Genomic DNA, 144,179 nt, shown 5'->3' on the forward strand with positions numbered 1-144,179 from the left:
ATAACCGCGCCATGGTGCCCACAGCAGCCCACTCCGACACGATCACACACCGCGAAACGTCGCACACGCTCCCCGACACCGTGGAGGGGCGGCCACTCACCAGCAGCGCGCCCTGCCCCGCAGCACGAGTTCTCCACGAGTTCTCCACGGAGCACGCCGTGCCCAGCTGCTCCCGGGGCCTCCGGAGGCTCCGCCCCGTCAGCCGCGCGTGCAGCTCGAATGTTCCAGCTCTCCCGCCCCGCCCGCGGCCGCTCCCACAGCTTCTGAGGGGACGCGGCAGCACTGCCTGCGAGGAGGGCCCTCGCGCTCATCCAGCGCAGCAGGTTCTGAACGTCCGAGGGCACACCAGCGGCCCACGGGCTCGTGACACGCTTCACTAACGTTAAAAAAACACCCCCTTAGCCACCGCGACGCCCCACCGCTCAAACTGCCCCCAGAATGCCGCGCGGTTTGGTCCACTTCCTGCCGGAGCGCGGGCTGTGCTTCCTGTGTCCAGCAGGGGAGAGCGAGCCAGGTTGGCACCTGGACGCCCGGCTGCAGCTCGACGGTTCGTCGGGACACTCGGTGTAAAAAAGCTCGACTTAAAAAGCTGAACTAGTTGTTTCTGCAGGTTCCAGGTGATGCCCTCGGAGCAGTCGGCATCGCTCCCGCTGTGGACTACATTTCCCAGAAGGCCTAGGGGGGCGTTTTCCTCAGCTCCCTGGATCTGGACCATTGATCACACCTGGCGGGACCGTTAGATTAGTGAATGAGATGGTAGTTACAGGTGGGCTCATATCTGCTGGTTCTAATTTAGGAAGTCTGAAAAGGTCTTACGGAGCCCGGAATAGCAGAGGCCTGTGCCACGCTAAAGGCAGGAAGATTGTGGAATTGGCTGTAACTATCTGGTGATGCTGTGGCTTTTTGTGCCGACATAGTTTGCTTGTGCAAAACAATACTCTTTTAGTGATAAAAATAGATTTTTTTATTAGCCCTAAAACTATTGAAGACTTTCCAGGACATTCCAAGAGTAAACTCTGGCTATCCGTCCCATAAAATAACTAGAACAACAGCAATATGTGGGTACCCCTTAAACAAAATGGGAAGATTCCTTCCATGTTATTCAAGCCTTATAAGTAAATGTTTTTTTAGAAAATACAATTTAGTTAGCTAGTAAATACCACTGTCTCAAATTCCATTTGCTTGTATATTAGTTGCCTAAATAATTCATGAGGTATGTTTTTCAAGTAATACTTAAGAAGTATAATGAATTCCTACTATGAGTCCATTTGGGCATCTCAATGAGACCTTTCAAATTGTCACAGTGTAATTTCCAACAATCAATTATGGCTTATAAATCCATGAGAAGCACATTTGAACGATTTATTTAACTCACTAAGACAAACAGGATGACAAAGCTGGTTCAAATTCAATTGGAAAAACTGAGTTTATGCTTTCTGAAAAAAAATAAATGATATTGCTGAGATATAAAAACTATTAGACTAATAAAAATGTAATATTGAGTTCTCTTTTCTACCAGCCAAATCTTTTGGAAATTAGTAGCCTTTTTTCAAATTAACATTAACAACTTCAATAGAACCTAGGTGCTAATCAATAATAAATATTAATTGAAATAAAGACATTTCCATTGAGAATTAAATAATCCTCATGATATAGAATGTTCTGGCATTGCTAAGACATCTAGTAGACATTCTTCTGTATTATTTTTCACTTGAGGGTATTTAGCTTAACAGGAACATATGTGTACAAAAGTAGGCTGCTTGACTCAGTAATACCTTGTGGCTCCACAGAGCAGCAGCACGAGTTCATACTTCCCCCAGCAACCTGTAAGAACTCCTGTGTCCCACATACTGTCATCATTGTCCAGGTTTCTACTTTTCCAGGTCTAACAGATGAAATGTGATATTTCACTACTGCTTGAGCTTGCATTTTTCTAAGTACTAATAAGTACATATATCTAATTTATTTTATTTTAGTCTTTGATAAACATAATCAGTATTTTTATTGGAATCACTAACATCTTCCCGTTGGCTTTCAAGTATCTTTTTCTGTCCAGTCTTCCTTACATTATATTTATGTGCGATTTCCTTTGTTTTACAGAAATCCTTATAATGTTGAGGTATTTTGCCTCATGAATCATACTTTTGAAACTCTATCTTGTGAAGCTCTCTTCTTTCAAAATTTATTTATTTGACGGAATTACAGAGAGAGAAAACCCGCTTTCATCTATTAGTTCGCTCCTGATAACCACATTGGCCATTACTGGACCAAGAGCTAGGAGTTTAATTGTGACCTGCCACTCAGGTGATAAGGGCCCGAACTCTTGGGTCATTTTCCACTACTTCTGCCAGACAATTAGCAGGGAGCTGCATGGGAAGTGGAAAAAATACCACGTAGGATGCTGGAGCAGCAAGCGGTAACAGTGCCACCCTCTTGTCTATTTTTCACAAAGATTTTTCACCTGTTTAAGTCCAAAACTATAATTTTATCTTTGACATTTATTTATTGAATTCACTTGGAATAATGCAATTAGGTAATGTTAGGCAAGCAACCCTAGCTTCTCCTTCCACCAATTACTTTGGATAATTTTTCCTCTACCATCCATTCAAAATGTTGTGCTTTTTTCTGCCATCTTAATTAGTTACTAAATATTAAAATATGTAAAAGGTGAAAGATTTATACGATCTGAAGAGAAACTAAAGTATACCCTGCACCCATGTGGGAGACCCGGCAGAAGTTCCTGGCTTCTGATCGGTGCAGCACCGGCTGTTGCGGTCACTTGGGGAGTGAATCATCGGAGAGAAGATCTTCCTCTCTGTCTCTCCTCCTCTGTATATCTGACTTTCCAATAAAATAAATAAATAAATCTTAAAAAAAGCAAAGTAGAGCCACAATAACTAAAACACACCAGTATAGGAGTAATAAATACAGAGGAAGAGACCACAGAGTCAGACACACATCTTTTAAAAAGATTTATTTATTTTTATTGGAAAGTCAGATATACAGAGAGGAGGAGAGACAGAGAGGAAGATCTTCTGTCCGATGATTCACTCCCCAACCGGCCACAACAGCTGGAGCTGAGCCAATCCAAAGCCAGGAGTCAGGAGCTTCTCCTGGATCTCCCATGCGGGTGCAGGGTCCCAAGACTTTGGGCCATCCTCGACTGCTTTGCTAGGCCACAAGCAGGGAGCTGGATGGGAACCGGTGCCTATATGGGATCCTGGCACGTGCAAGGCCAGGACTTTAACCACTATGCTATTGCACCAGGCCCAGCTTTTCCATTTCTTTTTTTAATATTTATTTTTATTACAAAGTCAGATATGCAGAGAGGAGGAGACAGAGAGAGGAAAATCTTCTGTCCGATGATTCACTCCCCAAGTGAGTCGCAATGGCCAGTGCTGCGCCAATCCGATGCCGGGAACCAGGAACCTCTTCCGGGTCTCCCACGCGGGTGCAGGATCCCAAAGCTTTGGGCCGTCCTGGACTCCTTTCCCAGGCCACAAGCAGGGAGCTGGATGGCAAGTGGAGCTGCTGGGATTAGAAACGGCGCCCATATGGGATCCCGGGGCTTTCAAGGCGAGGACTTTAGCCGCTAGGCCAGGCCGCCGGGCCCCTCCATGTTTTAAAGTAGAGCCATGGGCCTGGCATTGGGGAGTGAATCACTGGACGGAGGATTATTCTCTCTGGCTCTGCTCCTCTCTGTATATCTGCCTTTGCAATAAAAAAAATTTTTTTTTAAAAACATGGAAAAGCAAAATACTGTTTATTCTTTTTTCATTTCTAATGTTTATATAGCTTCTTTATATAATTTTTTAAGCTAATTTGAGTTATTAAAATTCAAATAGAATTTTTGTTGGGATTACTTTAAATTCATAGGTAAATCTGGAGAATTCTGATATCTTTCTAATCGGATTTTCTTGGGAGCATGGAACGTTGATTCATTCCAGTTTTTTTTTAAAGGTTTATTTATTTATTTTTATTGCAAAGGCAGATCACAAGCAGGAGCTGGATGGAAAGTGGAGCAGCTGGGACACAAACCTGCGCCGATATGGGATCCCGGCGCTTGCAAGGTGAGGATTTAGCAACTGAGCCACCGCACCAGACCCCTCTTTCCAGTTATTTTTAATTTTACTAAATCATACTACATTGTTGTCATTATACTCTTACTTGAACAACTAACTGCATTTTTTTAACAAGGAGATTTTGTTGCCATAAGAACTTAATTCACAGTTTTAAAAAATTTTCTTGTTCTTTTTAGGAAGATCACCTATTATCTGGGTATCTTTAGACTTTTTTCTTCTAATTCTTTTACTTGTTATTTTTTAATTTTAATTATACCCAGGTCCTCCCCAACTCTCTTAATTGGCAACCACTGCCATTTTTCTGTCTTTAGAAGTGGCATTTCTAAAATTTCTTTAATTAAGTGTAGTGTTCTGGTTCCTAATCATTTTTTTCAGACGACACATGTTGCTTTGCAATGCTTTTTTTTTTTTTTTTTTTTTTTTAAGAATTATATATAGGTGCTCACCATGCTATGCAGTTTTTCTGTATTTGTCAAGTTGGTCATTATAGAATGTGGTCTTATTTGGAGAGGCTATTTTGGCCTGTGAGCTCATGTTCCTAGTAGGGAATTAACCATGTTGTCTGGAAGCAAGCCTGGGAAAGGACTATGAGCCAGCCCCTCATCTGGGCCTCTTTAAGACAGATTAAGAAACAGGGGTCCGTGAGCCCGGGGCCTAGAGCTTTCCTGCTGACAGCTGCTGTTTGTTACTGCTCCCTGGGCAACTCTTGTCACTAGGATTTCACCTTTTGCCCTTTACAAAGAGCAATGTATGCAGGAGGAGTCTAGCTCTCCTTTTTGCAGTCTGCCAGCTCAGCAGGGTTTTAATGGTTCCAGAGCTAGAGAACTGATCCACTTGAGTCGCTCTGTCCTCTTTACTGAACCTTCTGTCCCACTGACGCCGCAGCCTGCACTTCCTCTCCCCGTGTCTGTCAGGGTAAAGGCCCAGGCAGTGGTGCTCCCCAATGCAGGTCAGTGGAAGGCTAAATCAGAACTTAAACTCCTCCACTCAGAAACATGAACGGACTTTTGTACTGTCTTCAATTTTCCTGGGTTTTTTTTTCATAGCATGTGTCAATTTTACAAATCCAACTTTTTCTGTGATTTAAGAAAGAAAACCAGAAGTTTGTCCACATTTGAGATCTAGACAGGAGCTTTCACTTTTTTTCAAAACAAAACAAAAGATGCTTTCATCTTCTAAGAATATTGCGTGAATATTTTTGGTGTTTCTTTATTCACATTTTATTACCTCTTAATGAATACCAGATCCTCTAACAAGTTATTCATTGTATTTCCTTGACAGTTTTCTTCTGTTGCTTGCATTGACTAATTCCACATGGAAACTTAGTCTTCTTTTGATCTTTTTCTTTTCATGTTAAAAATTTCCTAAAATATCTGATAAAACCTCGCTTATTGGTAATTTTTTCAAGTCTCCAAAACATTTTTGTTTTATCTATATCTTTCAAACTGTGATGCAGGAAAAAAAAAAAAAAGATGTTTGGAACCCCTGCATAGCAAGGAATGGGTTTTATTTATTTAAGGATTGTTGGGAGGGACTAATCTATTGAGAACTTAACCCACTTTCGGTAACTGTTGATCTTCTAGCATAATACTGCTCAGAGAATAAACTTCCATGTCCCTCCCAGCAAGGGAGCCATAAGCCTGGTTATCAGTGTTCTGGGGGCAAAAACTGAAGTCAGACATTGGGTCTCATCAGCATTATGTATTCATGGTCCTTGCTGGGTGCTTTACATCTTGGTTCAATTCTGATGCTTAGTGACAGATCCCACCAGTTCAAGGGGAAAACTACCATGAGCTCAGATGCCAGCTGCTAGTGGAGTCCCCTGACTAAAAACACTTCAGACTCAGGGCTTCACATACCCCTCCTCCAAGGTTTGAGTGATTACCAAGGAACTTGTGGCCAACACCGCTATATAACTCATGCCTAGATGAAGCTTACCTAATGTGATTTTCCATAAGGCACATCACAATCTTCCTATGCCTAGGAACACTAGACACCACTTTAGTACCATGTTCGGGGACCATTTTAAAAATACCTGTGGCACTTAAAAATGCCACAATTTTGGCAACACAGGGATACTGCAAAAAGTATATACCTTCTGAAACCGGATCTCAGATGCGAATGTCTGCAATGGATGACTGACATTTTTCATTGCTCTGCATATAACCACAAACACTTCATGAGCATATCTGGAAATGACAAAGACATTAGAATGAGTAGGTGAATTTGCAAATACAGAGTCTGAGACATGAGGACCAACTGTACATTTAATTAAATGTACATAGATTCTGTTAAATATGGCAGATTATACATGTTAGTTTACCATTGTGTTAATGAATCCATACTAAAATTATATTGGTAGTTTAGGAGCTGCGAATGTGCCAAGCTGAGCGACAACTCGGCTCGTCACGTTGCATTTGTCCCACAGAGAAAATAATACCAACTGTGGCATTGTGCGGGTCAAAAGAGGTCCGTGTGGCCCCCAGACCTAACTGCCAACAGGCTTCGGAGAGATCAGTGCCACCAAAACCTAGTTATATAGGGCACGTGATGTCTCTAATCCTGGGAGTGGGAGAAAGATTGTACAGACAACAGTGCAGCCTCAGCACCAACTCACAGGAACTGGAGAAAGGTGAGCCAAAAGCTGGGGCTACAGAGATCATAGTGGAGTCTAACATGAGAACCCAACCTGGAACTTGCTGGAGGGAGTGGCACAAGTGGCGGCAAAGAGTTGTGTACCAACCACAATAAGTAAAATGGAATTGTAGACCTGTGGGTGACACAGCTTAGAAACCTGCCCCGGGCCCGGCGTGTTGTCCTAGTGGTTAAAGTCCTCGCCTTGAATGCGCCAGGATCCCATGTGGGGACTGGTTCTAATCCCGGCAGCCTCGCTTCCCATCCAGCTCCCTGCTTGTGACCTGGGAAAGCAGCTGAGGACGGCCCAAAGCCTTAGGACCCTGCACCCGCATGGCAAGCCTGGAAGATGCTCTGGGCTCCTGGCTTTAGATCAGCACAGCTCCAGCTGTTGCAGTCACTTGAGGAGTGAATCATCAGATGGAAGATATTGCTCTGTGGCTCGCCTCCTCTATGTGTATATCTGACTATGCAATAAAAATAAATAAATCTTTTAAAAAGAAAGATGCCTGCCCCAAGGAGAATAATCTGATAACCAGAAAAAGACAAAGACACAATAAATATTATTGAAGACTCCCCTGCAAAGGAGTAAACCTCAGTTTGCCAACCTCAGAGTTCACTGAGGAGTACATTGAGAAAATGGTGGATACAGAATTCAAAACACTTGTTATAAAACTTCTTATCAACAATGAGAAGGACGTAATACAGGAATTCAAGGAATTTAAGAGATATGTCACACAGGAAATGAATCAGATGAAAGCTTATATATCAGAAATGAAGAATACATTGGAGGAAATCAAAAGTGTAGAGCCCAGTGCAGTGGCCTAGCTGCTAAAGTCCTCGCCTTGAACGCACCAAGATCCCATATGGGCACCAGTTCTTAATCCTGGCAGCCCTCTTCCCATCCAGCTCCCTGCTTGTGGCCTGGGAAAGTAGTCTAGGACGGCCCAAAGCTTTGGGATCCTGCACCCGCGTGGGAGACCCGGAAGAAGTTCCTCGTTCCCGGCTTTGGATTGGCACAGCACTGGTCGTTGCACTCACTTGGGGAGTGAATCATCTGATGGAAGATCTTCCTCTGTCTCTCCTCCTCTGTGTACATCTGAGTTTGTAAAAAAAATAAATAAATCTTTAAAAAAAAAAAAAGATCATTCATCCTGCTGAAAACTGCAAATGTAAGGAGTGCTGTTAGTTGTGGCACACTGTTTAGTTGAAATGAGAATTCACACTGGTGATGTTTCTATAAAAATAGATCTTTAGTTTTTTGGAAAATGTTTTTAATACACCGTTGGATTTGGTTTGCTGGTATTTTGGTGAAGATTTCCACTCTTTTAATCATTAATGGTATTGGCCAGTAACTTTTTTGTTTCTTTTGTCTTTGGATCTTGTATCAGGGTAATTCTGGCCTCACAACATGGAAGAGTGAAACGCTGGTCTCCTGGAATGGAATCTCTTCCACCCCACGAGGCTGGAGGACAGATCACGACAGCTGCAGCCAGACAGCAGCAGACACATTAGTGAGTTGATCCTCTGAGATTGAGTCCATGAACTACCTCTCATTCATGAGTAAGTGCACTGATGGAATACTCCCTTACCATATAGTGCTTTGATGTATTTTGAGTGTGGTTTAAATAATTCCAACTTGTTCTTTTACATTTATACTCATGTATAAATACTTCCCTTTAAGTAGTTAAGTAGATCGAATCTTCTGGTTGGAGCCAATATAAAGATAAGTCTGAGAGGCAGATGACTCGTGGGTTTCCATAGGCCATGAGGACTTTCACAGTTTTGCCTATTTGAATATCCTATAGAATTTATTCTGTTTGTTTGGGGTCTGCTTCTCTTTCTGGCCCCGACCAGGAATGGAATAGGTTTTCCACACATTAGTTTAAAAGGATTTAATCTCAGTTTTTCTTTTGGAGCAATCCTAATTCTTAACAAAGTCATCAGCAACAATGAGACCCAAGGGAAGTGGAGTTCCTGGCATAGTTTGGCCAGGGTTTTCAGTAGGGTTTTCTCCACCTGTTGAGATGGTTGTGGTCTCCATGTTGACTGGAGGGGCCTCCTAATCCTCAAGTCCTTAGAAGTATGCTTGATAATGAACGACCTGAAATCTGGGCTATTGTCAATCTGCATGGCTCTAGTTAGTTCTAATCTGAGACTGATCCTCCACCAATATCTTTGAGACCTGAGGAGTTATTTTAGAATGGGTGGCATGTGCTTCGACCCACTCTGAAAATGTGTTGGAAAGAACCAACAGAAATCTAACATATTCTGCTATTCTGGAAATGATGGAAAAGTTCTTTGCTAGTCTTCCCCCGGTTTCCTTCCCCTACCTTGAATAAGGACGATTTTTTCTTAGGGCTTTTTACCCAACAAGTTCAGCATTTCTCCCTGACCTTTTATGTTATGTTATGCATAGCCAATTACAAAGGGTGTCTTGGCTTCAATCAGTGTGCCAAACAGCTTCTAGATAGCTTGTCTTTTTTTTTTTTAAGAGTAATTCTTACACCACCCTGCATATGTTATGCTTAATAAAGACCCATTCTTACAGACTTTTCTGATTCTTAGAGTTAGGATTAGGGAGGTTCAAGCAAAGTCAAGACAGAACAAGTGCCATTAGAGAGAGGGAGTCCCCTTCCTTTTGCCACTGACAGGTTCCTCTGCTGACTGCGATAGAACACTGGACTCACCTTTGGAGAAAGGGCACATTTATGATTACCACAGGAAAGGAGTGACTCATATCAAGGCCCAAATCAATCTCCCTCTACAGACAGAGCTTTGGGAATTTCTGGAGTTTGGGGGAGGAACTAAATTGGAACAGAACTGAGTAATATAAAATGACAAGAATAGTATATGTATAGGGTAAGGGACTGGAGAAAGTTCTTTGAGCAAGAGAGCTACTGAAATATGATTGGAGGCATGCCATTTAATATTCTAAGGACCGTAACTCTCAATTTATCTGCATGGGATCCAGTTTCAAGGTTTTCTGTAGCTGCTTTTGTCCAATTTTATCAGAGACTCTGGACAGACATCTCAGCAGATTTTTTTTTCCTTTCTTTTTTCCTTTCTTCTTTTTTTTTAAGATTTATTTATTTTATTACAAAGTCAGATATACAGAGAGGAGGAGAGACAGAGAGGAAGATCCTCCGTCCGATGATTCACTCCCCAAGTGAGCCGCAACTGCCGGTGCGCGCCAATCCGATGCCGGGAACCTGGAACCTCTTCCGGGTCTCCCATGCGGGTGCAGGGTCCCAATGCATTGGGCTGTCCTCTACTGCTTTCCCAGGACACAGGCAGGGAGCTGGATGGGAAGTGGAGCTGCCGGGAATTAGAACCGGCGCCCATATGGGATCCCGGGGCTTTCAAGGCGAGCACTTCAGCCGCTAGGCCACGCCGCCGGGCCCTTTCCTTTCTTTTTTTTACAAAACAAACTATTATGTGATTGCAAGTTACTATACAATAGGTGGCCAAGAACTCATAGGGGCTGTTGGTATGTTAGCTCCAGAAAGCTCGTTGTTGAGCAAAGTAAGAGATTGTTGGTTCATGGCTTCACTTCAGCAGCTGTAGAGCTCTGTGATAGCCTTTTGTGATTTCTCAAGTTCCCCTCTGAGAACCTTTGCAATGGGTGGTAGTCACTTTTTTTTTTCTTTAAATCACTGCTTCCACAAGGCTCAAAAAGTTTTTCCATGTTTGGTTGCTTTATTGTCAAAAGTAATCAGTCTTATGCCCAGCATGGTAGCCTAGTGGCTAAAGTCTTTGCAGAATCTCATATGGGCACTGGTTCTAATACCAGCAGTCCTGCTTCCCATCCAGCTCCCTGCTAGTGGCCTGTGAAAGTAGTTGAGGGCGGCCCAAAGCCTTGGGACCTTGCACCTGTGTGGGAGACCTGGGTTCCTGACTTTGGATCAGCTCAGTTCCAGCTGTCACAGTCACTTGGGGAGTGAATCAGTGAATGGAAGATCTTCCTTTCTGTGTCTCCTCCTCTCTGTATATCTGACTTTCCAATAAAAATAAAATAAATATTTTTTTAAAAAGTAAGCAGTCTTTCCAGAATGCCAGCATTTGTCATGTTTAGACGTTCTCCAGCACATGTAAGGCAATATCTCATTGTGGTTTCACATTGCGTTTCTCAGACAATTAATGCTAGTAAAAATGTTGACAAAAGGGAATTTTTGTATGTTGTTAGAGGGAATGTAAATTAGTACAACCATTATGGAAAATAGTATATCAATTTCTGAAGAATTTAAAAATAGAATAGCCATAAGATCCAGCAGTCTCACTTCTTTTGTATACCCAAAAGAAATTAAATCAGTGTATTCGAGATATTTAAACTTTTATGTACATTTTGCAGCTTCTTCCAAACTTGCCAAGATGTAGAATTAACATAAAAAAAAGTGTCCATCAGTGGATGAGAAGATAAAGAAAACGGGACGGATAAAGTGGAGCGCCATTCAGCCTTTTAACAAAGTAAATCCAGCTGCTCCTGGCCACCTGGATGCACCACGAGGACATCCACACGAAGTGAGACACACCAACAGAACAATTACCGCACTGTCTCTCTTACACTCGCATGTGTAATTCAAAGCTGAACTTAGAGAAGCAGAGCAGAACAACAGTTGTCAGGGGCTGTGCGGGAGAAAATGGGAAGATGTTTGTTGAAACATACAAAATGTGTTATGATATGATTCCACAGAGCTCAGGAGATCTAGTGTACAGGATAGCAGCTATCATTGACAACATACTATATATTTCAACATTACAAGCAGATTAACCTCTTTCCCTATGAAGGGAAAGGCACAGAACTTCACTAGGTTTAATCAATTCACAATGTATACATATATCAAACCACCAATTATTTGCTATAAATTATTAGAATCTACCCTATAACAATTATTGAGCTGAAGGTTAAAAGGCCTGTCAACACAGTGCATTTGACATGATGTACCAAAGAGGGTATGTCACTTCTTTGGTATTAAGCACTAATGCATAACCTCAATGTAATCAGAGAAAACTTTAGTCCAAATGCAAATTGAGGGATACTCCACCAAAAAAACAAAAACAACAACAACAACAACAACAAAACTGAGCAATAGTCTTGCCACGTGTCTAAGTCATGGAAGGCAAGAGAAAGAAAAAAAACAGTATGAACTGAAGGAAAGAAAGAAAGAAATGGCAGGTGCATCATGGGAATCTTGGATTAGACAAAGAATATTAGTGAGAAAGCTCTTGAAATTTTTCAGAAGTTTGAGAAAGAGACTGAGGGAAATAGCTCCCATGCACTGGCTCACTCCCCAAATGCTTGCAAGCAGAGTTGAAACCAGGAGGCAGTCAGGAGCTGGGAACCCCATCTGAGTCTCCGACATGGGTAACAGTGTCTGGACAACTTGAGCTAACACCTGCTGCTTCCCAAGAAGTGCCTTGTAGGGATCTGAACTTGGGACCCAAACATTGCTGGAACACAGGTACTCTGATAAGAGAATATGGGCATCCCAGGTGGGCATTTAACCCCTGTTCCTGTGTGCAATGCCCAAAGCCCACCTCTGCTGAAATTTAAATGACTGCAGCTTAATCATGACAATTATATCTCTGTTAATTTCCTCTTTTGATAATTGTGGTGATGTTCAATAACATTAGAAGAAGCTGAGAGAAGGCTAAAGAACTCTGTTGTAACTTCTTTATGTCAGTGCCCAGCGTGGTGGCCTAGTGGCTAAAGTCCTCGCCTTGAATGCCCCGGGGTCCCCTATGGACGCCGGTTCTAATCCCAGCAGCTCCACTTCCCATCCAGCTCCCTGCTTGTGGCCTGGGAAAGCAGTAGAGGACGGCCCAAAGCCTTGGGACCCTGCACCCACGTGGGAGACCCGGAAGAGGTTCCAGGTTCCTGGCTTTGGATCAGCGCAGCACCGGTCGTTGCGCTCACTTGGGGAGTGAATCATCGGACAGAAGATCTTCCTCTCTGTCTCTCCTCTCTGTATATTCTGACTTTGTAATACAAATAAATAAATCTTAAAAAAAAATAATAAAATACTTGTTCTGTATGTAAAAAAAAAAAAACTTGCACTGTTATAACATATTGATTACCCAATACCATGTCAATTAATTCCATAATGTTGTAAATTGTTGTTGATGTTGTGCTGGGGCTTCTAATTGATCGTGACGATATTCTGCCAGCTCTGCCTTCAGACCAGAGATGGTCTCCCTAAGAAACTGTTGAATTTATCTGGACAATAAAATGCTGGACTCTATGCTTGGTATATGTTTGCAACGAAAGAATCTCGACTTAATTTGAACGGTAATACTGCAACAAGGTGGAGGAATCCACCATAGCAGGAGGGTACGGGGAGGAGATGGGGAATAAATAAAAAAAAAAATACATTTTGAAAACAACTTGGTCAAATATACATATTGTGAATTTTCTCTTAAAAAAAAAAGGAGCCATCCAGCCCCACAGCCTCCTAGGGGATTAGCTGAAGGCTCTGGATTTACTGACTGAACCTTCCCTGACTGACTCTGGGAGAAAATCTTCACTCTGAATCTACTGGAACAGGGACCCAGTCTGTGTTAAGTATATATGCTTACACAGCATACCTTTTTCTAGAATTACTTCCCCAAATTTTCCCAAGGATAAAATGGAACACTTGATGCTACACTCACCTGGTTTTCGATCATTTTCTGCTGTTCTTGGAAGAACGACTGAGACCTGTGAGGGTCAATACTGGGAAAAGGATAGGGAAAGAAAACAGAAGAAGCTGTGAGGGTAAAATCTATACACAGAAAATCCATGCTTTCGGTCAACTCAGAACATGGATGTGTACACATTCTAGGAAGCCAAAACTGCTCTCAAGGAATTACGGTGACACAAAGCAAGCATCTTACACAAATAACGAACTAAGTATATAAGAAGACAGGGTTTCTAGAACTGTTACGAAAACATTATAAACCAATCCGAAGTAAAATAGAGGTGTTTCATTTGTAAAATATACCAAAAATATGGGGGCCCGGCAGCGTGGCCTAGCGGCTGAAGTGCTCGCCTTGAACGCCCCGGGATCCCATATGGGCGCCAGTTCTAGTCCCGGCAGCTCCACTTCCCATCCAGCTCCCTGCTTGTGGCCTGAGAAGGCAGTCGAGGATGGCCCAATGCATTGGGACACTGCACCCGTGTGGGGGACCTGGAAGAGGTTCCTGGTTCCCGGCATCGGATTGGCGCGCACCGGCCCGTTGCGGCTCACTTGGGGAGTGAAACATCGGATGGAAGATCTTCTTCTCTGTCTCTCCTCCTCTCTGTATATCCGGCTTTCCAATAACAATAAAATCTTTAAAAAAAACCCAAAACATTAAGGTTATCAACTCTTTATCATTTATGTTATAAATATATTTTCACAGTTTGCCAACTGTCCTACTTTCTCATTTGCCCTTAAGCAGCATTTAACTTCAAAATATTAAAGTAAACTTTCTTTAAAAAAAAAAAACCCTTTCTTTCTGGCAATTTGAGAGCATCATCACATGTTACAATTTACAGGGGCGGCTATGTGATACAGTACCTAAACTGCAACTTCAGATACTGGCATCCAGTGTCACTGTGCCAGATGCAAGCCCTTGCTGTGCTGGTCTGATCCAGCTCCCTGCTACTGAACATCCAGGAGGCAGCAGATGATGCTCAAAGACTTGAGTCCCTGTCATGCGTGTGGGAGATTCAGATTGAGTTCCGGGCTCTGGACCTTTACCTGACTTACCCACTAACTCGTACAGGTATTTGGGAGTAAATGGATTCTCTGTCTCAATGGCTTTCAAACAAAATGAAAATGAGAGTAGATTTTAAAATATGTGAAAATATTGAAGAGGGCTTGGAGTGGTATCCTAGTGCTAAAATCTTCACCTTGAAAGTGCCGGGATCCCATATGGGTGCCGGTTCTAATCCCAGCAACCCCACTTCCCATCCAGCTCCCGGCTTGTGGCCTAGCAAAGCAGTTGAGGACGGCCCAATGCATTGGGACCCTGCACCCACGTGGGAGACTCGGAAGAGCTCCTGGCTCTGGATCGGCACATCATCAGCCGTTGCGGCCACTTGGGGAGTGAATCATCGGACGGAAGATCTTCTCTCTGTCTCTCCTCCTCTCTGTATACCTGACTTTGCAACAAAAATAAATAAACCTTTGAAAAATATTGAAGAGATAAGTGAATAAATCAAAAAGAAAAATAGAAGACAGTTTGTGATAGTCTAATTTTCTAACTTTTCTAATATCCTCACAATTACATGTTTACTTGAATAATAGCAATAGCAGTGAAAATAAAACTAATAAAGATAAATCAAAGCAAGCAGGTTTTTATGGAAAAAGGCAACAAATAAAAGCATGATACATCATAGAAATTGACAAGACAGAAACAGACATAAAAAAAAAAACACAACAAGTTAGGCATAATGCTGAACTACCTGTTCACGCTGACTTAAGCAGTCCTCCACACAGCCCTCAGAACTACCCTGTTTCCCAGAAAGGTAAAGTAACTCTCACAGGGGACACTGATGCTCTGTGTAGCCTAGTTACGAGTTTTAAGTGTTCAGTTTGGAACCTCTAACTAGGCGTAGTTTACAAACATTCTCAACATTCTCTTTCAACAAAAGCTTTTCTACTATCAGTTTAGATGCTTACTCAGCAGATTCTTTGCTTTCCAGCCACAGGCAAGGCCACATCCATCCTAATTTCCAAGGAGTCACAAACTCAACTCACTCTTGAACAACTCTGACAGACGAGCAAGCTGGCCAAAAAGAACCTTAAGGAAAAATATCAGGAGAAATAAGGATTAGCATCTTGACAAGAGCAATCGGAGCACCATCTTTAATGTGTGATGTTAGATACTTTTATCACTTGTCTTTGAAAGTATTTTAATTGTTGTGGGGGAAATGAATTAGATGGATATTTCAGAGCAGTTTGGAGGTAGGTTTTGACCAAGAGGAACTGAACATTTGCTTGTCAGCTGTATAAAGTAGTGTTCTCCCTTTGACAGTCACAGCCCCAAGTTGCTCATTCTCACAGGGCTGCAACACCAACTCCCATAAGCCTCCTGATTATCGAACTCTGAGTGTCCCCAACCTCAGGCCTCCCAACCCAATGCCTGGTTCTCAGTCACTGAAATCCCCCTTTGCCCAAATGTGACTTCTCCTGAGTGAGGATAGAGCTCAAAGGTCCTATCAGACTGCCCAGCAGTGACCAAACTAGATCCCACTCACAAACCCACACTGATTTCCAATGTCAATCTAAGAATGTGGAGTCAGTTGCCAGCTGGCATAGTTGCATCCCTCACAGGGCAGTCCCCATCACTGCCCACCACTGATTCCTCTATTCTACATTCTTTAATCTGTGAAGTCCAATTGTCCATTCACTCATCATCTCAATCACTCATGGCCCACACTATTTCATCAAACACCGATCTCCACTGGCCCGCCCTTTCAGCGCCAAACCCCAAAGTTTCCAGAGCCACTAACTCCAGTCTCAAACTTTTATTGCCCACAGAACTTAGAATTTCCAACCACTGACCCTCTCAGGCTTCTGGTCCCGGAGCCCTAATGTTCCCCAAATCAATGTCTTTCTCTTTTTTAAAGATTTATTTATTTTATTACAAAGTCAGATATACAGAGAGGAGGAGAGACAGAGAGGGAAGATCTTCCGTCCGATGATTCACTCTCCAAGTGAGCCGCAACGGGCCAGTGCGCGCCGATCCTAAGCTGGGAACCAGGAACCTCTTCCAGGTCTCCTACACGGGTGCAGGGTCCCAATGCATTGGGCCATCCTCAACTGCCTTCCCAGGCCACAAGCAGGGAGCTGGATGGGAAGTGGAGCTGCCAGGATTAGAACCGGCGCCCAAATGGGATCCCGGGGCGAGCACTTCAGCCGCTAGGCCACACCGCCGGGCCCCAAATCAATGGATTTCAAGAAACCCCTTGGTCACAGAATCTCAAAGATCCCCATGCATCCTGCCCATCAAAACGCTTCACGGAACGCCCACTTATTAATTCCTACACACTCCCAATTCATTTTCGCAGAGACACTGCCAGACTTCCAACAAACCTCTGCCCGCCACCAGGATCGCTCCAGGACACTCAGACGCCCAATCATTTAACCCTTCCGGTCCCCTGGACTGAGCCTTAGGGGTACCCACAACTGACCCCGTTGGGCCACTGTAGTTACCTGGTCACCATCATACTCAGACCAGGTTTTTGTTTTTTTTTTTTACACTAACTATTCCCATTTGTCGCGGATCCACGTAGTTCACCCGAAACTGATGGGTATGTCACGCCGCCTCATGGCAGTATAAGGTCTCCCCATTACAAGTGCCCATTGCGCAGGCTCAGTCACGACTTTGAGACTGTCGGCCGTCACCTGCCAACCTTCCGGAGAACAGGATTCTGGGTTTCAGAATTCCATAATGGCCGCGCCCACTTGACAACTTCAGGTTGGGGGCGGCCATGTTTCAAGCCTTGCCGTACAACGAGCACCAGAGCTGACGTCAAGCTATCTATCCCAGGACAAAGAGAAACAAATTCCCCGGATCGCTAAGCGTAGACGTCATCGCTGCTCTTAACTGATCATCGTGTCACCAACGACGCGGCGCGCGCCGATGACCTCCAAGCTGAATTTTCTTTGTTTCCAGCAGCCGGAGTAAAGCAAGATGGCCGCATACGTTTTTACCAAGTGTTCCTCGGAGGGGCTGCGGCCCTCTCCGAGAAGGCGCTGCGATACGGCTCGGTAAAACTTCCTAACACAGCTTTAGGAAGCGGGGCACGCCAACTTTCGGGGCCACCTGCGGTGGGGAGAGCCACCTGCGAAGAGGGCGGAGCGATGACAAAGGAGAGGGACAGAAAACCAATACCCAATGGGCAATGGGGGCTCGTCGTGTGGGAACTCAACCACGATGGCGTATAAACTGTCCAAGTCCCGCCACCTGTCGGCCAATGAAGCTCAGACATTCACAGTTTTCGTTTATTTTAAAGGGAAAAATGTCCAAATGAGAGTATTCATTACACTCCAAGAACTGAAAGGACTCAACAGATGGGAGGACCACCCACATTATCCACAAGAGACAAAGAGTTGTCCAAATAGAAAAGGAGACATAAATTTTGTAATATGAAGGAAAAATATGCAGAGCTGTACAAACACAGGATAAATGAACACATACATAATTGAGGTAGTCAAAGCAAAAAACAATGATGCAATAAGTATAGAGAAAACAGAAGATTCAGAAATGGATGACAACTTTATTTGCAGAGGAAAAGTGATATATTTGTATTTTCATATTTAATTTGATAGGAATGTCATCATTTTTACAATGTCTCATAATATCCTCACTTCATATTTCTGTGCTTTTACTTTAAAAATGGATTTTTTTGTTTTGTTCTGATTTGAAAGACAGATTTACAGAGAGGAGGAGGGACAGAATGAGAGCTCCTCCATCTGCTGGCCCACTGTCCAAATGGCTGCAATGGCTGGAGCTGAGCTGATCCAAAGTCAGGAGCCAGGAGTCTCATCTGTTCTCCCATGCCTATGCAGGAGCCTAAGGACCTGGGCCATCCTCTGCTGCTCTTCCAGGAGAGAAGCAGGGAGCTGGGTGGGGAATGAAGCAGCCAGGATTAGAACAGATGCCCATGTGGGATGCCAGTGCCTATAGGTGGAGGATTAGCCTGTTGAGCCACTGTGTCTGCTCCTTTTACATTTTAGTTAAGAAGAGCACTTTTTAAAAAAAAAAAATTTATTTATTTTATTACAAAGTCAGATATACAGAGAGGAGGAGAGACAGAGAGGAAGATCTTCCGTCCGATGATTCACTCCCCAAGTGAGCAGCAACGGCCGGTGCGCGCCAATCCGAAGCCGGGAACCTGGAACCTCTTCCGGGTCTCCCACGCGGGTGCAGTGTCCCATGCATTGGGCCGTCCTGGACTGCTTTTCCAGGCCACAAGCAGGGAGCTGGATGGGAAGTGGAGCTGCCGGGATTAGAAGCGGCGCCCATATGGGATCCCGGGGCATTCAAGGCAAGGACTTTGGCCGCTAGGCCACGCCGCCGGGCCCAAGGAGAGCACATTTTAGGAAGTACTGAAATTATAAAAAGGCTTCAGGAAAGGAAAGCCATATCTAGCAGTGTGAGAGGACATCTGAGAGCTAAAAATTAAAGCCCTGGGGCTATGCAATAGCTTAACAGGCTAATCCTATGACTGACAGTGCCAGCATCTCAAACAGGCACTATCATGCCCCCTTTACCCACTTCCCATCCAGCTCCTTGCTTACGACCTGAGAGGGTTATGGGGGATGGCTCAAGTCCATGACCCTGTACTCACATGGGAGACCCAGACAAGACTCCTGGATAGGGGCTTTGGATCAGTTATTGTCTGGCCTCTTGCTGTTTGGGGAATGAACCAGTAGGTTGAAGGATCTCTCTTCCCTTATTTCTGCACATCAGATAGAATAAATCTTTAAAAGAAATTAAGGTCTTAAAACTTTGCATAAAGATAAAGAACTTCTCACCAGAAATAAAGAAACCAGAATAATCAGTATACATGACTTAGAAGCAACTGGATATCACTCACACATTAAAAGGAAATTGCAGGTAAAAAAACAGAGGCAGGCATTAGAGAACAATGTGTTAAAAATAAGTCTCTGTTTTCTGTCAGGGTGTTGTTACTCTTCTTTTTGGAGAGACTCCCTCCTGATGAGGGAGGGGTGACCTACCCGTCCTGTCATAGGCTGCCAGCTGACCACGTAGGCCTTGATACCACACCCACACCCAGTCACCTGGAGAAAAAAACATTGCCGTCTGCAAAGTCAGAGTCCGCAGGTGGAGGGCATCGCTCAGCTCCTCAGCCTTCTGACAGGGCTGGGCATGCGAACACAGGTAGCCCCACTCTCCTTGTCTCAAGGCAGAGGAAGGTCGTACCTGTGGCACACCCTCAAGGCAGGCCATGGGCAGGGATCACCGGTTCAGCTTCTGCTAGCCCCGCTAGACTGGACAAGTCAGAAGCCAACTCCCACGTAGTGCCATGTGTTCCTGCCCGCCCAGCACCTTAGCAACACACACTCAGGTGACCGCGGCGGCCTCTGTGACGCAAGCAGACTAGAGCAGACTGGAGTGCCGCACCACCTCCCCCGCTCCCTGCGTTCTTCTTTCTTTCTCTGAAGACATGATCTAGAGCTTGCCCCCTTCTCATCTGCGCCCCACGACTATGTACTTGAATTGTAGCCTGGACTCTGCCTGCAACCCAAAGACACTGTGAGTTCTGCTATGATTTGGCCCAGCTTCACAAAGTAAGGAAGGTACACCGGACTCTTTCGTGGCTCTTGAAGCTTAAATGGACTGTAATGCAGTAAGAAGGAGCTGCGGATGAATCTGGATGGGATGCAACTGGGGAGGTGGGAGGAGGAAGGCCCAAGACCTGAGGACCCTGCACCCGCATGGCGGACCCGGAGGTTGCTCTGGGCTCCTAGCTTCAGATCGGCGCAGCTTCAGCCGTTGAGGCCAGAAGATCTTCCTCTGTGTCTCTCCACCTGTCTGTATAGATATTTTAATTCCAGTAAAAATAAATAAATCTAAAAAAAAAAAGAAAACCCTCATGGATGCTAAATCCTGCACCTCCCTTAGTGCTAGGTCGAAGAGCCCTTTGCCTTGGTAAGGTATCAGCAGAAAGGAGTACACATTAACTGTGGGGCCATAATGTGGGATGGGAAGACGGAGGACCAGACAGAGGGAGTGCGTTTCAGAGAAAACACTTCAAGCCTGACAGTGACATCAAACCATGCTTCCCAGCAGCAGTTACCGTCCTGGGAGAAGGCTAAAGAACAAGAGACCTGTACCTGGACGCGGCAAGGTGGTGGCTATATAGTTTCATCTGTGCCCCCTACAACAAGCCTGGACTGAATTTCCAGCCCCCAATTTCCATCTCCCCCAACCCCAGCTGTTGCAAGCACTTGGGGAACTAACCAGTAAATGGAAGATCTGACTGAGATAATAAGACAAGGAAGGGAAGGACGAAGAGGGAGGGGGAAGGAGAGGACGGAGGGAGGGAAAGACAAAACAATAGGAGCTCTAATAAAGATCAGGCTAGTACCTCAGAATCTGGCAAAGAAAACACTGGCTTCTCAAGCATGCCATGTGTTCTTACACCTACTCCCACAGAGCTGACAAATTGCTAGTGAAAACTGGGAGCCGGAAGACTCAAGAGATGTGAGGCAGTTAGATGTTAGACTGTCACTCAAGAATGGAAAATGCAAGAATATGACAAGGTTTATTAGAAGATGTAGGATGGCCACAGGCAGATACAATGAATCCTGTGTGAACTTTCTGGACACATGGTTAGGCATTTACATCAGAAGTTACTTTGTACACAGAAGATGTGGAAACTCCAAATACTATGGTTATCCCACCTGCCAAGCCATTTGGAAAGATATGTAGACAAGGAAACATACAGGCGTGGGTAAAGAATTTTCCCCACTCCCAATTTTGTCATTATTTAGGAATCTTTGTTTGTCATTATTTATAAATCTATGTTTTTTAAGGATATGGGAGACAAGGAGAAGCAAACGGTCAGGAAAGGCTGGAAACCTCATAGGATTATGGCTCGTGAACATTCATTTATGCAAATATGGTCCATAAATTCGTGTGCAAACCTGAATTTTCCATAAAGCTGCAGTTTTAGTTGACAAACTGTCCCCAGACTACTTTCTTCTTCTCCATGATACAAGAAATGACAAAAGGAGCCATGAGCATTTTGTTATCCTCTCTTTGTATCTCTTCCTTAAGTCTCAAATGAGTTCCTCAAAAGGTTTTTCTTGTCAGAAACCATAATGTTGTCTTCTAGTGTGCCAAGTTCAGAACTAGGGAATAGTTTCCCACCCTGGCTTTTCTTAGGCAACTCCTGACAGTCACCAAAAGGCATAAGGACTTAAGGAAGGCCCAATCTCGAGTTAAGCCCCACTCTCCCCTACTCGCATGCACAAAGCAACTCCTCTGGCTCTTAACTGCAGATAAAAATCTCAGCAAACACACAAGCCAGAAGAAATACAAGCAGCCCTACCTTCATCACAAAGCAAATTCTGGGAGGAGAAACACTAAAACACCCTCAAAACAGCCCTTAGGTAGAACCCTGAGGAAACTTTCCAGCCTCATGAAGCCATTTCTGTATATTAGTCCCCAGTGCTGGACTCCTCAGCACCGCAACCATCCCTTGAATCCACTACACTGGACAATAGCAGAGACCAAATCTGACAATGCCACAAAAGATCCTTATCCTCAGGTCCTTAGGGACACAGTCTTATGCTACTGCAGGAGTCAGTGTGACCAGAGCTTACAGAAACGCAAAACCAAAAAGGAACAAAAAAATGAAGAGGATTTATGGGAATTATACGGTACTATCCATAGGCCTAACATTTGCATAATAGAGGTTCAAAAGGGAGAACATTGTAAAAACACTCCATAAAGCACATTTAAAGAATTCCAAATCTGGGACAAGAAAACAACACCTATGTATAGGAGGCTCAAAGAGCTCCAGTGAAATTCACCTAAAGAGGGATTCACCAATAACCATTGTAATCAAACTGTCAGAAAACAAAGACTTTGGGGCATCTATGTGATGCAGTGGTTAAGATGTGGTTGGGACACCAACATACTATATTGGAATGCTTAAGTGTGAATGATTCCCACTTCCTGCTAGTGTAGACTCTGAGAGGCAGCAAGTGGTGGTCACATAGTTGGATCCTTGCCACCCTTGGTTTCAGCCTGGCAGACACTGCATCCAGGAATTTAGGGGGTTTCTTAGGAGATAGGATTCTCTCTCTTCTCTCCCTTCCTCCAGCCCAGATATAAACACATTAATTAAATTAGTTTTAAAATCAACCCCAAGACTCTGTGTTGATATGAGGTGGTGGTTCCCCATCCTTAGGTACTGGGACGTGTGGAAAGTCATGAATGGTTTCTCCCTTTGTCTCTCCCTTTTCCCCAGAAACAACAAGAAGAAATAGCAAATTTGGAAGCAATGAGTTCTTCCAATTTTCCCTAAACCTCGATCCTTCCCACTCCAATCAACCATGTAATCATTACTAAAAAATAATCAACTCCCAAGAAAGAAATCTTAAAGAAGAGGTAAGGTTGATACCACATTGAAAGGAATTTCTAAATGTTGATTGGGGTGTCTATCGATAGGAATTATCAGCACCATTTCTATTATTAGTGAACGATTTGAAGAGAAAATAAAGAAAACAACCCATTTACAATAGTCTCAAAAAATAAAATACTTGTGGGTAAGCTTGTCAAGGTAGTTAAAAAATTATATACTGAAAAGCATAAAGTGTTGGTGAATGAGACTGAAGAAAACACATGTGGAAACATATTTGTTTGTGAATTGGAAGAATTCATATTGTCAAAACGTACATACTACCAAAGTAATTTACAAATTCAATGTGATCCCTTTAAAAATTCCATTGTTGCTTTTCACAGAAATAGATGATCAGTTCTTAAATTTGTATAAAATGAAACTCGAAATAGCCAAAGCAATCTTGAACTAATAACAAAGTTGTGAGTATCACAATTCCTGTTTTCAAAATCACAACAAAGCTATTGTAGCTACTTATGGCCCTATGACTAAATAAACCATCAGAAGTTATATATTCAATTGTAAACAAAAAAATAATTTCCACAAAAGTAGAAAAATAACATCATTAATTATAGTTTGTATAACAATGTCTCTCTTAAATATGCTTTACTCCTATGTTTGGACCAAGTAGTAGATAAAGAGGCATTACATTATGATGAAAAGTGTAAGATGCAGGGAGACTCGGAAGAGTGACCAAAGCTAAAAGAAAATACTCAAGGATGGATGTAAAATCCATCCATTTGAGATGTAAACTCCATCTTGAAGTCTGGGGTTCAGGAATTATAGAAGGCAGGGCTACCTAATAGTTTCATTAGATACTTTGGGAAATTTGAGGGTTGTCTTAGGCTGCACAGAGTTGACGTTGAAGTCACTGAACAAACAAGCAATAACCCTTTCGGATAGAGTTAAATTATCAATGATAGAGTTGAGGTAGTGAGGTCCCAAGCCTTGGAAAACACAATGTCTGCATTGAGAAGCCCTTGGAATAAACCATAAGGAATGTGGTGAACTGTGGCTGCGAGTCAGGCAACTAGGGCAGGGATGGCACATGTATGAGGGGCAGCCATAGGTCCAGGAGTAATAGTTAACATGGCTCCAGAACATCATGGCTCAGAAGTCAGATGGGTTTGGTTGAACTGCAGTCACCAGGGGACTCTGTCTTAATACACAGCTGGGTCAGAGCAGCACAAAATGTTCTCAGATTTCCACATTACATGTACACACATGTGTGTGCATGCACAGCCATATAACAGGCAGAAAGAGCAAATAAAAGCAAAACACTACAAACTAGAACCTTTAAGAGAGAAGCTTCCTTCCTCCCACAGTGTCCCACCTCTGCCTTCTGTTGAAAAGCTTAACGTTACACTCACTGCAAAGGAGAAAATGTAAGTGCCCAGCAGGTAGTGAATTTAGCTCTATGAAACAATGAACTGGTAAGTGGCACAATAATGAGTAAGTATCTTAAAGTATAAACTCCCTTCAGAAAAAGTCAAGCAAGATAATTGAAAAGCATTATCAGGCATTTCATAAAAGAAAAAGATAATAACAAAAATATGAAAAATTTCTGATCCTCATTATTATGCACAAAAATGCAACCCAGAAATATACTGAGATACAATTTCACAAACAACTGTTGAAAAACTGGGCAGGTGTTTGGTCTGATGGTTAAGATGTCAGTTGGGATGGGCCTAGTGCAATGGCTCACTCAGTGGTTAAACGCTTTCCTTGTACGCACTGGGATCCCACACAGCACCAGTTTGCGTCCCAGCTGCTCCACTTCCCATCCAGCTCCTGTAACCTGGGTAAAGCAGTGGAGGATGGCCCAAAGCCTTGGGACTCTGTATATACTTGGGAGATCTGGAAGAAGCTCCTGGCTTTGGACTGGCTCAGGTCTGGCTGTTGCGGCTGTTTGGGAAGTGAACCAGAAAACAGATCTTTCTCTCTGCATCTCCTTCTCTCTATAAATTGCCTTTCCAATAAAACTAATAAATTTTTTTTAAATGTCAGCTGGGATGACTAGTAGTTCCCGGGCTCAGGGCCTAGGTGCCAGTTCCTGATTCCAGCTTCCTGCTAATGCAGACTTGGAGGCAGCAGGTGATCAATAAGTCAGTATCATAATTTCATTAGATAACACACTTGAAACACTAAAATCACAGATCTGCAAAAGAGATGAATGGGTACTAGCGCCTAAGAGTGAGTGCATAGAAGGATAGGAGCTGAGTGTAGTTATAGAAGGGCAACAAAAGGGATTCCTGTAACAATGGAACTGTTTCACACCTTGACTAAGCTGGTACACAACTGTACAGCACTAAACACAGACACACAAGTCAAAACTGAGAAAAATTGAAACATCAGTAGGCTGTATCAACATGAATATTCTAGCTGCGATACTGCATTTTTAATTTTGCATGATGTAATTTTTGAGGTAAACTGGGTAAAGTGTGCAAGGGATTTGCATAATTGCATAAGTCAAATACTGCCCTTTGGTAGTTTCACCATGGAAAGAAAGAATGTTTTCCTCTAACAGATTCCTAAGGGAAGGAAAAAAAAAAAAGGACTACAGATATCACGTAGGCTGAAAACTTTTTCTACAGCAAGACAATCTGGATAGGACACCCTTGGCCCATATTACCTCATCAGCTTTTTGAAAATGTTCCATCTCCATGTTTTTAGCTTTTTAAAACTTCTTTACTTTCATTTTATTTGAAAGACAGATACACACACACACACATACACACAGAGTTCCTTTATCCAAATGTTCTCTCCAAATGCCCACAATACCCATGGTTTGGCCAGGTCAAAGCCAAGGGTCTGAAACAGTCTGGTTCTTCCAAATGGGTGGCAGGGACCCAAATCTTTGAACCATCATCTGCTGCCTCTAAGGGTGCAAATCAAAAAGAAACTACATTGGAGATGAAGGAACTGGAACTCAAACGAGGCACTTAGCTACGGGATGTGGGACATCCCAACCTAATCACTGCATGAAATACCTGCCCCTTTTCAGCTTTTGAAAATCATAACATCACTGCCTTATTCTCTCACATAAATAGAAAATCAAACAAATGAAAACCTGTGACTCCTAGGGATTCAAGAAACTGCTTCACATTCTATATTCCAAAGTTCAATTTACATTTTTCTGGTCTCACTAAATAAACTATGATAGCTTTTAGAAATAAGCCACATTTTTTGTATCTAATTCCCTAACTCAAAATATATGCAAGACAGTTTTTTACACAATTTAATAAGCAAATAAGCTGAGCCAATCCAAGACCAGGAGCTTCTTTTGGATCTCCCACATGGGTGCATACCTGTCCTCTGCTGCTTTCTAGGTCATAAACAAGGAGCTTGATAGGAAGTAGAGCAGCTGGGACATGAACCGGCACCCACATGGGATGCGGGCTCTGCAAGGTGCAAGATTAGCCTGTTGAGCTACCACTCAATAGATGCTTGTAGACAATCTAATGTGTTATTTCATCTCTTCATTAAATTTGGGAAGTTTTTTCTTAAGATTGTGTTTATTTTTATTGCAAAGTCAGATATACAGAGAGGAGGGAAGATCTTCAATCCAGTGATTCACTCCCCAAGTGACCACAATGGCTGGTGCTGCGCCTATCCGAAGCCAGGAGTCAGGAACTTCCTCCAGATCTCCCACGCAGGTGCAGAGTCACAAGGCTTTGGGCCGTTCTCTCCTGCTTTCCCAGGCCACAAGCAGGGAGCTGGATGGGAAGTTGAGCTGCCAGGGTTAGAACCAGCGCCCATCTGGGATCCCAGCGTGTTCAAGGCAAGGACTTTAGCTGCTATGCCACCACGCTGGGCCCAAATTTGGGAAGTTTTTTTTCTTTTTAAAGATTTTATTATTATTGGAAAGCCAGATATACAGAGAGGAGGAGAGACAGAGAAGAAGATCTTCCATCCGATGATTCAATCCCCAAGTGAGCCGCAACGGGCCGGTACACGCCAACCCGATGCCGGGACCAGGAACCTCTTCCGGGTCTCCCACGCGGGTGCAGTGTCCCAAAGCTTTGGGCCGTCCTCTCCTGCTTTCCCAGGTCACAAGCAGGGAGCTGGATGGGAAGTGGAGCTGCCGGGATTAGAACCGGCGCCCATATGGGATCCCGGGGCGTTCAAGGCGAGAACTTTAGCCGCTAGGCCACGCCGCTGGGCCCAAATTTGGGAAGTTTTGACAATAACTTTTTACTTTCTGTTCTCTATGCTAGACCATTTCAGTAACTTTATTTTCAGTTTCACTGAGTTTTCTGCCTGCTTAAAATCACCACTTAATTCCTTTAAATGAATTGTTTCAGCTCTAGAATTTCCTTTTGAATTATACCAAAGATTTTTTTTTTTCAGAAAGTTTTTATATATAGATGAGTCATGGTTTCCTGTGGGCTTTTTTTTTTTTTTTGGTATGCTTTGTAATTTTCATGATGATGTGGGCTTCTTAATAAATATTATATAATTCCCAAAATTAGAATCCCCCTCCATTAGGGATTGCTGATTATTGCTAATTGAGAATTAAAAGCGTAATGAATTTTGCTACATACTGACTTTGCAAATTATGTTCACAACACGTATATTTCTTGTTTTGTGTGTGGACACTGAAGTTTCTGGTCCAGTATCTCTGAGAGCAAACAAAGATATTAAGGTTTCAACTCATGAAGTAAACATAACAGTTATAAGGATATGTGCTGCTACAGCCAGTTTGAGGTGCAATGACCAAATGCAACAGATTGGGTGGTTTAACTACTGAAACTTATTTTCTAACAATTCTGGAAGGTTGAAGTCTTACATCAGGATGTCACTATGCTTGGTTACTGGTGAGGGGCTTCCTGCTTATGTTGCAAATGGCCATCATCTAACTAGGTGTTCCTATACCTTCTTCGTGTTAAACAAGGAGTAGGGGAGAGACAAGAAGGAAGGGAGTGACAGAGAAAAGACAGAGCCAGCAAAGTCTTTATATAAAGCAAAAAAATAATATGATCAAATGAGAAATAGTTTTTAAAGAGTAATAGGAGGCCTCAGTTCATTACTATGAATAATGGACAGAATAATGAGGCAGAGCAATAATAAAATAGAGGACCTGTGAAAGCTAACAGAAACATATACAATACACTATCTGAAAACAAGAGAATATCCATTTTCCTCTCCGCATACATGGATTATAGGTCAGGCCACAAAAAAAAAAAAGTCTCAATATATAAAAAGATTCAAAAAACATTCCAAGTATCTTTACAAGTCACAATAGAATGAAAATGGAAATACCAACAGAAAAGCTGGGTTTAATAAAAAACACTAAATCAATTACTTGAATGTTCTCCATTTTTATTATGAAATAAAAAGTACAAAGCATGAGGACCAACTCATATCAGCACAATCAATCTCATCAAACCATAGGAATTGGTTATATTTATTTACTAAAAGTTATATTTAGAAGGAAGAGAGAGAATTTCATTTGTTGAGTCACTCCCAAATGCCTGTGGTTGGACTAGGGAAAAACCAGGCTCCAGGAACTCTGTCCAGGGCTCTCACACGGGTGGAAGGAACCCCATTTCTTACATGTTCAGGAAGTTGAATTGGAAGTGTCCTCAGATATGGAAAGCAGACATCCCAAGCAGTGGCTTATCCTACTGTATTACAAAACCTGCTCCATATATCCTTATTTTTAAGAGAAACAAAGGTATTTCCCTTTGCTTTTGTTCTCTGATCTCATTTTGTTTCTCTCCACCCCCACAGGTCAATACTGCTCTGAATTTGATGATTATTTCTATGAATGTGTTTATATTGTTCCTACATAGTATTTAGCAGTTAAAAATATAGACACTGACAGACGTTTTGAGATTTTATAAGTGATTCTGTATTATATATGTATATAAAGCCTCTTTAAAATTAGTTTCATTTGAAAGAGACAGAGGTAGAGACCCAAGCATCTTTAGTCACTTTCACTCCCAAAATGCTCACAAGTCAGGGTTAGGCCAGTCGAGAGCTAGCAGAGCTAGGAGTCTGGAATCAGTCCTGGTCTCCCTCATGGATGGCCGGAACACAAGTCCCTGCACCGTCATCTGTTGCCCCTCAAGCTGTATTTAGTAGAAAGCTGGGTAAGAAGTAGAGTAAGGCCCAGCACAGAGGCCTAGCGGTTAAAGTCCTTGAACGTACCAGGATCGCATATGGGCGCTGCTTCCCATCCAGCTCCCTGTTTGTGTCCAGGGAAGGTAGTTGAGCATGGCCCAAAGCCTTGGGACCTTGCACTTGTGTGGGAGACTCAGAAAGAAGCTCCTGGCTCCTCCTGGCCTCGGATGGGCTCAGTTCTGGCCACTGTAGCCACTTGGGGAGTGAATTATCAGACGAAAGATCTTCCTCTCTGTGTATTTAACTTTGCAATAAAAATAAGATAAATCTCTAAAAAAAAAAAAAAAAAGCAGCAGAGTAGCTGGGACTTGAAGGTACTCTTATATAGAATGTGGGCATTATGCCATTATGCCAAACACTCACCCACAATACTCTTTAGTTCAGTGTCAATAATACTTTTTTTTAAATTTTAATTGCAAAGTCAGATATACAGAGAGGAGAAAAGACAGAGAGGAAGATCCTCCATCCAATGATCCACTCCCCAAGTGACTGCAACAGCAGGTACTACACTGATCCGAATCCAGGAGACAGGAACTTTCCCCAGGTCTCCCACACGGGTGCAGGGTCCCAAGGCTTTGGGCCGTCCTCGACTGCTTTCCCAGGCCACAAGCAGGGAGCTGGATGGGAAGCAGGGATGCCGGGACTCGAACCAGCGCCCATATGGGATCCCGGCGCGTGCAAGGTGAGGACTTTAGCCTCTAGGCCATCAAGCCGGGCCCAATAATACTATTTTTGAGATGTATCCACATTGCTAATACTATATACATTCACTTTAATTTTTATTCTAACTTATATCAGCTTAATGGCTATTTAGGTTTTGACTTTTCATTGTCACAATATTGTAGTGAATCCTGACATACAACATACAACTCTATAAATGAAAGTGTAAATATTTAACTATGGAATTGCTGGGTCAACGAGTATCCACATCTTTCAACTTCACTAGATATTGCCACATTATGCTAAATATAAGTACCTTAAAAAGCATTGTATGAATGTTCCTATTAGTCTGTATCTTTCTGGTAATGGGCACTGTGGTGCTTTTGCCAATGTGATGCTTTTGAAAAAGTTCATTGTGGGTTTATTTTTCAGATCTCTATAATTATTCATTCTAACAGTTTTAAATTCATCTTCTGTATTAATATAAACCAATATTATCATACAGAGGATTTCTCTGAAGTAAATGAGATTCAGTGATCTTGTTAATTTTGAGAATTTACACTTCACAGGGGGGTCAGAGCTTGGAACAGTGGTTACTTCTCTTCCTGGAATGCTCACACCACTCATGAGTGTCTTGATTAGAGTTCAGGCTCTGCTACGAATCCAGCTCCCTACTAATGTGTACCTTGGAGACAGCATCTTGGCCCCATCCTGTTAGATTCAGAGGCACTTGATGGAGATGTAACTTTTAGTTCATGCTAAGGGTTTTATTAATGAAGGGAGTCTGATGGATCACTCCCTACTGGAGACAGGCCAGGACCACTTCCACAGGGTGCAACTGGCCACATGAGGAAATGGCCACTTAAGAATATGCAGGCCCTGGCAGAATGGCCTAGCGGCTAAAGTCCTCGTCTTGAACACGCGAGGATCGCAAAGGGACGCTGGTTCTAATCCCAGCATCCCTGCTTCCCATCCAGCTCCCTGCTGGTGGCCTGGGAAAGCAGTCAAGGACGGCCCAAAGCCTTGAGACCCTGCACCTGCGTGGGAGACCTGGAAAGAAGTTCCTGGCTCCTGGCTTTGGATTAGCGCAGCACTGGCCGTTGCAGCCACTTGGGGAGTAACCATCGGATGGAAGATCTTCCTCTCTGTCTTTCCTCCTCTCTGTATATCTACCTTTCCAATAAAAATAAATAAAAAGAAAAAAAAATAAAATAAATAAATAAATCCTTATAAAACTTTTCCTTCCTCAAACTCCTTTTGATTTCAAATCTGCAACCACTAAATCAAAAAATTCAGGGCCCGGCGGTGTGGCCTAGCGGCTAAAGTCCTCGCCTTGAATGCCCCGGGATCCCAGATGGGCGCCAGTTCTAATCCCGGCAGCTCCACTTCCCATCCAGCTCCCTGCTTGTGGCCTGGGAAAGCAGTCGAGGACAGCCCAATGCATTGGGACCCTGCACCCACGTGGGAGACCGAGAAGAGGTTCCAGGTTCCCGGCTTCGGATCGGCGCTCATCGGCCCGTTGCGGCTCACTTGGGGAGTGAATCATCGGATGGAAGATCTTCCTCTCTGTCTCTCCTCCTCTGTGTATATCTAGCTGTAATAAAATGAATAAATCTTTAAAAATAAATAAATAAAAAAAATCCTAGAAATTGTATATTTTTTCTATACTATGAGACCATATTTATGATTTCAAAATTACTTGGACCATTTATACAAATACCTGGGTCTGATGCCTTTTTATGGGTTTGCATCAATTTCTATGTTTGTTTCCTTTATTCTTGTGATTATTGCTATTCTTTGATCTAAAAAGTTCACATTCTTCTCAAAGAATACCATTTTCTTTTATATATATATATATACACATACATATATATTTATATGTATATATATGGTTGGTTTGTTTGAAAGGCAAAATGAAAGCGAGGGGGCTGAGACAGAGAAGAGATCATTCATTCACTGGTTCATTTCCCAAATGACCACAGAAGCTGAACCTAGGCCAGGCCTCAGCCAGGGGCCTGGAATTCCATCGGGGTGTCCAATATGGTTGACAGGATCTCTACTATTTGAGTCATTATCTTCTGCTTTTCAGGTACATTCGCAAGGAGCTTGACCAGTAGTAGGTCAAGTACTTGAACCAGCACTTCAATGCACACCTCTAGTTTTTTAAGTGGGTTAACTATTCATTCTCTTCAGAAATTTCCTAAAACTGGTTCTAAGCCTTATAGTTCTACAACTTAGATCTATATCAATTATTCATCTACAGTGCAAAGATTTCCGAAATTTTTAGGTTTTTCCAATTCTGGTGCTTCCCAGGGATTCTGTATTTTACTCATAAAGGAATCTTGTTTTACTTGTGAGGAGTAAATGAGTTAACAAACGCTGGTTATGTCGAACATTGCCTGGCTCACAGCATGCACTCAGTGCATCCTAGTTATTATTGATTGAATATCTGCTATATTTGAAATACTACATAAAATAGTTTACATGCAACTTTTCATTTAATATGTATCAATTTACAACAGACACTTTTTAACTTAATACATTTCTGTGGTATGTCTTTTATTATTCCTATTTTAAGAATTAAAACCCTGAGGTTTATAAGTCAAACAGGTCACATAATGTCATATTGTGATAGCGATGCCCCAGATCTATGCCCTTAATCCTGGGAAGTCTTAGTGCATAAAATGAGTCTGGAACAAAATAAGGCTGAATGCTTTGTAAAATCCATATAATACAGAGCCTCACAAACAATTTTAAAGGTTGTAACACTAGTGTAAGAGAAGCAATAAAAAAAATCTAACTGGGAAGAGTGAGGTGCATGTTCTTATCCTTTGCAAGATCAGCCTGGGTGTGCTGTAAGAAATGGATTTAAGGATAGCAAAAATGAACATGGTGATCTTCTAAGAAACTATAAAAATGACCCAGGTGGGAGAGTCTTAGACCAGGTTGACAACATTAAAGAGAAGAGTATAAATTCCAAAAAAAATACTTAGGGACTAGATCTACAGAACTTGGTGATTCACTGGATTGGGTGATGAGAGTGAATGTGACTCACCAGTGTGAATTCTCTGATGATGGGCTAGATGTGCATGCTGTCTGAAGGTCTTCTTGCACTCTTTACATTCATAAGGTCTCTCTCCAGTATGAATTCTCTGATGTTGGGCAAGAGATCCACAGTAACTGAAAGCCTTTCCACAAACATTGCATTCATAAGGTTTCTCTCCGGTATGAACTCTCTGATGTTGAGTAAGGGATGAGTCATTGCTAAACGCCTTCCCACATTTTATACATTCATAAGGTTTCTCGCCAGTATGAACTCTTTGATGTTGAGCAAGATAGGCAATCTGGCTGAATGCTTTCGTACATTCCTGACATTTGTAAGGTTTTTCTCCAGTATGAATTCTTTGATGTTGAGCGAGGTGTGAATTCTGGCTAAAGGTTTTACCACACTCCTTACATTCATAGGGTCTCTCTCCAGTATGAATTCTCTGATGGACAGTAAGATATGCACGAAGGCTAAATGCTTTCCCACAGACATTACATTCATAAGGTTTCTCGCCAGTATGAACTCTCTGGTGTTGAGCAATGGATGATCTATTGCTAAATGCTTTCCCACATTCAATACATTCATAGGGTTTCTCTCCGGTGTGAACTCTCTGATGCTGAGCTAGGTAGGCAAACTGGCTAAAGGCTTTCCTACATACCTTACACTCATACGGTTTTTCTCCAGTATGAACTCTCAGGTGTTGAACCAGGTGTGCATTCTGACTGAAGGCTTTCCTACATTCCTTACATTCATAGGGTTTCTCTCCAGTATGAATCCTGTGATGCTGAACAAGATTCGATCTCTGACTGAAGGCTTTTCCACATTCTAAACATTTATACGGTTTTTCTCCAGTATGAATTCTTTGATGAAGAGTGAGGGATGAGCTCTGGCTGAAGACTTTTTCACAGTCATTACACTTCAAAAGTTTCTTCTCAGCATAAACAGGCTTGAGCTTAATGGTCGCTACATTTTTTTTAAAGTTTTTCCTATGTATGTTATATTTATGTACTTTTTCCTCTTTGGGGCTTATCTGGTGTGTATGAAGCATTGTCTTTTGATGGAAACTTTCCCAAGATGTTTTATACTCCTGCTGTCTTTGATCAACAAGACCTTCTCCGTAAGTGATTATCTCTTGCTTTAAACGTACCTTCGGATTTCCTGATTGCCTCTCAAAATGGTCTTCATGTTTCAATTCTTCTCTCAAACTGTAGTACTGAAAGCCAAAGCTTGTAATTTTCTCTGTTATCTTCTTGAAGTATTGTTCATCAAAAAGGTCCTGCTTTGGGGTTAATTCATCAGCCTCACACACAGATTCCCAGCCTGAAAAGTAATAATAAGAAAAAGTCTCCTCTGTTGTATACAACACGTTTACTAAACCACATTTGTAAAGCGAAGTATGAGAATTTGTTTAAGTATGTGAATTTAATAGGAAAAAAACCTCCAATAAAAACAATGGTGTTTGTAGTTCTGAATGTGCTAAAACAAAAACGTAAAGCAGGTCATACAAAAAGTTGAGGAGAAATGATCATAATTCTGAGAAAATCAGTAATGGAAATACCAGGTCAAGAAGAAAATATTGACATGATTAGGCTTGGCTATATTCTGGCTGTATTAACTATATACATACTGAAATGCCTGCATTCTTACAGCTACTTCACTCAAGATAATCACTGAACAAATATTTTGTATGTATTAGTCACTACTCTATTTGCTTCCAATATCCTAAAACAAAGACTCTTCCCTCCAGGGAACTTATTTTCCTTAGAAGAGACCAAATGATAAATAAATTTTATTATATGCTAGCAATTACTAAGTGTTACAAAAAAGAAAAGCAAGGCAAGTGAGATCAGGAGTGCTAGTGAAGTCCAAGATAAGAATCATTAATGAGTTAATATTTAACTGAAGATTTGAAGAAAGTGTAATAGATTTCTGGGGAGAGGGTGTCTCCCTCTGAACAGGAGAGTTGATTTAAAGGTCTAAAAGTAGATGCCATGTCAGGTGTGTTTGAGGAACAATAAAGAACCAGCATGGCTGGAGAGCACAGAGCAGTAGGAGATAAGGACAAGTGGTAAAGGTTTATAGCAGTTAAAATTATGTGTGTGTCCTTTAAGTAATTTCACTCTTACTCTGGGTAGGATGGAAAACTACTGAAGTGTTCTGAGAAGAGATACCTGGGTGAAAATACTAGAAGGTGAAAGCAAGCAGAAGACCTGCTAAGGAGACCTGTTACGACAGTAATCCAGCTGAGAGATAACAGTGGTTTAGATCAGGGAGACCGACGGAGGTACAGTAGAGTGGTCAAATCCAAGGCGGAACTTACAGGTTAGGTCCAAGACAGAATATTAAAAAAGAGATGAAGCAATTGTGCTTTCAAAGTTTATGTTCTGAGCAATACCCATGAACAGTTGATAGGGAACACAATGGAACAGAACAAAACCCCAGAAAAACATAAAGAAAATAATATTGACAGTAACCTCCCATCAAGGGGCACAGTACCCTAGAAATACTTGTAAACTTTGTAAGTGAGCAAAACCTTTTAAATTCTAATGAGGATCCCCCAAAAATATATGGTTAAAGGATAAAGTTGCACATCTTATTTTTGTACATAAATGTTCAACAATATAAAGTCGTTAATTTTCATTAAATTCATCTATAATTGCCACTCAGTCACAATTCATGTTTCATAACTTTTTTAAAAAAGATTTATTTCTTTTTATTGGAAAAGGCAGATATACATAGAGAAGAGACAGAGAGGAAGATCTTTCATCTGATGATTCACTCCCTAAGCAGCCGCAAAGGCTAGAGCTGAGCTAAACTGAAGCCCGGAGCCAGGAGCCTCATCCAGGTCTCCCAAACAGATGCAGGGTCCAAAATTTGGGCTATCCTCAACTGCTCTCCCAGACCACAAGCAGGGAGCTGTATGGGAAGCGGGGCCAATGGGATTAGAACCAGCGCACATATGGGATCTGGGCACATTCAAGGCGAGGAGGACCTCAGTGGTTACGTTACCGTGCCGGGTCCTCATAACTTTTTCTTTTTTAAAGATTTATTTTATTTTTATTGAAAAGTCAGATATACAGAGAGGAGACACAAATGAAGATCCTCCATCCAAATGACCACAACAGCTGGAACTGGGCTGATCCGAAGCCAGGAGCCTGGAGCCTCTTTCATGTCTTCCACAAGGGTCTGCAGGATCCCCAGGCTTTGGACCATCCTCAACTGCACTCTCAGGCCACACACAGGGAGCTGGATGGGAAGTGGAGCCACTGGGATTAGAACCGGTGCCCATATGGGATTCCGGCACGTGTAAGGCGAGGACTTTAGCCGCTAGGCTACTGTGCTGGGCTCATGTTTCATAACTTTTAAAAGAACTATGTAAGAAAGAATTAGGCAACATGTGCCCCTAGTTCCCAAGAGGGAATCTCTATACCTTAGAGATAGGCTTTTTCATGGTAGGCCACACAGACCATATCCAGTAACTTATGAATGGGGTGCCTAATGATAGGTCTCTAAATAGTTTTTGCTAATGATATGACTGAGGCAAGCTAGGAAGGACCAGCCACATGATGACGGGGTTCTGTGTTTGAGCCGTGATGCTAACAAACTGATGCCTGAGAAGGGAAGAAGTACAAGAAGAAGGAATTGATCATCACCGCATAAAGGAACCTCAGTAAAACCTCTGGGCACTGAAGTTCAGGAGAAAGACCCTGGACACATATTTCTTTAGGCACTAATAATTCTTTATGTGTTCTGATGACTAGAAGGCCCTGAGGATAACAAGCTTCAGGGTTGTGATCCTCCCAGACATAGCCTTGGTGTCTCTTTTTATTTGGTTTTGATTTGCATGCTTTTGCTATACAAAATGTGATAAATGTAATACAGCTATTGCCTGACTTCTAGAAGACTGTCATTCTAAGGAATCATCAAAGCTAAGGGTTGGAAGAAGTGAGGAGCAGCCTGTGGGCCCCCAGATCTGTGGCTGATGTCTCAAGAAAGTGATTTGTCAAGCACTGTTCTCTCAAATTCAAAAATTTGCTAAACTCACTGCAAGTTATTTTTTTTTAAGTCCTCAAGTGTATTAAAAATAGATGCTTCCATATATATTTTTTAAGGCCATACAATAAGACTTTTTGTGAGGCCACATAAACAAATCACTAAAGTTTAAGAAATTTGAGGGCTCGGCGCGGTGGCCTAGAAGCTAAAGTCCTCACCTTACACGTGCCGGGATCGCAGGTGGGTGCTGCCTTGAATCCTGATAGCCCCATTTCCCATCCAGCTCCCTGCTTGTGACCTGGGAAAGCAGTCGAGGACAGTCCAAAGCCTTGGGACCCTGCATTTGCATGGGAGACCTAGAGGAGGTTCCTGGCTCCTGGCTTTGGATCAACCCAGTTCCAGCTGTTGTGGTCACTTGGGGAGTAATCATCAGACAGATCTCTGTTTCTCTTCCTCTCTGTATATCTAACTTTGCAATACAAAACAAAAAAGCTTGAAATTACATAGCATTTTATTCGATTATTGTGAAATGAAATTGAAAATTCTACATACATGTGTAACTTAAATATACTCGCAACCAATGAATCAAGCAAATCACAAGGAGCCTAGCACCATGGTACGATGCACAAAGCTGCTGCCTACAATGCCAAAATCCCACAGAAGCACCAGTTCAAGCCCTAAGTGCTCTGCTGCTAATCCTGCTAATGCACCTGGGGAGACTGTGGAGGACGGCCCAAGTTCTTGGGCCCCTGTCACCAAGTAGGAGACTTGGATGCACTTCTAGACTCTGCCTCCTTCTGGTCTAGCTCAGGTCCAGACCTGGCAGCCACCTGGAGAGGCGACGAATCTCTGCTTTCACATAAGTATTTAGAACAGAACTTAAGAGAAATGAAAATAAAAACACAACTTTTAAAACTTACAGGGGGGCCCAGCGCTGAGGCCTAGCAGCTAAAGTCCTCACCTTGAACGCACCAGGATCCCATATGGGCACCGGTTCTAATCCTGGCAGCCCTGATTCCCATCCAGCTCCCTGCTGGTGGCCTGGGAAAGCAGTCAAGGACGGCCCAAAGCCTTGGGACTCTGCACCAGCGTGGGAGACCCGGAAAGAAATTCCTGGCTCCTGGCTTCAGATTGGTACAGCACTGGCCGTTGTGGTCACTTGGGGAGTGAATCATCAGACAGAAGATCTTCCTCTCTGTCTGTCCTCTTCTCTGTAATCTGACTTTGCAATAAAAATAAATAAAATAAAATAAGAAAAAACGTACAGGGGGCCTTGGGAGGGTGGATGGTGTTATTTAGCCTACCAGCTAAGATACAGTTAGGATGTGCACGTTGCCATGATGTCTTTGATCCTTGTTGCCAGCTCCTGGCCCCCAGCTTCCTTAACGAAGATCCTGGGTGGCAGAAGTGATAGCTGAAGTCATGAAATTTTTGTCACCCAAGTGAGAGATCTGAATTGAGTTCCCAGCAGTAGCTTGGCTCAATCCTGGCTTTGGTGGGCATGTGGGGAATGGAACAGCAGATAAGAGAATGCACTCTCTCCCTCTCAAATAAATAAATGTGTTACCGTTTATGAGATGTAGAGAAATTTTCAAAACAGAAATCTGTAACTGCCAAAGCCTATATGATACATGTTGATGCCAGCACAGTGGCACAACAGGTTAATCCTCTGTCTGCCAGTGCCAGCCTCCAACAAAAGCACTGCTGCGTGTCCCAGCTTCTCACTTCCCATTTAGCTCTCCACTAGAGGACTCAGAAAGGGGTGAGGGATGGCTCAAGCCAGTGAGCCACTGCACCCACATGGGAGATCCTGAGGATAATCCTGGCTCCTGGCTCCTGATCGGCTCAGGAGCTGAGCACAAATGCTTAGGACATCTTTGTCTCTCCTTTTATCTGTAAATCTGACTTTCCAGTAAAAATAAAGAAATCTTAAAAAAAAAAAAAGGAATTTGCCATTAAAACAAATCAAAAACATGTCAAAATAAAATGTGTTCAAGTTAAAAAGAGCCACCTGTCAGGACTATAAGGAAAATAATTATATATTTACCACCGAGAAGTTTGTCACATATGTCTCCTAGTAGTTGATTGTTCACAGATTAAAAAAGAAATCAGTAAGAAATTCACCAGCACATTTACAGTTTAATACAATGACTACACATCAGTTACCGGACTTAATCACTCTAAAGAGAAACCATCATTTTCAGGGACACAGAATATTTAACAAAATTAGCTTCAAAGACATAAACAAATGTATATTAAACACACACAAAATCCTCTAACCACAATGCAATTAAATTATACTAAACCAAAATTTATGAATTTGAAACTTTGAACTTCCAAATAATTTATGAGTCAAGCAGAAATCAGTTAGAATTAGAAAATGTTTAGATGTGCACAAAAAAATGAAAGTAACATAATAAAATACATGCTAAGACAACCCTAAATCCTTATTCATCTATAATTAGTGTCATAGGGGAAAGTGATGAGGTCTAGTTGGTTATGCCACCACTCGGGATGCCTGCATCACATATCAGAGTGCCTAGACTGAGTCCCACCTCCATGCTTCCAATCCAGCTTCACGCTAATACCTGGGAGGCAAGAGTCGATGGCCCAAGTATTTGGGTTCCTGCCACCCTGCCCATGTAGGGGATCTGCCTTCAGGCTAGCCCACGCATGGTTATTGCTGGCATTTGGGGAGTCAACAAACTGAAGATCTCTCTGCCTTTAACCCGGTGTCTCTCCCTGACTCTATTACTCTTTCAAAAAAATAAAAGAAGGGTAGCCTAGTGGCTAAAGTCCTTGCCTTTCATGTACCAGGATCTCTTATTGGTACCAGTTCATATCCCAGCTGTTCCACTTCCCTTCAAGCTCCCTGCTTGTGGCCTTGGGAAAGCACTTAAGGATGGCCCAAAGCCTTGGGACCCTGCCCTTGTGTGGCAGACCTAGAGGAAGTTCCTGGCTCCTGGCTTCGGATTGGTACAGCTCTGGCCATTGTGGCCACTGAATTCATTGTGGCCAATGAATCAAAGATCTTTCTCTCTGTCTTTCCTTTCTCTAAATTTGACTTTCCAATAAAAATAAATAAATCTTTGTAAAAAATTAAACAAAGAGAAGCCACAGCATAGGGGAAAATAGTTAAGATTCATAACAGTAATACTTATAACTGCATAAAACTTAATTCAAATGACCATAGAGGATATACTGGAGTTTATACCTGGAAAATACTATCTTTCACCAATGAACTAGTATAAAAATCCATGAACCAGAGCCACAAAAAAGTCAACATGAATTAAAAAGCCACAAATGTAATTTTGAGTTGAAAGAAAGCCACAGAATTAAATGCATACTATATTTTCATACACAGAAAATTAAGGGTATACGTATAGACAAATACAAGCTAAGATATGGTAAGCAAAATTACCACATAACAAACATCCCAGTGAAGGGTGAAGATGAGCCCTGGAGGGAATCATGTATCATTTGGCAGCGGTCCTCAAGGTCCTAAAATGATATGGACAACTTTCTGTGTCTTTAGCTATATAGCCACATGTAATTTAACTCTATTATTATTTAAATTACCACAGGCTACTTTGTACATATAGATATGATTTACTTAATCCTAATGTGTAAAACTTCATGATATATTCTTTGACATCATCGTTGCATGTCTTTAAGGGTTAATTGTAAAGGTGACTGTACTCCTGGAAATCTGGAATCTCCAAAGAGACACCTGCATCCTGTTAGGAACAAAGCTCCTGTTTCCTAAAAGACCAGGAGGCAGGCAGGAGATAGGGATAACCTTGGAGTTTTTGGATTTGGGGAAAGACAGCTACCTCGGAGACATGCTGTTTTATTACTATCTGCGTTGAAGTGATATGATCAGGATCCCCAAGACTATACATTGTAAATTTCTGTCACATGCTTTCTGCTTTGTGTCACTCTTAGCCCCTAATCATGTACTTGTTCACTGTCACATAGTTTTTGATTCTTTTACTATAAAACCCCCACGATTATTTCATTCGGGGCGCTTTTTGCTTATGGCAAGAGGGTGCCTCTTGGACTAGACAATAAAATCATCTCCCTCGCCTTGGAGTCTCGCTCGGATTCACTGAACCCCAACACATGTCAAAATTTTTCTTAGAAAACTGAACATAGCCCAGTGGCTTAAATCCTTGCCTTGAACACATCAGGATTCCATACTGGCACCAGTGTGCTTCCCAGCAGCTCCACTTCCCATCCAGCTCCCTGCTTGTGGCCTGGAAAAGCAGTCAAGGACAGCACAAAGCCTTGGGTCTCTGCACCTGCGTGGGAAACCCACAGAAGGCTCTTGGGTCCTGGCTTCAGATCAGCTCAGCTCTGGCTGCTGTGGTCACTTGGGGAGAGAACCAGCAGACAGAAGACCTGTCTGTCTATCCTTCTCTCTGTAAATATGCCTTACCAATAAACATTTTAAAAAACAAAAAAACAAAAAAAACCTCGGTCCGGCGCCGAGGCCTAGTGGCTAAAGTCCTCGCCTTGTATGCACAGGGATCCCACATGAGAGCTAGTTCTAATTCCAGCAGCTCCGCTTCCCATCCAGTTCCCTGCTTGTGGCCTGGGAAAGCAGTGAAGGACAGCCCAAAGCTTTGGGAGTCTGCACCCACGTGGGAGACCCGGAAGAGCTCCTAGCTCCTGGCTTCAGATTGGTGCAGCACCGGCCACTGCAATCACTTGGGGAGTGAAACATCGGACGGAAGATCTTCCTCTCTGTCTCTCCTCCTCTCTTCATACATATATGACTTTTCAATAAAAATAAATAAATCTTAAAAAAAACAACTGAATAAGGACATAAATGAGTTGTGTTGATGGAGATATTATATACAATTACAGAATATCAGTCCTCCGTTTGCCGTAAGTCTTCCTGTATCTATGCAAAAATCCTTCCCATGCTTTTCCTTCAGATGTTTCCTAGCTGCTGACCTCGGTTTTTGCTAGAGACCGTCACCCTCCAAGAAACCCTGCCTCTCCCATGTCACTGTGAGCTTTTTCTGCAGACACAGCTACAGCTATATCGCATCTCTACTCCTGGCCTATCAACTGTTCACCCCAGCACCTTAGAAGTACCTTGTTTAAAAAGCAAATTCAGTAATATTGCTTAAAGGAATGAATGAGCTGACCATTCAGAGAAATAATGTGGCATTTGAAAGTCTGCTGCTACTGCTACGACTGTTCTTGTTGCTGCTACCAGGATCGAATAGCTACAGAGTTCAAAACATGGATTATATTGCTTAAAACATGGACATATAAACTCATCTCACACTGACAAAACAGAAGCACAGAGAAGTTCAGCAACTCTCCTCAAATTTACTGCAAGATATTTACAGGCAAGATATGAACCTGGTACTTCATTTACAGTTGCGTCTAGGGCTCAAAAGTTTATCATACTAGGAAAAAGATTTTTGTAATTGGAAGAGGCTTATGAAGCGAAGAAGAAATGCGACCCAGAGAATAAATGAAATATTAGAATGGAGACGGAAAATTTAATGAGACATGATTAAAACTAACAGGGAGGGGCTCATGCCAAGACATAGTAGGCTAAGCCTCTGCCTAAGGTGCCTGTATCCCATATGGCCATTGCTTTTAGTTCCATCTGCTCCACTTCTGATCCAGGTCCCTGCTTATGTGCCTGGGGAAGCAGTGGGGGATAGCCCAAGTCCTTGATCTCCTGAACCCACTTGGGATACCTGAAAGAAGCACCTGACTCCTGATGGGCCCAGCTCTGGCCATTTGGGGAGTAAACCAGCAGACGTAAAACTTTTCTCTCTCTCCCTCTATCTCTCCTTCTGTCTGTAAATCTGCCTTTGAAATAAAAATAATTGGGACCGGCGGCGTGGCCTAGCGGCTCAAGTCCTCGCCTTGAACGCGCCGGGATCCCATATGGGCGCCGGTTCTAATCCCGGCAGCTCCACTTCCCATCCAGCTCCCTGCTTGTGGCCTGGGAAAGCAGTCAAGGATGGCCCAAAGCTTTGGGACCCTGCACCTGCGTGGGAGACCCGGAAGAGGTTCCTGGTTCCCGGCTTCGGATCGGTGCGCACCGGCCGGTTGCGGCTCACTTGGGGAGTGAATCATCAGATGGAAGATCTTCCTCTCTGTCTCTCCTCCTCTCTGTTTATCTGACTTTGTGATAGAATGAATAAATCTTAAAAAAAAATAATTAAAAAATAAATAAATAAAAGAGGGGTAAAAACTCCTAAAAGGTAGAACAGTTATTAAAACCTAGAACATTTAAGCACAATTTCCAATAAATTAGAGTGAAGAGGCAATACCTTTGAGTCAAGCTGAGCTGTCACCTGCAAAAGTTTTTGCCTGCCTGGGTCCTCTTCACTCACCTGTGCACGAGCCTTTTGTCAGCTCTCTCTTCACCATCCAGGGCTCTTTTCCTTGTTCCAACAATAATATCACACTTGGCTTAGAAAAGCAAAGTCCTGCACATATGAAAAGAAACAGAATTTGATCATGCTATGGATATCCTAGCACTCACATCCAATCTGTTGGACATCAGAGAAGAGACAGCTTACAGAAAGTCAAAGGAAAAATATGTAAGGGATTAGAAAGAAAGGAAAGCTAAAGCTTTAGGCATAGTTGAACATCACCCTGTCCGTGACCATCTACAGATAGCACACGTACACCAAGACAATATAGACACTATCCAAAAAGTCACAGGAAGCATAACAAGGAATCGCTTATGAGAGAAATTCAGTTTTGTACTGGGAATATATCCTTACCCAGTGAAACCAAGATACTGTAGTTCTCCAGCATCACATTACTGTATAAATGCCTTTGAGAAGAATCTAGACAATCCCACTCCTCTTGGGAAAAGTCTACAGCCACATCTCTGAAGGTCACCAACTCCTGAAACAAAAGAAACAAAACAACTTCATTTCTTACCATAGCCTCCTCACTTACCACTACACTGGATCCTCCCTAATGTTAAAACAGTGGCTATGTCAATCCTTTTCTTGTTCAGCGCCTTTGGACTTCTCAAATCACATATAAAACTAGTAATGCTCTGCCTCATTTCACCAGTACTCTAATGGTTTTTTTTTCCTCCACAACATTTAATTAGTTTCCTTACTTATTGTCTGGTTTCTGCCACCTCCAATGAAAACGTAGGATTCGTAAGGACAGAATGCTACAGCTAGTCTGTAAAAAAAATAAATAAATAACACCATATCTTCATGAGAAACAGCAGGACAGACTGTGACTCAAAATTTGAGTTCACAGGATACTGGTGCTGGAGACCAAGGCCAACTCTTTGGACAACAGCCCACTGGTACGCAAAAGTCCAAGACCAAGGTCGTAGCCTGTGGGTGAGAGTTTGCAATTAGCAAACAGCCCAAGGCCACAGAACTCCGGTTTTAAGATATCCTGGAGCCGGTGTAATGGCCTAGCAGCTAAAGTCCTCGCCTTGAACACTCCAGGATCCCATATGGACGCCGGTTCTAATCCCGGCAGCTCCACTTCCCATCCAGCTCCCTGCTTGTGGCCTGGGAAAGCAGTCGAGGACGGCCTAAAGCCTTGGGACCCTGCACCCATGTGGGTGCAGTAGCAGCTCCTGGCTCATGGCTTCGGATTGGTTCAGTTGCAGCCATTGCAGTTAATTGGGGAGTGAATCAGCAGACAAAAGATCTTTGTCTCTCATTTCTGTATATCTGTCTTTCCAATAAAAAAAAAAATTAAAAAAAAACACAATAAACATATCTGTTCCATTTAATTGTTAAACTATCTCTAGAGAAGCCACACTCTTCACGTCTTTTCAATACCCTGCAACCTTTTCTTGTTTCATTACATGAAGTGCTATGCGACTCTTTCCTTTTAGCTGCTGAAAGTATAGTTTCTTTGTATTTCCCAAAATGTTTTCTAAACTTACAAAAAAGTAACAAATGTCTAAATATGTATATATGTCACACATATTATCAGATTCTTTAATTTCTGGTGTCAAAAATAAATTATGTTATGGGCCCGGCGCCGTGGCCTAGCGGCTCAAGTCCTCGCCTTGAATGCCCCGGGATCCCATATGGGCGCCAGCTCTAATCCCGGCAGCTCCACTTCCCATCCAGCTCCCTGCTTGTGGCCTGGGAAAGCAGTCGAGGACGGCCCAAAGCTTTGGGACACTGCACCCACGTGGGAGACCTGGAGGAGGTTCCTGGATCCCGGCTTCGGATCGGCACAGCACCGGCCCATTGCGGCTCACTTGGGGAGTGAATCATCAGACGGAAGATCTTCCCCTCTGTCTTTCCTCCTTTCTATATATCTGCCTTTGTAATAAAATAAATAAATCTTTAAAAAAATAAAATAAATTACATTACTATAAGGAGCTTAAATTCTTTTTTTTTTAATATTTATTTATTTTTTTATTGGAAAGTTAGATATACAGACAAGAGCAGAGACAGAGAGGAAGATCTTCCGTCCAATGATTCACTCCCCAAGTGACCGAAATGGCCGGTGCTGTGCTGATCCAAAGCCAGCAGCCAGGAACCTCCTCCAGGTCTCCCACACAAGCTCAGGGTCCCAAGACTTTGGGCTGTCCTTGACTGTTTTCCCATGCCACAAGCAGGGCGCTGGAAGGGAAGTGGAGCTGCTAAGATTAGAACCGGCTTCCATATGGGATCCTGGAGTGTTCAAGGCGAGGACTTTAACTGCTAGGCCATTGCGCCGGGGTCAAGCAGCTTAAATTCTAATCTTAAAATATTTGACCCTAACAGTTGCTTTAATCTTTTTTAAAAAAAACATTTATTTATCTTTATTGCAAAGTCAGATAGATATATAGAGAGGAGGACAGACAGAAAGATCTTCAACCTGATGATTTATTCCTGAAGTGGCCACAACAGCTAGAGTAGGGCCATCAGAATTAGAACTGGCACTCATGGGATCCCAGCACATGAAAGATGAAGACTTTAGCCGCTAGGCCACAGTGCCAGGCCCTCCTTTTATTTATTTATTTTTTTGGTAAATATTTATTTATTTTTACTGCAAAGGTGGATATACAGAGGAGGAGAGACAGAGAGGAAGATCTTCCATCCAATGATCCACTCCCCAAGTGACCGCAATGGCTGAAGCTGAGCCAATCCGAATCTAGGAGCCAGGAGCTCTTCTGGGTCTCCTACACAGGTGCAGGGTCCCAAGGCTTTGGGCTGTCTTTGACTGCTTTCCCAGGTCACAAGCAGGGAGCTGGATGGGAAGCAGGGCCGCCAGGATTAGAACCAGCTCTCATGTGGGATCCCGACGTGTGCAAGGCGAGTACTTTAACCACTACGCTATCGTGCCAGGCCCCCTTTTATCTTTTTTATCCCTGACAGAAACATGGCTTCTGGCTGAGTGGAGTACTTCTCCTGAAGCCCTGTCTTGGGGCAGAAGGTGGAGGGGAGAAGAGAGGCACATGAGCTCTTTGCTCCTCATATTTGTTTCTAGAACATTTGCTCTCCCAACCGCACTGAAAAATAACTACATTTAAGTCTCACGATATCAGATTATACCTCTTCTTAGTTTAGGTACCTACAATTACTCAAACACAGGCATTCTGTCATTTCTAGAACGCTTCAGCACCATTCTACAGCCACTCTCTCCAGGGCTACTCCTGTCACCACCTGGTCCCTTCCATGTCCACGTAAGTAACACTCCAAACAACCTGGACTCTCAGTTGACTCTACCCCTCTCCTGCAATAATCTTGTCCTCCTCTGTCTGTGGTCAGTCACTTCCAAGGGTAGGACCCAGACCCTGTCAGTACCAGGAAGTGCTGAATCCGCCATCATCTCATTTACAATCAGGACTATTATGAAGACCCTACCAGAACCTACAATTTCTTGTTCTTGCAGGATTTCACTGCTCCTCCTGCACAACATGTTTTACTTCCTAGCACAGCCATTTGCTCTAGGTCCACTCTCACGTAACTGTAATCACCTCAGCACACTGCAGCCTTCTCAGTTTGTTTTGCACCTACACCATACAAAGTTGAACTCTACTAGAGAAAATCATACCAATGATGATAATTAGTCTCATTTTAAGTTCAAGATCATTATCCTTGAGTGGGCCAAAATGTTACCAACATCTAAAACAAAATTTTTAAATAAAAAAATAAAAACAAATAAAAACAAAATGTTACCAACATCTCTCTAATGCACTTGGTTCCCTCTCTAGTAAATAATCATTTGTTTTTGGTCTCTCTCCTCAAACTTTCCAATCTACTTTCCTTTACGTCATTTTCAGTTGATGATCTTTGTGTTTCACTGAGAAAGCAAAGCCACTCAGAGAATGCCCTCAGATTCTCACCACTGTGTCACACACTGATTCCCACCTGTGCCTACACTCTAATCTGTCCCATTACTGGGAATTCTGGAGAGAGATGTAGGCTGTATGCCATCTAGTAATTCTTGGCACATAAACGAACGAGATCACTAAAGTAGGGAGCAGAGACAGGCCCAGGGACCAGGCTTTACGACACCCCAAGTTAATAGGTTCTTAAGTACTATTGATTCAAGGAACGATATCTGGGACTGAGACTAAAATGAAAAAGTTAATCTATTTCTGTATCTGAAGGATACTTCTGTCTCAAAAGACAGGAAGGGCAAGATCTTGCCATGAGAACATATTCAGCTAATTAGAGGAAGCTAGTGGCTGGAACTGAGTGCAGGAATAGAAGACAGGGCGAAGGAGCTGAGAGTATCTGTGGCTTATCACCAGCCAAGAACACCTGGTGTGATGGTTTACCTGGGAGCAACCAAGTCCCAATGCTATCTCTCCCTCCAGTTGTAAATGGGCTGTCAATTACAGAAGAAGAACCCTCACGGCAATGCTGTTCCCTCCTCTCTCCCTTTGTCCAGGTTGGATATGCTCTTCCCTTTTGGCTTTCTTCAACAATTAACATCGAAAAATCAATCCTAGAGCATCTTAGTTCCACCCAAGATAGTTATTGACAAAAGCTTGCATGTCCTGGCCCTTGTGACAAGAGCTGTGACACCCTGGCTTTTTGGGATATAGGTCTGTATATTCTTAGACAAGGTGTGTCTTCCTAAAAGTGGGAATGATGGCCACAGCGTAGTTTAATAAAATCATTTCTCCACATTTTGCATTTTCTCATTGTCTGGTCCATCAGTCCTGACCATAGAGTGAGATAAATTTGGTAGGGAGGAGGGAGAGGAAGGGACTGAATGATGTAGGGCCCCACAGGTCAAGACAAGGACACTCACATCTACCTAATTTGAGTTAGGAATCCTACGGAGGGTTTTGAGAAATGATAAGATTAACTCAGAACAGTTTCAGCAAACACATGGTTCATGTCTGCTTGATCTGAAAAACTGGAAGGTGTTTCAGGAAAGAGGACAAACATTAGCTCACCTGGTCCCTGGCCTTAAGTAGTCCCACCGCCATACTTCCTCTCTTCCGGCTCCGCTCTTGAGAAAACAGCAGTGTGTTCAGATGACTGAGATGAAAAAGAAAATCCGAGCGACTGGAGTCCTGTTGTAGCATCCAGAATCACAGATCACATTCGCTGTGCTTTTCTTTCCTCCTGTAGAATTGAAATCAAAATGTTGTAAACATGGCTCATTGCTAACTTCAATATTTTTCACTTTAAAAAAAGGGATTTATTTATTTTTATTGAAAAGGTGGATATACAGAGAGGAGTCAAGACAGAGAGGAAGATCTTCCATCCGATTGTTCACTCCCCAAATGGCAATGGCTGGAGCTGAGCCAATCCAAAGCCTCGAGCCAGGAGCTTCTTCCAGGTCTCCCATGCAGGTGCAGGGTCACAAGGCTTTGGGCCGTCCTCCACTGCTTTCCCAGGCCACAAGCAGGGAGTAGGATGAGAAGCAGGGCCACCAGGATTAGAACCAGCACCCATATGGGATCCCGGCACGTTCAAGGCAAGGGCTTTAACTGCTACACTATTGCCCTGGACCCAATATTTTTTACTTTTGTAACTTCTGCTTTGCTTGCTTGGCTAAGAATCTGTGTGAGCTCAAAAGCAGAACGGCCTACATGATGTTTAGCACCACTGGGCTTCAATTCCCAAGCATGAAGGCCCAAGCCTGGTTATCTCATGGATGGCTTCAAGGCCTCAGTCTGATTACCTTAATTACTGGACCAGAGAAGAGCCAGGTATAGGCTGTCGAGCCAAGATAAGCAGGAAATGTGTGGCCTTTCCTCCAGGACCTTACAAGCTATTGTAAATTTCCCCTTTCAAACCTTAGTAAATTGCTCCTATAAAACCTTTGCGAATGTGATGCTGGGGGCGGGGCACACTCTGGTAGCCAGTCAGTAGGTAGTCTTGCCTCTCATTGTAATAAGATTTTGTTGTGGCTGTCACTGGTGAATGTGACATTCTGTTTTAGTGGATGCAATACTCCTATTGTAACCTAATGAGACCATAAGTGTTAGTTATTTAAAACAGTGGTAGAGTTCTAGTTCATACGATATTACGATATTATTACGCGCAGCTAATTCCCGCAACCTGGTTCTTTACTGTGAGCTGAAAACACCAGATGCAAGGAGGTATCTTAGGAAGTTTATTCCAGCGGGGCAAGAACAGGGTGGAGGTAGTGGAGATCAGAAAAAAAGGGGAGAAGGAAGCACCTGGGGTCTTTTTCTGCAGGTAGGCCCGCAAGGTGTGGGGGGCGGGGATTGGGAGGGCTTGAGGGCAGGCCCCAGGGGATTGGTGCCTGGGGATGATTGGTGAGTGGGCGGGATTGGGGAAGGGGCTGGAAGATTGGGGATGGGGTTTTCAGGTGGAATGCGGGGTTACATCTGAATGGTGGATGGCTAGGCAGGCGCGAATTTCGTGAGCTGTGAGGAAGAAGGAATGGCGCCAGACAGGGTACCAGTCTCCGTGATGACCTTCAAATTGCTCCTCACATTCCTCCCTTTTTGTATATATAAAAGGAGAAGGGGCGCAGTTTTCTTCTGTAGCTTCTTCGAGCTGAGTTTGGGCGCAGTGTTCTCTAATAAGTGGTCTCCTGGTGGTCGGGGGAGGAATGGGCGACTGGGAGAGGTTCGTAACCCTGCAAAAGAAACTGGTTAGCAGTGTTGTTAACAATTTTTTCCACTTGAGCGAGAATAAATTTTTGAAGAAAATTGATGAAACAAGGCGCCATGGCAAGTCCTGCAGCAAAGGCACTTCTAGATTTTATGAAAGAAAGATGCCAAGGAACCTAATCATTTACATAAAGACACCAAATAAATAAATAACAGTATCAAGATAATAGGTGGCCAGGCACCACAGACACTGAGACATAAGCTGGTGAAGAGCCTAGGTGTTTTCTGCCTTTTCTAATTCCTGCCCTAATGGCTTGGCTGGGGCTGTGTGAACTCCAGGCCTGACACCCGGCAGGACACCTGGCAGGTCACGTAGGCAGACCACTCCTCAGGAAGGAGGTACCTGGTGTTAGATAAGATTCACCACCCTATAGCTCATCGATTTGTACTTTTTGAAATGTATAAGAACTGGGGGGCTTGGGGCTATGGCGCTCTCTCTCTCTCTCTCTGGCTCGCGCTTCCTTCTCTGTTTGTCCCCCCTGAGCAGCCTGGGCTGCGGCTGCCCCTCCCCCAGCCAGCCATGCTGGGCTGGGGGAGGTGGCTGGAAGACCTAGGCTAACCTGAATAAACCACCTTTATGCCTTAGCACCGACTTCAGACTTGATGATTTTCTGGGGGCATCAAAATCCGGCACAACACCGGCCCATTCACCTTTGTCAAAATGCATTGGCAGCCCTAACTCTTCCTGATCCAGGTCTCTTTGCTAATGCACACCTGTGGAATTCAGCAGGTGATGGCTTAAGTACCGGAGTCCCTTGCACCCACGTGGGAGACCCAGACTCAGTTCTTAGCTCCTGGCTTCCTCCTGACTTAGTCTGGCTGTTGCAGGCATCTGGGTAAATGCACTTGTGGCTAGAAGTTCTCTAGATCCCTTTCCCACCCCTTCCAAATAAAATTAAAATAGCAAATTAAATCTTAAAACATTGAATAAAGATGACCTGATTTCACAGGGTTACTCTCCAATACATCAATGATTCTGAAACTTGGTGACAGGACAACTTCACTTCAGAAAATCCTGGGTGTCTAACCAGTTTCACTCACCCCCTAGCCCCGCCCCCCTACAGCCTTGAACACGCAGTGCCAACGGCATGCCACCGACACCACCAGCATGGACAGTATCACATGGACACCTCCCATACTCCGATGCTCAAACACGACAGTCTCACTCACACACCCCTCACAAAGAGGAATCCCCACTCCCCGCACTCACGGCCGCACACCGTGGCACCAATGTCGACCCACACCCCAGCCACACAGAAACGACTCCACAGGCACATCTCGTGACAGAGTCACTGAAAGGGTTCGGCAACGGCGTCGCGGTGACCCAAGAGCCAGTCCTGAGTCCGCTCCCTACCTGCAGAACTCAATTACGGGAAGAACCGGTTTCTGCCCAGGAAGCTCCGGAAACCTCCTCTGGGGCCTCAAGCTCCAACCCTAGCCGGCCCGGAAAATAGCGTCTCCAGCAGCATGGGGCTCCGGAGGACACAAAGGGACCGACGGCCCTGTTTCCGCAGGGGCCACTGGGAAACGAAGTCCGAAGCTGACAAGTCCTTCCCACCGCAGCCGGGTTGTTCTGGCTCCGCGCCGCTCAGGATGGGGAGCACCGCCCCCTTGGTCCCCCGGCCATCCAGAACCCAGTGCGAAAGTTCGTTTTTCCCTCAGCGCTGAGCTTGAGGTGGCCACAGGCACAGTGCCGAGTGTCACGGTGGATGGTCTGAGATTGAGGTGCAGGCAATGGGCTCGGTCGACCACCCTCAGCAATCCTGGCGGAAACGCAAGGCCGCAATGGATGCAGGAGGAGAGGTTGGGGGAGGGGAGGGTGTCACGCTGTGCGTTACTACACAGAGGGAGCACAGTTCCGAATTCTAGAAAAAAGCTGGACGCAGGAACGCAGAGTGCGCAAGCGCATGACGCTTCCGTCCGGCCTTGTGCCCCACCTCCCCCACCCCGCCCCCTTCCACCCTAGTGACAGTTACCTGGACGACCGGAGTGTTGTCTGTGGCCGTTCCCACCCCACAAAGCCCCCTGGCTTTTCCCTAGACGGGCGCGCTCTGCCGTGGCTCCGCCCTTGTGATGGGTGCCCATCTGGGACCCGCTTCTTTCTGACGCATTGTGTGAATTCTAGGAGGAGACCTCCAAGTCACCCTAGCTCCGTGGAGTGTGCCCTCCAGGCCTCTCTCAGGCTCACGATGGCATCTGCAGCTATTCCGGGGATGCCCGCCATATTCCGTGGTGGGTACCTCACGTTGCTGCTGCTTGTACTTCAACAGGGTGTCCCTCTGCCGCTCCACACTCAGCTTCACTTTGAGCTTTCCAACCCCGCAGCTCAACTGTTGGCCACGATGGAGCTTGGGTGACCTCTAATCCAGTTCCAAACAGAACCTTCATTTTCATGATCAGCATGGCCTTTTACATCCTTTCTGCCTGCATTTCAGTTTTCTAATCCCTCATCAGAATCACCAGTGATTCTGCTTATAGCACTCTGGACTCTAGTCTGCTTTTCCAGAGTCTTCCAGTGAAAACTACATACCATTAAAGAGATGGCAGATAGTGGAATCTTCCAAGCCTCTAAGGCTATCACAACAACTGGATAAAGCTGTAACAACCTCTTGCTAAACATCAATACAGTATTAAATGTGAAAGAAAAAAGACAATCTAAAGTGAGCTTGGGCTGACAAGCAGCAAGTTCTTGGTATGCTGTTTACAGCCTTTACGAAGCATCATTATTACAATCTTAAGGACCTGGTGAACATCACAAAGCAGTCCGCGGGCTGACTGAAGGAAACCTTCCAAGAAATAGGTAAGACGTGGAAATCCAAGAGAGGGGGTCTGAGACAGTCCAAGCCTGCTGAAATCTTGGCCACACCTTCAAGTGGTGGCACAAGCATTGCCCACCCATTCTCTCCTTTCAAGAGACACCCCCACCTCCCGGCTTTTTCTCAGGAGGTGCTTTCCCATTCCTTCTTCTCCCCGTTCACCTGTGTTGGAGTTCAATGAATCTAAGCAAGACTGCAAGGCGAGGGAGATGATTTTATTGTCTAGTTCAAGAGGCAACCTCTTGCCATAAGCAAAAAGCGCCCCGAATGAAATAATCGTGGGAGTTTTATAGTAAAAGAATCAAAAACTATGTGACAGTGAACAAGTACATGATTAGGGGCTTATAGTGACATAAAACAGAAAGCATGTGACAGAAATTTACAACGTATAGGCTTGCGGGTCCTGATCATATCACTTCAACGCAGATAGTAATAAAACAGCGTAACTGCAAGGTAGCTGTCTTTCCCCAAATCCAAAAACTCCAAGGTTATCCCTATCTCCTGCCTGCCTCCTGGTCTTTCAGGAAACAGGAGCTTTGTTCCTAACAGGATGCAGGTGTCTGTTTGGAGATTCCAGATTTCCAGTACAGTCACTTTTACAATTAACCCTTTCAACCTGGACACTTCTCAAACTTCTGGGTCTTCAACCAGTTCCTGGATTTTTATTTCTATATTAAGCTGAGGGAAAACCACCAAGCATTTCTGGTAACCACCAAGCATTTCTACAAGAACACATGGGATTTAAAACTAGAATACAGTCACTCTCATGAAGAAGAAAAGACTGATTAAAACCTAAGCCTAGAAAACTGGTAAAGTGGCTAGTGGAACTACTACAGGGTAACACTGAGCCCACAGGATTGATTCTGGAACTCGAGCACCTGAGTCATTAACAGTAACATGGCTTTAAAAAAAGAAGACATATTAATTGATTTGTATCAAACCCATTCATCTATGAATAGGATACGGTTGTGGGGATTGAAAAGTTTTTTCTTTTTGTCTCTCCTCTTCTGCTTCTGCGAGCACTCCACCTCCGGCTCTCTCCTGGGAGGTGCTTTCCCCTCCCTCTTCTTTCCCTGCTCACCTGGTAACTTCGCAAGAAAACTTCTCTGCAAAAAGAAAAAAAAAGTTTATTCTTTTTAAATATACTTTTAAAATTAAAATTAGATATTGTTTCTGTTTTTTTTTTTTTTAAAGATTTATTCATTTTGGGCCCGGCGGTGGTGTGGCCTAGCGGCTAAAGTCCTCACCTTGAAAGCCCCGGGATCCCATATGAGCGCCGGTTCTAGTCCCGGCAGCTCCACTTCCCATCCAGCTCCCTGCTTGTGGCCTGGGAAAGCAGTTGAGGATGGCCCAAAGCTTTGGGACCCTGCACCCGCGTGGGAGACCCGGAAGAGGTTCCAGGTTCCCGGCTTCGGATCGGCGTGTACCGGCCTGTTGCGGCTCACTTGGGGAGTGAATCATCGGGCGGAAGATCTTCCTCTCTGCCTCTCCTCCTCTGTGTATATCTGGCTATAATAAAATGAATAAATCTTAAAAAAAAAAAAAAGGAAAGACAGGGACACTGTCACTTAGTGCCCTCTTGTAACAACTCAAGAAGCTGTCTTTTTATGTACTTAGACACATCACAAACCTCTGCACAAACGTTTGATTTTACTATCTTTAACTTAAGAACTAAGCCGACATGCACAGATGTTCGATTAATTTTTACCTCATGGTCAACCAGGTGCTCTTAAAGATAATTCTGTAAGTTACTACCATCAGTTTCTTCAAAGCAAGCCATTATTCATGCTTCAGCAGTAACCATTATGTGACAGCCAGGACTCCATGGTCAAGGCACATGTGGTTACTTACTATTTAGTAATACATTCCCACTACATTTTATTTTCACATCTATCACTTAAATGGGAGAAATACATCAAAAGGGAAAAAAACATAAAGATCCAAGACAGAAAGTGTCAAACATTAAATCCCCTTACAACTGCAGGCTCTACAACCTCATAAATAATAATCAAAAGCATATCTGTGATATTAATTGAATCACCCTATAATTCCTCTAGTTAAAAAATTATAAAAGCAGCTACAACAGCTACATTTTCTATGCTCCTAAAGAGTTGCAAGGACAGGGCTCAGCAGTGTGGCCTGGTGGCTAAGGTCCTCGCCTTGATCCCATATGGCCGCTGGTTCTGATCCCGGCGGCTCCACTTCCTCTCTGTCTCTCCTCCTCTCAGTATATCTGACTTTGTAATAAAAATGAAATAAATCTTAAAAAAGAAAGAGTTGCAAGGACAGGCTAACCTTTAGGGTCACAGTAACTATATTTTTTACCATAGCAGTTTCAGCTCATACTCCCATCATTTCCAATAGTTTCTAAGGTTCTTATCAAGGCATTTCCCAGAGGCATGCTACATGTCTGGACCAGATTCCAGGGCAATGGGTAGGCACACAATAAGGTGTCCACAAATGGTATGGGTTTAATTGTACTCCTGTGTGTAAAGGCCCACTTACCAAGACATTATCAGTAACATTAACTCTCAAGCTCACATTGGTTAAAAAAGCCACCTCACAGGGGAAAACAACAATGCCTGATAGATAACAGAATTCTTAGTGGGGTGGTTGAGTGTCCATACAAAAAGGGGGTGAAACTGCACTGAAGTGGTCAGAGACATTTGCCATACAGCTGCAAGCTCCTGTCTCTTCACACCTTCGTGCCATCCACACCCACCTCATGGACCCCAGCATAGCACACCGACATTGTGTCTGTCACTCATTCAAGGAGTCTACCAACGCACCATTACTGGCTCCTATAGCCTCCCAGTCCCATAAACCCTGGATCCCAAACCCATGGCTTAATTTTCACACACGCACACACACACTGCCCCATAACATCACTCCTTCCTTTTCTAGCTCTTGCCAGGAGAGCTTAAGGCTCAGGCCGACCACTGACACCAGGAGCCCTGATCTTCCCTTTTCAACTCAATGGATCCCACTCCAGACCAGATCAAACTGAAGTCCATGGTGAGTTTTTCGCGCATCCAAGGCTCCAGCCAATCCTAAGGAGGAAGTGCCTCTTGAGAGAAAATTAGGCGTAGGCCGTGAAGGACTCTGGGAAGCGTAGTTCGGGGCAGCCAAATCGCAGACCCATTCCTGATTCCGAGAGGTACCGGGCTGCACTCCCCTGTTCTGAGTGCGGGGCTCCAGGGAAGGCCACTCTTGCAAAAACTCTTGGGTTGACGAGGTGAGGCCCGTCCGACGAGCCGGGGCGCCTCTGGGAAGTGTTGCTTTGTTGCTCTGTCACAGCCGCCCCGGCCTCAGGGCCGCCCCTCAGAGTGCGGCTTGGGGCGTGGATTCGCGGGGGGTGGGTGATGAGCTGTCGGGGAGCCGCGCGGGGCTCTTTGTGCTGCTGCCGCGGCTGCGGGTGCCAGCGGGGGCGCTTGCCCGGCGGGAGCATCCCGTGCGGGTGCTTCTCTGAGGTGTAGCATGGGCAGGACCGAGGCGCGTGGCGTGATGTGACTGAATTTACAGGACCTTTGGCTGGCTGAGTATGGCCTTATGATCGTGCCTGCAAATGCGTCTTGGGGACGTGCGTTTCGGTCTTTAAATATGAACGTGGATGCGACCAGTCTGTTAAGGGGATGGGGAGTGAAGGAGAACAGAAGGTAGGGTTAGGTTGTGCATCTGAATGTGTAACACTGTTTACATCACTGTGGTGTTTCTTGAGTCCCAGTAATAGGAAATGTATTTTTATATGAAACATCAGCAGGCCAAATAGTAAAACTTATTTTTAATTTTATATTCTTATAATAGCAGTGTCATTTTGTGTACATACTAATTTGCTTTTTTGCCCCAAAAGAGAATCCACTACCAAAAGTGCAAAGTACAGAAAAAAATTTTTTAAAGATTTATTTATTTTTATTGCAAAGTCAGATATACAGAGAGGAGGAGAGACAGAGAGGAAGATCTTCTGTCCGATGATTCACTCCCCAAGTGGACACAACGGCCGGTGCTGCACCAACCTGGAAACCAGGAGCCAGATCCTCTTCTGGGTCTCCCACAGGAGTGCAGGGTCCCAAGGCCGTCCTCGACTGCTTTCTCAGGCCACAAGCAGAGAGCTGGATGAGAAGTGGAGCAGCCGGGATTAGAACCGGTGCCCATATGGGATCCCAGGCGCATTCAAGGCGAGGACTTTAGCCACTACGCTATCGCACCAGGCCCAGATTAACAAAGATTATCAAGATTTGTTGCATACATTTTTTGTCAATGGTATATGGATAAATGTAATCTAATATTATGCTAATGATATTACAGATTATTGCAATCTTTTTTTTTTTTTTTTTTAAAGATTTATTCATTTTTTATTACAGCCAGATATATACAGAGGAGAGACAGAGAGGAAGATCTTCCGTCCGATGATTCACTCCCCAAGTGAGCCGCAACGGGCCGGTGCGCGCCGATCCGAAGCCGGGAACCTGGAACCTCTTCCGGGTCTCCCACGCGGGTGCAGTGTCCCAATGCATTGGGCCGTCCTCAACTGCTTTCCCAGGCCACAAGCAGGGAGCTGGATGGGAAGTGGAGCTGCCGGGATTAGAACCGGCGCCCATATGGGATCCCGGGGCTTTCAAGGCGAGGACTTTAGCCGCTAGGCCACGCCGCCGGGCCCAGATTATTGCAATCTTACAGGGGAAAACTTGACAGGAAAAAAATTTGCCTTCAATAAGGGTATACATTTTGATCTGTCAATTTCAATTCACTGTAGGGGCCAGTGTGTGGTACAGCCAGTTAAGTCACTGTAGTAGCCATTTGGGAAGTGAATCAGCAGCTGAAAGATCTTTCTCTCTCTCTACCCTCCCTATACCCTAGTCAGATAAATTTTTAAAGTTCACTTAAATAAGTTTAAAAGTACATGTGTCGGGCTCGGCAGCGTGGCCTAGTGGCTAAGGTCCTCGCCTTGATCCCATATGGCTGCTGGTTCTAATCCCGGCAGCTCCACTTCCTCTCTGTCTCTCCTCCTCTCAGTATATCTGACTTTGTAATAAAAATAAAATAAATCTTTAAAAAAAAAAAAAAAAAAAAGTACATGTGTTATGCACCAAATAGTTGCTGAAAACCACAGTGTATAAAGGCAAGATATTGGGGGCTGCTAAGCCTCTGCCTGTGGCACCTGCACCCCACATGGGTCACGGATGCCTCCAGATTCAGTCCATTGATCAGCTCAGCTCAGCAACTGCAGCCATTTATAGAGTGAACCAGTGGATACAAGATCTCTCTGTGTCTCTCTTTCTCTCTCTGTAACTCTGTCTTTCAAATAAAAATAAATAAATCTTTTTTAAAAATGCAAGGAAAGTCCCAGACCATTGGGACCCTGTACCCGCTTGGGAGACCTGGAAAGAAGTTCCTGGCTCCTGGTTTCAGATCGGTACAGCACCAGCCATTGCAGCCACTTAGGGAGTGAGTCATCGGATAGAGGATCTTCTTCTCTGTATCTCATCCTCTGTACATCTGTCTTTCCAAAAAAATAAATAAATCTTTTAAAAAAATCTTTGTTAATCTTCTATTTAATTTGTAGGTGTTTAGTAGAAGTTAAACATATATGAAATAGTGTTTGTAAACAAGTTTTCTAAACTGTTATTTTGCTTTCCAATCTCTTTCCAGATGTATTCATGTATCAAGGATTCTTTCCTTCACAGACTCACCATTGACTGACCACTGTGTAGCAGACACAATTCTAGGTGCTTGGGAGATAGTGGTGAACCAGAGACCAGAAACCCCTGCTTTGATGGTACTTACATTGTCATGGGCCAGATAAAATACAAGGTAAGTCAGTAAACAGGAAGCAAAGGACTAGATCAGAGACTGTTGCCATAACCCAGGATAAATGATATTGATGAATAAGACCAGAGTAGCAAAAGTGGTTAGAAGTGTTTGTGTCCTAGATGTAATTCAAAGACAGAGCTGCCATGATTGGCTGACAAAATTGATGTGATGTGTCATTGTATCAAGATGACACCAATTTTATCTGAGTGATGTAAGCATGGAGGTTTGTTTAAACTGGTAAAGGGAAGAATGTAAGACAGTGAGATTTTACTTTTGAAATACAATGTGTGAAGTATGAGATGCCTCTTAGATGTTAGATGGATGTATCAAGGCAAGAATTGGATATTCAAGTCTGAAATTAAAAACAGGAATCAGATCTAGGATGGAGACATGTATTTGGGCATTATCAGTTTCTTAAAAAAAACTGTTAGAAGAAAACTTGAAATGAGCGACAAAAATCGATGAAAATAAACTAATAGCAAGAATAATAAAAGGAACTGACATAAAAGTAAAAGTCCAACTTTCCCAAGTGAAATGAAATCTGGGAAATAGCCTGCACTTGAAGGTGAGGCAGCTTTGTTTTCCTCTTTGTAGTTTAACTTGAATCTATTACAAGTGTATGCATTTTTTTAAAGATACATTTTTTTTAAAGATTTATTTTATTTTTATTACAAAGTCAGATATATTGAGAGGAGGGGAGATAGAGAGGAAGTGGAGCTGCCGGGATTAGAACCAGCAGCCATATGGGATCAAGGCGAGGACCTTAGCCACTAGGCCACGCCGCTGAGCCCAAAGATTCATTTTTATTGCAAAGTCAGATATGCAGAGAGGAAGAGAGACAGAGAGGAAGATCTTCCGTCTATTGATTCATTCCCAAATGGCCATAATGGCTGGAGCTGAGCCAATCCAAAGCCAGGAGCCAGGGGCTTCTTCCAGGTCTCCCACGCGGGTACAGGCTTTGGGCCGTCCTCGACTGCTTTACCAGGCCACACACAGGGAGCCTGATGGGAAATTAGGCACCGGGATTAGTACCGGTGCCATATGGGATCCTGGCACATGCAAGGCAAGGACTTTAACCACTACGCTATAGCCCCGGGCCCGCTGGGTATTCATTTTCATGAAGCAATATGCATGTGTTGCAATAGAGCAGTATTGAAAAACTCATGGGGCATCTCCCACGTAAGTACAAATATAATATCCATTGAGTGCTTAGGCTCTGCATGACCTCCTTATACTTATTAGCACCTCTGTGTGGTGTAAATATTTGTAAGTCATCTGTTTATCTTAACAAAATACTGATGGCTGGCTAGTTAATGAAGCAAACAGGTTTATCTTGGTTTGTCATTCTGAAGTCAAAGATGAAGCAGGCTGTATTATTGGTTTAGCCTCTGGGGATGATATGCTTGCTGGCAGCATCCCTAGATGGCACATGGTATCACCTGGCAAGATACAGGGAGCACAGATCTCTGGCTATCTATAATTTTGGAATATTTTATTTATTTGTTTAGAGTGACAGAGAGAAGGAAAGATGATTTTCATTTGTTCATTCCTCGAAATGGCCACAAAAACCAGGGCTGGGCCAGGTCGAAGCTAGGAGATTGAACTTTATCTCAATCTCCCAAGTGGTTGACAAGAATTCAAGTTCATGAACCTTCATCCACGCTTCCCGAGCACGTTAGCAGGGAGCTGAACTGGAAGCAAAGGAGCCAGTACTCAATCCAGCACTCTGATGGAATATGTGGGTACCCCAAGCAGCAGCTTAATGTGCTTTGGGCCATTCTTCACTGCTTTCCCAGGTCACAAGCAGAGAGCTGGTAGGGAAGTGGGGCAGCTGGGGCCTGAACCAGTGCCCATGTGGGAACCTGGCACTTGCAAGGCAAGGATTTAGCCACAGAACCATTGTGCCAGTCCAGGGACTGATCACTTCCTAAACATAATCTGACTTAGATTCCCACCACAAAAGATTAGTATAATTGGACTAAGTTTCCCTATAGTGCAATTAACATGAGACTTTGGAAACTAAACTCTTGAATTCAAAGGGACAAAAATTCAAAGAAAAGCAGTATTTTTGGCCTTTCAGCTGATTGCAACTATAATTTTGCTACAAAGTAGTCTTTAATCATCTATGCGTACAGGTTTATCAAACCACCTTTTTAATGATTTATTCTGTTCCCCTGTTCTGCCTGCCCAGGCTTTCTAACTTCCTGGAGAGAAGAGGAAATGACCGAGTCCCAGGTAAATATGAAATGGTGTCTTGTTTTCTTTATTCTTTCTTTTCCCCCCACTGGATATAGACGCTTCTATTCAGAACCCGAACAGGGTCTTGTGAGGCATAAAGGTATAAAAATAACAGCAGGACAACAGGAATAAACCCGCATGAATCACTGTGGCGTCCAGTTTCTATTCACAAAGGAAAAGTTCCAGTCCATCTTTTAATTTTTTTTGAAAAATTCCTGACATTACAGAACTAAACTGAAATGTATTAGTATTCCACCCTTACATTTCCATGACAGAAAAATTCATGAGCCAAAAAAAGCTGGGGGAAGCTTATAAAACTAAATATGGATCTCAGCATTAACAGTTGAACAGAGAAAGGAATTCTTTATTGTATAATGTGACTTAAGGTGTGCACTGCAGTGACCCATACAATAATTACAAAGGTAAAGGAAACAGAGTTGGAAGAATTAAAATTTGATTGTTTTATGAAATACATTCATTTGGAGAAACTAAAGTTGGGCTTCAAATCTACATTTCATTTTTGTAGGTAGAACAATGGAGACTAGAAATTTATACTTTTCATTGTGCTTCATGTTTAAAATAAGCATTCCGGGCCCGGCGGCGTGGCCTAGCGGCTAAAGTTCTCGCCTTGAAAGCCCCGGGATCCCATGTGGGTGCTGGTTCTAGTCCCGGCAGCTCCACTTCCCATCCAGCTCCCTGCTTGTGGCCTGGGAAAGCAGTGGAGGACGGCCCAATGCATTGGGACCCTGCACCCTTGTGGGAGACCCGGAAGAGGTTCCGGGTTCTTGGCTTCGGATCGGCGTGCACCGGCCCGTTGCGGCTCACTTGGGGAGTGAATCATCGGACGGAAGATCTTCCTCTCTATCTGTCCTCCTCTGTGTATATCTGGCTGTAATAGAATGAATAAATCTTTAAAAAAATAAAATAAAATAAGATAAACATTCCCTGGGCCTGGCATGATAGCTCAATGGCTAAATCCTTGCCTCGCACACACTGGGATCCCATATAGGCATTAGTTCATGTGCTGGCTGTTCCACTTCTCATCCAACTCCCTGTTTGCAGCCTGGGAAAGCAGAGGAAGATGAACCAAAGCCTTGGGACCCTGCACCTGCTGGGAGACCTGGAAGAAGAGAGACCTGACTCTTGGCTTTGGCTCAGCTCAGCTCTAGCCATTGCGGCCACTTGGGGAGTGAATGAGTGGATGGAAGATCTTCCTGTCTCTCTTTCTGTAAAATCTGCCTTTCCAATAAAAAGAAATAAATCTTTAAAACATAAAAATAATAAACATTTCCTAACAGAAATAAGGTTTTGATTGGCATCTGTGTCAATGAGAACAGTGTAACTCCTTGGACTGTAAACATGGCTTTTCCATTAGTCTCATTTGTTAAGATAAAACAGTATATATTAAAATGGCCTAACATTAGAAAGAAAATTAACATCAGTAGAAAATCAACATTTTTAACTAAAAAAAGAAAAAGATTTATTTATGTATTTGAAAGGCAAAGATGCAGAGAGGTAGAGAAAGGTTTTCTGCCCATTGGTTCACCCCTAGATGGCCACAAGCCTATGGCTGGTACAATCAAAATTCAAAAGCCAAAAGCTCTTATGTGAGTGTCAGGGGCCTTGGGCTTTCTTCTTCTGTCACAGACACACGAGCAGGGAGCTGGAGCCAAAGTGGAACAACCAGAACACAGACTGGCACTATGTGGGATGCACCATGGGTGGTGGCTTAACCCACCACACCACAACGCTGGCCCTGACCGTTGGCCTTCGTCTTCTGGAATGTTTGTTTCAGATACCATAATCTTCATCAGGAAATGATTCTGTGACCCCATCAGTGTAAGGGCTCTATCTTTATCCTTAATGTGTGATCTTAGGACAGGAATGGGGTAACTTATTTTCTTTAAGAAGCAGAGATATTTGGCTATTTATGATATAATAGCCTGCAATACATTTACTGAATTTTTAGTCCCACTCGTGGTTATCTTGTCAGAGTCAGATCAAATGATTCTGCAGGCCTTATATGGTCTGTGGGCCAGATAGTCTCCTTCTGTTTCAAGACCTAGAAATAAATTTATAAAAATATTAGTTGTTAGCTCTTCGAGTCTTCCTTCTGTCTTCCAATCTTAAGAAATTTCCTAAAATGTAGGAATTATGAATGGCTCTCTTTTTCAGTTCTGTTGAAGCTTTTTTTTTCTTGTGCTCATATTCTTTGGGTCATTCCAGTTTTGAATTAGAGTATACTATGTTGTATTCAGTTCACACTGTGCCTTTCTGAAACCCATTCTTTAGCTTTCTTCATACTGTTTTTTCATAGTTACAATTCTGTTTCTGACCACTGAAAAATCTTTTATCAAGGCCTCTTTTCAGTCTGTGGTTCTCATTTTTAAATCTACATAAGCTCTCCAATCTGATCCCATTTTTCACGGCTGCACATGCGTATTACATAAGCTGGTCAGCAAACTTGCATTTTGAGAAGACTACTCACAATCTCATGGACTGTGTGCCCAGGTTCTAAATCAGTTACTGTCTCCACCTGGTTACCCCACTGAACCTCTAGTCTTACATATCTTCTCTTCTTTGGCTTCCATTCAAATCCCTCAAGTTTTTTCTGCCTTGGATATCTAGAGAGAGTCTAAATCAATTAACTTGAATATTGTTTTATTTTTCTATTTCTCTTACATTCAGTATGAACTGACACCCAAAGTTTTTCTTTAATTCATGATAGTTATTAAAGTCCTGTGCTTTATCAATTAGTGAATGAACGATAAGGCTTTACTAATATGGTGAGCTTCTTTTAGAAAGTCATAAACCCAGGGCCCAGCACATTGGCCTAGTGGCTAAAGGCTTGCCTTGAACACACAGGAATTCCATATAGGCACCGTTTCTAATCCTGGCAGCCCCGCTTCCCATCCGCTTCCCATCTAGCTCCCTGCTTGTGGCCTGGGAATTCAGTACAGGATAACCCCTAAGCCTTGGGACCCTGCACCCACGTGGGGGATCTGAAAGAGCTCCTGGCTCGTGGCTTCGAATCGGCTCAGTTCCGGCCATTGCAGTCACTTGGAGAGTGAATCATTGGACGAAATATCTTCCTCTCTGTCTCTCTTTCTCTCTATATCTGCCTTTCCAATAAAAATAAATAAATCTTAGGAAAAAAAAGAAAGTGATAAACCCAGGTAAAGTTATTTTTAATATCTTCTTCTAAGCAATATCAGGACAAGATTCAATATACTGTTTCCACATCACCTAAAGTGAATGGCTTCTGACCGAGTAGGAATGTGTTGTTGCAGGGAACAGTGACATTCAAAGATGTGGCTATTGACTTCTCCCAGGAAGAATGGAAGCAACTGGATCCCAGTCAGAGGAATCTGTACCGGAATGTGATGCTGGAAAACTATAACAACTTACTCACAGTGGGTAAGAGTGGCTTGCTCTGTAATTAGAACTCCGTACATAAACTATCTCCTCTCTCCCCCAGTGTTGCTGGGACCCAGGGAACTTTTGTTAGAGTGAGTTTGTCCTTCTGAAGCCTTTGCTTATGTCAATTTCCATGTTGCAGCTTTCAAAGCAGAAGGCCATTCTTAGATTGTATTTCAGAAAGCAGCATCCCCAAAAGCCTTATCTTCCTGCCCTTCAAAAAGCCTAGTTTCTAGTTTCTGGACCAACTTAATTTCTTGGGTAGTTCTTTTTTTTTTTTTTAGTACATATGCCCAAATCAATGTCACTTTCTTGTGACAGGCTGTCCATTCATCAAACCTGATGTGATTTTCAAGTTGGAGCAAGAAGAAGAGCCATGGGTGGTGGAGGAGGAAACACTAAGTAGACACTGTCCAGGTTAGTGAGGAGGGGTCAGACCACAGTAAGTGGTTAATCAATGAAATGTTCCAAAAGCACATTAAAAATATCCTATGGACTATTTGATTGAATTTTTTTTTTTTTTTAAAGATTTATTCTATTTTTATTACAAAGTCAGACATACTGAGAGGAGGAGAGACAGAGAGGAAGTGGAGCCGCCGGGACCAGAACCAGTGGCCATATGGGATCAAGGCGAGGACCTTAGCCACTAGGCCACGCCGCCAAGCCCTATTTGATTGAATTCTTTATAAACCTAAAGTATGATTTCTAGACACCATTCTTAACTTCTCAAAATTTACAGGTCTGTTTGGCCTTCTTACCTGTGTGCTGGGTACCAACCTTTCCTAATTAACTTTCAACACTACTTTATCATTCTATTAGCATCTTCAGTCTCTCTGCTGACTTTTATATATAGAATTTTTTTCTTCTGTATACAGAAATGAAGATTTGAAGTTGTACACATAGGCTTGCTGATATGTATAGTCCTTTAATTTCTCTTATTCCTTACATTCTAAACCACTTAATATCATGTATGTTCCTTATTATGTTTCCCACTATATTTTTAGCTTTTCTTAACATAATTCTTAACATAATTTTCTTAACATAATTTTTTTACTTAAAAGTTTTTAGTTTGGTGGACTATGTTAACATCATTTGTACTGTTTTTTTGCTGTGTATGCATGTGTCTATGTCTGTAATGCCTATATATTACAGATGAGTGTACAGATGCACACGCATACATATACATATGCTTAAACACATATATACTTATGAGGATACTTCAAAAAACCATGGGAGTGGAATTAAAAGATTTAATTTCATGGACAAAAATTTGGAAATACTTATTTTTATGTATTTTTCATTTTTCATTATGTATATTTCATTTTTGAAGATGTCTTATCTGCATGGTTTATTCTAAATCATAACTGCTTTCTATAGAAGACAATTTGTGTGTTTCTGGTGGGTACTAAGAGGTACTACCAATTGGAAGCCACTAGAACATTCTTTGAAATTTCTGGCATTTTATAGGAGCTTCAGTTGTTTGTTGTTGTTTACTACTGGCCTAGGCTTATGCTTCCATTAGCAAGGTTTTTGTTAATCACTTCAGACCCATCCTTTAGCTTATTTGTAATTATCTTCCCAATTCTAGGTTTAACTAATGGCTATTTGTTCATTTTCTTCTGTGAGGTAGCTGGCAAGGTATTCTTGGAGATTTATGCTGCTTCTCATACACCTGGTGATACACCAGAATGTGGTACATTATCCATTTCATTATCTTGTTGTTTTGCAATATGAAGTTACCATAATTCTCATGGTAAATATTTTTGTTTTCAAAATTCCATTTGCAAATTATTGTTCATTTTAGTGTTTGTTCTATTTTTCTCTTTTCATTATTTGCTTGGCTTTACTGAATAAATTTTTTATCCCTTTCTGTTTTATCATTTCTTCCTTATGCATTATATTTTGAGCTCTTGATTCATATTTTTTTTCATTAATTTTTTTTTTTTTTAGATTTACCCATTTTATTACAGCCAGATATACACAGAGGAGGAGAGACAGAGAGGAAGATCTTCCGTCCGATGATTCACTCCCCAAGTGAGCCGCAACGGGCCGGTGTGCGCCAATCCGATGCCGGGAACCAGGAACCTCTTCCGGGTCTCCCACGCGGGTGCAGTGTCCCAATGCATTGGGCCGTCCTCCACTGCTTTCCCAGGCCACAAGCAGGGAGCTGGATGGGAAGTGGAGCTGCCGGGATTAGAACCCGCGCCCATATGGGATCCCGGGACTTTCAAGGCGAGGACTTTAGCCGCTAGGCCACACCGACGGGCCCCATTAATTTTTAAAATTCAGGGCAACACATTTAATCTAGATTATCATCTGTATCAACAACTTTCACTTGCATTTTTATGTATCATGTTTCTTTTTATCAGGGATAGTTATATATCTAATCTATCTATCTATATATGTAATTCCAGCTCCTTCTGTTTTTGACTAAAGATAGTTTTTCTTTGCATACTATTACAAGAAGGATAACATTTGAAAAGAAAACCTAGTGCTGTGATTTAGTATTGGAGTCAGTAAATTACACCCTAGAGGTCCGCCACTGGTTTTGCAAGCATTGTAAAGTTTCATTTGAACACAGCTACAGTCAATCATTTGTCTTTCATATATAACTTTCATGGTATAATATCAACGTTAAATACGTTTGACAAAGACTATATTTCCCACAAATCCTAACATATTTAAGATGTAATACTTTTAAGTTTTCTGAATCTATAGAAATACATCTCTATTTCATGCTGAAGCCTTTTAGTCTTCATGTGTCTAAGTAGATTTAAGCTTTATTTCTTCTGATTCAAAAACAAATTGCAGGGGCCCAGCACGATAGCATAGCGGTTAAAGTCCTTGCCTTGAACATGCCAGGATCCCATATGGGCACCAGTTGTAATCCCGGCAGCCCCATTTCCCATCCAGCTCCCTGCTTATGGCCTGGGAATGCAGTTGAGGACAGCCCGAAGCTTTGGGACCTTGCACCCACGTGGAAGACCCGGAAGAAACTCCTAGTTCCTGGCTTCTGATCGACGTAGGATCAGCCGTTGCGGCTCACTTGGGGAGTGAATCATCAGACGGAAGATCTTCCTCTCTGTCTCTTCTCCTCTCAGCGTATCTGACTTTGCAATAAAAATAAATAAATCTTAAAAAAAATTACAGCTACAAACATGAATCTTACATCCCCTCTAAGGGGATAAATTTTACAGCTTTACCCTAACATCCTTTTCCGAAAAAAAGATAGTGTTTGAGAATGTATTCTTGTTCATTCTTGGCTTCTTGGATGTATCTTCTAATGAATCTACATTTGCAAATTTCAACGTTGTGCTTATAGCATAATTTTGACCTTCAAGATGTGGTATATATTTTATCACTAAACTAATTTTTTTTCCCCAACATCAGTGCAAACTTCCTTCTCTTGGAATTCTTCTCCATTTCATTCTGTATGATATCTGTCAACCCAGCCCTTTTATTATGATTTGAGTTACAACTACCTCCTTTGGTCGTACTCCTCATTTGTAGAGAATACAATATACCAGCAACCTTTCTTATTCCACCATTTTAAAATAGGGAGCCTTTCCTGTGACATTTAGTGTTTGGCTCTTACCCTTGGAATTCTGTCCTATCTGCTTTGATAATACCGTGGTATTGGATCGTAACTTCTCTTTCAGTATCTTCTGCTCAGTTCTGTTTCCCTTTTCCCCTATACCTGAGCTGACCTAAGAACTTCACATCCTGGACAATAAGATGATGGACTCTATGTTTGGTATATGCTTGCAATGGGGGAATCTCAACTGAACTTGAACTGTGGTTATGCAACAAGGTGGAGGAATCCACCATGGTGGGAGGGTTTGGGGAGGGGTGGGGAGAACCCAAGTACCTATGAAACTGTGTTACATAATACAATGTAATTAATGAATTAAAAAAAAAAAGAACTTCACATCCTGCTTTCTTTTCTACATTTACAGTCTGCAAACAAATCTCTAACTTGTTTTTACTCCCAATTCTTGCCTATCTTTCTTGGAACATGCTTTCATTCTTGAACTGTCTCTAGTTTATATAGTAGGAACTGACTTTTTAAAAAAAGATTTTATTTTTATAACAAAATCAGATATATAGAGAAAGAGAGACAGAGAGGAAAATCTTCTGTGTGATGCTTCACTCCCCCAAGTGATCCCTACGGCTGGAACTGAGCCGATCCAAAGCCAGAAGCCAGGGTCTCCCATGTGGGTACAGGGTCCAAGGATTTGGGGCTGCCCTCACCTGCTTTCCCAGGCCACAAGCAGGGAGCTGGATGAGAAGCGGGGCTGCTGGGATTAGAAATGGCACCCATATGGGATCCTGGCGTGTTCAAGGCAAGGACTTTAGCCACTATGCTACTGCGCCAGGCCCAGGAAGTGCTTTTTACTTTAAGACATCTTCCTCTGGGTTTAATCATTCTGCATTCTGTTGTAATTGTCCTAAAGAGTGCAGGGAGAGAAAGGAAGAGGGAGTGAGAGCACGACAGAGGGAATCCGTCCATATTCTGGCTCACTTCTCAAATAACTGCAACATCTGGAGCTGGGCCAGAGTGAAGCCAGGAGCCGGGAACTCAATACACATCTTCCACATGAGTAGCAAGGACTCAACTATCCGGACACCCAGCTGTTGATTCCCAGGGTGTGCATTACATAGAAGCTGGAACTGGAAACAGAGCCAGGACTCCAATCCAAGTACTCTCCTCTAGGTGTCCCCAGCAACACCTTAACTACTGTGCCGAACGTCTACCCCCGAAACCATTGTAAATAGACAGATTATTTTGTAGTCAATGTTACCTTTATGCTAATGAATATTACTGAAACAAAACACTACAAACTTGGTAATTTAGATAAAAGAAATTTAATTTCAAAAAAAGGGGGTGGAGTGGTAATCAGTGAGAGAGAAAGGAAGGAAAGTAGAAAGGAAAAAGGAAGAAGGAAGGGAGGTAGGAAAAATGAGAGATGAGCGAACACACTAATTTGTTTTAGGTCTCAAACTAGAAGCTACAGTCAAGCTATCACTGGGACCATACTTCCTCTAAAAATCATTAGGGAAGGATTGCCCTTGCCTTTCTCAGCTTGTAATAATTCCAGGCATCCTTTGTCTTGAGACAATATAATTCCAAGCTGTCTCCATCCTTTTTTTTTTTTTTTTAATTATTTATTATTTAACTTCAGTAATTACATTGTATTATGTGACACAATTACATAGATACTTGGGTTCTCCCCACCCCTCCCCAAACCCTCCCACCATGGTGGATTCCTCCACCTAGTTGCATAACCACAGCTCAAGTTCAGTTGAGATTCCCCCATTGCGAGCTTATACCAAACATAGAGTCCAGCATCTTGTTGTCCAGTCAAGTTCAACGGCTTCTTAGGTATACCCTCTCTGGTCTGAAGACAGAGCCAGTTTGTCTTGGAAGCAGATTTACAGAAAGGAGATACCGAGAGAAATTTTCTGTCCACTGGTGCACGCCCCAAGTGGCCACAACAGCAGGAGCTGAACTGATCCGAAGCTAGGAACCAGGAACTTCTGGGTCTTCCACAGGGTGCAGGGTCCCAAGGCTTTAGGCCATCCTCGACTGCTTTCCCAGGCTACCGGTGCCCATATTGGATACCGGTGGATGCAAGGTGAGGCTTTAGCCATTAAGCCTTTCCACTGGATTCTGTGTCTCCATTTTTTTTTAATCATTTAATTAGGCCTGGCACAATGGCTCAGTTGGTTAATCCTGTACCTCCAAGTACTTGGATCCTATATGTGCACTGGTTTGTGTCCCGGCTGCTCCACTTCCTGTCCAGCTCCCTGTTTGTGGCCTGGGAAAGCAGTTGTGGATGGTCCAAAGCCTTGGGACCCTGCACCCGTGTGGGAGAACCGGATGAAATTCCTTGCTCATATCTTTGGATTAGGTCAGCTCCGGCCTTTGCCAGAGTTTGGGGAGTGAACCAATGGATGCAAGATTTTTCTCTTGGTTTATCCTATCTATAATTCTCCTTTTAAATTAAAATTAGTAAATCTTTAAATTTTGTTATTTAATTTATTTGAAAAACAGAGATCTTCCACTCACTGTTTTACCCCAAATGGATGCAGTGGCTGGAGCTGGGCCAGCTTGAAGCCAGGAGCCAGGAGCTTCTTCTGGGTTACATGGGTGTGTGGGCCCAAACACTTGGGTCATGTTGTGCTTTGTTCCTAGGCCTTTAACAGGGAAGTGGAGCAGCTGGGACTCAAACTGGCACTCATACGGGCTGCCGGCATGGTTTTGGCAGATATACTTGCTACACCATCTTCACATGACATTCTGTGTCTCTATCTCTTCATATGAATAAGAAGTCATATTTGATTACCCTATTCCAGTATTTAGCATCATAACCAATTGAATTTGAAGTGTCCAAATGATGTCTCAAATTCTGAGTTTCTTAGACTTGGGACTTCAGTGTCTTTTGTGGGGACACATCATTCAACCCATAGCAGCTTTCCATTTGTTCAAGTCAGTTTTCTTGTTATAGCTTTTGGATATTTATTTATTTATTTATTTATTTATTTTAAAGATTTATTTTATTTTTATTACAAAGTCAGACATACTGAGAGGAGGAGAGACAGAGAGGAAGTGGAGCTGCCGGGATTAGAACCAGCAGCCATATGGGATCAAGGCGAGGACCTTAGCCACTAGGCCACACCGCTGAGCCCTGGATATTTATTTTTAATGTTTTTTCTTAAATGTCTATATTTGTTAACACTACAAATATAGGTTTTGAAAATTATATTTTTGAAATAGTTGTATATATGGTTATTGAACATAAATATTAATTTGTATATAGTGCATGTAGTGAATTACTTTTTATATTTCTAAGGTGACTTGATTTTTCAGGTAAACCATTTCATTGTTGTCAAATAGTTATCAGTTTACTTTTCCTTTCCAGATGTTTATACCACTGATTTTTTAAAATTTATTACAATAATGGTGGTGACAGTACTCTTATTCCTGACTTTAATGTTACTATTTCTGGATTTTTCCCATTAAGTATATTGCTGATGTTTGGATTGTATTGTATTTTTTTTCAAGTTAAGCAACTATTTTCTGTTTTTTAAAAATGGAAAATAGAGGTTGAATTTTATTCTGTTCAGTCTATGGAATTGATCGACTTTTCCTTCTTGACCTCTTAGCATATTTTCTTCTAATAGTAGATATCAGAATATTCATAATGTTTGTATTCTTGGAAACATCTACTAAGTAAATAATTCCTATTTAATGTGCTTTGGGTAATTTTTCTGGATCATTTTGATATTTTACATAGAATTTTTATATTAGCTTTCATGAATGAAAGTGATATATGATTTATTCTTGGAGCATCATTTTTGTTATGTTTTCTTAAAATTTGTTTCACACACAAAATATTGGAAATGTTGCTTTGGAACATATGACAAACCTAACACTTGTCAATTAAATTACTACTAGAATTCCTACATGAACCTCTGGGTCTTCTTGTATCTTAGGGACTTGTTTTTTGTACCTTTCTGCTCATTTCATGGAAATTGGTCTGGAATGTTCCTAGAGTCAGTTTTGGTAATTTACATTTTCCAGAAAGTATTCACATCAAAGTTTATAACTGAGTACTGCAAAATGATCTTATGGTTTTTAGTTTCATGGTTTTTTTTTTTTTTTTTTTTGTCTATAACTGTATCACTTTTTTCTTACTCTATTTCTACATTCTATACCTTTTTTATTTACCTTTTATGTTGGCTTATTTCAGACACTATTTTTTTTATAAACATTTGTTTTTTTTATTGGAAAGTCAGATATACAGAGAGGAGGAAAGATCTTCTGTCCACTGATTCACTCCCCAAGTGGCCGCAACAGCTAGAAATGAGCCGATCCAAAGCTAGGAGCCAGGAGGTTCTTCCTGGTCTCCCACTTGGGTGCAGGGTCCCAAGGCTTTGGGCTGTCCTCCACTGCTTTCCCACGCCACAAGCAGGGAGCTGGATGGAAAGTGGGGCCGCCAGAACATGAACTGGTACCCATATGGGATCCTGGTGCGTTCAAGGCTAGGACTTTAGTCAGTAGGCTACCACATCGGGCCCCCAGACACTATTTAAAAAAAGAGCTATTTGTATGTTTTCTTTTTGGGGATTTTCTCCTCAGGAGCTAGGGGATAACCTTTTGAGATCTGCTTAATAATGGAAAATGAGGAGTTAAACTAAAACTTGCATAATAGGATAGCTAAAATTTTTCTTGATACTACCATTTTAGAAAAATGTTCATAAGTATCACTGGTTTATAATCTATTTTAGGAGAAATATGGGGAATTGACGAGCATCAGAAAAACCAGGACAGACTTCTGAGACAAGTTTTGAAGAAAACACTGGCTGAAGAAAAAGCTGATGAATGTCATAAGAAATTGGCAGATGTATTTCCTTTGAACTCAGGTTTTATTTCTTCCAGACACAAACTCTACAAATATGACTTATTTGGAAAGTGTTTAGAACATAATTTCTATTGTCATGATAATGTGAAATGCCTTTTAAGAAAGGAACATTGTGAATATAATGAAGCTGTGAAAACATATGGTTATAATTCATCGCATCTTGTAGTATCCCCCTTTAAGTGTAATCATTGTGGAAAAGGTTTTGATCAAACATTGGAACTCATCAGACACCTAAGAATTCATAACAGAGAGACTCTTTATGAATGTAAGAAATGTAGGAAAACCTTCAGCCACAAGGAAAAACTCATTGCGCATCATAAAATCCACAATGGGGAGCTTTCTTTTGAATGTAATGAATGCGGAAAAGTTTTCATTAAAATGTCAAATCTCATTAGACATCGAAGAATTCATACTGGAGAGAAACCCTACACATGTAAGGAATGTGGAAAATCCTTCGGCCAGAAGTCAAACCTCATTGATCATGAAAAAATTCATACTGGAGAGAAGCCTTATGAATGTCATGAGTGTGGTAAAGCCTTCAGCCAGAAGCAAAGCCTCATTGCACATGAGAAAGTTCATACTGGGGAGAAACCGTATGCATGCAGTGAATGTGGTAAAGCCTTCCCTCGAATTGCAGCCCTTGCTCTTCATATGAGAAGTCATACAGGAGAAAAACCTTATAAGTGTGATAAATGTTGGAAATCCTTCTCTCAGTTTTCCATGCTTATTATACATGTAAGAATTCATACAGGCGAGAAACCTTATGAATGTAGTGAATGTGGAAAAGCCTTCTCTCAAAGTTCTGCCCTTACAGTACACATGAGAAGTCACACTGGTGAGAAACCCTATGAATGTAAGGAATGTAAAAAAGCTTTCAGCCACAAGAAGAACTTCATTACACACCAAAAAATTCACACTAGAGAGAAACCTTATGAATGCAGCGAATGTGGGAAAGCTTTCATTCAGATGTCAAACCTTGTTAGACACCATAGGATTCATACTGGAGAAAAACCCTATATATGTAAGGAATGTAGCAAAGCATTTAGCCAGAAATCAAATCTCATTGCTCACGAAAAAATTCATTCTGGAGAGAAACCCTATGAATGTAACGAATGCGGTAAAGCCTTCAGCCAAAAGCAAAACTTTATTACACATCAGAAAGTTCATACTGGAGAGAAACCCTATGACTGTAATAAATGTGGGAAAGCCTTCTCCCAAATTGCATCCCTTACACTTCATTTGAGAAGTCATACAGGGGAAAAGCCTTATGAATGTGACAAATGTGGGAAAGCCTTCTCTCAGTGCTCATTGCTTAATTTACACATGAGAAGTCATACAGGGGAGAAGCCTTATGTATGTAAGGAATGTGGAAAAGCCTTCTCTCAACGAACTTCCCTCATTGTGCATATGAGAGGCCACACAGGTGAGAAACCCTATGAATGTAATAAATGCGGTAAAGCCTTCTCTCAAAGCTCTTCCCTTACTATACATATACGGGGTCACACAGGTGAGAAACCCTTTGACTGCAGTAAATGTGGAAAAGCCTTCTCTCAGATTTCATCCCTTACTCTTCATATGAGAAAACATACAGGTGAGAAACCCTATCATTGTATTGAGTGTGGCAAAGCTTTTAGTCAAAAGTCACACCTTGTGAGACACCAGAGAATTCATACTCATTAGAAGCCCTATGAGTACTGTAAAAATGGGGACGCCTTCAGAAGGATTTAACATCTCATTGCACATTACACAGTAGGTTCTCAAGTAGAAAACTGAGTTTGGGAAAGTCTTGTGAAAAAGTCACAAATTTATGACACACTAGCTAAGTCTTGCCAAAATGGCAGTGTTCAATGAGAAAGCTGATCAAAATCCTTCAGCAGACATAAGAAACAATTAGCACTCTCATTAAAGTTGGAAACCAGATACCTAGCCAATGTATTAGGCAAGAAAAAGACGGGGGGGGAAAAGTACAAAATGACCTTTTATTAGAGAAATAGTTAAATAGAAATGTGTTGCTAAAAATAATAATAAACAGAATTATGAGATTTCAATATATACAGTTATAAAACATGGTAAGGACACAAAAGGAGACTTGAAAAAGGGGGAAATGGCGTTATATCTGAAAAGATTAGACATTATAAAAACGAGTCTTCCAATTTCTTGAGTTTAATGTACTTATACCAGTTATATTGTAAAGAATTTCAAAACCGAATTTCAAAATGTTTGTATAAGACAATGGCCCATAAATAGTTGAAATTTGACAAAGCAAAAACAAATGCAGAAGACATACTTTACTACACATTATCACAGACTTTAAAGCTATTGTCATTTAAACTGGGTTATTGAGTGAGTGGTAAATGAATCAATGCAGCAACTGAGGATTGATACAAAAATCCAAGAAAATATGGGGATTCTGTGGGTGACTGTGCTGTTGACATCAATAGGAAAAGGACTGGTTATCCAGTAAGTGGAAGAGTCATAAGCAAAGATGCTCTCTATCTTATACAGTATTATATAAAAACTGATAAAACTGAAACAGATTAAACAGCAGAGCATATAGATAAAATTCTAAAGCTGATAATAGGATATATTTACTACTTTTAAGTAATATGATTTCTTTAAATACTTGAAAATATGGAACAATCAGCTCTATTTTGGAGTACTGGCTTGGAAGCAATCATATATGTGCACAGAGATATCTTTCATTATGTTTACTACATCATAGTTTGTATTCTCTAAATTGGATCTAACATAAACTGCCATAAATAGATGGGGGAGATAAGCACAACATGACTGTTTCTGTGAATGCTATACAGTATTTGAATTACAGAAGTCACAAAGTTAAATGGTAGGTGTAATAATGGTTTGAGAGAAGAGCAACATGCACAATGAAACCTGGTATAACATTTGTATAATAAAATGGCACAAAGAATAGGACTGTGTATTGGTTTTGTATCCATATATGACATTGGTTGTATTTTCATTTGTGGAAAGCTTTCTCAGAACTTGTTACATTTATCTATAACATTTCTTCAATAAAATAAGAAATACAGTCACAAAACTGGTTGTCAAAATTAATTATGGGTTTCAGTTCCTGCTCTTAGTTTCCTAATGCCTTTTATCAAGAATCAGGTGGAGGAAACATGGGTCTTCAGAAATCATTTTAAAGTGGGTTCTTATTCTTGATGAAACACTAATTTTAAATATTTATTTGTTTATTTGAAAGTTAAAGAAATGGGGAGTTTTTATTTGTTCACTCTTTAAACGCTTTCAACAGTCAAGGCTAGATCAAGCAAAAACCAGGAGAAGGTGTTCAATTTGCATTCACCACAAGAGTGGCAGGGAACCCACTTCTTAGTCCTTAATTTGGTGCATCTTCATTTGCTGACTCACTGTCCAAATATCCATGATAGCCAGAGCTACATCAGGCTGAAGCCAGGAATCTGGAACTTCATCCAGATCTCCCACATGGGGGAAAGGAACTGAACTTCCTGGGCCATCATCCGCTGCCTCCCAGGTACGTGAGCAAGAAGCTGGATCAGATGCACTGGGTAGGCAGAACTCAAACCAGACACTGAATTATTTGAATGGTGGTGACTTTTCACAGAGTAACCCTTAGCTTGCTGTGCCACAACACCTACGCCTAAGTTTTAACAAATCTGTCCCATAGCTGAAAGTACTAAAGGAAAATTATTTCCTTTTGGAAGAAGAAACCTACCTACAACTGGGTTGGTTTTGGAGTGAGGGAAAGAGACATTCATGCCTACATAAAATGTGATTAATGTACTTATTAATGTACTTGACTTATTAAGTCAAGCCAAGCATATATACTCACATTAGAGCATGACCAAATTTATTATGTCTCAATGATTTTCTGTGTGCTAAGTAAGCTCCAGGGCATGTGAAAAGTTTCTGTAAATGTTAGCAGCATTTGGTCTGTTGGTTTAATCTGGACACTGTAGGATAAAAATCTGGGTTTAGTTTTCATCAAATCCCAGTTTTCATCAATCCCAGTTCTACAACTATGAGATAAGGATTCTGTTTTTGTTTTGTTTTTAGGGTAAACAGAATTTTTCATTGATGCTACACTTGAGGTGGGAATTTGAAGTCCTGAATTAATGTTTTTTTTTCCACTTCTTCAAGCACAATTGGGAAGAACTAGTAAATCTCAATATACTCAGTAGCTTGACAAAAGTGTTCTAAGTTATGAAATACATAGTCACTCAGGACCTTACCTTTTCTTTCCTATTTTTTAAAGATGTATTTATTTTTTATTGGAAAGTCAGATACATAGAGAGGAGGAGAGACAGAGAGGAAGATCATCCATTCGATGGTTCACTCCCCAAGCGGCTGCAATGGCTGGTGCTGAGCTGATCCAAAGCCAGCAGCCAGGAGCTCTTCTGGGTCTCCCAATGGGTGCAGGGTCCCAAGGCTTTGGGCCATCGTCCACTGCTTTCCCAGGCCACAAGCAGGGAGCTGGATGGGAAGTGGGGCTGCCAGGATTAAAGCCAGCGCCCATATGGGATCCTGGCGAGTTCAAGGCAAGGACTTTAGCTGCTAGGCCACTGTGCCGGGCCCAGGACCTCACTTTTTCAAAGTATAAGTTTGTTCTAAAGCTATTATTTATATATATATATATATATATATATATATATATATATATATCTGTTGAAATTAAATTCAATCAGAAGCTTCCTAATAATGATACACATTACACTTTGTTTCACTAAATTTGCAAAGTCTGCATCACCACTTCACTTGCCATGATATACTTTTCACATCCCTAAATCCTGGCATGGAATTCAGATATTAAAATGAGATAATTATTATGAACTTGAGTAGAAATACATCTTCAGTGTGGGTGTAGTGACTGATGGAGCAAATATTCCCAAGTATATTTGAATGAATAGAATGAATTAAAAAAAAGCTTCTGGCATTCAGTCTGACTACAGAATATTGTAGAATGATGCCAACATCCCACCCTTCACTCCTATGGAATCTAGTATCACTATTACCAAGAAAATGGTAACATGCCTTTATTGAATTTGAGATGGACTTCTATGAATGACTGGAATGCAGGAATGAACTAAACCCAGAGGGAGTAATCCTAGGAGACACAGAAGCCAGAGATGTGAGGAAATCTTGATTGTTGCCAAGAAGCCCCAAGTAAAACAACACATAGAATTAACAAGACATAAGAAGGAATATTGACTCAGTTTGGGTTTGGTAGACAGATTGTACTAGATCTTTAATAACCAACCATGGATTCTGTTGTTGTTTATAGGAGTTCACACTTACTCTGGTACAGAGATGCCATCCACATATGTTATATGTGATATCAGTACTACCATGGTCACCCTGCAGAAAAATCACTGTCATATGTTTTTGTATCTTACGGAACTCCAATGAGAAAAAGGTACTTATTTAGGTAATATTACTGGCAAGTCATTCAGAACTCTTGACTATCTGAGAGAAGGACAGAGAATGTGTTACTGCCTACCATCTTTTCCTGTAAATGCAACAATCCCAGGAAGGTTCAGATCCAGCTGGGAAGAATTCACATTCAAGCAACACGTTTTCTTTTGTAAATCTGCCATTCCATTAAACTAATCCTTCCACCTTTTTAGCTGGCTAAACCTCAGGTCTTTGGGCTCCTGCCCAGAATCATACTCTAGGAAAGCCTGACCTTCCTCCTAACACCAACCCTGTTAGTTGCCCTGATCTAATGCTATGTCAGTAGGGCAGGGTTGCTTTAGCAGTCCATTCCAGCCATTCAAGGACCACAGTGAGCACAATTTAATGTCCATACTTGGGGTAACTGTTGGTCCTATCGGTCCTTGGTTCCTTTCTTCACCCCAGGTCAGCAGATGTGCACTGTTAGAGAAAAACCTTAGAAGTGTCATGTTTTCCACCATGGGATTGCTCAGTGCCATGAACTTGAGACATTCTTTTATAGAAAGGCCAGATACAAAGCTATTACTTGGTCCCAGATTATCCTTTCTTATTAAGGGAAATCTTTCTCATTCTGGGTAAGTACTGAACTTCCTTTCTTGTATTATTTAAGCGTGTGTTAGCCTACAGCATCAGGCTAGACCTGTAAGTAGATCTGTTCCAAGCACAGGAGCAGGAACACACAAGAACAGGACGTGTGCCAGCAGCACAGAAGAGGTGCTTACAGTCCACTGCCTCGCACTGGCTATTGAGGGAGTCTGGCTAACCATGGGAGGCCAGCACAGACAGACAGTACTAACAGTGCTGGTTCTTGTCTTCTTGCTATGAATAAACAGTGGCAGCCCCCTGTGTGGTTTAGTCATCCTTTGGCCATTACCAACCTATAGAGGATGCAGAGGGCTGAGCCCTCTAGGTACCTACTTCTGTGGTTTGCACTGTTGTGCTCTTGGGCACCTTCCACACAGTGGGCATCCTCACCTGAAGATCAGTACCTGAAGCTTTCTGCTCAATACTTAATCACGATGCTACATGATCTCTAAAAATCCTCATTTTATCTGGAAAAATATGAACATATAATACATATCACCAGTTACTTAAAACCTTGATGTCTGTCAGTGACTCAACCAATGATAGCACACATACATAAGGTGGTTGGCCTATCAGTCCACTGACATTTTTCCCGATCGGTAAACACAGTAAGTGGATCACATTATCCTGGATTCTCCAGAGAAGGAGGACCAACAGGACATATACACACAGACAAAGACAGTGTCTGTTGGTTGCTATATAGTTTGTAGGTGAATGTTGCAGACACTGAGAGAACTCATGCTGGACACAAGCGCGGGGTTGTAAGGAGTTGTCTTTATTGGTCAAGCTTGGCAACAGCAGCACCCGTTACACTCCAGCAGCCACTGCACTGCTTGGCTGAAGTCTAAGGCTTTTAAACTCTCTGGAACTCGGAGCAGTTTAATTGACCTGACTGTTTTCCAACTGCCCTACCTTCCCACCAGCCAGCCTGGCCCTTGCATTCCAATGGGCCCAACTGCCCTCAGGACCAGCTGTCTCCTCACAGCAGTTCATGTGGGAAGTGGCAGGAAGGGCAGGGCCGGGAAGCTGCTGGAGCACAAGGTTTCCAAGCAGTCCAAACATTTAATTATCCTAGCAAGCCTGCCGAGTTCTCTGGGGTGCTATCACCTGATTGCACCCCAACACAGTGAAGAAGCCCAGAGTAGATTTCAGATTCCTCTAATCCCCTGTTTGGATTTCGCCTTCACTCCACAAGAAGAATGCAGCCTTCAGAATAATGGCTGTTCTACGTATTGACACGGAGTCACACTGGTACACTTTGCATCTGAAGCTCAAGCTTGCAACTCAGTAGGATGTGTCTGTGTCAAAGTGGGATTCAACCCCTCCTGTCCTCTCTCCTACGGGTAATGTTCCCAGTGACTTCCTGAGAGGAAATTTCCTGGTAGCTGTAGACACCACAGACACAGAAACCGCGGGCCTGAGGTGCCATCCACACAAAGGCATGGCTCTCCCTGTCTGTGCCCCCTAAACCCAACTCGCACTGCAGGGGACCGGGATACCGAGGTTTGCATTTTCGCCTTTTTAAGAGTCGTCCACTATCTGAAGCAGAGATATGGCCAAACACCTTGGACTCGCTGAGGTGCGAAAGGTTAAGTCGCAGATGCCCATGGCCACACACGGTCACCAACCGGGTGGCAGCGTCACAGTCACCCAGCACGCCACCACCCCACCTTCGTTACACTAAGGCGCACGTGGCACTCTCCTCAAGTTAACACACCCACAGGCTAGCCTCTGGCCGGCAACGCCACATACAGCCACACGCTCTCATGCGCTGCTGCAGCTGACACACACACACGCCCACTAAACACAACAGCCGCAGGCACTCCTACGCGTCAGAATACGCAGATAGCTCCCAAGTCGTCCTGGAGCCGATCCCTGGCCCTCACCAGCAGCCTTCGGCCACCTCACCTGGTGCCCACCGGGTACGAGCATCCCTCCTCAGCTCCTTCCCTCAGCCCGCGGTGAGGTCTCCGCTACGTCTTAACTGGCCCGCAGTGGCCTCTGGGAAACGTAGTTCGGTATGAGGTTGAACCAGGTTCGACGCGAAGGCCTCTGGGACTCGTAGTTTGGCGAGAGAAGCTAGCGCTTGCAGTGACGTAAACGCCAAACTCAGAACCACAGCGCTGTGCTGTCCCACTGCCAGAGAGCTAAGGGAAGCATACCGAGTCCTAGTCTGTACAGGAAGGAGCTTTAATGGTAGAGGAGGACCAGAAAGCACTGAAGTCAAACAGGGCGAGGAGCAAGCTTTGTCAGGAGTATGGGGGAAGGAAGATTCTGAGAACCTCCTGCCCACCAGATTGCTGTAGGGAGCCCTGGAGATAGAAGAAGGCACCTAGAGTAAATCATAAAATGCATGGAAGTGGAAATAATAAATGCCAAATCTTGGGACCAAACATGTAGCACTTAAAAGAAAATTTCTAGATTTAAGCATTAGAATAAACAAAAAACACAAAATCATGATTTAAAAACAGAAGAGGAGGGCCCGGCAGCATGGCCTAGCAGCTAAAGTCCTCTCCTTGAACACGCCACGATCCCATATGGGCGCCGGTTCTAATCCCGGCAGCTCCACTTCCCATCCAGCTCCCTGCTTGTGGCCTGGGAAAGCAGTCGGGGACGGCCCAATGCATTGGGATCCTACACCCGTGTGGGAGACCTGGAGGAAGTTCCAGGCTCCTGGCTTTGGATCGACATAGCATCGGCCGTTGCACCACTTGGGGAGTGAATCATCAGACAGAAGATCTTCCTCTCTATCTCTCCTCCTCTCTGTATATCTGACTTTGCAATAAAAATAAATCAATGTTAAAAAAAAAAAAAAAAGGAGGACAGAGCACACCAGAAGAAACAAAATGATTGAATTGTAAAGGGTGGAAATCAATAAAATAGGAAATTAGGAAATATAAGAGGCTAACAAAATTAAGGTTTTGACAAGATGTGGATTTCTTATCTTATGTAGTGTTAACTTTGTGATTGTAAGGTAAAAGTATGCCACTGTAAAAATTTTTAAAAACATATTAATAAGGAAGGCAGATGGTGGGTAGAGAATGCAGGAGGGTGGGAGTGTAGGGTGGGAATTATCATTACGCTCCTCAAGCTGGATTTCACATGACATTTGCTTACCTTATAAAAATTTGAAATAGAAAAAAGTAGATTATATAGACATCTGTCAAAGCTGATAATCAAAAAGAAGAAAATATACAAGAAAATAAGTAAGAAAGTATAAAGTTAGAATAACCATAACAGACTATTATGGGCAACTATTTGCAACCAAATTTGATAACAGACACAAAATGAACACATTTCAATAAACTTAACAAACTGAAAACATACACAGAGACATCCTCATGAAAGCAAAAATGTCAAGCCCAGGTGGATTTACAGGTAACGTATAATCTAACTTTTGGATGGATTTAATGATCTATTTGATAAGGGATATACAGGGTAAGAAAAAACACTCCGTGAAAGAATTCAAATGATTGAGACTTATATGCAGGTATTTTCCAATCCACCAATAGTCAATAATAATGTAAAGTAAAACATCCAAGAAGGATAATTGAAAATGTTGCAGGCCTGGCGTGATAGTGTAGTGGTTAAGGTCCTCGCCGTGAACACGCCGGGATTCCATATGGGCGCCAGTTTGTATCCCAGATGCTCCACTTCCCATCCAGCTCCCTGCTTGTGGCCTGGGAAAACAGTCGAGGACGGCCCAGAGCATTGGGCCTCTGCACCTGCGTGGGAGATCTGGAAATAAGTTCTGGCTCCAGCTTTGAATCAGCGCAGCACTGGCCGTTGTGGCCACGTGGGGAATGAACCATCGGATGGAAGATCTTCTCTGTCTCTCCTCCTCTCTGTATATCTGCCTTTCCAATAAAAATAAATAAATCTTAAAAAATAAAGTTAAATTCCCAACTCTTGGGAAGATCTTGACTACCAAAAGATAATATTAAAAAAAGAAGAAGAAAGAAAATGTTGTGAGGGTATAGAAAATGCTGGGAGTACCCCTGATGGGAAAGAAAAGAACTAAGGAATGAAGTGGGGCAAGAGAACATATTTGAATGTCATCCTAATTTATTCTGAAAATGTACTATCTGGGCCAGTGCATTTGAGTCCTGGCTGCTCCACTTCTGATTCTGTTCCGTGCAAATGAGTCTTGGAAGCCAGCATAAGACGACCTAAGGGCTTGGGCCTCTGCCCCAGGTGGGAGAGGGGGGAGTTCCTGGTTTCCAGATTCAGCCTGGCCAGTAACCTGGCTACTATGACATTTGGGCAGTTTAGATAGGAACTCTTTCTTTCTCCTCCCCTCCCTCTCCCTGTGCCATTTTGCCCTTCTAGTATACGTATATCCATAAAAGGATAAAAAAATGTAATAAAAACTAAGGCTTCTCTCCCAGTCTCCCAGAGGATAAAAAATGAAAAGCCTTGTTCTTTTTCTCTTCCTAGCACCAATTAATAAAAGACAGTGCTTCAAATATCCTGAAAGAGGGAATTTTGAGACTCTGAAGTTGGTTCGCTCTCTAGCATCACAGAGAAGGGCCAGGAAAACCACTATTTCGGACTCATGGGAAATGACACAGGGCGTGTTTTGTCTTCCAGGAGCAGCTGGCTCTCAGACATTCAATTAAACTTTCTGTGTTGGATTTAATCAATAATGGTGCCATATGGGGATTGGTGTGATGGCTAAATGGCTAAATGGCTAAATCCTTACCTTGCAAGCTCCAGTATCCCATATGGGTGTTGGTCTGTGCCTCAGCTGCCTCACTTCCTGTCCAATTCCCTACTTAAGGCCTGTGAAAGCAGTTGAGGACAATCCAAAGCCTTGCAACCCTGCACCCACATGGGAGACCTGGAAGAAGCTTCTGGCTCCTGGCTTTAGATCCTCTCAGTTCTGGCCTTGTGGTCATTTGAGAGGGCTGACCCAGAGGATAGAAGATCTGTCTCTCCTCTCTGTAAATCTGATCTGCCTTTCCAATAAAAATAAATCTTTTGAAAAAAATATTATCGGTTTACATATATTATTTCATATAGTTGTCAGAGAACTTTGAAAGTAGCAATCATTATTCCAGATTTACAAATGAGCCTGAAAGAAGTAATATCACCTTTTCAAGCTCTTCTAACCTAAGAGTTGATATTCATATGTAGATTTAATTCCAACATCCATACTTGTTCCAATAATAAAAAAAATTCCACTGCCTTTTCTGCAAGAATATGTTACGTGTGCCTGTCCAACTGCCTTTAAGCTGACAATGGGTTGTGCACAGTACATAAAGCAGCTGATGTTAGCAACCCATATGGGCTCTGGTTAGAATCCCATATACTCCACTTCCACACCAGCCCCCTGCTAAGGACTGCGAAAAGCAGAAGATTGTTCAATAACCTTGGGACCTTGCACCAACGTGGGACATGTGGATGAAGCTCCTGGCTTTGGCTTTGCCCAGTCTTGGACACTGCAACCATCTGGGGATTGAGCAAGAGGATGATCTTTCTTTTGCTTTCTCTCTTTCCCTCTCTGCTTAACTCTGATTTTCAAACAAATAAATCTATTTTTAAGATTTTTAAAAATTTTTATTGGAAAGGCAGATATACAGAGGAGGGACCGAAAAAAAGATCTTCTATCCACTGGTTCACTCCTCAAGTGGCTGCAATGGCCAGAGCTGAGCCAATCCAGAAGTAGCAGCCAGGAGTTTCTTCTGGGTCTCCCACATGCATGCAGGGTCCCAAGGTTGCAGGCCACAGGCAGGGAGCTGGAAGGGAAGTGGATCAGTCAGGATATGAACTGGCGTCCATATGCGATCCCAACGTGTCTAAGGCAAGGACTTTAGCCACTAGGCTATCTTGCCTGGCCCTTTTAGCTATCTTGAGTTTTACGAATAAACCAGTAAAATATTAGTTGAGCATGATACATTAATATACAAAGCAGAAACTAGAAATCAATGTGAGACCCATGTCTACAAGGAAGATTTTCTTCAGCTGTATCTAAAAAAACACCACTGAAACGGCAGTAATCCTGCCGTACACACATGTGCAGCCCAAGTATCCTGTGCGGAAATAATTAAGTTTTACACTGTGTTTTTTCAGGAAAAGCTATTTGAAAATGTTTCTATAAAGAAAACCTACTATAGGAGGGAACAAGCTAATAAGTACAAGCTACTAAAAACTTGTTTTAAAAAGATGACTAATATTACATGTGAAGTTTAGCTGTGAATACACAGAATCAACCCGGAGCTTGGGTTTATATTATCATTGAGAAAAAAATCAGATGCAACATCTCAACCAAAAAAAAAAAAATCAATCAAACTCTTTAGTGGTCTAACTTACTATTCTTCTGTTAGGCCTGATAAGCTTAACGTAACCTTGACAAATTACTTGCAAAGTTTGATAATCAAAACAAATTATTACTGCATACTCAGAAATTATTTAGACAAACATTCCTATACTTCATAGAAGTAAAAGACAAAGAAATGACATAAATTGGGGCCCAGTACAATGGCTCAGTGGCTAAATCCTTGCCTTACAAGTGCCAGCATCATATATGGGTGCCAGTTCCAGTCCCAGCTACTCTATTTTCCATCCAGCTCCCTGCTTGTGGCCTGGGAAAGCAGTAGAGGGCAACCCAGGGCCTTGGGACCCTGCACTTGCGTAGCAGACTCAGAAGCTTCCAGCTCCTGGTTCCTGGCTTCAGATCAGCGCAGGTCTGGCTATTGCGGCCACTTAGGGAGTGAAACAGCAGACAGAAGATCTTTGTCTCTCCTCTCTATAAATCTGCCTTTCCAATATAATTAGAAAATGACATGAATTAACCTTATTTTGTTAACATTTAATATTAGATATATATTAGATTTAAATAAGCTTGGCCAAGTTTTATAATAATTAATTTGTTTTTGCTCATGGTTTGAAGTTCTGTTTATAGTAAGTTTGCAGCTTAATTTCTTTAAAGATAAATTGTCAACATTTAAGAAAAAATTTTAGAGTTTATTAGATCTAAGTATAAATTGACTAATAAATCATAAAATTAGCCATTATTCTGCTTTATGCATAGAACTGAATCTTTCACTATTTCTTAATCCATTTGTTTCATAAATGGTCTCAGACAATGCCCAAGATTCTGTTCAACATGGTTATGTTTGTGTATCAACCATATTTGCTTCTCAACGCCTATTTAGATTTACTATTCATAGAAATATTTCGTTTTACATCCTCCTCTTTCTCATTACACTGTATAATGATAAAGATTTATTACCTAAAAATTTCAGTCATCAACTCTTTATCATTCATTGGGAAGGGCTCATTCTTTCTAATACCAATATCTCTGTCTGGTATCTAATCCAAGGAATTTGTCCAAAAAATTCTTAACCATGTTTCTACCCAACCACCAAAGATCTCATTTAGGGCCCGGCATGATAGCGTAGTGGTTAAGCCCTTGCCTTGCACGTGCCAGGATCCCATATGGTTGCTGGCTCTAATCCTGGCAGCCCCACTTCCCATCCAGCTCCCTGCTTGTGGCCTGGGAAAGCACTGAGGACAGCCCAAAACCTTGGGATCCTGCACCTGTGTGGGAGACCTAGAAGAGGAAGTTCTTGGTTCCTGGCTCCGGATTGGCTCAGCACCAGCCATTGTGGCCGCTTGGGGAGCGAACCATCGGACAGAAGATCTTCCTCTCTGTATATCTGACTTTGTAATAAAAATAAATAAATCTTAAAAAAAACTCATTTAGAATCCTGTCATATTATATGCTGCTGTGTACTATGTTTAAACCAATACTTAAAGTATTTCTTTAAAATGAAGAGTCATTCACTAAATGATGGGTTCATTATTCTCTTAGCTTTCCATTTCCTGTATAATAAGTCATGTAAAAACAACCTCAACTCCTGAAGAAAAAATATTTAAAAAAATTTTACTGGGTGAATTTTAAAATATTTATACGTGATGTGAATCATACTAATAAATATCAATTTCCATCAACAAATAAAATGTAATCATTTGCCAAGTTGATGAAAGTTGTATATTAAATTTTCACTACTTATTATATCACAATTTTTATCTTCAGCATAACCAAATATGTCACATAAAAGATTAAGGCCTTCTCACAGATACAGTGAGCATAGGGTAAGCTGGCACTTACCCTAAGTTACCAATTCCAAGAAGCAAAACCTAATTTAAATTAATTTGTGCAAAAATAAAAGGGAATGTATTAGATCACAAGAATTCAGGAGATTAGTGTTATCAGATTTCTGTCTCTCAAGTCCATTTTTCTATAATTCTGTTTGTCTTTAGGAAGGCTTTCCTCAGCAAGTAGCAAAAAATTATTGGACTTATTGAACCCCTGAAACCTCCAATTCCAGGGAAAAATCTTACTACCCATAACAATACGCCCAAGGGGCTTTATGGGTCTAGATAAGGCCAATTTGCCAATCCTTTATCAATTGATCAGTGGAATAACTGGCCATTGGGTGACCAAAGCACTATTTTCCCTACTTCAGTTTCATTAGAATTATATATATTGAGTATGGCACAGATACGGGTAAAGAACAGATAAAAAAGCAACAAATGTGTCCTATTCTGGCTATTCCAATAATGGATGCTTATGAAATGAGGGCTTTTGTATATGTACTACATTCATAGACTACCTAGAAATAATTCACTGATACTACATAAAGATGGAGGGGTAACTACATATTTTCCTTCCTACACTCATTATAATCAGAGAGTTTCTCTATTATGAATTCTCTGATGCCGTCTAAGAGCTGAGGCACAAGTAAAATTATCCCCACATTCATTACATTCATAGGGTTTCTCCCCAGTATGAATTCTCTGGTGTAGCCTAAGGGACAAGATCTGATGGAAAGCTTTCCCACATTCATTACATTCATAGGGTTTCTCCCCAGTATGAATTCTCTGATGCTGATTAAGATATGAGCCACAGCTGAAGGCTTTCCCACATTCATTGCATTCATAGGGTTTCTCTCCTGCATGACTTCTCTTATGGTGAATTAGAACTAAAGCATCACTGAAGGCTTCCCCACATTTAGTGCACTCAAATGGTCTCTCTCCAGTATGAATTCTGTGGTGTCGGTTAAGTTGTGAGTCAGTTCTAAAACACTTGCCACATTGAATGCACTCATAGGGCTTTTCTCCGGTATGAATTCTCTGATGTTGATTAAGGTGTGAACGATAGCCAAAAGTCTTTCCACATTCACTGCATTCGAAGGGTTTCTCTCCTGTATGAATTCTTACATGCAGAGTAAGAGCTATGCGTCTGCTGAAGGCTTTTCCACAATGATTACACTTATAAGGTTTCTCTCCAGTGTGAATTCTCTGATGTTGATTAAGATGTGCGCTTTGTCTGAAGGCTTTGTTACAGTGCTTACATTCATATGGTTTTTCTCCTGTGTGAATTCTCTGATGTTCAACCAGGAAGGCATAACGACTAAATGCCTTTCCACAGTCACTGCATACGAAGGGTTTCTCCCCTGTGTGGATTCTCTGATGTTGCGCAAGGTGTGCACTCTGTCTGAAGGCTTTGTGGCATTCCTTACATTCATAAGGTTTTTCTCCATTATGAATTCTCTGATGTTTACTAAGAAAGAAGACATGGCTAAAGGCTTTTCCACAGATATTGCATATATATGGTTTCTCTCCATTGTGAATTCTATGAGGTTGTGTAAAGAATGGGTAACAGCTAAAAGCACCACTACATGCATCATAATCATGGGTTAATCTTCCAAAATGAGAAGTTGGATGTTGAGAAAGTAATGAGTGGAAACCAAAGAAGTTTGAAAAACCATTACCTTCATATAGCTTCTCACCAGAAGGAATTCCTGTAGCTTTACAGAAGTGTGTTCTCTGGATGAATTCGTCACTTTCATTACCTATCAAAGATCCCTGCTCAGCATGGAGTCTTTTACAGTCAATTATGAGTGAACTTGGGGAAAATATTTTATCATACATATGAAATTTATGTATGTGGTGTAATGCAGGAACTCTCTGTTGCGCTAAAAATTGTGATTTCAGAGAAATGGTCTCATCAGAATTATAATATTCATTGTCGTTCTTCCCATTAGAGATCACCTTAGGAGTTGTCACTTGCTTGAAATGTCTCTTCTGATCTCCTTGACGCTCAAATTCACTCACATATTTCCAGGGTTCTTTGAAATTAGAGCATTCAAGGCCATTTCTTCTAAGTCTTCCCATCACCATTCCCTGGGATATTTCTTCTTCATCAACGAAACATTTTGGAGATAATTGCTTGATTTTACACCAAGACTCCAAGTCTGAAAAATACCAAGAAAGCAAATGCATCTTTTTCTTTTTTTTTTACTTAACTAGGGCACACAAAACATTATAGAAAAAAAAAAAACTGAAACAAAAAAAGACAAAAGAAATTAATAAAAATTGGCTCAGTTCTAGGAATGAAGCAGAATATGCAAGATCTCTCTGTCTCTCCATTTTTCCAAAAACCAGACTTTAAAAAAAATTCGCTTAAAAAAGTTAAAGTACACATGTATTACCACTTCCACGGGAAGGCACGATAACTAGGACAGGGGCTCGGGTGGCTAGACAGGTACCCAACAGCATCTGTGTGGCCTGCACAGTGGAGCTGGTTAGAGGGAACAAAGCTTTAATACCCACTGACATGTACAAGAGCCGAATGGGGTGTGGGACAGTCTGGACTACTGCTATACATACTGGCAAACCAGGATAAGGGGCGCGCCTGGGGATTATTGTGGGTTGCTCCAACTAGGCTACAGCTCCCACTGGTTTATGTGAGGGCCGAGTATGTGCTGGGCAGAACCAGGCTGGACTGCAACACCCATTGGTTCCAGTGGAAGTCATGGCTGAAAACAGAACCAACCCAGCAATTGCAACCACCAGCTGATCAGAGCAATGGACTGTGCTGGGCTCTGTACTTGCTAGTACATACAAGAATCTGGTCTGAGAACAACTCAGACAAAGTTTCTTTGGAGATCTCCCCAGTCGAAATGCTGGACTCGGAACCCTAACCAAAAAAAGACAGAAGACAGAACAGGTCAATCAACCACCTCAGCTATATGTTGGCAGCAAAATACGGGGCAAACGGAGACTCTATGATGGACTATGTCAACCAGTGGATTCTTCAAAGACCTCATCGTGCTTGGAGTGACAATATTGGCAGAGATTCATAAATGGTGAACTACTTTCCTATAGCCGTTGAACCTTTTTACCATAATTAACTATGTAAAGATTGTCAAAAATATAACTAAAAAAAATTTTTTTTAAAAAGTGAAAAAAAAGAAAAAAAAAAAGAATATGGAATAAGTTCTATAGTTCAACAAGAAAGAGGCAAATAATCTCAGTGTCCCAAAATGGGTTGAAAACATGCACAAATAATTACAAAAGAGAAAAACATCATGGAGACTTCATTCCTGGAAAGGTGATAAATCTCACTAGTGAACTAAAACAACCATGTAAGTGTTTCCTTCAATAACATGTGCAGAATTGAAGGTACATTATATAAACAACAACATTAGAAATGTTGGTTGGGCCCGGCGGCGTGGCCTAGCGGCTAAAGTCCTCGCCTTGAATAGCCCCGGGATCCCATATGGGCGCCGGTTCTAATCCCGGCAGCTCTACTTCCCATCCAGCTCCCTGCTTGTGGCCTGGGAAAGCAGTTGAGGACGGCCCAATGCATTGGGACCCTGCACCCGCGTGGGAGACCCGGAAGAGGTTCCAGGTTCCCGGCTTCGGATCGGCGCGCATCGGCCCGTTGCGGCTCACTTGGGGAGTGAAACATCGGATGGAAGATCTTCCTCTCTGTCTCTCCTCCTCTGTGTATATCTGGCTGTAATAAAAAAATGAATAAAATCTTTAAAAAAAAAAAAAAAAAGAAATGTTGGCTGAAAAATACCAAAGGAGTTCATAAAAAGAACTTTCAGACACTGTTGGCAGAAGTATACATTGATAGAATCACTTCCAATGACAATTTCAGTATTTAGTAAATTAATGCAGATATGTCTACATTCCAGTAATTCTAGGTAAAAATGCTAGAAAAATGTATTCTGCACTACAAACGACAGCCAAAAATGCAAACAACCTATCAGAAACATTAAATAAAATGTAGTAAATTCAAAACACAGAATTCTATAACAATTTAAAAGCAGTGGGATTGGGGCTCGCATGATAACTCAACTGGGTAATACTCTGACTGCAAGTGTTGGCACTCCATAGGCACAGCGGTTCGTGTCCTGGATGCCCATATGTGCCCATAAGTGGCTGCTCCATTTCCTATCCATCTCTCAACTTCTGGCCGGGAAAAGCAGTAGAGGACGGCCCAAAGCCTTGGGACGTTGTACCTATGTGAGAGACCTGGAGAAAGCTCTTTCTTCTGGCTTCAAAGCTCTTCTTCTGGTTGTTGTAACCCTTTGGGAAGTGAACCAGCAAAAGCAAGATCTGTCCCCTATTCTCTGTAAATCTGCCTTTCCAATAAAAGGAAATAACTTCTTTTTAAGTAAATAAATTCTTTCTAAAAACATGGATTTCAACGATTTTTTTTTTAATTCATAGAAAATAGATTCAAAACATGCACCTATTTTGCTGCCAAAAAACTTTAAAATTCAGGCATAGTGTTTTCACTATGGATATCTTGAAAACCTTTCTTGTGAATGGATTTACAATGTTTTTTGCTACAAATTAAGTATCTTTTAATTTTATCTGCCATGAACTTTAAAAATTGTGTTATAATATTGCAATATAGATTTATGAAGAATACATCACAAAAATAATTAAAGCAGGAGTAAACTGCAGAATAAAATGTAAAGAATATCACCTCTGGGCCCCGGCACAGCGGCCTAGCTAATAAAATGCTTAATGCGGATAAAATCCATAAATGCTTACAAAAACTATTTTTTAAATGAACTGGAAGGACATATTCTGAATTCATTACTATTGTTGCTTTGGAGGCCAAGAAATAGCAAAAAGGAAAGTGAGAATAGGCAACAGAGAAAATTTGTGCTTAAAAAATTTCTTTTTTATCAAAAAAGTAAAATTTTAAAATGCTGCCTTTTTGATCAAAACTAAAACATTTCTCATATTATTCTCTATATGTTCCTGCATTTTAACATTAGCAAAACAAAGGAACAGAACAGAAGCGTTTCAGATAAAAACTGGACTCCTCCTGAAAGAGAACAGGAAAAGACCAAAAGTGGTCAAGAGTGAGACATGTCGGGGCCCGGCGGCATGGCCTAGCGGCTAAAGTCCTCGCCTTGAAAGCCCCGGGATGCCATATGGGCGCCGGTTCTAATCCTGGCAGCTCCACTTCCCACCCAGCTTCCTGCTTGTGGCCTGGGAAAGCAATTGAGGACGGCCCAATGCATTGGGACACTGCACCCGCGTGGGAGACCCGGAAGAGGTTCCAGGTTCCCGGCTTTGGATCGGCGCGCACTGGCCCACTTGGGGAGTGAATCATCAGACGGAAGATCTTCCTCTCTGTCTCTCCTCCTCTCTGTATATCTGGCTGTAATAAAATGAATAAATCTTTTTTTTTTAAAGATTTATTTTATTTTTATTACAAACTCAGATGTACTGAGAGGAGGAGAGACAGAGAGGAAGTGGAGCTGCCGGGATTAGAACCAGCGGCCATATGGGATCAAGGTGAGGACCTTAGCCACTAGGCCACGCTGCTGAGCACAATGAATAAATCTTTAAAAAAAAAAAAAAGAGTGAGACATGTCCTAAGGAAACAGCTTGAAAGGTACAGAATTACCTGTCAGACTAGAACAACCTATAAATCTATTAATACCTAAAGGAAAAAGAAACAAGCTGGAAACAGTTTTATTTATAGAAATATTAAACAGCAATGCTATACTCTTGAGAAACACAAGTAAAAAACAGCCAACCCTGAATAAAACAGAGCCAGGTAAGATAATTTGTTTCGTGAGATCTTGAGGAGATTCCTAAAAAACAAATTAGCCAATTATAAGTTACCGAAAATTCAGAAAATGACTAGTGAAAAGCATTGAGTGTATTTAAGTACACAACTAAGACTAAATAAAAGGTTGGGGTTGATGTGACAGAATCACAAACTAAACAAACTTGTTTACTGACCCAGCTGTGACAGATAAGAATTTATTATTATTTTTTAAAGATTTATTTTATTTTTAGTATCTATGTAACTGTGTCACATAATACAATGTAATTACTGAAGTTAAATAATAAATAATTAAAAAAAAAAAAAGAAAAAAAAAAGATTTATTTTATTTTTATTGCAAAGTCAGATATACAGAGAGGAGGAGAGACAGAGGAAGATCTTCCGTCCAATGATTCACTCCCCAAGTGAGCCGCAATGGCTGGTGCTGCGTCGATCCGAAGCCAGGAGCCAGGAACTTCTTCCAGTCCCAAGGCTTTGGGCCGTCCTCGACTGCTTTCCCAGGCCACAAGCAGGGAGCTGGATGGGAAGTGGAGCTGCCGGGATTAGAACCGGCGCCCATATGGGATCCCGGAGCATTCAAGGCAAGGACTTTAGCCGCTAGGCCATGATGCCGGGCCCGACAGATAAGAATTTAAGGACACTTTTAAAGGTGACAGATCGAGTAAAAGAAGGACTGAATAGTATCTAAACAGCCCTATAATCACAAAGGTCACCATTAAAACACAAGGAAAGTACTCTTTTTAAAAGGGTTTATTTTATTATTTTTAGGGATTTTTATGAAAGGCAGAGTTACAGAGAGGATAGAGAAAGAGAGGTCTCTCATTCACTGGTTCACTCCCCAGATGGCTGCAATGGCTGGAGCTGAGGCTAGAGCCAGGAGGTTATTCCCAGTTCTTCAAGTGGGTCCAGGGTCCCAAACACTTGAGTCATCCTCCACTGCTTTCCCAGAGCATAAGCAGGCAGCTGGGTCAGAAGAGCATGTGGGAATGCTGGGACAGCAAAGGCCTGTGGGATCCTATTGGGAAGAGGCTCCAGGAAAGAGGAGGGTGCACTGCTGCCCCCAGTGAGTCCTGGGTGTGCTTCTGTGCTCTCCTTGAAGATCCGTCTAGCCAATCAAGGACGGGCAGTACTCTTTATCTATCCCCTGTTTCAACAATGCTTCGACCAAGTCGCTTTGGTAGCTTCTTTGTACTCTCTGTTCCCAGACATGACCTCATTCTGAGTTATGTTTGAACTGTTGTTTTACAAAATGTATAAGAACTGAAACCCTGGAAATAAACTTTGTAAGTTTCTAAGACAGCACTATCCCACCATTTCTTTAAGTCGCATCTCCTCCCCCAGGAACCCGCAAGATAAATTTGCAGAGGAGTAACTGGGACATGAACCGACTCCCATGTGGGGCACCAAGGAAAATATCCTTAATGATAAGAACAACAATCATAAAACAAATAAATAAATCAGATAGGGCAATGAAAACAGAAATGTGAAAATATTAGTTAAAAACCATAGAAAAAAAAAAACAAGATAGAAATCTGGAGCAGAGTGTAGGCAGTGTTCAGTCCAGCGCCTAAGGTTCCTGTATCCCACATTAGGGCTTGATTCACAGCTTGATTCTCAGCTCTGACTCCTGCAGAGAGTTTCCTGCTAGTGCAGACCCGGGAGGCAAACGTGATGGCCGAAGTAACCAAGTTCCCGCCACCCTTGTGGGAGACTCCTGACTTCTGGCTTCAGCCCTAGCCAACCTGGAGTCTTCGCTGCCAGTTGGGGAGTGAACAGCAGATGGGAGCTGCCTGCCTATCTCTTTCTCTTAAACGAATGAATAAAATGAGGACGATCTCGCTGAAGTAATACAATGATTTCCAATATATATAGTTAAGTGAAAAATGCAGAGATTCTATATTAGGCTACCTTTCGTGTATATAAGAAGACACGAGAAATTACATGTATATCTGCTCATTAGTGCAGAAGAAACATAAAAAGAATAAACCTGGAGACTGGTACTCTGTAAAGGGTGGGTAGGAATGGGGTCAGAATAAGCAGGGAGCAGGAATAGCACTGTTCGTGCATGGAGCTAACAACATTTTTCTAACATGTTTTATGTAACTATGACTCACAGAGAGAGATATTTCAGATATCCAAAATATAAACAATTAAAACCAATCTGTAGGTGGAGAGAGCCTAAAATTAAATACAAACAATAACAAAATAAGCTAAAAAAAATCTATGCTAAGTAACTTTGAAAATAGCACTTTGCTGGGAAAATTCTAAGATTAAAGACAAACAATACATAAATCCTGAGTCTAGTCAGAAAATGTGTTCCTCATAGAGGAATAGGTTACAAATATTGAAATAAGCTTTTTTCATTCTTAGAAAAAGAAATTACAAATAAGAAAAAAGCTACAATAAACCCTGTGGAGCAAGATTACAATTAACTTATCAGCATAAACTAACATTTTAATATATAGAAAGACAGTGGCATAAATAAATTGTGTGTCTTTACATTTGTGTTTAGAAGTACCCATATAGGGCTGGCATATTGGCTCAACTCGCTAACCTCCCACCTCCAAGCACCAGCAAGCCTTATGGGCACTGGTTTGTGTCCTAGCTGCTTGTGGCCTGGGAAGGCAGTCGAGGACAGCCCAAAGCCTTGGGAACCTGCACCCATGTGGGAGACCCAGAGTTCCTGGCTCCTGGCTTCGGATCAGCTCAGCACCGGCCACTGCAGTCACTTGGGGAGTGAATCATTGGATGGAAGATATTTCTCTCTCTCCCCTCCTCTCTGTATTCTGACTTTGCAATAAAAATGAAAATTTTTTTAAAAAAAGATACTATGGTTCATTAGATAAGTAGGTGATTCAAAACTGGAACAAGAAAGGTGAATCTGGGGCATGCTGTGTTATCAAGAGGAAGTACTCGACAAATGGAGGAGTGCATATGGAAAGGTCAAAAGAAGCAATATAAATAAACTCCCAATTGCAAAAGGTTGGCACAGTATGAGCAGCAAAAGAATGATTCACTGGATTAATTTCACAGAAAAAAATAACAATTCATAAATATAGAAATATAACTGAATGAAAAAGCATATGAGAGAAAGAGCAGCTTTTCTCTATAAAGAGCTATCTTAATGCACGAAAAGGAATGAGGGAAATGGAAAAACCAACATTAGGTCAACATCACAGTAACAAATATTGCGGACAAGATCCACCAGAGGATGCTAGAATGAGTGGGCATGGTTTCAGCAGAAAATGAACAGTCTATGAGTATCTCCTCTAAAATGTTTATTAGTTAAAAACAGAAATAGGAACCTTCTACTGGGGAAACAAAGGAGACATCAGCTTTACCAACTGAGCATAAATAGTATCATCAGTAATAAAAGCCTATCAAAATCTTGAATCCTACAGCGCAATGCACTGAGAGACACAATATTCTATCTGTGGTATTCTTCTCAAAATTACATTTCCTCAGACTAATCATGAGAAAATATCAGGTAAACTCAAATTGAGTGTAACCAGTTAAGAGATTTAGATAACCGATGGGAAAGTGCTACATCCTTTATTAGTAAAAGACATTAGATAAGGAATAATATGAAAAGACAATTAATATAACATTAATATAAAACGTATTTTAGCAATGGGATGGAAATACCAAAAGAAATTACTAAAGAAATGGATGCCTAGCAAGAAGGCAACTGGGAAGCAGGGTAAAAGAGTTCCTTTTTATTTTTTTTTATTTTATTTTTTTAAGAGTTCCTTTTTAAAGGCAAAGAGCCTTGAAAAATAATTGGACTCTATGAGCAATTTGAATAGATATTTTTAATAAAATTAAAATTTAAAACTCTAAAAAGAAATTTGAAAATGTATGTTTTGACTACAAAAAGGAGATCTGGGGAGGACTGAGACCCAGGGTACAAGGTTTAGAGAAAATATTTTGATAGAAATAAGGAGAGACAAACCATTAAAGTTGACGACATTTCCAGGGAAGTACATGCTAAGGAGCTGTCAGTCCCACTGAAATCCAGAGACGCCTCTTCGTGAGCACCGGGTGGACGCCTTAGCTCAGTCCTCACCCAGTTACTGTCACTCACCTGCGTGTTGTCCACGTGACATCTGCCTCTCCGGGGCCCAAGGTTCCTTGCCTTGCTCCAATAAGGCTATCACATAGGGTTTAGATATGGAGAGTCCTGTTTGCAGAAAAACAAGACGCAGATCAACATGCTACAGCTAATTCAGAACACAAATCCAATCTCTTGGTCATTGAGCAAGAAAGCGTCATTAGAAGAAGGGCCAAAGCAAAGGATTACACTTGTTTAGAGAATGAGCAAGGTGAAGTTTAATTCACAGAAGTAATGATGTGAAGTGCTAAAGCAAAAGCAATTTTCATTTAAGAACAAAGTAGAAATCTAAATTCTTTTTCTTTTTTAAGATTTAATTCATTTTTATTGGAAAGTCAGATATACAGACAGGAGGAGAGACAGAGAAGAAGATCTTCCGCCCATTGAGTCACTCCCCAAATGGACACAAAGGCCAAAGTTGAGCCGATCCAAAGCCAGGAGCCAGGAGTCTCTTTCAGGTCTCCCACATGGGTGCAGGGTCCCAAGGCTTTGGGCCATCGTCTACTGCCTTCCCAGGCCACAAGCAGGAAGCTGGATGGGAAGTGGGGTTGCCAGGACATGAACTGGTGCCCATATGGAACCCCCGGTGCATGCAAGGCGAGGACTTTAGTCAGTACGTTAACTCATTGGGCCCAGAAATCTAAATTCTTAGGCCCCAATCATGACCAACTGAATTAAAAACAATGATTCTCAAACTTTAATGGGTATGGGCCCAGTGCGGTAGCCTAGTGGTTAAAGTCCTCGCCTTGCAAGCTCCAGTATCCCATATGGGCGTTGGTTCTATTTCAGCTCCACTTCCCATTCAGCTTCCTGCTTGTGGCCTGGAAAAGCAGTTAAGGGCGGCTCAAAGCTTTAGAACCCTGTACCCATATGGGAGACCTGGAAGAGGCTCCAGGCTCCTGGCTTCAGATTGGCGCAGCTCTGGCCATTGCAGCTGCTTGGGGAGTGAACCTACAGATGGAGGATCTTCCTCTCTGTCTCTCCTATCTGTGTATCTGACTTTGCAATAAAAATAAATAAATCTTTAAAAAAAAAAAGCTTTAATGAGCATTAGTATTATTTGAAAGGCTAAAGTCCATACTACTGGCCCTATTAAGATTTCTGATTTTGGAGTTCTAGAGCGGGACCCCATAATTGTTACTTTCCCGCATCACACTTACATTCCTGGTTCAAAACCATCATTCTACAACAAAACGAAATTTACTCATTTCCAACCATATAAAACTACTTTACATCATTTCCCGGAAATAGGAAGTAGAAATTCAACTAAGCCCTATCAAGATCCCGTGTATATTCCTAACAGAATAAACCAAAGTCCTTGGGACGGAAGATTTGGAATGATGAGGGAGAAACATGCTTACCGAGCCATACCAAGTTCCTGTAGTTCTCCAGCATGACCTCTCTGTACAAATCCTTCTGAGACCTGTTCAGCCACCCCCACTCTTCCTGGGTAAAGCCCAGAGCCACATCTCTGAATGTCATCAATCCCTGAAATTAAAACAAAAAATGTTCACCAAGCATTCAGACCTCCATATGGTCCCAGCAAACACGATGAATCCTGTCAGAGCTTAAAACTCTAAGTTCTCCTGTAAAAATAACTATTGTGGAACAATTCAATTCCTAGGTTTGTAAAATAGCTTGAGAGAAATTTTAGAGACAGGCTCACCTCTTAAGAATTTTATTACGAAAAAGAAACAGATACACAAAAATAATTAACTTATAATGTGAAGAAATACATGAGCAAAGTCTAAATGGTATTTACATATACTTAGTATCAAGAAAATATTATACAGAAAATGTCCTCATATTTCCCCAAATCTGAGTTACTGCCAAGACATGCCAGTGAATCGAGGATGTGAACTGGCCTTTAACAAAAAAATATGACCTGAAACTTAAACTCTGCATGTAATGTGAAACTTCCAGGAATATATGATGAGGAAATAATGAAGTACATATAAAGAGATTTATGTACAATTCTCATTAGGAAGTTATGCAACAAACTTGGAAAGAACTTGAATTTAGGCTATAACACTGATCTGTGAGCTGCATGTAGAGAGAATATTTCCCATGCTTTATCTATTTGACCAAAACACTGAGTAAAAATGATACTGTTTTATAGAAGCATAAGTGAACAAACGATTTTAAGTGATGCTCCCTATAGCGGAAGGGAGTCCAACCAACAAATGAAGTAAAACATCTAGAAACAGTGAAAACATTAAGTTACCTGGGACATGGCTTTACAAAGCCCAACAGCCATCCCTGCTTCCTTATTTAGTTTTCTCTTTTGGAGAAGAACAAAGTCCTGAGTAGGAAAAAATTCAAAGAAAAAATTACACGCCAGCTTTATATTTCCGGCCGGAGCCTCAGAATGGTAAATAAAGCCCTTATATGGTTCCTACATCCTTCTTAGATGGGCCAACGTCATCATTTTTCAGGATCTCAGAAATAGATCAATGCAGAAGTCAACAAAATCTAAGGTCTAAACTATGGCCATCAAGGTTTAGGATTTGGCCTGACTGCCCCTTTTTCCTCATTTCCTACCCTTCTCCCCCTTGCTTGTCCACTCCAGGCACACAAGCCTCTTCACTGTTTACCCAATAATGTAATCGCTCTCCCTAACTTTTCCTTCTGTATGGAACCTTCCTCTCCTTGACGGCAGCATGGTTCATACCTTCTATTCCTATCTGTGCTCAGCTGTCACCACTTGAGAAGGACTTCTCTGAAAATTCACACCATAAAAAACCCAGTAACTGTCATAATCAGTTTTCATTATTCTGACTGTCTTAGCATTTATTACCATGGGACATACTGCAAACTCTGTTTCCTGCTTGCCGTCTTAAAATTTAAGTTCAAAGACAGCTAGGATTTATTTGGTTTACTTGTACATTATAGTGATCAGACAAAGCCAGAACTATTGTAGGTCCTCAAAAATATTGGATGGGCCCGGGTACTCGGGTCCCCACCACGATTCCAGCCTAACACAGCCAAGCTTTCCACCATTTTTTTTAGGGGATTCCCCTGAACAAAATGGAGGAAACAAAGCATTATCCAAGAAAAGATGGAAAATGGAGTAGATCAATCAACCACCTCAGCTAAGATGCTTCCAGCGGAAAACTGGACAAGGGGAAACTCTAAGATGGACTATGTCAATCAGTAGACTCTGCACCAGCCTCATCATACCTGGACTGTTGCTGATGATATGTTGGAGCTTCTAATTGATCGAGGTGACGCCCTGCTGGCTCTGCCTTCAAACCTGAGAGGACCTCCCTAAGAGGCCATTGAACTTGAACTGGACAAGTGGGATGCTGGACTCTGTATGGTGTGAACTTTTAATTAGGGAATCTCAACGGAACTTGAGCTGTGGTTATGCATCAAGGTGAAGGAATTCACCATGGGGGAAGGGTTTGGGGTGAAGGGGGTGGGGGGAATCCCAGTACCTATGAAATTGTGTCATGTAATACAATGTAATTAATGAATAAATGAATATATATAAAAAAAATATAAAATATTGGATAAATACTTGAAAAATATTTAGTGTGTCTTTTATAATAGAAATAGCAATGTTTGCATGCTATGTATGCCATTATATAACTTAATTCTCATAAAACTCCAAGGTTAGGGGCCCGGTGGCGTGGCCTAGTGGCTAAAGTCCTCGCCTTGAACGTGCCAGGATCCCATATGGGCGCCAGTTCTAATCCCGGCAGCTCCACTTCCCATCCAGCTCCCTGCTTGTGGCCTGGGAAAGCAGTCGGGGACGGCCCAAAGCCTTGGGACCCTGCACCCACGTGAGAGACCCGGAAGAGGTTCCTGGTTCCTGGCTTCGGATTGGCGCAGCACCAACCCTTGTGCTCACTTGGGGAGTGAATCATCGGACAGAAGATCTTCCTCTGTCTGTCCTCTCTGTATATCTGACTTTGTAATAAAAATAAATAAATCTTAAAAAAAAACCACTCCATAGCTAGATAACAAAATTCCAAGTGCAGAAGCAAAGAGGTCCAATACAAGTGTAACTAAAAACTAGCATGTTTCGAAGAGGCCATGATATCCTAATGCAAAATAGTCAACAAAACCATGGGGGTGGTTTTTTCATTTTGAAAATGGGAACAGTTGTGCTTGACCAAAAATTCAAGCTGCACAACCTCCGAATTCTGAGCTACTCTGTCCTGGTCTGTCCTGGCCAACTCAATCCCAGGAATGATATTTTCTCAATTCAGTGCAGGTTGAAGCTGTCCATAAAAGCGTTTGCAACCTGAGAATCAATGTATTCCTGGCATCTGGAAGCAGAAGCGTTCAGTAATACTTTCACAAAAGGAATTTTCTCTAAGTTTTGTGTTACTTTGGTGTTTAAATATTTTATTTTCTTTTTAATATTGTTTACATAATTGAGAGGCATGCGTGCCCATGTGGGGCAGATCAGGTATGGAAGAAAGTGGGTGGGACACATGCTTCAATTTCTTTTTCTCCTGTGTCCACAGGGGCCTGCTCCCTGCTGTGCAACTACACTAGCACCCATGGACAGGGGTCAGTCATTTCCTCACCCCTTAGAGACCATGATGTGGAGAAGAGTATTGCAAGAATGTTACTTGAGTGGTTTTATTTTTTTAAAAGATTTATTTATTTTGATTAGAAAGGAGATTTACAGAGAGAAGGAGAGACAGAGAAAGATCCTCTGTCCACTGGTGCACTCCCCAAATGGCTGCAACAGCTGTAGCTGAGCCAACCTGAAGCCAGGAGCCGGGAACCTCCTCCAGGTCTCCCACGCAGGTGTAGGGTCCCAAGGCTTTGGGCCGTCCTTGACTGCTTTCCCAGGTCACAAGCAAGGAACTGGATGGGAATTGAGGCAGCTGGCATATGAACTGGCATCTATATGGGATACTGGAGCTTGCAAGGCGAGGACTTTAGCCACTAGGCTACCACCCCAGGCCCTTGAGTGGTTTGGAAAGTTCTAACAAGTTGTTGGTTTCATTGCTCCAGGGTTGAAAAAGTCTTTCCAAGGTCTTTTGGTTGACCAAATCAACCTTAGTACATCCACAGACCTGGGTGCTACAAAGGTTGACCAGGATAATTGTCTAACCTGTTCTGCTTTCCATCCTCTGACAGGGTAGCTGATGTCCTCTGCTGGCCTGCATGAGCCGGTTGTCATGTCCCCTGTGTGCATCTAGGCCTGCAGTCCACTGCACAGGCATCAGCATCTGAGGACGCCCAGTCCCAATACATGCAATCCAAGGTCAGGCCACACATCCTGTGATTCTTCCCTGTGGTCAGAGACTGAGTCCAGCAGGGCCACATGGGGAATCCCCCAAGAAACCTTGCCTGGGGTGACCTTAGACTTGACTCTTGTGTATCAGCCAGTGCAGTCTGTTACCTGCATCAGTCAATGAACATTGTAATGGATGCAGCTACTTGATCAATTGCACTCCAGCCCCATACCTCACATGAACCAACAGATGCGCCCAGCCAGCTCACCACATACCTGGTCCTCACACAATTCAGTAAGTGTTGTGGCCTAGTCAACACACAAGAGTCCCAGCCCTGGTTTTATTGTGTGCCAGCTTCTGCTGCAGCCTATGCCATCCTAAGCCATATCCCATCCAGTTCTCATGCACACCTATAGGTGCTGCAGCTTGGTTCAACCTGCTCTGCCATCACCTTATCCAGCCTGGCAGGAGGTACAGCCTAGCAAGGGAGTGTCCACAGATCCCCCACCAGGCGTGCTCCCAGTCATGGATCTTATGTCTGCCAAAGGATATTGCAGTCAAGCCTTACATGACTTGCACCCAGTTGTGGCACTCGCCAGCTGGCCTGCAACCAATCTGGCTTTTATGTGTACCAGTAGGTGTGGCAGCCTAGCCCCGGCTGACCTGCCCCCAGTTCCAGTTCTCACACTCACCTGTGGAAACAGCAGTCCAGCAGGGGAGCCTCAGAGTTTGTCCTACTAAGCCATTCCTAGCCCTGTGCCTTGCCCGTGACAGCAGGTTCTGCAGCTCAGTCTGAAATGGCTCACACCCAGTCTCAGCATTCAGCAACAGATGCTGCAGTCTGGCTCAGCTCAGGCTGACCCAAGTCCAGCTCTTGCCAGCAGATGCAGCAGCCTAGTCCAGCCTGGCCCACCCCCAGTCCTCATGTAAACTGGCAAGTATTGCGAATCCAACCCTGCCTGACTTGCACTTTCTCCTGGATCTCACTTATGCTGGTGCGTGCTGTGGACCAATCCTGAGTGGTCAGACCCAGCTCACATGTATGCTGATGGATACAGTAGCCTAGCCTGAAATGGCCAGCCCCCAGCCCTGGTTCTCACATTCACCATTGGAAGCTTTGGCCTTGTATGGGAGTTCCCCAAGTTCCCCTGAGGCCCGCTCCCAGTAACAGATCCTGCATGTGCCAGTGGGTGCTGCTGTCCCGAATGACATGCCTGGCCCCTAGTCCTAGCACTAACTGGCAGCTACTGCAGCCTGGCCCAACTAGTCCATACCCATTCTGGTTCTCACCAATGGATGCTATAGCCTATCCCAATCTAGCCTAGCCCCAGATCTGGCTTGCATGTGACTCAGCAGGTACTGCAATCCAAACCTGCCCTATTCCACACCCATTCTAGCTCTCAGGAGCACCAGCCTTTGTTGGAGCTCCAGCCCATACACATGCTGATGGTGCTGCAGCCTAGCCCAGATTGGTCTGCCCACAGCTTTGGCTCTCACACTCACCAGTGGGAACTGCAGCCTAGCAGATGAGTCCCCAGAGTTTCCCAACCTGGTCTGAGCCAGCCCTAGGGCTGGTGCATGCTAGGGGGTGCTTTGACTCAGCCTGGTATGACTCTCTGCAACCTCAGCTCTCACTGGCGGGGTTGCAGCCTAGCCCATTCAGGCACAGCCCACACCACCTTGCCCTGGGTCTTGTGCACACCAGCAGGTGCCATAGCATGGCCCAGCCTGGCCTGACCCCAGACCCAGTCCACAGAAATGCTGAAGAGTCCTGCAGCCTTGCCTTGCCTGGCCCATCTCCAACTCTGGATGTTGTGCTCTCCAATGGGAGCTGAGGCCTACCCGAGGAGTTCCCTAAGTTCTCCTACCAGGCCTACTCACAACCCTGCCCCGGGTTGCACATGTGCCATTGGGTGTAGTAGTCCTGCTTGGCATGGTCTACCCTCAGGCTTGGCCCTTGCATGCGCCAGCAGGGCGCTGTAGCATGGTCCTGGTCAACCTCCTCCCAGCCCCAGCACCCTCAGGTGGATCAGGTGGTTCCTGTCAGGTGTGTTCTGTAGTCCAACCTAATTTGACCCATCACCAGCCCCTGCCCTCTGCATAAACCAGCTACAGTTCCACACAGGCGAGCCCATGATTCCTCTATAGATTCTTCCCCCCGAACCGGTTCTGTTGCATTCTGGTGGGTGCTGTGACTCAGCCTGATATGACCCACCCTCTGTTCCAACACTCACGGGTGGGTGCTGTGGTCTAGCCAAGCTAGACATGCCCACCAGCCCCAGCCTTTGCAAGCACCAGCAGGTGGTAGATGATGCTATTTAGCCTAGCCCAGGTCTCCCACGTGGGCGGGTACCTTGGCATGATTTAGTCATGCCCTCTGGTTTCCCCCTTCTAAGCCACTATCTCATCTTCGTTGCCTACCTGTGAGTACAGTGGCCCAGTCCATGGAATTGCCTAGAAACCATTCCTCTCCTGTCAAATATGCCCTCAGCTGCTCCCACTCCAATATACCTCCAGATCCTTTTCCTAGGCAATCTGCAGCCCTCCTGCCTGGGACTGGGGTGGCATGTCCCAGCCTGGTGTTCCCTGCCTTCCCCACTTTAATAACTAAATAACTAAATAGAATTAACAACTATGCTGGCATAGTGGTAGAGTTAACAAAATCTGGCATTAACTAGGAACAGAATACCTTAGCTACTGGGTGGTTTTCTCCCTGTAGTGTAACATCTGCTTAGGTACAAGGTAAATTAGGCAGTTGCCTACAGCTGGCGTTTGCTTTGTTTTATTCAGTATCTGCATATCCTTGGATAGAATGTTGCTAAGTTTGACTTGAAAAAAAAATAGTGTGACGGAAAATACTTTGGTTTTATATAGGTCTCAGAGATAGACTGACTCTTCATTCCTTCCCTCGTTCACTATGTAACTTTGGGCAAGTCAACACCTCTGTTAAGAGTCTTCCCTTCCTCAGTGTCAAGGCTGCATGAACCAAAAAGTAGCAGAGAAACATTTTCGGAAATGAAAAGAAACAGTTAATTAGCTGAGAAAGTAAAAACTCAATTCTTAGCTCATGTGATGCATCAGAAAATGAGCCCTTGGGCCCAGTACGGTAGCCTAGCAGCTAAAGTCTTCACTTTGCATATGCGGGGATCTCATATGGGCACCAGTTCATGTCCTGGCTGCCCCACTTCCCTTCCAGCTCCCTGCCTGTGGCTTGGGAAAGCAGTAGAGGATGGTCCAAAGCCTTGGGACCCTGAACCTATATGGGAGACCTGGAAGAAGCTTCTGACTTTGCATTGGCTCTGCTCTGTCTATTGTGGCTAACTGGGGGTGAATCAGCAGACAAAAGATTTTTCTGTCTCTCCTTCTCTATAAATCTGACTTTCCAATAAAATAATAATAACAACAACAACAATAATAATATTAATAATAAAAGCCATGGACCCAGACTCTGTGAGTACCAAAATGGAACAGCCTGAGCAGGGACAAAGCTAAAACCTCAAATTTACTGGCTTAAGGAAAAAAACAGACTTTCAGGTTGGGCTTTCCTCCCTCATTTTGGTCTCACCAGTATGCCTTTAGAATGGCCTGTGAATCATCAGGGGAGTGAAGGAAGAGACCCAGACTAACTTCCCACAATCAAAAGGATCCGAATCCAAGACCAGAGATAAACCTCTCCCACGCCTTCAGAAGTCCAAGTTCCCATTTTCCACTCCTACTGTGTGGGAATAATAAGGAAATCTAGTCACTAAAAGCCAGAACTCTCAAGCCAAAATGTTTGAGCTTCAGCGCTGGTTCTGTGGCTAATAACAAGAACCTGGGTAAGTTATTTTAATCTCTGTGCCTCACAATCACACACTAGGTTCCACACAATCAAGCCATGATCAACCATTCAATGACAAATTCTCATCCAATTATATACATATGCATAGTTCCAACAATGAACACCCACACATATATGTAACCAAATTAGGAGACAGATGGTCATACACAGTGCAACAGCAAGACACACACACACAGGCATACATTTTGTCACAGTACTCATGTAAAATTATACCTGCAGAGACAGATGGTCATTCGATTACATCTGCTGTCACACAAATTCAAAGCTAGTTGTATCCGCAGACACCTGCGGTCAAACAGTCATACACACATTCACACACGACACAGAGTCAGACCTCAGTCTCTCCCAGATCCATATACAGTAACACATAGCCACAACTGCTGAGACAGTCACACATGACCACAGTCCCCTTCCCCCAAGGATGGCCACTGTTATGCAGAAATACATGCACCCCCACACAGGATGACACACAAGATCTACCTTCTGTCCCATCGGCAGCCAGTCACAGCGTTACACACAGTAACCGACTGGCACAGTCCTTCACATTGTCCCTGGTGGTGCCCGCCCAGTCCTCATTCCCTTCCGCGCTGCTTCATTCCCAGCCGGCCCTGACCCCCCACTCTCACCCAGGGTCGGGCCTAACTCACCTCCCGGGACCGCAGGCTCTGAAAACGGGACCAGCGACCGAAACCAGAGACGTCACCTCCCAGAATCCAGCGCGAGGCGAAGCCGGGATGAGGACCATACCGTGCAGGACTTAGCTCGGCAGGATGTGAACCAGTACCTCAGCCTTTTTCTCCGACTCCGCGGACCATGAGTCCCAGAATGCTCTGCGCCGCAGCCTTTATTGCTGAACTACATTTCCCAGAGGGCTCCAAGACCCACCTCCAACATGCGCCTGCGTCCTAGGCGTCTGCGACCAGCGCGAGCTGACCCAGACTGTCGTATGAGACCCTAGGAGTGTGCTGAAGTGAGTGTGGCTTCACAAGTGTGAGTGAGGGGAAAGCGGCGAAACAGCGCGCAGGGCTGACTGCATTCGTAGGTGTGGAGGTTTGGGTGTGATTGTGGCTGGACACTTTTGTGCTTGCACGCACGCATGCGACGTGCGTTACGCTGCTTACATTTTTTTAAGTCTCATCCCGTGATTGTGGATTGTGTGACAGATTTTAAGAACGTCGAGAACATGAGGAGGATTGTGATTGTCAGAGCGACTTTTCAGCTTTGGGGTGGCCTGTTCTGTCACAGGGGGATTACCTGAGGAAGGCTTCAGAGCTGCTTCTGGGCTTCCCTTTAGTCTGAGAAGAAAGTCTTTCTATGTCTTTGTGTAAGTCTGTCTTCTAATCTGTTCTTACATCTCATCCTTTGCCATGGATGGAGTCAGTGTTATTTTTATATCCTGACTGAAAGTTCCAGATAAAGTGAAAGTCTCTCCTACCCCATGAAAGAGCAGAGTGTGATCCCAGTCTGTGTAGCTTGTGGAAGAGGAAGTCGTGTGAGAATCTGTTCTTGGCAGGACTCTGAATCCCCTGCCACCAAGAGCCCTCTAATAACTCAGGCCAGAGATTGCTGGGCAAAAGGAGCCAGTTCCTAAGGCTGGCATGATCACTGCTTACTCTGTGAAACCCAGTATTTCATACTTTGAGGAAAAAAAAGTATTTTTTAAGGCTATACAATCATTTAAGTTTGGTTGTCCTAATATTGCTCTAATGGAACAAGTTAAACATTCTTTGGATGGTCATTATGGCTTACTATTTGACAATTACATTTTAAAAGTTCTTGCCTGGCAGCTATATCCTCACCTTGCAAGCACCAGGATCCCATAGGGGTGCTGGTCCATGTCCCTGCTGATCTGCTTCCCATCCAGCTCCCTGCCTGTGGCCTGGGAAAGCAGTTGAGGACGGCCCAAAGCTTTGGGACCCTGCACCCGCGTGGGAAACCCTGAAGAAGCTCCTGGCTCCCAGCTTCAGATCAGCTCAGCTTCAGCTGTTGCAGCCAGTTGAGGAGTGAACCAATACATAGAAGGTCTTTCTCCTGTCTGTATATCTGCCTTTCCAGTAAAAAGAAAATAAATCTTTTTAAAAAATTTCTTGCCTGGATTGGATTAGCAAGTAGATTAGGAGCTCATTTTTAGATGTTTCACAATGAGCTGCTAGAGTCTTAAAGATACTCCATTCGACTAGCAAGTCTTGTTTTTGAAAAAAACTTTGTTTATGTAAAACTGCATAGATGGAAGATTTCTCATATTCTCTCTCTGTCTCTACCCCAACCCCTCTGATTCTGCCTTTCAAAAAAATTTTTTTAATTTTTTTTAAAAAGGAAACAAAGAAAACAAAGACTTGGGCACTCAAACCCCACGTTAAAAAAAAAAAAAAAAGACTGCCTCTTCATATATCAGCAATTATGTTACCAACTCCAACACTAATTTGACTTCAGTTGTTTCCCACTAAGTTAAGTGACTGCACTGTTAAAATAATGGAAGTATTGTTTGTCAGGGTATAATCTGTAAGTCTCAAGTTCATATTCAGAACCAAAAATCCACACAGAATGAAGTTCAGCTTAAAACAAGCTTTATTGGGAACGCTCCAGGGTGAAGTTCATTGGTCTAACACAGACAGTGGGCCAGGAAAGTCACTGGAGTGATGTGCAAAGTAGTGGCTGTATTGGGCAGGAGTTGAGTGGACTTTGAGAATTGTAATGTAGGGCCCGGAGTGATAGCCTAGTGGCTAAAGACCTTGCCTCACACATCTCAGAATCCTATATGGGCACCGGTTCTAATTCCTGGCAGCCCCACTTCCCATCCAGCTCCCTGCTTGTGGCCTGGGAAAGCAGTTGAGGATGGCCCAAAGCTTTGGGACCCTACACTCGTGCGGGAGACTTGGAAGAGGCTCCAGACTCCTGGCTTAGGATCGGCTCAGCTTCAGCCAGTGCAGCCACTTGGGAATGAATAATTGGATGGAAGCTCCTCCTGTCTTCTCCTCCTCTCTGTATATCTGACTATTCAATAAAAATAAAGCAGGTAGATCAGCAGATGTATTTATTTTTGATTTTTACCCAAAACTTTGAAATTCTTTATTCTTTTTTTTAATATATTTTTTATTTTGAATTCTGAATTATGTGGTACAATTTTGTATAGGCTGGGATTCCCCTACAAACTCCCCCCCGACAGATTTTCCCCATTTTACTAACAGAGTGTAGTCCTTCATAAGGAATAATAATTCTATCAGTGTCTTATTTAAGCGTACCCCGACATTGTTGGCACAGTGTCAGACAGTCCAGCATCCCATTGTCTACACGTCAACAGTTTCATTGGGAATCCATCTTTCGTCTGAAAGCAGGGTTGAGCAGATGTATTTGTGACATGTCAGCATGGCAGGTATTGGCCTTCTGTGCAGACTCAGCCTTTAAATCATTTCTGGGAGGAAGTGTCTGATGTTGCAATGTTAGTATTGAGGTTAGTGAAGCGCCCTTCAGTTGTTTGTGGCCAGAGGGAGGCAGGGGGAGAGAAGGCACCAGGAGTTAGTCTGCTCTTTGATGTTCCAAGGTTGCCAAGTGTTCCTGGCTTGTGATAAGTTTCCTTGTCCTCTGATGCACTTAGCTCCTTCAGGAGTTATTTCTGCTTTGCCTAACATGATCAATAGAACAGAACCACACCGGGAATGTCAAAGGAAATTGACATGTGAAATGCAAATTGATTCCATGATATTGGAAAACTGAAAGAGCATAAAGGAAGAGGTTTTTAATTTATGGAAGCAGCTAATATTCTTAGAGAACAAAGGAGAGATAGAGGGCCGGTGCAGTGGCCTAGTGGCTAAGGTCCTCGCCTTGAACGCACCAGGATCCTACATGAACACCAGATCTAATCCTGGCAGCCTCACTTCTCACTCAGCTCCCTGCTTGTGGCCCTGGAAAGCAGTCGAGGACGGCCCAAAGCCTAGGACCCTGCACTCGTGTGGGAGACCCAGAACAGCTCCTAGCTCCTGGCTTCAGGTCGGCACAGCTCTGGCCATTGTGGTCACTTGGGGGGGTGAGTCATCAGACAGAAGATCTTCCTCTCTGTCTCTCCTCCTCTCTGTATCTGACTTTTCAATAAAAATAAAATCTTTTTTTATTTTTTTATTATTTTGTATTTTGATTATCTTTACATAGTTGATTAGGGTACAAAGGATCAAGTGCTGTAGGAAAGTGGGTAAAACTATTGTTTCCACATTCTCTGTCTTTTTTTTCCTGTATCTGGGGAAGTGGGGAGATAAAGGGAGAAAAAGGGCCACACCTTCAGGTGGGTGGCTTGAGCATTGCCCACCCATTTCCTAACTGGTTAAGAGACCACCAATGGAGAACATCTTACCTGTCGGTTCCCGCCCAACAGGAGGCTCAGGAAAGGCTTAAAGCCCAAGACCCTTCCTCAAACCTTTGGTGTCTCCCCCCTCTCCTTCCGAGAAGCACCCCACCTCCTGACTCTCTCCTGGGAGGTGCTTTCCCTTCTCTCTTCTTTCCCTGCTCACCTGGTCCCTTCGCAAATAAACTTTTTTGACTGCAACTAGTTCCCGGTTTTTTATTTCTATATTAAGGTGAGGAAAGAACCCAGTGGGCTCCTCTGGTAACACACACTCTGTGCATACATAAGGCTCCTGTGTGTGTCTTTACTTTCTCATGAAGGGTAGTTTCTGGCTGAAGCCTTATTCTACAAACATAAGACTTCTCTCCTGTTTGTGTCTGCTTATGTCTGATGAGGTGTGGATGCTGGCAAAAACCACACTCACATTTGTTGCAGACATAAGGCTTCTCCCCAGTGTGCCTTGTGGTATGTAATGAGGTTTAACTTCAGGCTACAGATCTGACCACATTATTTGCACAAGTAAGGTCTGACTTCCAAGTGTGCCTGCTTATGTGTAAAGAGGTCTGACTACCAAGTAAAGGCTTGTCCACAATCCTTGCACATAGAATGTTTCTCCCCTAAGTGTGTCCTCTGGTGTGTGATGAAATTGGATTTCCAGAAAAAGCCACGTTCACATTCCCTGCACACGTAAGGCTTTTCCCCACAGATAATGTACTTGGATATTTATATTATTATTTTTTTGAATGAAAACTGACATACTGCTAAGGCTCTGAGACCTTGGGGTACATGTAAGGTAACTTCCCTGTGTTGTATCTTCTGGAGGTTAATTAGGTTTAACACCTTGGTAAAGCCTGGCCTTGGTCTTCATATTTGATTGATTCAAATTCTGAGACTTATTATGTACTTATCATGTATTACTTTGCTATCTCCAGATCTGCCTTCTATACTGGCCTGGATCCTATATATATCACTGTTTTCTTCCTTGGACTTTACTGGCTGTTCCTCAGGTGAGCCAGAGAATGGTTGTGAAGTGCCACTTTTGCTTACTCTCCCAAACACAGACTGGGAGTTGTCTTTTTTTTTTTTTAAGATTTATTTTATTTTTATTGGAAAGTCAGATATACAGAGAGGAGGAGAAACAGAGAGATCTTCCATCCAATGATTCACTCCCCAAGTGAGCGCAACGGTCGGTGCTGTGCCGATCCGAAGCCAGGAGCCAGGAACTTCTTCCAGGTCTCCCATGTGGGTGCACAGTCCTAGGCTTTGGGACATCCTCAAGTGCTTTCCCAGGCCATAAGCAGGGAGCTGGATGGGAAGTGGAGCTGCCGGGATGAGAACCGGTGCCCATATGGGATCCCGGGGCGTTCAAGGCGAGGACTTTATCCACTAGGCCACACCGCCAGGCCCCTGGAGTTGTCTTTCTATGGAATTGCCATTGTGTTATTCAAGCAGGATTGATCAGAGACTTTTTTCTTCTATTGATGTTTTTGAGCTTTTGGATAACATTTCCCTGGATGGAGATGATTTGCTGCACAAAAACTTGAAAACAGCTGAGATAATTGAACCTCACATGGTCACTGAAGGCTTGGTGACTGGAGAATATCATAAGGTAGGAGGGGCAAGGTTAATCTGTGGCTTTGATCCTGCTGGAAAAAAAGGACATTTTCAGAGGATCCTTTTCAGGATATATGTTTTAAAGATTATGTATTTTTATCGGAAAGGCAGATACACACAGAGAGGAAGATCTTCTGTTCACTGATTCACTCCCCAAGTGGCTACCATGACCAGAGCTGAGCCGTTCCAAAGGCAGGAGACAGGAGCCTCCTCCACGTCTCCCATGCAGGTGCAGGGTCCCAAGGCTTTGGGCCATCCTTGACTGCTTTCCCAGGCCACAAGCAGGGAGCTGGATGGGAAGTGGGGCTGCCGGGATTAGAACCGGTGCCCATATGGGATCCCAAGGCATGTAAGGCAAGACCTCCAGCCACTAGGCCCTCCGCCAGGCCCATTTTCAGGGTATTTTAAGGGCGGGGCTACCAACATTATTTTTCCAAGCTATCTCCCACTCAGACATTTTTCGAAGAATTATTTTTTAAATTTCTCTTTACATTTTCTATTGTAAAAGCTAGCAAATTTCATCTGACAGGCTAAATCCAGCTTGTGACCTCTTTTATATGATGCACCAGATAAAAATGGTTTTTGCCTTTTGAAAAAGTTGAAATAAAAAAGAAAGAAAAGGATGAGACAAAGGGAGTAGAGATACTGACAGAACTGCATGTTGCTTCAAAAGCATCGAGTATTTACCTTTTATAGAAAATGTATGGTGTTGGCATTGTGGCACCTGAGTCACCGGCATCCTATATGAGCACCGGTTTGAGTCTTGGCTGCTTCACTTCCAGTCCAGCTCACTGACATGCCTAGAACAGTGGAAGATGGCCCACATTTCTAGGCCCTGCTGGTAGAATTCCAGGAAACACAAAATTCAAGTCACCTCTCCTTGGTCCACGTATAGATACCTGGTCTTACCTTCCCTTGCACATACTTAAAGATCCTTAAATAAGTTTATTGGCCACTTTAATCTTTCCACAGAGCAGCAGGGTATTGAGGTTCAAAGAAATCTTGCGAGACTCCAAGGCAAGTGAAATTATTTTAATGTCCAGTTGGGCGGCCACCTCTTGCCATGAACAAGAAGTACCTCAAACAAAGTAAGTGTGGGACTTTTATAGCAAGTATCTGTGAAGATCAATAGCTACATGACAGTGGGCAAATACATGATTAGGGGGCTTTTTCGTGATGCGAAGCAGAAAGCAGGCAGTAGAAAGTTACAATGCATAGGCTCGGGATGCTGATCCTATCTCTTCAATGCAGACAAAGGTCAAACAGCATGCCTCCAAGGTAGCGGTGTTTCCTGTAAATTTTAAAATTCCAAGGTCCTTCCTATCTCCTGCCTGCCTCCTGGTGTTTCGGGATGCAGTTTTTTCTCAGGTGCTTCTTTGGAGATTCCAGATTGCAGGAACATAGTCACCTTTACAATTAACCCTTTCAGCGGGGGACTGTGCCCACTGATCCAGTGTCTGACACCCTAAGCCTTGTTTCCTGTTTTCCTCCTACTGCTACTTACCAAGTCTCCCGGGCGCTGCTCAGACTGCCCCGTTTCTCCCGGGAATCCCCCTGAACCACTTCAGGTCACAAGCATAACACAGAGGAGTGTCCTTGCCCTTCATCCATATTCCTGGACAATTAGGCACACATGTCCCATGTCCAATATCTGGTTGTTTTAACTTCTCTGTGTGTTGTTCAAAATTAACTATTTGGTGAATGACCTAGGGGCATATGGAGCAGAAAGGAACATTGAGAGCAGCATAAAACACTCCAGAAGTAAAAATGAACTTTGCCAAATATCAACAGGTCAGCCTCCAGGGCAAAAATAAATAAAGTAACTGATCCATCTTGTTGGTAGCCAAGATGGAATGACAGGTGATTCCTGCCTTTTTTTGGCTTTCAGGAGACCCCTGACCATTGTCCTGTTCTGAGTATTCTCCCTGGAGAAGGGCCACGTCTCAGAAGACAGACCTGAAGCTATGGAGAAAAATAAGAGTGCTGAGACAAAAAAATGCTCTCCCAGGAGCTGAAGCAGCATCCGCACCCTACCCCTACCACAAAGTATCAGGAAAGCCACAGAAATCACCAGGGCAACCCAATTCCTACCCAGATCCCGGGTAAGTGGGGTGGGTTGACTCAACACCCCCAAGCGCAGCACCCCTTCCCCTTTGCAGCCAGGCAGTGAAGCCCTGCATCTTTAGCATAGAAGTGGGACCTTGTCTTAATCCTGTGGGCTCAACTAAGGGGAAACAGCCTGGTGGGGCAGATCGTAGAGTGAACGAATTTAGAGGCAGAGCTCTGCCTCTACGGTCCAAGTCCCCGTAAGCGAATCGGGGACAGAGTCAAGGTGACTGTTGGGCACTACAGAACACGGGGTTCACACAGTGGATCCTGAGGCCAAAGCTCGGGAACATAGGTTAGAAGCATGCGGAAAAACCACGAATAGTGTTAAGTCAAACCTGATGGATACCTCCTGATCCTTAATGCGTCAATGGTGATGCAAACCAGAAGTGACCGCCGAGGACTCTGGGGACTGTAGTTTTGGAGAAAGGTGGAGGCGTTGGGGTGGGCTTCGCTCTAGTGGGGTGTCTGTGACACCCGTCCAACCAACTCTTATAACCAAGGTAGCTAAGATTCCCTTGTTAAAGCCTTGGAGGCCCCAAGGTCCAATGAGATGTGCTCCCAGCGAGAACGTCATAGGATTGCCTAAGGATTCTAGAACGTGTTGTCTCAACTCTGAACTGATGCGTTTCTGAGGCAGGTGACCTTCAGCGGCTCTGGGGACACGCTTACCCACCCAAGTCTCCACCCCTGCGAGCACTATCATTCAGAGAAACCCAGCCACAAGCAGGGAGCTGATAGGAAGTGGGGCCACCGGGATACAAACTGGTGCCCATATGGGATCCTGTCACGTGCAAGGTGAAGACTTCAGCCGTTAGGCTACTGCGCCGAGCCCAAATTTTAAATTTTTTAAAGAGCACCTGGCACCTGGAACCCTGAGGTTCATGTCATTTTACCTATAAAAATAATAACAAAAAATCAACCAGTCATAATGAAGTAATTATGATACTGAATATATCCACAATAGTGGAAACCTTTTATTACTCTGTAATAGGAATAGTGATAAGTACTTTACCTTTATTAAGTTATTGGTTCTTCACAGCAAATGAATACATACAGCATAAATTATAATATTTATATATAAGAAAGCATCAGTAACATATATAAGAACTTGAAATATCTGGAAAGATAAACAACAGTTTCATAGCAATGACTGCCTTCCTAGTGTGGCACTAGAACACAATTTTGCAAGGAAAAACAGGGACAATTCCAACAATTAACATAAACATTTTAAGATTTTTTTTTTTTATTGGAAAGTCAGATATACAGAGAGGAGAAGAGACACAGAGGAAGATCCTCCATCCACTGATTCACTCCCAAGTGGCAGCAATGGCCAGAGCTGAGCTGATCTGAAGCCAGGAGCCAGGAGCCAGGAGCCTCCTCCAGGTCTCACACTCGGCTGCAGTGTCTCAAGGCTTTGGGCCGTCCTTGACTGCTTTCCCAGGCCACAGACAGGGAGCTGGACGGGAAGTGGGGCTGCCAGGAATAGAACCAACGCCCATATGGGATCCCAGCATGTGCAAGGAGAGGACTTCAGCCACCAGGCCACTGCACCAGGCCCTAACATTAAGCATTTTAAAAGTAAGCACTTAAAGGTAAACGTTGGTTCATCAAACTGATGACAGTTTTATAACCATAAAAATACAAAGTCATCAACCATAATGTGAATATTAGTCACTATAAAAAAGTTGTTAAATATGTCATTAAAATAATAAATATCTAAAGTTAATGGGATGGAAATCATGTTTTTGAGATGATAAAAGTGAACATGCAGCTTGTGTAACATAATTACATCTTAAGAAAAAAATCTAGGGGTAGGTGCTGTTGAGTAGTAGGTTAAGCCACCACTTGGGCTGCCTGCATCCCATATTGAAGTATCTATTCGGTTCCCACTACTCTACTCCCAATCCAGCTAATGCACTCTAGAAGGCAGACGGTGATGGCCCAGCTACTTTAGGGCCCCTGTCACCCATCTGTGAGACTGGGATGGAATTCCAAGCTCCTGGCTATTGCTGAATATGTAGGGAGTGAATCAACAGATGGAAACCCTGTCTGGCTTCGCCTTTCAGGTAGATTCAAATAAACATTCTTTTAAAAGTCTGGCAGGATGAGATTTACCAATTGAGAGAACTCAACTATGAGTACAGTTAATGTCATGAAAACTAATTTTGAAGTTTCAGTTTCTGATGTCCTATTTTCTCACTTACAATAAGATGCAAAGTTTTGCAATGAAAAAGATGAACTTAAAAAAGCAAAGCATTAATTCAATAATATACTAGAAGTACTAAAACCTACACAGTTTAAAGACTGTGATATTGGTACAATTTTAAATACATAAAACAGAAAAAACTGCTTCGCCAATATGAAGAATATACAATGTGTTACCAAGTTAGAACCACACAACTGGAAAAGAATTATTGAACAACTGAAACACAAGTTGGGGATGGTGGGGGATGTCAAATGACTGTGAATCCATTATTTATGGATTAAAAGCTTAAATATCAGTATCAATTAAATATCAATAAACCAAAAGTGGTTAAAGAAGATAGCTAGCAAAAATGAAGTTCTATTTAAAATTCTAGGAAGGTGACACAGCTATTTTTAAGTTATTCTTTCGCATGATGTCCCTGATGATATAGGAGATCCGAGCCACTATTAAATGCCTTCCCACATTCCTTCCAGTCTTAGGGCTTCTTACCAGTGTGAATCTTTATGTGTCGAGTCAGATTGGAACATTTATTAAAGGCCTTTCCACATTCATTACATTCATATGGCTTTTCATCTGTATGAATTTTTTGATGCTGAAGGAGTTGTGAATTCTGGGTAAAAGCCTTCCCACATTCAAGACATTCAAAGGGTTTCTCACCAGCATGAATCCTTTGATGTTGACGAAGTTGTGAACTCTGAGTAAAAGCCTTCCCACATTCCTTGCACTCATAGGGTTTCTCACCGGTGTGAATTCTCTGGTGATTCGTAAGTGCTGATCCACTACTAAAAGCTTTGCCACACTGTGTGCACTCATAGGGTTTTTCACCTGTATGAGTTCTCTGATGCTGAACAAGCTTGGAACTCTGGGTAAAGGCTTTGCCACACTGTTTACATTCATACGGTTTCTCACCTGTGTGGATTCTTACGTGTTGAAAAAGTTGTGAGCTCTTGGTGAAGGCTTTTCCACATACTTTACATTCATAGGGTTTTTCTCCAGTGTGAATTCGCTGATGATCAATAAGATTTGAACAATAACTAAAGGCCTTTCCACATTCCTTGCATTCATAGGGTTTCTTACCGGTATGAATTCTTTGATGTTGAGAAAGGTATGAACTACAACTGAAGGCCTTCCCACATTCTTTACATTCAAATGGTTTTTCACCAGTATGAATTTTCAGATGTCGAGTAACATGTGATCCACAACTAAAGAATTTCCCGCATTCCTTACATTCAAAAGATTTTTCACCAATATGAATTCTCTGATGTTGAATAAATTGTGAGCTCTGACTAAAAGCCTTTCCACATTTCTTACATTCATAGGGTTTCTCTCCATTATTAATTATTTGATGTAAAGTAAGGAATGTCTGCTGAAGAAATGTGGGCATATTTTCATGAGTCAATATTTCTTGGCTGAAAGGTCCATTTTGATATCCCAGTTGACTTGCAAAGTGGGTTCCATAGTCTAAAACACCTCTAAAGGTCGAGTACTCCAGGCCAGGCTTTGTTAGTCCTATCATTTCCCTCTGACAAGACTCTATTTCATAAACTTCTTTCTTTAGCGATAACAACTTGCTTTCACACATTGACTCCAGATCTGGAAGAGAATTAAATAGTAAATATTTCTTTTCCGTCCCTGAGAAAAGCTAATCTTTTATAACAGAAATATAAAAAGTAAAGGAAAAATAAGATTTAGTTGGTAAATATACAGTTTTCAAGGGTACTTGTTGAATCTGAGAAGTGCATATAAATGCACAGAAAATAACCAAATATAATATGGGCAACAGAGAGGGATGACAGAAATAAATCACAATCATGATTCTTGGATATTGATGAGGGTCAGAGACATCTGGAAATATTGATGAATATACAATATACAATGTTTGAAACATCTTCCATATTAAAAAGTGACAAGTCACATATATCTAAACATGCTTTTATATGCACATAACAGCATGTATTATACTATAATGAAAAATGGAATTTCTAGCCTTTGTTAAAGGATTTCTGACAGAAATAAGTACAATGAGGATGATTTTGGGGTATTCTTATTCTGAGGTATAATAAAGAATAAATTTGGTCTTTATCTATGGTTCCTAGCACAAACCTTCAGATTTACTGAGTGGTACAGGAGTGTGTATATGCATATATGTGGTTATAAAATATATACATATGTGTTAATATTCTATTAGATAAATAACACAAGCACATAATATAGATATTTTTAATATGTGGTATTAAACACTTGAACATGGATGTCTGGGATACTACTGTTGGGGCAGATAAAATTCTGCACATAACTTTGTAAAAAAATTTTAAGCCCTTTACTAACAGGGTTGCTGTATGTGGTATTTAGCCTATTGGACAGGATACCTTCAACACATTAGTGTGCCTGGGTTCAATTCCTGGCTCAAACCCCTAACTCCACCTTCCTCCCAAAGCACACCCTGGGACATAGTGGTATGACTCTTGATATCAATATGGTAGGTCTAGACTGCAACCTGCCTTCACTCCCACGTCAGCCATTGCTGTTGTGGGCATATAGTAAAGAGGGCCAGATAATGGGGACTTCCTCTCTCTCTAGCAAATATAACTAATATTACAAGTTACAATCAATACTATAAACCTAGCACTTGGACCGATTCTTGGTCTATAGCAGTGCTCAGTGAGAACTCTTCAGTTCTCCTACTTCATCTGAAATCTCTCCTCTCTGACAACTCTTCTTCTCAGTGTAGGTATTTATGCCTCCCATAATGTCTCTTTAAACATGGTGACCTCAATCACTTTATTGGAAGGTCAGATATATAGAGGAGAAGAGAAAGAGAGGAAGATTTTCCCACGTGTCTGCAGGGTCCCAAGGCTTTGGGCCGTCCTTGACTGCTGTCCCAGGCCACAAGCAGGGAGCTGGATGGGAAGTGGGGCTGCCGGGATTAGAACTGGTGCCAATATGATCCCGGCACGTTTAATATGAGCACTTTAGCCGCTAGGCTATGGTGACAGGCCCAGACCTCAATTACTTTTAAGGCTCTAATTACTATGTTAGCATGGCCTAATCTACTTCTACGGTTACCCAGATTTTCCGCTGAACTCCCTGCAGTTTTACTTTATTCTACCTTGTAGGACTTGATATTCATGGACATATTTTAACACCCCTTTTAGTCTCTAAATTCCGAAGCATGACATAAATTATAGCACCTAGGTGACCTCTTTACACAAATGAAGAAAATGCTGGAGAAATAAAAAGTTCCAAAACAAACTTAGAAAATAAGTCACTGACAGGTTGCTAATAATGAAACACTACCAGCACTGGGAAGGTGGCAGCCTGGGATGCTGATTCACACGCATGTATTACACGATGCTATATCCCTTTGAAAGTGGACATTTTCATAAAATGCCTAGACAAGTCTAATGTACAAAGGAAATAAAGCAGGCCTGCTACAGTAGCCTAGCTGCTAAAGTCCTTGCTTGCACATGCCAGGACCCCGTATGGGTGCTGGTTCTAATTCCGGCGGCCCCATTTCCCATCCAGCTCTCTGCCTGTGCCTGGGAAAGCAGTAGAGGACGGGCCAAAGACTTGGAACCCTGTACCCGCGTAGGAGACCCAAAAGAGGCTCTGGCTCCTGGCTTTTGGATCAGCTCGACACTGGCCTTTGTGGACTTCTTTGAGTGTGGGTTTTTTTTTAAGACGTGAAGGATACCTTCTGCCTGAAATTGTTGGCTGGAGGAGAGTGGTGGTGGAATGGTGAAGGAAGGGTTATGTGTAAACTCAAGCCAAAAGGACTTAAATTTTCTCCAGTGGGTCTAGACTAATGAGAACTTGCAAGAAATATCTAAAACGTATTGTTTCCTTACTGAACAGCTGGAGATATTAGCTGCACTGCCAGTTTTGTGAAATCGTTGCTCACTTACCTGAACACAGGCCTCTGGTCAGCTCTTTGCCAATCATCCAGGGTTCTTTCCCTTGTTCCAATAATGAAATCACTTGAGGCTTAGGAATGTAAAGTCCTGCTCATGAGAAAAGAGAGGGGATATGATTATCTCGTGGGTAAATCAGATCCAGGTCAAGAAAAAAATGCCTCTATAGAAACCACTACAGAAAGATGCAGAAAAGGCTGAGCCAGAGCCCACTGGAACTGCCTGTTTCCTTTCTTCATTTTAGCTCAAATAATTTATGTGGCAATAAGGAGTAGAAATTCATCTGGAAACCTGAAAAGAGCTAACGAAGTCACTATGGAAGCACAATCTGTAACCTCTCATTTATTGATATAGATGCTCTTACCCATTGCAACAAGATGGCTATAGTTCTCCAACATCACATCCCTGTACAGGTCCCTCTGAGTGGGGTCCAGGCACTCCCACTCCTCCTGAGAGAAGTCTACAGACACATCACTGAACGTCACTGATCCCTGAAACAAAACATATAGCACCAACTATGTATTTTAAGAAATACTTGAATGCATTTGTTTTGAGATTTTTTAAAAAAAGTTATTTTACATAATATTGTATCAGTCTGAGAAACAATACAAGAGCAATACATTTATTTAAATTATATAAACAAATTCATTACTATGTCCATTGGAAAAAACCTAGGTATAATGACTTACCAAATGCCAAAAAGTACCCCTAGTGCCCAAATTATACTTTCAAATGGCCTTTTTTTTAAAACATTTATTTTATTTTTATTGCAAGGTCAGATATACAGAGAGGAGGAGAGGCAGAGAGGAAGATTTTCCGTCCGATGATTCACTCCCCAAGTGACCACAATGGCCGGAGCTGAGCTGATCTGAAGCCAGGAGGCAGGAATTTCCTCTGGGTCTCCCACGTGGGTTTAGGGTCCCAAAGCTTTGGGTCATCCTTGACTGCTTTCCCAGGCCACAAGCAGGGAGCTGGATGGGAACTGGCACCCATATGGGATTTCGGAGCGTTTAAGGCAAGGACTTTGGCCACTAGGCCACCACACCAGGCCCCAAATTGCCATTTCAAAAAAGATAAATTTAGGGCCAGGTGTCGTGGCTGGTTTGAATATGAAGAATGGTTTGAGTCCCAGCTGCTCCACTTTCCATCCAGATCCCTGCTTGTGATCTGGGAAAGCAGCAAAAGATGCCTCAAATCCATGAGCCCCTGCACCCATGACACAGAAGTTCCTGGCTGTCAGCTTCAAACTGACCCAGCTCTGGCTGTGTGGCCATTTGGGGAGTAAACCAATAGATGAAAGATCTATTTTTTAAAGATTTATTTATTTCCATTACAAAGTCAGATATACAGAGAGGAGGAGAGACAGAGAGGAAGATCTTCCGTTCAATGATTCACTCCCCAAGTGACCGCAACGGCCAGTGCTGTGCCAATCCGGACCCAGGAACAAGGAACTTCTTTCCAGGTTTCCCACACGGGTGCAGGGTCCCAAAGCATTGGGCCATCCTTGACTGCTTTCCCAGGGCACAAGCAGGGAGCTGGATCCTGGCATGTTCAAGGCGAGGACTTTAGCTGCTAGGCCACGCCGCCAGGCCCTAGATGAAAGATCTATATCTCTCTTGCTATCTCTCAATGATTCTGACTTTCCAGTAAAATAAGTAAGTCTTTTTATTTTAAAGGACAATAAGGTAATAGGTTGGTTACATTAAAATCTTTGGCTCCTGATCTCATCATTCTGAAAAGTAAACTCATCACTTTTGGAAGATTCTAGAAAGCCTTTACACTAGTGGCTAAAGTCCTCGCCTTGAACATGCCAGGGTTCCCATATGGGCACAGGTTCATATCCCAGTGGCCCCACTTCCCATCCAGCTCCCTGCTGTGGCCTGGGAAAGCAGTCGAGGTCAGCCCAAAGCCTTGGGACCCTGAACTTGTGTGGGAGACCTGGAGGAAGTTCCTGCTCCTGGCGTCAGATCAGCTCAGCTCTGGCCATTATAGTCACTTGGGGAGTGAATCATCGGATGGAAGATCTTCCTCGCTGTCTCTCTTCTCTGTATATCTGACTCCCCCCCAAACAAAACAAAACAAACAAACAAACAAAAAACAGAAAGAAAGAAACATGGGCCCGGCACGATGGCGTAGTAGTTAAAGTCCGCGCCTTGCAGGCACTGAGATCCCATATGGGTGCCAGTTCTAATCCCAGCACCCTCACTTCCCATCCAGCTCCCTGCTTGTGGCCTTGGGACCCTGCACCCGTGCGGGAGACTCAGATGAATTCCTGGCTCCTGGCTTCGGATCGGCTTAGCTCCAGCAGTTACGGTCACTTTGGGAGTGAATCATTGGACAGAAGATGTTCCTGTCTGTCCTCCTCTCTGTATATCTTACTTTCCAGTAAAAATAAATAAATCTTAAAAAAAAAGAAACTATATATAATGTGCCTCCTGATGATACTCTGTATTGCTAATTTGTGAAATATTTTGACGAAAATTTCAAGTATATTAAAGCATTTATTTAACTACTAATTTTCAAGAAATGAGAACACAAAGATGCAATCAGTAAAATAGAGTGGCAAGTGAACCAATTTATTTTCCTTTTATTTTCCCACCCAAAAAAATTGCACAGAAAAAAGATGGGGAAAGGGTATCTACAATCCTTGCCTTGCATCCACTGTGATTCCATATGGGCACCAGTTCATATTCTGACTGCTGCACTTCCCATCTGGCTCCCTGCTTGTATCCTGGGAAAACAGTGACAGTTGGCCCAAACCCTGGGACCCTGTACCACATGGGAGACCCAGAAAAAGCTCCTGGCTCCTGGCTTTGGATTGGTACTTGGTTAAACCTTCTCCTGCAATGCTGGCATCTCACATGGACACTAGCTTATGTCCCAGCCACTCCATTTCCCATCCAGCTCCCTGCTTATGACCTGAGAAATCAGTAGAGGGTGGCCCAAGGCCTTGGAAACCTGAACCCAAGTAGGAGACCCAGAAGAGGTTCCTGGTTCCTGGCTTCAGCTCAGTTCATCTCCAGCATTGTGGCTACTGGGAGAATAAACAAGCAGATGGAAGAGCTTTCTGTAAATCTGATCTTCCTTTCCAATAAAAATAAATGTTAATGAAATAAAAAGAGGACTATCTTTGCTGGGGAGACTGTGTAGTCTCGGGCCTTCCAGCTTTGACCCAAGGCTTCTGCTGCCACGATGCTCCACCAGATACTTGGCCAGGGCAAGCAGCACCTTAGCTGGATTCCTCTCTTCATATTGATTGGAGCGGGAGGTACTAGGGCTGAACTAGAAGTCATGTACCTAGCATTGTTCAATTCAGATGTTGTCAGTTGGGACAGAAAGAATATCCCAGAACCCTGGAACAAACTGGGTCCCAATAATCAATACAAGTTCTAATCGGTGAATGTGGATTAGAGCAAAATGAAGAACAAATGTCCAGACTTCTAACTGAAAATGTACACTCCAAAAGTGCTAAGAATGAAGGTGTTGCAGAACCATCTGCACAGTTTTCCACTTATCCAGGAAATACTTCTCTAAATGCACGCAGTCAAGTTGATTTAATGGAGCTTATTACATTGATTAGTAAATATGTGAAACTTGAAAAAAAACCAAGAGTCATCAAGTTCTCTGTCAGTAACTGAGCCCATTTCTGAAATCCTCATAAACCATGAGATCTTGCAACAATCTATGATTTGAAACTACCAACATCACTTTCCTGTTTTACCAGAGAATGCTAGTCTGCACGGATAATATTGACTTTTCCATGTTTGTTGCTAGCTTAGCATGACATCAAATCATATTCTAGACAGAACCGGTTGATTGTACAAATCTCTTCTTGTGTCCTTAAAGAAAATACATTTCCTTTTGAACATAGTCCCTGAGAGCAGAATGAGAAAACAAGATGAAGAAAGAGGGCCTCTAAGGATGGTATAGCGCATCTAGCCAGAAACAGGGGCCAGGATCCTATAGGGAACACCTGATAGATTATCAGGATAAGAAAAGCAAATGCTCTCATCTTTTTGTTTTCCCCTAATGAAAAGAATGTCATGTAGGCAAAAAGAAGTAACTCACCCCAGCCATGGTTGTGAGAACTGAAGACGATCACTTCTCCTCAGGGGTACTCTGAAAAAAAGACAGTTGTTCTGATAAGAAGGGGAAAGAAAGAAATCTAGAAAACAGATTGGCTTTAGATCTCTCAGAACGGCCAAAGCTATCTTCATTTCTCTTGCTCTTATGATACAAGTCTAACTAGTGGAGGAAGGAACAAATCCTATTTCTTCACCCATACAAAGCCCAGGCTTTAGCTGGCAGCCAGAGGAAAGCTGGTAGCTGAATCCCAGGGAAAAGGCAGCACGAGATTGACTCAAGTTCACTGCAACCATCCAGGTTTCTGTCTCAACTAAAGGACCCAGGCTAGACCTTGCTCCACCTTAGTGATGCTGTTACTCTGCATACAAGGATGAGCTGCTACAGTCTGCGGGTGCAGATCCCTTCTCTGAGCCCACGAGGATCCAAGCTGGGCGCATTCAAATGGTGACTTTGGCTAGCAACATAGTACACTCGCACCAGAATGACAAAGACTGCCCTAAGGACGACTTTGTGCTTCCCAGTCCCAAGTCAGTCACCTTTCACCACTCTGCATGCAGGCGTGTGTGGACAAGGACACAGGGGTGTGCATGTACACAGTGACTCCTCAATCTATCTTCTAGTTTTCGCTTCAACTTCTTTTATGTTTCTGCCATGCAAAACAGATTACTAGCTTTCCTTTCATATTTCTCAGTTAAGAGCTGTTTCAACCTTATGACTTTTTATTTAAGATTTATTTGTTTTTGTTAGAAAGTCAGATATACAGAGAGGAGGAGAGACAGAGAGGAAGATCTTCTATCCGATGAGTCACTCCCCAAGCGGGGAGCTGCGCCAATCTGAATCCAGGATTCCAGAGCCTCTTGGGTCCCAAGGCTTCGGGCTGTCCTCAACTGCTTTCCCAGGCCACAAGCAGGGAGCTGGATGGGAAGCAGAGCTGTAGGGATTATAACCGGTGCCTATGCGGGATCCCAGTGTGTGCAAGGCGAGGACTTTAGCCACTAGGCTGCTACACCAAGCCTGCCTTTGTTTTTTTGGTTTTTTTCTTTCTAAGATTTATTGTTCCAAATGGCTGCAGTGCTATAGCCAAGCTGATCCAAAGCCAGAAGGTAAGAACTTCTTCCAGGTCTTCCGTGCAGATTCAGGGTCCCAAGGTTTTGGGCCTTCCTCTACTGATTTCCCGGGCCACAGGCAGGGAACTGGATGAAAAGAAGAGCAGCTGGTACACAAACCGGCACCACCACGAGGCCCCAATGCTTGAATGGGGGAGGATTAGTCAACTGAGCCACTGTACCAGGCCCTGTGGTTTTTATTTTTTAACCTTTATTTATTACTTGTTTCACCTTGAAAAATACAGATAGACATAGAGCTTACATGTACTGGTTCCTTCCCTGAAGCACCTGGAATGGCCAGAGTTGGGCAGGTGATGTGGGAGCCAGGAACCCACGCTGGGTCTCATACATGAGTGGCAGGGCCCCCGTTATCTGCTTCCTTCCAGGGAAAACACCAGCAGGGAACAGGGACCCCTACCCAGGCACTCTGAATGGGATGGGGCTGTCCCAAGAAACATTGTGGTGTCTGCACCAAATGCCAGCCCTGTTTTTGTTTTTTTAAAAACTCATATACTATTCTGTGTAAGGGATTGTTGATCACAGAGGATACAACTACATATGATATCTACAATTTTGTTGTGAACCTAAAAATGCTCTACAAATAAAATCTACTCAAAACCAAACAAAATGAAATAAATTCTGTTACTGCCATATGCTATATTTTTGAACCTTAATGACATTAACTAAGTGAAACAAACCAGCCACAAGAGGCAAATATTATAAAATCCCATCTTCAGAATTACCTAAAGTAGTCAAACTCCCAGAATCGGAAAGGAGAGGTGGCTGCCACGGGCTAGGAGGAGGGAGAAATGGGATGTTGTGGTTAAATGATTTTAGAATTAGTTTTCAAAAATGAAACAATTCTATATATGCTGTACAACAGGAATATATTTACACTTCTTGAAATATATATTCAGATTAAGATGAAGTTAGTGGGCCTGGCGCAGTAGCCTAGTGGCTAGAGTCCCCGCCTTTCACGTACTGGGATCCCATATGGGTGCCAGTTCTAATCCTGGAGGCCCCGCTTCCCAGTCAGCTCCCTGCTTGTGGCCTAGGAAGGCAGTCAAGGACAGCCCAAAGCCGTGGGGCCCTGCACCCGTGTGGGAGACCCGGAAGAAGCTCTGGGCTCCTGGCTTCGGATTGGTGAAGCTCTGGCGATTGCGTGAGTGAAGCTCTGGTGATTGCCTGAGTGAATCATCAGACGGAAAATCTTCCTCTCTGTTTCTCCTCCTCTCTGTATATCTGACTTTCCAATAATAGTTGCTACCTTTGCAAGGGGTGGACAGGGAAGGGTGGAGAAGATAGCATAAAAATTAAACTTTAGAATACTAGGAATCTTCTATTTCCTTATTACACTTGTGCTGTAACTAATTTAATATTTCAATAACTTCAAGTTCTTTATTTTTCAGAATGCATTTTATGAAAATAATGATATATCATTAAACCAGCAAGCTCATCAAAGATTATAATATATGGATATTCATAAAAATATTTTCAGAACATCCCTTCCATAAAATTAAAAACTGGAGGGGGCCCGGCGACGTGGCCTAGCGGCTAAAGTCCTCGCCTTGAAAGCCCCGGGATCCCATATGGGCGCCGGTTCTAATCCCAGCAGCTCCACTTCCCATCCAGCTCCCTGCTTGTGGCCTGGGAAAGCAGTTGAGGACGGCCCAATGCATTGGGACCCTGCACCCGCGTGGGAGACCCGGAAGAGGTTCCAGGTTCCCGGCATCGGATTGGCGCGCACCGGCCCGTTGCGGCTCACTTGGGGAGTGAAACATCGGATGGAAGATCTTCCTCTCTGTCTCTCCTCCTCTCAGTATATCCGGCTTTCCAATAATAATATATCTTAAAAAAACAAAAATTAAAAACTGGAAATAATCGATGTCCAAACTAGAGCTGTCAAAATAACAAGACTGAGTCTAATAAATATTGCTTAAGAAAAGCAAACTGGGCCTGGCGGCGTGGCCTAGCGGCTAAAGTCCTCACCTTGAACGCACCGGGATCCCATATGGGTGCCGGTTCTAATCCCGGCAGCTCCACTTCCCATCCAGCTCCCTGCTTGTGGCCTGGGAAAGCAGTCGAGGACAGCCCAATGCCTTGGGACTCTGCACCCATGTGGGAGACCTGGAAGAAGTTCCTGGATCCTGGCTCCGGACAGGCCGTTGCGCTCACTTGGGGAGTGACTCATCGGATGGAAGATCTTCCACTCTGTCTCTCCTCCTCTCTGTATATCTGACTTTCCAATAAAAAAAAAACTAAATTTTTAAAAAAAAGAAAAAGAAAAGAAAACTGCAAAATACCACTACACAGCACAGTGTATTAAAATATAAACATAAACTGTATTATTTAGGGATAACTCAATATGTTATAAAAAGCTCTTTAAAAATGCCAACAAAGAAACTCAGCATTATGGTTTAACTGGTTAATCCTCCCCTTGCAAGAACCAGGATACCATATGGGTGCTGGTTTGTGTCCCAGCTGCTCTAATTCCCATCCAGTGCCCCGCTTGTGGCCTGGGAAAGCAGTCGAGGATGACGCAAAACCTTTGGACCCTGCAACCCTGTGGGAAACCTGGAAGAAGCTTCTGGCTCCTGGCTTCAGATCGGCTCACCTCCAGCTGCTGCAGCCATTTGGAGACTGAACAAGCAAATAGAAGATCTTTCTATCTTTCCTCCTCTCTGTAATTCTGCCTGTTTAAAAAATAGTTTTTTAAAAGATTTAATTTTTGTTGGAAAGGCAGATTTACAGAGAGAAGGCGAAGCAGAAAGAAAGATCTTTCATTCACTCGCTCACTCCCCAAGTAGCCACAATGGCCGAAACTGAGCTGATCCAAAGCCAGAAGCCAGCAGCTTGTTCCGGGTCTCCCACGCAGGTTCAGGGTCCCAAGGGTTTGGGCCATTCTCCACTGCTTTTCCATGCCACAAGCAGGCAGCCAGATGGGAAGTGGAGCAGCTAGGACACAAATTGGTTCCCATATGAGAATCTGGGGCATATAAGACGAGAACTTTAGCCACTAGGTTACCATGCTGGGCCCTTAATAAATTTTTTAAAAAGCCAATATGAAAATAATGATGACCAAACTGTTGTGGTAAAGGTTGGAGCCTAGTATTTATTTTTTAGGTTATTGCCTCTTACTTAAAAAACATTTTGGGCCCGGCGGCATGGCCTAGCGGCTCAAGTTCTCGCCTTGAAAGCCCCGGGATCCCATATGGGCACCGGTTCTAATCCTGGCAGCTCCACTTCCCATCCAGCTCCCTGCTTGTGGCCTGGGAAAGCAGTTGAGGACGGCCCAAAGCTTTGGGACACTGCACCCGCGTGGGAGACCTGGAAGAGGTTCCTGATTCCCGGCTTCGGATCGGCGCACATCGGCCCATTGCGGCTCACTTGGGGAGTGAAACATCAGACGGAAGATCTTCCTCTCTGTCTCTCCTCCTCTCTGTATATCTGGCTGTAATCAAAATGAATAAATCTTTAAAAAAAAAATTACACACACACAAAAAAAAAACATTTTAAGCACAGGCATTGACATGGCTCAAGAAAGTGTAACACTTTGCTCCTCCACAAAAGGTCTTACCTGACCCACCATGAGCCTCCTCGAGCTAAGCATTTGCCATCTTTAGAAGCTTTACCTCTTTTTAGTCTTTGGGCATTTTATACCCAAAAGGTTTTTACTGGAGTCAGGATGGGAAGGTCTGGAGGTACCTAGATGGATAAAGGGAGCTAGCTGGGTACCTATTTTAGATGGGTTTAGTTCTCATGTTGATTATCTAATAAATTCCATATTCTCTTAAAAAAAAAAAAAAGAAAGTGTAACACTTCAAGGGTGATAAGAACCAGTGTAAAACTTCAAGCCAAAGAACCAAAAACTGTAATATCAGGCTTGTGGCCCACGTCTCTTTGACTACTTCAGTGCTTCTGACCATTTTATGAATGGAGTTTCTAAGAACCAGATGACTGGATGAGTCTGTTAAGATGATCACCCTGGGCCCGGCACGATAGTGTAGTGGTTAAGGTCCTCACCTTGCACGCACCAGGATCCCATACGGGTGCCGGTTCTAATCCTGGTGGCCCTGCTTCCCATCCAGCTCCTTGCTTGTGACCTAGGAAAGCAGCTGAGGACAGCCCGAGGCGTTGGGATCCTGCACCCAGTGGGAGACCCAGAAGAGCTCATGGCTCCTGGCTCCGGATCAGTGCAGCACCGGCCATTGCAGTCACTTGGGGAGTGAACCATCGGACAGAAGATCTTCCTCTCTGTTTCTCCTCCTCTCTGAATAGCTGACTTTCCAATAAAAATAAATAAATCTTTTTTTTAAAAAGATGATCATCCTGGGAAAGAAAAGCAAATAGAACCCCAGAGTTACCTGCAATTTGGCTTGGTCAATAGCCATTCCTGTTTCTCTGGGTACCTCTAGAAGAGACGAGCTAAGAAAAAAAAAAAAAAAAAGGAATTGTGAGATTCCAGGCTGTTTTGTGCACAGGGTACTCTGGACTCATCTACTACCCACAAAGAGGATGAACTATGGCCAAAGCGGTGCAGGATGGGCAGTTACATTTAACACCCACCTGTATACTCCAAGTTACAGTTACTCAATGTTACAGCTACTCACCATGCAGACACACCTCACCCAAACCATCACACTAAATAAGCTCACAGAGTCCCAGTTCCACATCCCCTGTGAGGCATACATACACTGACCCCTCAAACACAGCACCACAGCAATATAACATTGTAGACAGCTACAAATGGCACAGGCAGTACAGAGCCACGTAGAATTGCAGTTCTCCTCAAACCCTTAATGAACACCCCCACATAATTGCACACTCAAAATGCCACAATGGCTACAGGACACATGGCTGTCACCCAGACACTGTGAGACGTGCCTTCCAGCCACACATCCAGTTACATGATCACACTCCCACGTCCTCTCTGTAATGGCCATGCGGTAAACTTAGTCCTAACATTCCCCAGAAAACCAACGACACACACGTACCCCTCAGCCACACACACAACACAACCAGATTCTCCTCAGCTTCTACCCCCACGCCATGGCATATCCCGGCACATCCCACGAAGTTGCACAGTCCTAGCTACACACACACACACACACACGGCCGCACGTTGTAACAACTACACATCAACAACGAGGACGCACGGTTATACTCGCACATCCAGCCCCACGTACGATCATGGGGACAATGACACATTTCCCCCACACACGGTGTCCCAGTCTCACACCCGTATACACCGTGTCCCACAATCACATCAAGTCACAATTACACTCGCACACACAAGCCGCCCCTCACGTCCGCTGCCCGAGCCCGACCACTCAGCACCTGGCTGACACCCCGGACCTGTGTGACCCACCCTCCTTCTGAGCCCACAAGGGACTTACTTGCCTAGCCTCGGGGAACCCGTCAAGACATAGGCCGTTCTCAGCGAGTACTTTTCCGTCCGGGGAGGCCCAAAGTCCCGCAGGCAAACCAAAGGGCTGTCCCACTTCTGCAGGAACTCTGGGAAATGTAGTCCGGAGCGAGGCGGCAGGGAGAAAATGTCCGCCAAGGGTGCGGCTGCACCGCACCGCACCGCACCCCGCCTCGCCACGCCGCACATCCTGCAGCACTCGAGCTCCCCACTGCATGCTCTCACTGAAACTCCCACGTGACGCCGCCTTCACACCCTGGGGAATAGCTTTCTCCATGTTGCACTCTGTGCGTTCCCTGAGAAAAAGTCGTCGGCTTGCACTGGAAGTGGGTCGGAGCTGGAGGAATTCTTGGTTAGTGGTCTTCAGCCGGGAAGTGTGAGTTTCCAGACCATCACTCCTTCCTCCGCCGATTGCCTTGTGACCTTGTTGGTCGGTCTCCATCTGTCCACCTGTTGCATCTACTCAACCTAAACAGTCAAGCTAAAACAATATTACACCAGTGACAGTCACAACAAGCTATTATTACAATTGTTGCAGGGTGCGAGCAAGATCACACCAGACATGTCTAAGGTTTATTAAGGAGACTTTATTAATCAAGCTTGAAGACAACAGAGCACAATAGCAAATTACAAGTCCATACAGCAATCCATCTAATCATAATCCAACCAATCATAATCCCAAAAGAAACAAATAGTCATCATCCTTAAGTCCATCCATTAAGCTGAAGACCTATGTCCCAGCTTCCCCAACAATATATGTTATCCTAAGAGTCATGCAACAAATAACCTGGACACACTCACAAAGAACCTGGACACAGTTACAAAGCTGCAGACACTCACCTTTCCCTGGCTTCTCTGCCCACATTCTACTACTGCTAGGCCTCACCCCTCCTGGAACTCCAGATAGTACACAGACCAGAAACAACATTATTATAACCATTGTCCCATCTAAGCAGCACACAGGGACCATGCTCAGGGGATTATCTGTCCTGGGTCAGCCAAGAGTCGAGGTGCCAGAGTAACAGAAGCACCTGGCCAGAAAGAGAGAGAGAGCCCCTGCTTCATGGGCCTTTTTAAAAGGGCTTGTGAGGGGAGTGGTTACACGACAACGCAATACCGTCCCCTCTCAGCTGATAGGTGAGTCACAGGTGGGCAGGAGGGAATACCTAAGTATTGTGGGCTAAAGAGTTGATTAATGCTCGTTAGGATGGACAGGAACAGGAACTGGGCTTGTACTAAAAATGCCTAGACTAATTGGACTTGCAATATCCTGGCTCATTTAGGATGTGGGGGAAGTGGTTGAGGATGCAGTTACTATTCCATTGCTGTAGGACCCACCTTCAGGACAGAGGTTGAGGGACACAGCCAAATTTCATTTGCCCACTGTCAATGGGTGCTGGCTATCACTGGCTGCACCCCATAACACAATGAGAGGAAAGGCAACCAACCAACCCACCGGGACCAAAACCCCTTACTAGAGTATGGCCAGGATCAGTACATTTAGAGGTTTCATAGTGGCACGTTACATGGCTTGCATAATGTAGCAGAGAGGAGGCGATGTGCGTTCCCTGCCTATCTTAGCTGGGCGTCCTGTGCCTGTCTCCCTTCCAGGCGGACAGTCCAGATAACCAAGCTCAGGCCTTGGCAACATCTGTGAGATAACCGGGCTCGAACCTGAATTCCTGGGAACTGGGAACCGGTGGTGCTGAAGGTCACGTAGGAGACTCGGCATGCGAGCTTACACAGATGGTCTCATACAATTTCATAGCGGGGAGCAAGCAATGCAGGAGTTACAAACGGGAAAAGTATTACAGTTGCAACGAGCCATGTTTACTCCATTTTGATTTCAATTCTACACCTAGCTGATGCATTCACTGACTTACCTTCTATCCCTAAAGTTTTGTTGTTGTGTTTTAATATTGTTCACATGTGGATCTCTGAATAGGGTGGGGAGGACCGAGGTATGGAGGAAGGACGGTGGGACAAATCTTTCAGTTTGTTTTTTCCCTCAGGTGTCCTAAAGGGGGTAAGGGAGGGTGCCCACACTTTGCTGTCGCTGAAGATGAATCACACAACTGTTTAAGTCCCATATAAATGGAGTCACATATTAGGCAGTCCTCGGGTTCTGTCAGCATGTTCTTCAGATTCATCTATGCTATCTTATGTGTCACTACTGCTTTTTATTGCTGGTTAGCATAACTTTTAACAGATGTATCTAAAGTTTTAACACATCCATTCATGTCATTTTGCATATTTGGTTTGTTTCCAGATTGACTGATAAGAATAAAGCTGATAAAAAGCCTTTGTGTACAATTCTTTATAAACACGTGCCTTCATATATATTGGGAAATAAATAGAGGCTCCCTGCTTATGGCCTGGGAAAGCAGTCAAGGACAGCCCAAAGGCTTGGGACCCTGCACCCATGTGGGAAACCTGGAAGAAGATCTGGGCTCCTGGCTTCGGATCAGCGCATCACCGGCCATTGCGGTCACTTGGGGAATGAATCATCAGACAGAAGATGTTTCTTTCTGTCTCTCCTCTTCTCTATATCTGACTTTGTACTAAAAAAAAAAATAACAAATCTTTAAAAAAAGCAATAAATAAAAAAATGTGTATTGCAAGTCAAGAACTCTCAACATGTGATAAAGTTCCTGCTTTGAGTGACACAACTTATCACCTCACCAATGAGTTAATTGATTCTGGATGCTGCATCTAAAAGAAAATCAATTCAATAATTTATTCAACGGGAGTGACCTATGCAGAGCTGGATCAGAGCAACCATTGGCGTGTGCAAGATCTGGAATTGGGAACAGACCTGGTTAGGGAGCTTAGGGGACATCCAAGCTAGGTTGTGGTTCCCACTGGTGAGTGTGAGAGAGACGATGGGGGTGGTCTGGGCTGGAAATGGCTGCAGTGTCCCTCAGCATGGGCATGGACAGGCTCTGGGGTATGCCAGAGTGACTGTACTCCAGCATCCTTTGGTGTGCGAGAGAGCCAGAGTGTGTGTGGGACAAGTTGGGCTAGGTTTTTGCTCCCATTGTGACCACATGAGAGTTGTGTCAGGGCATGGATGAGGTGTGGCTGGGCTGCAACACCCAACAATAAGAACTGGATTGGGTATGGGCCAGTTGGGCGAGGCTACTGTTCCTTGCAAGGACAGGAGGTAGACTAACTCAATTCAGACCAGAGACCCACCATGTGTGCAAGATATGCCATGGAGAGGAGACCCAATAGGCTAGTGTGGGGAACTCCTGTGTCAGGGGCACAGTCCCTGCAGATGAGCATGGGAACCAAAGCAAGGAGCAGCCCAGAGCAGACCAGGTTACAGTACTTGCCAGCATACATGTGGGTCTGGTAGTGGGGTGAGACAGGCCTGGCCAGTTCATAGCAACCACTGGGAGATCTGAGAACCGGGATGGGGTCTAGGATGGTCTGGGTCTGGCCACATCACCAGCCATTTCACATTAGGACCGGGATAGGGGGCTGATTAAACCTGGTTGGGTGGCAGCTACAACCAGCGTGAGCTGAAATGGGAGGAGACGGGGCTAGGCCAGACCACAGCACCTGCTGGCAAATACCAAATTGACATGGGTTACGCCAGACTAGGTCGCAGCACCCACCTTCACAACTGAGAGCAAGAAATGGAGTTGAGCCTGGTAGGGGAGTAGTAGGGACCCCAATGCTGGGCTATCACTCATGCAGGTAGATTGGGCTTTGCCACAGCATCAGCTGGCAAGTGCTAGGACTGGGGGCAAGTTCTGTCAAGCTAGACTTCTAAACTATCTGGAGAGTGCAACATACGGGGCAGAGAGTGGGTTCAGTGGAGAGGTTGTGGGCTCCTCTCTAATGGGCTGCAACTGGTCAGCATGAGAACCAGGACTGGGGGGCAGGCTTGACTGGACAGGCGGTGTCACCCACTGGCATGAGTGTGTGCTGGAGAGTACAGTCAGTTGGGTTGAGTTAGGCTTCAATGTCCAGTGGTGTTAATGAGATCCCAATGGGATGTGGGCCAGACTGGACCAACTCAGTGCACATGTTGGCAGGCACAGGAACCAGAGCTGGGGAGCCAGTCCAATGGAGGTTATTGTGGGTCGCTCTGACTGGGTAGCAGCTCTACCTACAGTACATACAGGTTGAGTGTGTGTTGGACAGGGCTGGGCTGGGCCACAGCACCCATTGATTTGCTGAGGATGGAGGGCAGAACAAATTGATCAACTACCCCAAACAAACTTAACAGCTAATTACTGGGCCAAAGGAGTCTCAGAGGCAGACTATGATAGCCAACCAAACTCAGAAAGATTTCCTCATCCATGGAGCAGTAATGTCAGCAGCATCTCAAAACTATCAAAAATACACGAACAGAACCCTCAAAAAAATGCTCCACAATGGGGAATTTGGGATGGCATCAGGTGGCAGTTCGCCAGTCCCTGAGGTAATGTGGCGGTTGGGAAGCTGGGCATGGTTTCTCCTCTTGTATCCACTTTTCTCCCATATATGGGAAGAAAAAAATGTGTAGACAAGGGTCTCACCCACTACCCCTGACCCTTCACCCTTCGCACTCTGATCAACCATGTGATCATCATCACTAATAAACATTTTAAAAAAGAATTTATTCAATTGCTCAGGCATGAATATGAGACTTCCTATTCTATTGATGTCACATCGATAGATATTAAGCTTGTTTTTGCAACATGCAAGCTGTGAATATATGGAACAGCTTGATGTGAATCCAGTCATTGGGTTTGCACTGAAACAACATTCAGCTGCATCATTTGGCAGATCACAGAGCTGTGAGTGGGATGGTTTGGCATTGTTCAAGAAGTGGAGTGGCTGGATCTGGAACTGTCCTGAACATGGGATACTGGCATCATAAGCACTTACCCTCCAAACCACAACATGCCCAACTGGCCCTGGTCTTGAGGCGAGTCCCACACAGGGATTTAACCAGCCTGTTAGGAACTGAACATTTTCATGAGAGGGTGGGATCCTTCACCACACCAGCAGTCTGTAAGCTGGATTTGGAAGAATGTTTAGGAAAGATAAAAGGAGCTTTTCACCACTATGGGGTGGTGTGGACTAAGGAGAGGGGAATGTTAGCTGCTTCAGAATTTCCATACAGGAGAAACTTAAGGAAGAACCAAGAATGGACTGAGGTAACCATTTACATACGAAGGACATTTTTATTTATTATAATTTAATTAAAAGTAAATAAAAATAGCCAAGTTTTCTTTAGGTGCTTTTAATTACACATTGCCTATATTAAACAAACTTACTTGTTTTCGTACTGGGGTCCATGTAGTTTTACTTGGGATAAGGAGGAGGCGCGTGAAGAAAAAAGGGCATTCACGCTTCCATTTCCTTCACTAATCCTTCAGGAAGGGATACCCTGAAGGTGTTTCTGCGTAGTAAGCTTTGGCCAGCTGTTGCCCCTATTTTCCAGGGTAGTTTCTCCCGATTGAGGTGATCGCACTCCGCAGCGCACAGCCCCACCCAGTGACTCTTGGTCTTTGCTGGGGTTTTGCACACGGGCGCTCTCTCCTTGTAGCTTCCCCAGGGGTTTCTGCACCGATCTGGTTTCTCCCTTTTGTCTCCTGGTGGTTTCTTCCAACCCCCTTCCCTCCCCGCCCGCTCTCCTGTGGTATCTCCCAGCAAGTAACTGTTTCCCACAGAGGGCTGGATGCAAAGCGGTTATTAACCTTCCTAGGTAGAAAACGGAGTTCCAGAGACCCTTACACTCCCGGGAATTCCACTTACACCAGGGCCATGCGCATGCATTCCGTGTGAAAACAGGAATTCAATATTTCCGTCCTACAACCCCAAGATGGCGGCCCCCACACGTCGAAGCTCCGTGAGGGCATCGCCATGTTCTCTACGCGACACCGCCTCTTCGGGAAACGGCGCGAGGTTTCTAACGGTCCCTAGCGTTACTGTCCGGAAGGGGCGGTATTGGAAAGCGGACCCTGAGCGGAAGTGGTCCTCAAAGGCGTTTTCGTTGCGGCCGAGTACGTATTTCCATGTTTTAGCGTCAAGCGGTTTCTGAGGTGATTTTGGTTGGTCTTGAGCGGGGCTTCTGTGGAGTCCGTAATGGGTTCGTGAAGCTGATGATGGTGGCCGGGGTTAGATGTTGGCAAGCTCAGCTGTGGGGCGTCGGTGGGGTTTGTCATCAATCAGCTTTCTGAGCTGAAAGTTGAGCTCTTTAGTTTTTCACTTTTTTTAAATATAAAGATTCAAAAGCTTTGGTGTGTGGCATTTTCTTTATTGTCTAAATCGAAGTTCTATAAAAATTTTTTAGAGTTTTTTCTTTTTGACGCATTGCGTAAAAGTGCGTTTTCTGTTTTGGTTAACGTCTGGCTAATGCTCAGGTTGAAAAATGACCTTATAACCTGGGTCATGTTATGCTTTCGTTAATCTTTCATGCTACATAGAAACAATGTGTTCTTATTTTATGTCATATATTAGGCATATATTAGTACATTTAAATTACTATCAGTTGTAAATGTAACTGTTAATGTCAAGGACTTATTTAATGGACATCTAGATTCTTGCGGATGATTTTGTCTGCTGAAGGCAACACCGCAGATCCTGGCAAAGTGACGTGAACAATTGTTCCATCAGTTTCTGCTTTATAATTTTAAAAGTATTTTATTAGGTCCAGTCAAGACCTGGTTAAATAGCTCAAAGGAAATTATAACAATTCAAGCTGCCTTCCAACAAATTAAAACACAACTCATTTTCTCAAATGCTTTGGGATATTTGAGTTCCTGGCTCCCAGTTGCTTTTTAGTTTTTACAATTGTTAGGACACTTAGGTTTACTTTTTTTTTTTTTTTAAGATTTACTTATTTGTATTGAAAGGTCAGATATACAGGGAGGAGGAGAGACAGAGAGGAAGATCTTCCATCGGCTGGGTTCATTCCCCAAGCGGCTAATAAGGCCAGAGCTGTGCTGAATCAAAGCCAGAAGCCAGGAGCTTCTTCCAGGTCTCCCACATGGGTGCAGGGTCCCAAGGCTTTGGGCCATCCTCCACTGCCCTCCCAGACCACAAGCAGGGAGCTGGATGGGAAAGTGGCTGCTGGGATTAGAACCGGCACCCATATGGGATCTTGTGTGTTTAAGGAGAGGAATTTAGCCACTAGGCTATTGTGCCTGGCCCCTTAGGTTTACTTTGTTAAGATTTATTTTTAAAAAACTTTATTTGAAAGGCAGATTATTTATAGATACAGAGAGATGAGGAACAGAGAGGTCTTTTGTTCACTGGTTTCCTCCCCACATGACTGCAAGGGCCAGAGCTGAGGTACTCTGAAGTCCAGAGCTTCTTCTGGGTCTCCCATGTGGGAGCAGGGTGCCAAGGTTTTGGGCCGTCCTCTGTGCTTTCCCAGGCCATAAGCAGGGAACTGGATCAGAAGTGGAACAGCCAGGGCATGAACCAAGGCCCATATAGGATCCCAGCACTTGCAAGGTGGAGGATTAGCTTGCTGTACCACCGTGCTGGCCTCAAGATTAATTGTTTTATTGTATGTTTCTGTTAGCGGAATTGGCATCTTTTAGGTTCATTATCAATTGCTTTCTAGTCTGAATTTTTATATACTTGTCCCACTTTTTTTTCCGATTCTTTTTACTTTTTCCTGGTGATTGCTATATTAAAAAAAATTCTAGCTCATAAATTTTGAGAGGCATAAAAAGAGAATTCCCATCTGCTTGCTCACCAGCCAGATGCCTGCAGTTGGGAACTTGGAAGTGCAGAGCTCTGAGGTGGGTGGCTGTCCTTGAGCCATCAGCTGCTGCTTCCCTGGGTGCTTGCTAGTTGAATCTGGAATTGGCAGCAGGGCCACAACTCTAGCTCACTGATAAGAGATGCAGGTATTGCAGGTGGCAGCTTGTTGCAGCATCAACACCCACCGCTGGATTAAAATTTGTAATTAAAGCTAACCTGTTATTACATGGTGAAAAAAAAGTTGTATCTCTACTTTCATGTTGATTGTATGGTGTGTTGTAATATTATTAGGAAGTGTTATCTAATCATATAGCTGCCCTTTATTTTTATAGTTGCTGAATTTTCTCTTATTGTAACAATCCTCCAAGCTCACCACAGTGGCCTATAAATATATCTTCCTGCAATTCCATATTCTTTGTAGTGTACGTATATTTAAATGTTCAATCCTGCTGAGGTGTGTGTCTGCTGACTGAGTGGTGACAGAGATGAGGCTTTTTAAAAATGTATATTGGCACCGTTTATGTATCAATGTTCTGTGTACAAATACCGCATTTGCCACATGTGGAAATAACTGTTATTTGGCATATTTTTCTTGTTTTGAGTGCATGCCTTAAATTTTTATAACCTTTAATTCAAATGCGTGTTAAAGGCTGATGCTTATTTTAACCTATGTGATACATATTTTACCCTCATTTTTCAAACTGATACTGAGGAAGGTGGTTGATCTTTTCACAGCTGCAGGTTGACAGAGCTGCAGTTCAGATCTGCCATGCTGTGCCTCCAAACCTCAGGTTGTTTTCATGATCAGTGGCTATGACAGATTTTGTCGAACTCTGATCTCTGTAACACTCAGTTCCCTTTCATGTGATTTGAATGCATAAGCAAATTTGAGAGTTACTGTTTTGTCATTTTCTTGAAGCTTCCTGTGCCCAGGCAGGGATTAGCTGGTAATGTTGAGTGACTGATCATGTGGCCGTCATCTTTCCAGGTGTCTTGGTGTCTCTGGAGAACCTGGACCAGATCGCCCTTCAGAGTCCAGCCTACCTCTTCCCAGCTGTTTTGCTTGAATTTCTAGATGACCACTGAGCTTGCAGCTCCTGCGAGAACAAGGATTAAGACCCAGTGTGGCCATGCCAGCTAATTGGACTTCGTCTCAGCTACCCTCAGGCCTGGCTATAGAGGAGTGTGGCAGCTTTCAGGAGGTGAGGAATCCCAGGGCGTGGCAATTGATCCTAGATCGGATGGATGTCTCTGTGGAACCTCAGAGCAGCGCCAGATGACCAGGAAGTAGCTGGACCAGAGGCCTGCTGTTCCTGAAACAAATTTAATCTTGTCAAAATGCGCAATGCAGCGATGATAAGTTGTGATAGCAGATATATAACAGTGGACTGTGAATGAAAATTTTTCATTACACTATTTTGATATTTTGGCTAAAGGTAAGATTCCTGGTCATAAATCACCTTTCAATAGGGTTTTAAAATATTTCTCCATTTTTCTCCTAACCTCCTCCTCAAAATAAACTATTTTCTTTTTGAAAATTTTATCAGATAGTTGTTCTCCATGTTTCCCCACTTTTTTCTATTTGTTACTCTTTGGGAAACTTTCTCAATGTTTTTTTTTTTTTTTAAAAGATTTATTTTATTTTTATCACAAAGTCAGATATACTGAGAGGAGGAGAGATAGAGAGGAAGTGGAGCTGCTGGGATTAGAACCAGCAGCCATATGGGATCAAGGCACGGACCTTAGCCACTAGGCCACGCTGCCGAGCCCTCTCAATGTTTTCTTTGAGTTCTTATATTGAGCCTGTCATTGCTGCTATCAACATATTTTTTAAAGTTTAATTTTTTTATTTTTTTAAAGATTTATTTATTTTTATTACAAAGTCAGATACACAGAGAGGAGGAGAAACTGAGAGGAAGATCTTCCGTCCGATAATTCACTCCCCAAGTGATAGCAATGGCCGGTGCTGTGCTGATCCGGAGCCAGGAACCAGGAACTTCTCCAGGTCTCCTACACAGGTGCAGGGTCCCAAAGCTTTGTGCTGTTCTTGACTGCTTTCCCAGGCCACAGGCAAGGAGCTGGATGGGAAATGGAGCTGCCGGGATTAGAACCGGTGCCCACATGGGATCCCGGGGCGCTCAAGGCGAGGACTTTAGCTGCTAGGCCATGCCGCCGGGCCCTGCTATCAATATTTTAACATTTTATCTAAAATTTTAAAGTTTATTTCATTTATTTGAAAAGCAGAGCAACAGAGAGGGAGAGATTTTTCATCTGCTGGTTCACTTCCCGACTGCTTAAAACTTCCAAGCTGGGCCAAATTAAAGCCAAGAGCGAGAAAGTTTGTCTGAGTCTCCCAGAGGGATGGCAGGAATGTAAGTGTTGAGCTGTCATTTCCTGCCTCCCAGGGTGGACACTAGGATAAGTGGAATTTGAGATGGATGCAGAGTCTAATCACAGACATGAGATTGCCAAGGGAGTCCCTCGCAGAGTCTTACTACATTATGGCACAATGACAACTCTTAAGTCTTCTTTTGTATAAGTGTCCTGATCTTATATTATGGCTACTATACATGTTTTTTTCTTATGATATTTTAATGGTTTATGAAAAATAATTTTAAAAATTTATTTTTATTGGAAAGAGATTTACAGAGAGGAGAGACAGAAAGATCCTGTATCTACTGGTTCACGTCCCCAATGAGCACAAGGCCAGAGATGAACCAGTCTGAAGCCAGGAGCCCCCTTCATGTCTCCCACTTGACTTCAGAGTCCCAAGGCTTTGGGTCATCCTCCCCTGTGGTCTCAGGCCACAAGCAGGGAGCTGGATGGTGCCGCCAGGATTAGAACTGGTGCCCGCTTGGGATCTTGGTGCGTGCAAGACGAGGACTTTAGTTCTTAGGCAACCATGCTGTGCCCAAACCCTGGATTTCTATCACTACAATTCTTACAAGTTTATTTTTACATTTGTGGAATTTCTTAACTATGAGTATGTACTTTTATTTAAAAAAAAAATAGACTGGGGGTGGCACAGACTGGGGAAGGCATTCGGGGACAGCCCAAAGCCTTGGGACCCTGCACCCACATGGGAGACCTGGAAGAGGCTCCCAGCTCTTGGCTTAGGATTGGCTTAGCTCCAGACATTACAGCCACCTGGGGAGTGAATCTCTCTATCTCTCCTCCTCTCTGTATATCTGACTTTGCAATAAACATAAAATAAATCTTCAAAAAATACATAGTTACTGTTAATAGGACATGTCTGTGCTTCTGTATTCTCCAAAGCTGGCTGTTCACATTGACCAGGAATTTGCCCTTGCAGGGTTCAGTGACCTTCAGGGATGTGGCCATAGATTTCAGCAGAGAGGAATGGCAGCACCTGGAACCTGCTCAGAGGAATCTCTACTGGGATGTGATGCAAGAAACCTTCAGCCACCTGCTCTCAGTAGGTAAGCAAAGTCTTATCCGGAGGCTTCTCTAAGAGTGTTACTGTTTTCAGTTGATGAATGCGATGAGACATTTTCAAAAAGTGAATTTTTTGTCATTCATTTGTTCAGGGTTCTCTGTTCCTTTGGTTATGCTACTGTATTTCCAGAGATATGGTCACTTTTCTGAAAATGAAATCCTCATTAATGATAGAGACTTTTGATTGTGCTCCGAAAAAATTAACTGGACATAATCTTTTATCATTTCATGAACAGGCTATCAAGTTCCAGAGCCAGAGGTTTTCATGTTAGAGCAAGAAAGGGAGCCCTGGGCAGTGTGGAGGGGGAGTGCACAGCAGAGTGCTCCAGGTGAGTGTGACCAGGTAGATGGGAGACTAAGAAATGCATGTCAGCAGACGTGATAGGAATAGGCAACTTTAAAATGGTATTAATGTGATTCTCTACAAGTTTCTACATTTTTGTTTGTTCTGTTTTTCTGCCTTTCAGTAGTCCTGGAGTATACATTCAGAGGATCTGCTAGAAAACACCATGTGTCACATTCCCACGCTTTATAGTTTATTTGCTTTTTTCCCCACAGTGGAAAGCCTCAAAACTTTATTTTTAGCCAGGCTTTTTTCTTATTTTCTTCATATGGGACTCTTCTGTATTCCCAGTTCCCCATGCCTTTCATCCAACTAGTGGCCTTAGAATCACTGTCTCTTCACCTTTGCCAGTACTGTTCTGTGCTTTACATTACTAATCACTCTTCCTCATATTTCTTTTTAATGTTGCTTAGGGAGTTCTGCATTGATTAGGATCATGTTACCTGGATGCTTGATGTATTTTGTTACTGCTTGTTTCATTTATTTTACTTTGTTCTTGTATTTATTCATGTATTTGAGTTTAATAATAATCCTAAGTTTAGTACTCATCAGCATGAATCTGGATGAGAAGTCTCTTGTTTTTTTTTTTTTTTTTTAAATTTAATTCCTCTTTTTCTTTTCTCCATATCTGTCTCCTTCCTTATCATAAGCCATTTTCTAATTCATGCATGCTATAAAATTCAAAGAAGAGATATGTGTATCATTAGTTTATATAAAATTACTATACTATATATGTTCTTTGCCTTTTTTCATACAATATCATTTGTTTCATCTACATTATTTCCTCTATTTGTTGAATTCTACCTCTGAATCATTCTTATCCATAACTGCCTTACTCCTTACCTTAGACTTTCTCTGCTCAACCTGTTGTAAGCATGCATACCCTCCATCCCAGCCTGTATTAGATGTTCTCTGAGCTCCAATCAGCTGTTTCTTCTTTCAGAAGAGGAAGTTGGGTTTCAGATCTTACCGTAGTCCATTTCCCATAAAGCTCTTTCTTGGATTGACAGGAAAAGTTATCAGAAATTTGATGCTGTTGTTACACAAGAACATTTCCAAAATGTTGTGGAAAAATTATTTTGGCACAAAGATTTTTGCAATTCCTGGGTAGTTTTTTCATAATAGATATTTTCTATAAAATTTTAAAGACCTCTTATGTCTCATTCTAAAGGTATCACAGCAAATTTGTGACCAGATGGATAGCTACTGGTAAAGAGAGAAAAAAAAAGTAATTCATACCGCAGTTTCAAGACAATAATGCCTACAAAGAGTCATTGTAAATATAAAGACAGATAGCTATAACATATAGATAGTTGTAACACATCAAAAAATGTAAAAAATGTACAAGTGATTTTTGAGTATAGCAAAATTTTTTCCTATACTGACCATGAGTATACTCCAACAGAAGAGAAATTTTGGGAGCATCATCAGCATGGAAAACTCAGCAGTTTTAAACATGTATCTTCTGTAAAAGAGAAAATTCATACTAGTGGGAGATTCTGTGAGTTTTCTGAATTTGAGAAGATCTTTACCCAGAAGCCACAGCTCAGAGATCGTACAGGAGAAAAATTCTATGAGTGTCTTGAATGTGGGAAAACTTTTTTACACAAGCCAGAATTCATGACGCATCAAAAAACCCATATCAAAGAGAAGCCCTGTAAATGCAATCAATGTGGAAAGACTTTTTTCATAGTGTCTTCTCTTTTTAGACTTCAGAAAATTCATTCTGGAGAAATACTCCATGAATGCTGTAAATGTCAGAAAGACTTCTTTTCAAACTCAGATCTCAGTGTTTATCAGAAAAGTGATACTGGAGAGACACACCATGAATGTGGTGTTTGTGGCAAGACATTTTCACAGGTGTCCACACTTGAGGCACATCAGAAAATTCATATGGGAGAGGGATCCCATTTATGTATTGAATGTGGACAGGCCTTTACCCAGAAGGCACACTTAATCGCACACCAAAGAAGTCATACTGGAGAAAAGCAATATGAATGTAGTCACTGTAGGAAATGCTTTATTTCCAAGTCACAGCTCCAGGCGCATCAAGAAATGCACACAGCAGGGAAGCCTCACATAGGTGCTGAATATGGAAAAGTCCTAAGTAATTCCAAACTCACTACACAAAAGAAAGTACAAATTAAAGAGAAATCTTCAATATGTACTGAATGCGGGAAAGCATTTGCCTACAAGTCAGAGCTAATCATACATCAGAGAATTCACACTGGAGAGAAACCTTATGAATGCAGTGACTGTGGGAAAGCCTTTACCCAGAAGTCAGCACTCACAGTGCATCACAGAATTCACACAGGAGAAAAGTCTTACGTATGCCTGCAGTGTGGCC

At 43.0% G+C, this 144,179-nt stretch overlaps 5 protein-coding genes across 7 annotated transcripts in view; 3 read left to right on the forward strand and 2 right to left on the reverse strand.

Annotated features, from left to right (window-relative positions):
* Positions 1–31,838: 31,838 nt before the first annotated feature.
* LOC101518657 (zinc finger protein 570) lies at positions 31,839–51,845 on the reverse strand. 3 transcript variants are annotated; one of them, XM_058674399.1, is made up of 5 exons: positions 51,713–51,845; positions 48,042–48,213; positions 43,432–43,558; positions 43,036–43,131; positions 31,839–33,994 (listed from the first exon to the last, which is right to left on the reverse strand). In XM_058674399.1, the coding sequence occupies exons 2-5, from the start codon at positions 48,171–48,173 to the stop codon at positions 32,631–32,633; spliced, it is 1,719 nt and encodes a 572-aa protein (XP_058530382.1). In that variant the 5' UTR covers positions 48,174–48,213; positions 51,713–51,845; the 3' UTR covers positions 31,839–32,630. The 3 variants fall into 3 exon arrangements, with proteins under 3 accessions (XP_058530382.1, XP_058530383.1, XP_058530384.1); XM_058674400.1 differs by lacking the exon at positions 51,713–51,845 and adding an exon at positions 51,091–51,166; XM_058674401.1 differs by lacking the exon at positions 43,036–43,131.
* Positions 51,846–51,862: 17 nt separating this feature from the next.
* On the forward strand, positions 51,863–74,496 carry ZNF569 (zinc finger protein 569). The gene is made up of 7 exons (XM_004595067.4): positions 51,863–51,968; positions 58,202–58,363; positions 58,745–58,928; positions 60,555–60,598; positions 63,892–64,018; positions 64,340–64,435; positions 72,311–74,496. Exons 4-7 carry the CDS (start codon positions 60,584–60,586, stop codon positions 74,122–74,124), a joined length of 2,052 nt encoding a protein of 683 aa, XP_004595124.2. The 5' UTR covers positions 51,863–51,968; positions 58,202–58,363; positions 58,745–58,928; positions 60,555–60,583; the 3' UTR covers positions 74,125–74,496.
* An 11,681-nt stretch (positions 74,497–86,177) lies between these two features.
* Positions 86,178–124,270, reverse strand: ZNF527 (zinc finger protein 527). The gene is given in 10 exon segments (XM_004595066.3): positions 86,178–88,745; positions 96,462–96,557; positions 97,850–97,976; positions 98,713–98,790; positions 106,175–106,311; positions 112,540–112,609; positions 116,202–117,385; positions 119,698–119,793; positions 120,068–120,194; positions 123,772–124,270. Coding segments are annotated over 10 exon segments (3,495 nt in total). The 5' UTR covers positions 123,781–124,270; the 3' UTR covers positions 86,178–87,174.
* On the forward strand, positions 122,551–123,147 carry LOC101536286 (cytochrome c oxidase subunit NDUFA4-like). Its single transcript, XM_036492781.2, is given in 1 exon segment — positions 122,551–123,147. A coding segment is annotated over 1 exon segment (252 nt). The 5' UTR covers positions 122,551–122,895.
* Positions 124,271–138,285: 14,015 nt separating the features above from the next.
* The window catches only part of LOC118757715 (zinc finger protein 585A-like), a 7,809-nt gene continuing 1,915 nt past the window's right edge, over positions 138,286–144,179 (forward strand). Inside the window, exons 1-4 of the mRNA XM_036492778.2 lie at positions 138,286–139,235; positions 141,347–141,473; positions 141,726–141,818; positions 143,238–144,179. The exon at positions 143,238–144,179 is cut by the window's right edge and continues 1,915 nt beyond it. Coding sequence (XP_036348671.2) covers positions 139,164–139,235; positions 141,347–141,473; positions 141,726–141,818; positions 143,238–144,179 — 1,234 coding nt within the window. The 5' untranslated portion in view covers positions 138,286–139,163. The remainder of the gene's footprint in view (positions 139,236–141,346; positions 141,474–141,725; positions 141,819–143,237) is intronic.

The sequence above is a fragment of the Ochotona princeps genome, chromosome 16 (assembly GCF_030435755.1).
Source record: "Ochotona princeps isolate mOchPri1 chromosome 16, mOchPri1.hap1, whole genome shotgun sequence".
NCBI lineage: Eukaryota > Metazoa > Chordata > Mammalia > Lagomorpha > Ochotonidae > Ochotona > Ochotona princeps.

What these genes read in the sequence shown, in the direction of transcription:
- ZNF569 (XM_004595067.4), top strand. An exon ending in TAACAACTTACTCACAGTGG is followed by an intron (nt 64,019 to 64,339) that starts GTAAGAGTGGCT and finishes TTCTTGTGACAG; the next exon opens with GCTGTCCATTCATCAAACCT. An exon ending in ACTAAGTAGACACTGTCCAG is followed by an intron (nt 64,436 to 72,310) that starts GTTAGTGAGGAG and finishes AATCTATTTTAG; the next exon opens with GAGAAATATGGGGAATTGAC.
- LOC101518657 (XM_058674399.1), bottom strand. Translation starts at nt 48,173, where the DNA reads ATGCTACAACAGGACTCCAGTCGCTCGGATTTTCTTTTTCATCTCAGT. An exon ending in TACTTAAGGCCAGGGACCAG is followed by an intron (nt 43,559 to 48,041) that starts GTGAGCTAATGT and finishes CTTTTGTTTCAG; the next exon opens with GAGTTGGTGACCTTCAGAGA. An exon ending in CAGTATCTTGGTTTCACTGG is followed by an intron (nt 43,132 to 43,431) that starts GTAAGGATATAT and finishes TCATATGTGCAG; the next exon opens with GACTTTGCTTTTCTAAGCCA.